Source organism: Balearica regulorum, chromosome 18 (assembly GCF_011004875.1).
Source record: "Balearica regulorum gibbericeps isolate bBalReg1 chromosome 18, bBalReg1.pri, whole genome shotgun sequence".
Classification (NCBI taxonomy): Eukaryota; Metazoa; Chordata; class Aves; order Gruiformes; family Gruidae; genus Balearica; species Balearica regulorum.
In genome coordinates, this window is record NC_046201.1 from 1,279,195 (window position 1) to 1,381,921 (window position 102,727).

Consider the following 102,727-nt stretch of genomic DNA (forward strand, 5'->3'; position numbering starts at 1 on the left):
TGTGCTGCCCTTCCTCCTTGGGGAGACCTGGGACCCCTGGCTCAGCCGGGACACCGTGCACAGCAGCCCCATGCCCGGGCACCCTCCTCGCCCAGGTGACAGCCCTGGTGCTCAGCCCCAGCAGCTTTGTTCAACACGTCCGGGAGCAGAGCGGAGCCATGTCGGCATCCCCCACACCCACCACCACCCCCGGAGCTGCCCACTGCCTCCGGGCCTGCCCGTGCCCCAGCTGCCCTCCTCTCTCCCCGGCTCCTCACAGAGGTTTCTGACATGGCTGCCGAAGAGAAGATCCCAAAGAAGAATTGAGGCCAAAAGCCCCAGCGCAGCTCCCCCCAGGCACCACGCTTGGGGTGCAGCCCTGAGCTCGGGGCTGTGGTGGGGACGGTCCCACCCCGGGCAGAGCCCCGCACCCGGCAAGAGGCACAACATGGCACCAGCCCGACCAGCGTCCCCTCCTTGGCTGGGCAGAGCTGCTGCCGCGTCTCGGGCAGGCGAGCAGCACGCTCGCCCCAATTAGCAGGGGAGATTACCCCGCACGGATCCTGCCAACTTGCTCCAGCTGATTTGTCTGGGGCCACGGCTAATCCCCTCCCGGGCAGACACCAGATTGAGCCGCGATCTCTGTGCAGCGGCTGCCAAAAGCACCCTGCGCTCCTGACCTCCTTCCCGGCCCGGTCGTCGGGCTCGCTGGCAGCTAAGGGGCTCCGCTCATCCCGCCTAATCCCGGCGGGGGGGAGAGGCTCCTTAACTGGGGATCTTTGGCAGAGCCTGCGACAGCCGCGCTGCCACCGACAGCCTCGCTAACCGCCCGCCGTGCCGCTGGTCGGCAGGGACGGGGACAGAGCTTGGGCCGCCCGGCTGACAGCCCCGGTGCCCGGTCCCAGGGGACCCCCGGGGTGTGGGGAGGTGGGTGTCCGGCGCCGGCGCAGCAGCAGGGCACAGGCAGCCATCCGACAAAAATCTGCATCCCCGGTTATGCAACGCCGCTGATTTATTCATGCCTGAACCGGGCACTGACCTAGAAATTAGCCTCAGCGATGGCAGGGAGGGCAGGGCTGGGAAGATGCTGGAGGACGGAGCCCCAGGGGAGGGCTGAGCCCGCAGGGGAGGCAGTGGGAGCAGGGCCAGGCACACGGGGCACCCAGGGGACCGTGCGTGGGTGCTCACCTCCCAGGCGGTGATGCCAGACAGGGCACAGGGTGCTGCCGTCCCGTGCAGAGCGGGCAGGGCTGTGCACAGGCACAAGCCTCCCAATCCAGGCAGCAAGGGGGGCGATCCCCTCTTATCCTCCCATGCCACATTTCACACGATTAAGTGATTTAACCACAGCAGCATCCAGCGCCCAGTTGGGACCACGCTGGGATGGAGCAGGAGATGCCGGCACAAGGCTCCGGGTGGCCCGAGCGGAGGCTGCGAAGGGGTGGAAGACGGAAGCGACAATCAGGAAACGGTCGCTAGAAAAACAACAACAGTAAAAACAAGCACGGTGCCCAGCCTTTCCCGGCAAAACGGGGCTGTGCGCTCCTCCCTGTCCTTGCTGCTTGTTCGGATGGCCGAGAGGGGCAGCTCATGGAGGGGGGAGCGGAGATCGGCCTGGCCAGCGGCTCAGCCAGCCCAGCCCAGGGGGGGCAGGAGCCCAGCAGCACCCATGCACCCTCAGCTTCACCACCCCAGCCAGCAGCACCCCAGGGCTGGAGGAACTGCTCGTGCCCCGAGATGTGCCAAAGCACAGGCGGGGGGACGGGGCGTTCGTGGGCTGCTGGCACCCCTGGCTGCCTTGGGACCACATCCCCCCCGGGGAAGCTGGAGCTGGGAGCCCGCGCCAGGACAACTGCCAGTGCCGGGAAGCATCCGAGCTCCTCTGCAGCTTCCTGGGGTGCCAGAGGGTCCCTCTGCCCTGCGGCTCCACATGGCAGCGGGGTCTCCCCGGGAGGAAGGGGGCTCTGGCAGCGCCGCAGCTGGGCGTACGGGCGGCAGGACGGATGGGAAACACCCTGGGACTCTGATGAGCAAACATCTGCTCGCCCCCCGCACCGAGCCCCGGCCTCCTCGGAGGGAAAAGGCTGCAGCAGCACGGTCGCACGCTCCCCGCCGAGAGGAAACAGATGCCGCCGGCCCAGCCCAGGCATTTCCCGTCACTGTCACGGGGCACTGAGAGATTTGCAGGTAGCAGAGGCTGCGGGATCACGTCCTGCCCCGGCCATGCCTCCCCGCAGCATCCTGGATATTTTGTTTTGGAAGAGGAAGCAAGGCGCAGAGCGGGGAGCTGGGGACCATCAGAGCCAGCACCCGCATGCTCGGGCTGTCCCTCACTACCTGCAGGAACAGGGGGCCCCAACGTCTCCAGGAGGGTCCTGTCCCCCAGCTCAGCTCCGACCCGCAGGTCCCACACATCCCCCCTGGGGAAGGTCTGGGGGTAGAGAGGGTCGGGGCTGCTGCCGGCTCCCACGGCGGGGAGGGGCAGCTCGTGCCCTGGCACCGATACGCACCGGGGAGGGACAAACGCACCAGCGAAGAAGAAGTGGTGGATGCCAGCGAGGCAGAGCCCCCCCATCCCCCTGGGGACACAGCTGGAACAGGAACGGCTGTAGCAACCAGCGCAGATTTATTGTTAAAACACAACCACCGAACACCTGAAGGCTGCCGAGCACGGCAGGGCTCACGGCCGCTGCACCGGGACCAGGCTGTAAAACACCAGGGCAGAGGGAGGGAAGGGGAAGCCCCAGCCCCACACCCCCCCCACCCCGAGCGAGGGTCCCGCAGGCGCCCCAGAGCTCCCCCCAGCCCTGCACGGCAGGGTGGTCACTTGGTGGCCAGCAGCTGCTTGCGCTGCTGCTCCAGGAGGGCTTCCAGCCGGTCGGCTCGCTGCACGGCCACCTGCAACAGAGCACACGGGAGGGAGAGCTCGCTGCGCCCCGCGGCAGAGCCGCAGCCCGGGGGGGGGGGGTGTGGGGGTCTGTCTGCCCCCCTCACTCACTTCGTACTGCTTCCGAAGGCTGCTCACGCTCTCCTCCTTCCTCAGGACGGCTGTCTTCACCCTGAGCAGATGGACAGAGAGAGACTGAGGGCCCCGTCCCAGTGCCCGGCCCCAAACACCAGCCGGCCCCGTGCCCCAGGAGGCCGATCCCAGGGCGGGGGGGAGCGTGGTCCCTCTCCTCCCGCCTGGCGCACTGCTGCAAGCCAGAGAGCAGCGGCTCTGGGCTCGAGGTGCCATTACACTTATTCCCTTGGTGAGCGTTACGTAGTTTGGATCAAGCCATCTACAGGAAGAAGGGGACATTTGCTTTGCGAGACTTAATTAATGAACAGGACCACAGGGAGGGGTTTTTAAGTTTTTTCCCCACTTCTCGAGCCCACGGTTGCTGCCTCACGGCTAGGGAGCTCAGAGCACCAGACTTTCTGTGTTTCAGCCTTTGCCAGGCCGTAACTAAGGGATGGAAGGGGAGCGGGGCTCCTCGCTCTCTCATGCTCCAGGTATGAACCTGGCTGGCAGAGCAAGCAGGAATCACTCGGCAGGATCTGGGAAAGCTGGTGAGCTCCATGTGCTCGTACTACAGCCTCTCGTTACAGCGGGTGGTGAGCAGCTCGGTACAGACACCGACAGGAGGGACGGCTCTGCACTGCGCTGGAGCCGTTACCGCAGCGCTCTGCCCCACACAGAAAGAGCTCTGGCAGGAGACGATGCGCTTCCCTTTCCGATTCTTTCACTTGCAAAATCCCTCCCCCGCAGGCAGACTCGGAGGGAAGAGGAAGCCTTACGCTGTCACTGCCCGATGCTGAGCCCAGCTCCCAGCACCGGCTCCCCACTGAGCGCAGGACGGAGCCGAGCCCCACGGCACAGCCCTGCTCACGAGTGCAGCCGCTGCTCCCTGCAAACGAGGTCTCAGGGTGCTGTGCAGCCAACAGCCAGGGTCCCCGGTGCGTTTTGGGGATGTCACAGCTGCCCTGGACCTCTGTGGCTGTGCAGCGGCCGGCTGAGCCCTGACCCAGCAGCTGGCTGCTCCCTCCCCTACGCTCGTGGCAGGGGCATCGGTTGCCTGGCCACCCCAGAGCGGCAAATCTGCAGAGCAAGATGCCGTGGCTGCAATCGCACATATAAGCGCTACCCAGAGCGGAGCCCTCCAGGAGCTGACGGCAAGCCAGGCTGGAACCTGCCAGGAACCGCAGACGGGGCCGGGCACCACTGGCCTCTCCTGGCAGGAGCCCTCGCGCTGCTCCAGCTGCCCGTCCCTGCGCTCGCACCCTCCAGGCGTGCAAAGGAGCGGCCCTGGGGCCAGGATGACACAGAGCAGGCAGAAGTCGCAAGGGCCAGAGGATTCAGGGTGGCTGAGCAGACAGCCAGCTCGGGTAACTCCGCTGCCCGTTTTGCCCAGACAGGACTGGAAGCCAGGCCTGAGGACGCAGCACTCTGGACACACTCCCGCAACACACCCCCGACCAGCTCTGCGCCCGTGGCAGCCCAGCACGAAGCCCAGGCAGCCTCACCTCCTGTGAACCTCCTCCAGCTCTCTGTCCTTCTCCCGCACTACCCTGTCCAGCTCCAGGCGCTGCCGGGCTCTCATCTCCGCCATCTCCGCCTTTAGCCGCTTGTTCTCCTCCTCTGTCCCCACCAGCCGGTCAGCAAACTCCTGCCGGATCACTTCTGCCAGGCTGCTCCGCTCCTGGGCCAGCTGGTCCCTCACCTGCAGCAGGGCAGGGAGGTGACATCAAGGCGCTGACAGGCACAGGGCGATGCCGGGGGACGGAGCAGGGAAAGGAGCCAAAGCGCCAGGCTCTGCTCCCCACCCACCTTCTGGATCTCCTCCACCTCCTGCTCCTTGTGCTTCAGCAGGCCCTGCAGACGAACGCTCTCCCCTTCCAGCTCTGCCAGCCGCCCCTTCAGCTCATTGCAGCGTTCCTGCAGCTTCCGCTCAGACCTCTCCAGCTCCTGGAGCTCTACCTCGTACTTGTCACGGATCCTCTTAATCCTAGCGGGAGGGGAGGACGGGCAGCTGCAGGGACCATCCCCAGCCGCCTTCGTGCTGCAGAAGGGACCACGACACAGCAACAAGGAGGGGATCTGCCCCATGGGAGCCCCAGGGCTGTTTCCTCGAGTGAGAGGTTAACTTCCCTCCCCGCCAGCCGCTCTTTCCCACACTAACGCTGCTCACACCCACAAGCTGCAACGTCCAGAGCTCACTGGAGAAACGCGCAGGGCTCAGGGGACAGGGGAAGGGGACCAGCCGTGAGGAGCTGGGACGCGCGGGCTCCCTCTCCCCCCACCTGCTCTCTGCTGCCCTCTCACACTCCTCCTTGGCCGAGGACATGTCAGCCTCCAGGCGCTGGATCACCAACTCGATCTCTTTGTCTCGTTCCTTCCTCACCTCTTCCCGCAGCTCCCGCTCCCGGGACAGCAGCCAGGCTTCCTGGGCACAGAGATGCCAAACGCTGCCTCAGTCCCCCTCGGAGCCCAAGGGTGGACCCTTTGGAGGGGGGCAGCCCTTGCTGTTACCTCCTTCTTCATGTAGTTCGCCTCCCAGGCCTGCTTCTCGATCTCCAGCCGGTCCTTCAGCACCTTCACTTCTGCCTGCAGAGAGACAAGATGACAACCGCTCAGCTCTGGCAGCTGCAGCCCCCCCGGCACTGTCCCGGTGGGGTTCGGGGCTCAGCGGTGCCAGTGCGTGTCACCGCAGCCACACGTGGGGGACCAGACTGGACTGCTCGCACCCAAGAACAGCAACCCGGGACCCAGAGGCGAGGGGCAAACCAGACCTGATGCCGCCTCTCCTGCTCCTCCTTCTCCTTCGCGTACTCCTCCTTCAGCGCCCTGGTGACGGCCGAGCTGCTCGCCTCGAGCTGCCGCCGCAGCTCCTCCGCCTCCGCTCTCTGCCTGCCCGCACACACCGCAGCTCCCAACGTCTGTGCCGGCCCAGCCTTGCCACCCCCTCCTCGGGCTGCTCCCCCCAGCCCCCCTCGACCACCAGCCCCCTCTTCCCACCGCAGCCCTGCCTGGGGACACTGGCCCCAGCGCTCCCGAGCTCGGGGCCGCCTCCAGCCCTTGGCCACCGCGCCGCCACTGCTGCCAGCCCTCTCACCTGGCTGCTTGCTGGCTGAGCCGCTCCTTCTCCTCGGCCACCTCTGCGTAGAGCCGGCGTCGTTGCTGCTGCAGCGCCTGCTCCTCCTGCTCCAGCTGCTGCTCACACCTGCGGGGCAGAGCACCCTCAGGGATGGACCTGGCTTCGGGCATTCATCCGCCTCTCCATCCCGTCCCATCCTGTCCCATCCCTTCCATGGCCGACCCGGGGTTGGTCCAACTCTGGAGGATGCCCCTGGTTTACCGGCAGCTCCCACACTGGGCTGGTGCAGAGAAAGGGGCTGCCCCCCACGGATATTAACCACTGCAAAGATTGGGAACCCGTCAGCATGTGGGTGGTGGACGCCACCCCTATGCCGTGAGCCCCAAACCACCCTCAAGCCTCCCCCCACGATGACGTACCGCTGCCGGGCCAGCTCCCTCTCCCGCTGGCTCTGCTCCTCCTTCTCGCGCTCCAGCAGGCCCCGCAGCTCCTCTGCCTGCCGGCCGTAGCGCTGGGCGGCCCGCTCGTCCGACTGCAGCAGCTCGGCCTCGTGCAGCATCTTCAGCTTCCTGATGTCCTGCCTGTGCTTGGCGATGAGCTTCTGGATCTCCGGCTCCAGCCCTGGGGCAGCAGGAAGGACAGTCACCACTCGGCCTTGGGGCTGCCCAGACCCCAGCGCCGGTGCCCTTGGCCCTGGCCAGCGGGCTGCAAACACAGCAGTTCAGCAAAGGGGGGCTGGTAAGGAAAGGGGGAGCGAGCAGCGCGGGCTTTCCTGCTCTCTGGCATCTGCCCCTGCCAAACGCAGGGAGCAGAGACCACCCCGTGCCGAGCGGCTCTTCCCCGAGCTCTGCAGACACGGCCCCTCTCCCGGACCAGCTCGGATGTGACCCCCACACCGCCCCGACTCCAGCCACCACCCAGGGAACGCGCCCGTACCTTTCACAGTGATTTCTTTGATCTTTTTGGTTTTCTCATCAATCCACTTCTCCCGCCTGATTTTCTCAGTTGCGCTCATCAGTTCCTTCAGTTTCTTAATCTCCTGTTTGGGAGCAAACGGGAAAGTTTCAGAGACAAACTAGGGGAGAAAAACCCGCTAGCCTGGGAGCCCGGCTCTGGAGAAGGAAGTTGCAGGCAAGAGCAGGCAGCCTGAGCTGCACGTACACAGCCCCGGCTGTGCGTGTTCTCCTGCTCCAGAGAAGCGGCCGCACGCTCCCCCTGTGCCTTCTCCTCGCTCTCACGGGATGGGGCCGCTGCTGCCCCACAGCGCTGGAGCACGGGGGTGAGAAGAGCAAAACCCTTGGAAAAGCACTTGCTGGCTGAGACACGAGAGCACCTACGGAGGGGAGAGGGGAACCGGGGCTGCCGACGGTCCTTGCGTGCAGGGCAGTCTGTCTGTCAGCAGACGCAGGGTTACATGTGAAGACGCTTCCTTCTCCAGCCTTCCCTCTGCCTGGCACGGAAGACCCTCCGGCAGGAGGACAGACAGACAGACAAGCACGCCTCCCAGCGCCGCGGTACCACTGCGGCCCAAGCTCCTGCAGCACCCCAAAACTCTCCCAACGCCTCGGAGGCTGCCCAGCCCAGGCACAGCCACTGCTCTCGCTTTCCCCTCTGCCTGCGTTTACCTCCTCGGCTCTCCTCTCCAGCAAAAAGGAGCGGGGAATAGCAGAGGGCCGCCCGCACAGCCCGGGACTCGCTTTTAGGGAAAAAAAGAGGGCAGGGAAATCGGCACAGGAAGACAGGGACGGCCCGAAGGCAGCAGCTGAGCAAGTGGCCTGGGGAGACGGGGCGAAGGGGCTCCTTTCTGGGGCTGACCCCGCCGCTGAGCGGGGAGTTCCCAGCCCAGCCCTGATACTGCAGGCGCCTGCGGAGCCGGAGCGGGTCAGGGCGTGAGAGCAGAAGGGCAAGGCACAAAAAAAAAAAAAGAGCAAAGACCACATTTACCTCGCAAAAGGGGCCCAAAGTGCGCCAGACCTGGGGAGAAAGAAAGGAGGGGATGGAGAGAAAAGGGGAATTGCAGAGTCACGGGGGAGAGGGGAGACGGGAGGGTAGAGAGGCAAAACCAAACAGCCAGGGGGGCAGGGCAGACAGGGGGGCAGGGGTCCCACAGGAGCGAGGGGAGGCACAGCCAAACCGGCAGGTACACAGACGCACCCAGGGCCCGGCAGCACCGCCGGTGACTGCAGCTCCGGGACAAGGGCAGAGCCAGCCCTGCCAGGGAGCGTGCCGCGCAGTCGGGAGGCTGCTCTGGTGACCAGGGGATGCCCGCAGGGACGGGCATTACTTGGTGGCCGCCCCCCAGCACGCAGAGGGGGCTGCACGGCAGAGCCAGGAGCCCAGCTCACCAGGAGCAGGGACAACAAAGGGGCCGCGGAGCGGACACAGAAGGGCTCCTGGGCAGTTCCCAGTGCTGCCGCCCTGCTGTGAGATAAGAGGCAGCTCCTCTGCCCCACGCAGGCTGTGGCAGCAAAACCCGCCCCGTCCCTCCATGGGAAGGTGACCCCTCCAGGCAACGTTGCGCTGGCTTCTTCCTCTCGGCTGGGCTCAAAACTCAGGCTTAAACAGAGCGGCAAAGGGAGCCAAGCGAGCCTTCGCTTGGTTTGCGCGAGGGCGTCTGTCTGAACAGGCTCAGACTGGCGCAAACGCCTGCCCCGCTCCAGCGCCCTGGGCACGAGCTCGGCTGCGAGGCCGCGGGTGAGCAGGGAGCGGGGCAGCAGAGCCAGGGCGAGCCCCGCGGCAGAGCTGCGAGCCAGCGGCACTGCCTTCTGCCAGGGCCAGCGCGGGTGAGCCGAGCCGTCTCCATTTGCAGGAGGGAGCTCTGCACGCTTCCGAGGGAAGCTGCCAGCCAGCTCCCACGAAAACCCTCTGTGTGTTTGGGTGCTGGTCAGGGCGAACAGCCCAGTGAAACCCACAGAGGTCTGTTATTACTTACACACCCTGTGTCCCTTTATAATCTTGTCCCTATTCAGCTCCAAGACCATCCCTGCTCCTGCAAAGGGGGCTGGAAGTCACCCAGCTCAGAAGGATACGGCCACAGGTACAAATTCATCCGTGAGCATCAGGTTTGTGCCAGCGCCTGCTTTTGCCTCTGCCAAAGCGAGGTCCCCTGGTCACCCTCCCGCCGGGGGAAGAGCTCTGTCCACAGCAGGATGTGTGGGAAGGGTCTGCCCACGCACAGCCCCTGGGAGCCCGCACTGCCTGTCCGTCAGTCCCACCACCCGGCTCTGGGCTGCAGAGGACAGTGGCCTCTCGGGCAGCCAGGGCAGAGCTCCGCGGAGGACACGGACCCTTCTGTGCACAGAGAAGGGCTCCCCAGAACGATCGAGCCCCACTGAGGTGAGAGAGACCCTACAGCTCTGGGCAGAGGTCCCCTTTCAGCAAAACCAACCAACTCTGGCCGTGGCACGTCTCCGTCTCCTTTCCCTGCCTCCCACCCTCCCTATCCCCTCACCAGCTCGTGCTGCTCCTGCATCTGGGTGATTTTCTTGCCATACTTCTGGTCCACTTGTTTCAGCTCAGCTACCACAGCCTCACACTTCTCGTTCAGCACCTTCTTATCATCAATCAGCTGAGCAGGGCAAAGAAAAGGCATCAGGCAGCCAGGCAGGGTACAGCAACCTCCGCTTCTGGCTTCAGAAGCACCAGTCAGAGCTGGGATGGGACATTACCTGGTCGATGAAGGCCAGATGCCTCTGGATAGCTGCCTCGTACTGTTCCCTCTGCAGCTTGAGCTGGTGGCTGAGCTCCTTCTCGGTCTGTTTGACATGCCGGACAGTCAGTTCCCTCTGCTGAGCCTTTTGGATGCAGGGGAGAAATGGCCACAAGACATTAAGAGGAAGAAGTTACACCAGCCCCAGCATGTGTACAGGAGATCTACCAAACCTGGAAGGCACTGTCGGGCCAGAACAAGGAGGAACAGAGCTAAAGCAAAGTCCCTGGTACTCACACCTCCTGCCCTGCTGCCAGCAAGAACACCCAAACCCCTGCGGGACAGAGGAAAAGAGAGTTCAGCCCAGGAACTCACCCAGGGCTTCTGGACTAGCCAGGCCCCTGCCAAGGAGGGGACTTTGAGGAAAGTTTTCAAATCGGGGGGGCAGCAAGGAGAAATCGGAGAGAAGCCCACACCAGACCAAGGAGGACCTTGCAGATCTTTCCCACGCTAACAGTGACTGGGACTGCGGCATGCCCGGCAGCCTCTGGCCCTCCGGCTCCTCAGCACTAGCTCCGGGAACGCGGCAGTACTTTGCTGGGAAGCCCTATTCACAGAGCCCCAATTTTGTGCTTCAAAGCCACTGCCCCAAGAAACATCTGCTGAGGGCTCTTGGTGTTCATTCCCCAGCAAGCAAGAGCATCTGGCTCACACACCAGGGCGGTCTGCAGCAGGCCGATGGCTCGCTTCTTCTCCTCCACTTCCAGCTTCAGCCTCATGATGGAGCTCGTCACCTCTGTGGCAACAGCAGATGCCTGCTCCAAGTGAGCCAGCTCCTCTTCCAAGAGGAGACCCTGCAACAGGGGAAAAAAACAATTAAGAGGTGGTGGGCACCTCCTGGAACCAGAAGAAGGAGACGAGAGACCCGTCCCACCAGGGTCTTGCACCACCTCTCAAACATGAACAGGCTCTGGCTTCAGCACTCACTTCCCGCTGCGTGGCCGAGGCGGACGACCTGGGCCTCTCCTGCTCGGACTTCTCCATCTCGTCCAGGAAACTGATGATGCTTTGGAGCTTGGCCTCCGAGAGCAGCGCCCCGTCCTCGGGCACCCCTGGGGAGTGGTTCAGCTTCCCAAACTTCTCCAGGTTATCAGCAGTCAGGGAGTTGGAGCTGGGCTCCTGCTGGGCGGACACAGGTGTGAATGAGCACCCAGGGAAGGCTTGGGAGAAGAGGTGGTGGCTCTTCTTCACCAGAACCCAGTCCTCCCACTGAACCCCAATAACCAGCCTTAGCCTCTGTATTCACCCTCCTCCCACCACAGCCCCCGCATGGTTTTGCTCCTCGTTGCCTCCTCCGCTGCCTTCAAACTCCTCCGCTGCCTTCTCCAGCAGCAAACCTTTCTCACCCTCCACCACCCAGCAAGCGCAAGGAGAAGGCAGCCCGCAGGGAACCTGCTCTCACCAGGCAGCTGTCGCTGTCCGAGGGCGGACAACCAGCCTCAGCCCCCTGCCTACCCCATCAACCCAGGCGTGTCTGTCCTTCCTGAAGAGCTTCGGCGGGGGCAGCAGCTCTGGCTCTTCCTCCAACAGCCTGAGCGTGTCCAGCAGCTCACTCAGCGTGACCTTGGACTGAGCCCTGCTGACGGCAGTCACCACTGTCTCCAGATCCTCGCCGCCCGTCTCTCTGGAGCTCACATCCTACGGAGGGGGGGAAGGAAGATGCACCTTGCAGTAAAAGAGTTTGCCAGATCTCCCCAGAAGTCAACGGAGGCTCCAGAGCCGCCCTGGTAGAACAGCTGGTGCCAGGAGCCCCGTGAGGCCAAGCCAGACCCACCTGCAGCTTGTCCTCTGCCCCAGGGTCCTGCGCGGGCGCGGAGCCGAGGTCTGCGAGGCCGCTCTCTTCCGGCTCCGCAGCTACCGAGTGGAAATTGGCCTCTGCAGGAACCAGACCGCTCTCAGGCACTTGCACCAACCAGCAGCTCCCCAGAGCGAGAACAGCCCCCTCCGTTCCTCCTTCCCCCTCACGTCACACGCTGCTCCAAAAGCATGGGAGACCTGCAGGAGGGACTCACCGGCGTTATTGGCTTTGGTGACACTGTTGGCTGGACTGACGTTCCTTGCAGAAGCAGGTTTGGCAGGCTTCTTCTTTGCTACCCTTCTGCTCTCCTTCACCAGCACAAGCTCTTCTTCTGCCAAGCGTTTTGCGTCCGGAGCCTTTTGGGCCCTTTTCTGGTGCAGCTCCTGTGGGGACAGAGAAGCCGTCAGCGTCCTGCTCAGCACAGGGCGTGTGCTGACACTGCTTCAAGTGCCAGCAAGGGCCTGGGAGACTGCCATGACCCACACGCTTGCTGCTGAAGGGTTAACAAGGACAATTCCAGAGAAAGGGAAAGCACAGGAAGAGCAGCTCTACTCTGCGCTGCTCTGAGCAGTGGGGAGGTCTCGCCAGCTCCACCTGTGACCGAGGGCTGTTCGCATGCCCCCGCCAGCGTCCTTTGCTGCTCCGTAAAGGGCTTCCGAATCCCGAGGGCCACGCGCTGCACGGCGCAGCGACGCGGCAGAGCCCAGGGACTTGCCTCAGCCGAGTTTCGGGAAGTCACAAGCACATGTTTGCAAAGCTGTTGCAGCATTTTGCTGTCCTCTGGCCGCTCACTCTGCATCTCTACCAACCACCACCCCACCGAAATACGATTACATTTAGGGCAAGGAGAAACCGGGGTTTTTTAAAAAAATCTTCAGCTATACTGCAAGCAAACACGCAACTCCCCATAACCTGCACCCTTCACCTGTGCCCAGGGGCACCAGCCCTCTCCTCCCTGCAAGAACAGGGCGAAGACGGTGAGGTGCTTCCCGCCAGCAGCACAGAGCGGGGCTCAGCCCACCCTGGAGCACCCCGCTCCTGAGGAGGGTCCCCTTCCCCGGGCACTCTCGTCCTCCCCAGCCACTCCGAGGAGCTGCGGTTACAGTCTCCCTGTTTCAACACGGTCACCCTTTCCCCGAGAACAGATCGAAACCAGCGCTGCGTTCACAAGCTTCGAATGAGCTGCCAAGGCTTGGCAGGAGCACAACGGGAAACCGCTCTACGGCACCTCCGGCTCCGTAGGGAGCACTCCATTACCAAGGCTGGCTCCAATTCTGCTTCGTGCAAAGCCCCTGGAGATGCAGAGGGGAAGCCCTCTCGCTGCCTCACAAGAAGATGCCAACGCTGGCCTCGCTCAGGCCACAGAACCTTTGCCTTGTCCCTACCTGGATGGCAGCGCGCCGGGCCAAGCGCGCCTTCTCCTCTCGGATCTTCCGGCGTTCCTCGTCCTTCCTCTCATGCAAATCCAGGATATTCCCTTCCTCCATCCGCTGCTGCCTTTCCTTCCAGAGAGGAGGGTCAAAAACGTTACCGAGAGCTCTCCAGCACCCACCACCCACAGCAGGGAAGTGGGACAGGGCGTGCTGTCCCTGAGGTCACCCCATATCCAGGCTTTCCATCCCCCCAGGCCCCCGCTCCGTGCAGGTACAGAGTCCTCAGAAAAGCTCCACTTTAGAGCAGCTTATTTTCTTTAGATACTAAATGCAATTATTAGTCATCTGGGTCTGAAACCACCAAGGAGACAAGGCTTAAAAATAGACTCTCACATGCAAGAGCTACAGTACTTTTCGTTATTGCGATAAATAATTAAACACAAAGAAACACAAATAGCTGCAGATGACTCGCCACTCTCTAATGAGCCAATTCGTTACTGATTCGCTACGATGAGCTGAGACAGGGTATCCCTCCTCTGGCCACGAGTGTCCAAGACAATAAAAGAGTTGAGCAGGATTTGTGCTGCTACTGCCAAGCGTCCGCCTGCTCGCGGCCGAAGGGAGCTGGTGGACAGGAGCCACACAGCGCTGAGCCCGGGGGCTCCCGGCCTGAGCTCCCCCTGGAACCAAACCCGGGCTTTCCCCCGCCACAGCCAGCGCATCTCCACGGGGCCGGGGCCCTCCCCAGCTCTCTGGACCACGAGGGGCTGGCTGGATGCAAAGCCAAGGCGCCCTCATCTCTGACACCTCAGGTCTGGGTTGAAGGGTCTGGTGACTTAAGGGACTCAAATTCCCCCGAATTTGCAGCGGACAGGACTGACCTCCCTTTTGGAAGCCAGCAAGCGCCCCAGAGCCGCCGCTGCCGCCCTGTGCCGTTGCGAGTGGCGTCGGTACCAGCGCTGGATGGTCACGGCGGCCAGGTTGACCTGCTGGATGAACCTGCGGGGAGAGGGGGGCTCAGGGTCCTCCTCAGCTGCACCACCCCGTCCTGCTGCAGCAGCACGCAGGCGGCTCGCCCACAGCACCGGGACCCGTTCTGTCCCCTCGCACCCCGACTGAGTGAGGCCTCGGCCCGGGCTGACGTTTGGGGTGGAACTCGTGCCTTGGACGAGGACAGCTCAAAGCACAGAGCCAAGTCCCAGGGAGGGTACATCAGCCACTGCGGATGCACTGAGAGGGGCCCTGCCCGAACCCAGCACCCCAGAGGAGAGGAACAAACCAGTACCAGCTCCCCTGGAGCTCATCCCTCCGCCTGGCACCGTCCTCCTGCCTCTTCCCACCAGCCATCACGCGCCAGCTCTGTCTCACCTCTCTGCCTCCTCCTCGGTCACCTCCTGCCTCCGGGGCAGGCTGCTGTTGTTGTTGCGGGTCATGATGTTGTTGCTGGAGAAATTCTTCTGGGACTTCACGAAGCTGCTGCTTTCGCCGTCCTCGTTTGAGGTCGCTTTGACAACGTTGCTAAGGCAGAAAGTGAAGTCACTTGGCACCATCCTGCCCCGTCCCGTGCCACACCAGCACGCGGAGACGCAGTCAGCACAGCCCCCAGGCCAGGACCTCTCCACACTCACTTGAGGGAGCTGGGTGCCTGGTTGGAGCTTTTGGGCGCAGGGCCCTTGTCCGTGGTGGAGTAGTTGTTGTGCACCATGGTGGTGACACAGTTGCCCATCGCGCCCTTGTTGCTCCTTTTGTGGAGAGAGGACGAGGCATTAGGAACTCGCCGGATCCGGAGGGGACAGCATGCGCCGCGGACGCTCCCCACGTGGCACCCTCCAACCCAGCCGTGACCATCTGAGAATCCCCCAAGGCGAGGAGCAAGCGAGGCCACACAAGCGACTCACCCTCTCCCTAGAGCTCACTCCTCGGAAGCTGTTACCTGCCGCACGGACAGACCGACCGACCCAGCCCGAGCAGACCCAGCACCCTGCGCTTCAGGCTGTTCTAGTCTCAGCTTAAAGCTCTCCTGGCCCCGAAGGGTTCAAGTTTTACTCGTTCCCTTTCCTAGAGCACGAGCAGCCTCTCCCACGCATCAATCGAGCTCCCGTGCAGCTTCCAAATGCGTCCTGGCCAGCCAGCCCGGCACACCCGGCCCCGTGCCCCGGCAGAGGCAGAGCCCCGGCACCCCCTCCTCTGCCCACGTCCTTTCTCGGTGTAGCTCCTCACCAGACCGGCTCCAGTTCAGCGCCGCCCCTCCTACCTGTTGTTGGCGGTGAAGTTGGCTGCCAGGAGCACGGAGGCTTCTTTCCTCCTCATACCCGCCGGTGGCTCAACGCCGCGGGAGCCGGGGGGACCCAGGAACGCTCGCGGCTGATCGTCCTGCCACGGAGCCGGCAGGCGTAAGTGCAGGCAAGCGCCAAACCCGCGTCCTCAAACACCACCCTGTTCCTTCACAAGGCAGGTTCTCCCCCCCCACGGAACGTCTGTTCGGCAGGACGGCAGCCTCTGCCTGCCTCCCCCCGGAGCACGGACACGACGGGCAAAAGCCCCGGGTCAGACACAAGCCCAGCACAGGCCAGAGGAGTGGACAATCACAGTGGCCACCTGAATCACGCCAGCTTTGCCGGCAGGCTGAGGAAGGACCAGTCTGGGTGTCACGGATGAGCTGCACCACCCCCCACCCCATCCTCGGGTCTAGGGAACCCTCCCAGCCCCCCCCCAAAGCCAGCCAACCCCGCAGGCAGGCAGAGCCGACAGCCCACCCGCCCCAGGACCCCGCCGTCCTCACCAAGATGTTCCAGGTGGTTTTCTTTTCCGGGGAGGTTTTGCTCAGACTCGCCAGTTTCTTTCTTCCCCCAGAACCGCTCTCAAAGAAGGTCAGGAAGTCTCCCGTCTGCTCCGAGCTTTAGCCCGAACCCAGGGAAGGCAGAGAGGAGGAGAGAACACGTGTTCTGGAGTTAATATTGCATGCAGACACACAGCAACAAGACAGCGATAGCGGGGTTCTCATCCTGCACGGGCTGCCTCAGCGAGAAGCACGCTCCGATCGCAGCGGGGCACTCTGAAAACACACGCAGCGCAGAGCTGAGGCACACCTACCGCCCGCCACCGCGACAGGGGGAGGAAAGGGCTGGAGAATCATTACGCAGCCCCAAAACCTACAAATTATTTGTTTTCATACGGACTGTTAGATTTCAACATGATGTGTGGCGATGATAGATTAAAGGGATGGGCACAGGGCAACAAGAGAACAGAAAATCATGATTCAGAGACAGCCCTGGGAAGTCACTGGAGACAGAAGGAGAACTTTCTCCTAACACAGCCCAGCTACAGTCCGGAGAGTCCACAAGGGGCTGTTCTAAGCGAACGGTCCTGTCCCTTGGAATTAACTTGAGAGTCTTTTGTGACAGAGGCTTCCCAGCCACAGAAATACACTCTATTTTCCTGAATCCTAATCGAGTGACCTCATCTCCAAAAAAAAAACCAAACCCCAAACAAAAAAACCAGACTGTGGCTTTCCAAGGCCAGGCTGTAACCTGCGATGTGTATGACAGAGCTTAATGTACATTTCTGAAAGGCTCCGGTTCCTCACAGACAAGAGAGGCCAGACAGCTCGGTGGGGTTCACACAGTCCCGTCCACGGGACGGACGGACGCCGGTTGGTGGCTGGGGCTGTACCTGCGCGCGCTGTTCACCCGCTGGTTAACCTGGGTGGTGCTGTTGGACCTCCGGAGGTTGTTCATCGCCCGGGATCCCGCATCTTCCTGCGGAGGAGAGCGCTCAATTCAGCACGATGTTAAGCAGCACGTGCAGGCTGAGCTGGGATGCCTGGCCTGGGCAGGCTCCCCCTGCGAGTCGGTGTCCTAAACCAGCACCGCTGCAGCGCTCCTCTTCCACCCCTTCGGCAGCCCCGACAGGACGTTTCCGACCGCTCCTTGAGGCAGAACGCAACGAACGACTCCTCGCTGCCTCTCCGGCTCCGTGCTGCTGCTGAGCCAGCAGGAACGCATTTGTTCGTGTGAGCTCCGCAGCCAAGAAGGGCCGTGCTCGTTACCTGCCCTGGGAACGAGCGTGAAGGGAGACTGCTGAGGTAGCAGGGATTACTCGGCAAAGAGCATGGAGACTCTGCTGCTGGAACTTAACAGAGCCCGGTAAATACGTGGGGGCTCATTCACTCTGCTGAAAATACACTCAGAAAAACCCCCACTCTGCGAGACACCGAGTGTCCCGAGCTCCTGCTCAGCCCAGCAGGAACGGAGGGTGCCCAGCAAGGCACAGGCTGGGCCTGAAAGCGCCACAGCATCCAGCAAAAGATACCAGGAACTGGGGAGTCTCTGGAAGGAAACAGGTGCAGGGAGGTGAAGGGCAAGGAAGGGTGAAGCCTGACGCTTCCCTGCTTGCCCTTCTGTGTACATTAGGGGGTCCGAAGAGACCTGACGAGCAGCCGATCATCGAGAACGATCAGATTTGAAGAGAGAGCACGGCACCGCAGCACCCAGAGCTGCAGCTCTAGCTGGTGCCTGCACCAGCCCCACTCTCCCCTCCTGAAGGGGGTGCGGCTGCTCCCCATAAACACGCAGCCGTGCCGCCCTGCCACACACTCCCAGGGAAGCCAGGACCCCCCCCAGTGCCACCTCCCGCCCCAGGCTGCGCTCCGAAGCCCAGCCTGCAGGACCAGCGCAGCCCAGCGTTAGAGAGCCGGGAGAGCGGGAGCGCATCGAGGCACCCCACAACCCGCGCACGCAGGCCTCCCGCCCCGGGCAGCAGGAGGGCTGCAGGACCTCTCCCGCCCAGGACTCACCAGCGCGTTCCTCTTCGGTTTGCCGTCGGCAGTGACCGAGATGGAGCGCGCCACGTGCTTGGCGGGAGAGGCGCTGCTCGGGCGACGCGAGACCGGCGCGGGGAGGCCCGTCAGGCTCAGATCCACGCTGCCAGAACCGGCGCCCTGGAAGGAGGAGCCGCTGCGGGTGCTCTTCATGCTGAGGCAGACAGAAGGGGCCCTGGAAGCACAGCGCGGGCAAAGAAGTGAAGGCACGGAGAGTACATCCAGCCTCGCGCAGCAAGTAAATTGCGCGCTCTGCTCCCGGCTTTCTCCTGCAAAAGCCGGCACACAGAGACGTAACTTTTCAAGCGGGACAGAACACCTCCCTCTGTATTTCCACACACCAAATGACCCCGAACACGAGGCCTGGAGAGGCTCCAGGTGAACTCCTCGCAGTGCCTGACACCAGCAGCTGGGCAGGGATGCTGAAAAGCAACCGGGCAGCTCCCAAGGGATCCGTGTCCCCCCGCAGCGCTCCCCATCCCGGCCCAGAAGCCGCTCGGAAGCGGCCGTGCCCTCTCCGCGGGCGCAGGGCGAGCTGAGTGACCTCCCCAGCTCGGCACGTTCCCGGCTTTACCCCTTCGCATCCCCTCCCGCCACAGAGCTCAGAGCCGGGACCCGCCGCCATCGCCAGGGACGCTCCACGCCACGGGCGCCACGTCGCCTTTCGGACACGGCTCCCCGCCAGCCCCCCGGGCCATCGGCCCCCAGCAGGGCTGGCTTCACCCCCCCCCCCTTGGGGCTCCACCTTGGCAACGCCTCGGGCTCCAATAACCCGGGTAAACAAACGGCTCTCGATGGAAACCGCTGGGCTCGCACCGGGAAACGGGGCTCAGGCCCGGGGCTCAGGCCCAGGACCCCCAGCCCGAGCACAGGCCCCCGGGCTCCCACGGCCCAGGACCCCCCGGACCCCACGCGGGAGCGGGAACACGGGTGAGGGGCTCCAGGCAGCGCCAAGGGCCCAGAGGAGGGTGAGGGGGACCCGCACCGCACCGCACCCCCCGGGGCCTCCGGAGGGGGCAGCACCGAGGGCGAGGCCGGACGAGACCCCCCACCCCGGGCCTCACCCGAGAGCCTGGCCCCCTCCTTGCCCGGCTCCAGCCCCCCCACAAAGAGCCCCGGCGGCCGTTACAAGGGACCGTTACAAGGCCCCGGCCCCCCCGGACCCCGTCCCGGTCCCCCCGGGCGGAGCAGGCCCCGGCCCCCCCCAGCCGCCCATCACGCCCGCTCGCACGCAGCCTACCGCCACCACCGCCCCAGCCATTGGGCGGGGCGAGGCGGCTGCCAATCGGATGAGAGGGGCGGGGCGAGGAGAAGAGCGAGGATAGGTTGAGACCTAGAAGGGGGTGGGAGAAAGGAGGGGCGAGAGGGAGGGGCCTGGGGAGGAGGGAGGGTGTGAGGGGCGGGGCTTGGGAGGAGGTGGAGGGGGGCGTGGCCTGAGGAGGTGGGATGGGTGAGGGGCGGGGCCTGGGGTGAGAGGGGCGGTGCCTGTGGGAGGTGGGGGCGGAGCCGGGGCGGGGCTATGAGGGGGCGGGGCCTATGGGAGGAGGGAGGGGCGAGGCCCAGACCCACAGGGGCGGGGGGGGAGATGGGGGGGGCGGGGGGGGAGATGGGGGGGGCGGGGGGGGGCTGTGGGGCAGGGGGGGAAGCTGTGGGGCAGGGGGGGGGGAGCTGTGGGGCAGGGGGGGGGGAGCTGTGGGGCAGGCTCCAGCAACGGCGCAGGAAGAAGTCACGACGTCCCGGACCCGAGCATGGGGTTTATTGGTGGGTCCCGGCCCCACTGGACGGCGCCTTCTCCCACCCCGACCCCACAAGCACCGAGGCCGGAGGCAGCGGGGCCACCCCGGAGCCCTCACGGCCACGCCGAGGTCCCCAAACCGCCCCCCAGCTCCACCCCGGCAGCTCCCTGCCCCGGCTCCCCCCGGCTGGAGCGAGGGGCACCAGCAGCCGTGCCGGGGGTTTTGGCAATACAACAGCGTGGGGGCACGATCACCGTATCAGAGCGCTGGTCCCACGGGCACTTCACACCCCTGCCCCCTTGGCAGCCCCCTCCCCTCTCCCCCACATGTAGGGCTGCTCCTTTGCTTTTCCCCGGGGGAAGCTGGGGGGAGCGGGGCCCCGTCCCCGGCCGGTGCAGGAGCAGCTGGCTGCCCGCGGAAGAGCCCTGGGGGGGCCACGGCACGACAGGCCCCGCAGAGAGGGAGGGCAAAGCCCCCACAGCCCCCCCGGGAGCCTGATGGCAGCTACACGTTGAGAAAAGCAAAGGCCGAGGGGGGCCGGCTGCCTTCTGCGTCCGTCCGCCTGTCCCGGGGCTGGGACAGCGTCCGCAGCTCTGCTGGGGGGGAGTCCGGGCAGAGCACCGTGCCGGGACGGGCCACCAGCTCCATGCCGGCGAAGAGGGACAGGCTGCGGGAGGGCGCAGCGGCACCTGCCGTGTCCCCTGCCAGCCTGCTCGCCGCCTCCTGCTCGCAGGGACAGGCTGGCACCGCGGCACCGGGCTGCCCGTGGGTCTCTGCTTCCACCCCCTGCTCCTCGCCGCAGGCCGGCACGGCCATGGGGAGCGGGGCTGCGCTCAGGGGGGTGAGGATGCTCTCGCCTGCCAGGGGCGGGATGTCCGTCAGCAGGTCCCCGGTGCACGGGGCTGAGCCCATGGCGAGGGCGGAGGGGTCCGCGCTCTTCGGGGAGGGCTGGCCTCTGCAGAGAGCCTCGAACTGCCGCAGGATCTGGGAGGACAAGAGTGGGATGGGCGGGAGTGAGCGGCGTCGGGAAGGGGGCCCGGCCCCGGCACCTTTTCCCAGGCGGAGAGACTGTCCTGGGGCTCAGTCCCAGCATCCCCTCCCAGGGCTCAGTCCTGTCTCCTGGGGACGGAGCGTCACACCCCCCAGGCTCCTCGCTCCTGGGAGAGGCGGACAATTCCCACACGCACAGAACCACTCCCGAGAGCTGGGTGTCCCAGTCCCTGGGGAGAGGACACGGGGACGTCCCTGGAGTCACCTTCGTTGCTCGGTTGGCGACGGGGCCGGGGCTGCCTCGGCTGAGCTGCTGCAGGTGCTGCCGAGTCACGGCAAAGATCTGGTCCAGGGAGAGCAGGTCGGAGCACATGAGGGAGGAGATGGCGCACATGGATCTCTGTGGGGAGGAGAGCCCGGCTGAGCCCAGCAGGCAGGACAGGCACCCAAACGCCCCGGCTTGGCGGCGCTTCTTCCCCCCCAGCCCTCCGCCCTGTGCCGGCGGCACACCGGGACTGCCCTGCGCTCACCATGCGGACGCTGTCGCTGGGGTCCTCCAGCGCCCGGCTGAGCAGCTCCAGCACCACCTCGCAGTTCAGCAGTCCGCACCTGGCCAAGAGGAAAGGGTTACGGCCATGCTGGCCGCAGGCAGCGCCCCGGGAGCGGGCAGCCCTCCTGCCCGGCAGCGTTTCAGCCCCAGAGGTCTGGGTCAAGGGAGCCAGTGAGGTGAGAAGGGTCGGGCCACCCCTCGAAGACCCTGCAGCGCTCCCCGCCCGACCCCACAGCACCCATGGCCCCGGGGAGCACCCGCTTCAGGCACTTACTCCTTGACGAAGTGCTGTGCTTCCTCCCTGGTGAGGAAGACTCTGGCGCCGCGGGTCAGCGCCGACACCAGGCTCACCTCCCGCACGCAGTCGCCGAGGCTGTCAGCATCCACCCTGCCCGGGGAGGTGGGTGAGTGGGCTCAGGGGCCAGCCCTGCTCCCTCCTGGGGGCCCCAGCACAGACCCCCCCACCCTCCTGCAGGCAGGGAGTCCCTCCCAAATCAGCTCCCCCACCCGTGGTTCTGCCCACCCATGGGCTGCCGGGGCTGGGAGACCGAACGTGGCAGGAATCCAGCCCAGCAGTGCCAGGGGACTCAAATTAATGGTGTGGAAAACAAGTTTCTGGAGACAAGAGAAGTATCTGAGAAGGCCCGGGGGCAGGGGAGCCCCCAACGGCCCCGTTCTCACCTCTCAGCCGTGTGGGTCAGCTCCCGGCTGGCCCCGGAGTGGCTGTCGCTGCCCGATTTGCTGCAGGAGTCCGAGGTGCGGCTCAACTCGCCGTTCCCCTGCGAGGACTCCTGGGAGCTGTGCCCGCTGTCTGCCTCCTCCCAGCCGCCCCCGGCCAGCCCCGGCTGGTGGCTCACTGCAGGGACAGCAGCAGTGGGGTGCTGACCCCCAAACCAGCCCCAGTCCCTCACGGGGACCCCCGCCAGCCCCCCAGCAGCCCGTACCCACCCCAGCCCAGCGGCAGGGTGGACCCACCTCGGGTGCTGTGCGCTGCGGCAACCGCTGGTGGCTTCACAGCCCCGGCCGGGCTCCTGGCAGGGGAGGGGGCTCTCACGGGCTGGTAGGCATCCTCATGGAGCTCCCTGCGGCGAGGCCGGGGCCCCTCCAGGGAGGGGAGCACAGCGTGGGCCACTGCTTCAGCCGCTCGCTGGATGGTGCTGAGCAGGGCTTCCCCCGTTGAAGCTGGGCAGAGGTCAGGGCGTCAGGCACTTCCTAGGGAGCCCAGCCCGGCCCCCGGGCACCCCCCCACCTTGCAGGGTGTCACGAGGGGACGGCGGGGACCTGCCGGCAGAGAGGAGCAGCCCCAGCAGCTGGGCTCCAGGCACAGCCGGGCTCTGCGGGACCTCTGGCTGGACAAGGGGGATGGGAAATAACCTGGGAGCTACGGGAACAGGCCCCGGGGCACAAGCCTGCCTCCCCCATCCCTGTCACACCTCCAGCAGGGAGGGTCCTGGTGGAGCCCCCCACTGCCAGCCCCACAGCCGTGACACCAGCCCCAGCACCCATCAGATGGCTTGGGAACAGGGAGAGCTGCACAAAGCAAAGGGTGCTTGGAGCCACCCAGAAACACCCGCAAGAGCGCCGGCAACCAGGTTAGGCGTCTCCAAACACGAGAAGCCTGGTCTAACCCCAAGCAGGACCCCTGGGGCTGCAGCATCACGGGGCGTGCCGGCACGGCGGCACCAAGCAGGGGACCCCCGCGGCACCAGGCGAGGGCACAGCCAAGGACTTACCGGAGCCGCTTTTCTCACTGCTGAAGCCAAATCCCTGCAAGGAGCCGCAGGGGCTGGGGCTGGAGCCCATGCCTGGGGGAGGCATAAGGCGGGTTCGGAGGCAGCACAGGCACTCAGGGTCACCCTCAACTGCTGTTCCTCCCCCTTGCCAGCACAGCGGAGCGCCTGGGGCAGCTGGGAGGAGCTGGGAGCAGGGCAGTGTCCCTCCGCTCCCCCAGGCAAATTCTTCCCTCTGGCCAGAGCTGCAGGACATCCCCAGTGAGCAGGGCTGGGGCTCACAGCAGGCCAGGGGAAGCACCAGGCACCAGTCATGGGGGCCCAGGGCAACCTGCCTTCACCCCCAGCAGCCCCCCTGGCCAGCAGACCCACAGCCGAAGGGAAAGGACCGGCCCGGTGCTGCCAGCACAGCCCATGGGAGGTGACGGGGCCACGAGCGGCCTGCACTTACCCGTGGGAGGCAGGGGACGGGCAGGCAGTGCGGCAGGCTGAGGGAGCGGCGCATCCGAAAAGAGAACGCTGGCCAAGTCCTGCCGGGAGAGATGGGAGGGTGGGCAGAGAACTGGGGAGCGTTGGGCACCCCAGCTGGGCCCCAAGGTGGGGGTCTGGGGGGCAGAGCTGCCCCGCCGCTGCAGGGAGGGCCTGAGCGGTCCTGGGCACAGCGGGAACGGAGCTGGTACTCACCTGCGCAGCCGTCCGGACCTTCTGGTTCAAGCTGTTGCCGTGGAGGGGGTCTGGGGGCCCAGTGAACACTGCAAGGCACGGGGTCAGGGGGGCTCAGGGATGGGTCGGCTCCCAGGCACGGGGCAGGACCCCGGCCCTGGCCAGCGCTCAGCCTCTGGAGCAGCCCCCACAGGCAGAAGCCGCTCTGGGCTCTCCCCCGCAGGCAGGCTGGGTTCTCCAGCACCACACAGGGCTGCTCCCCGCTCTCCTGCCCCAGCTCCCCCAGTCCTCACCCCGTTACCTGCTGCCTCCCGGATGAAGCAGGCGTTCCTCTTCAGCTGCAGGACGAACTGGGGGGAGCCCTGGGTGCACGTGTGCAGCAGGATCTTCAGCACCTGCGGACGCGGGTCTCGGGGTGAGAAGGCCAAATGGCGGCTGCCCCACCGGCCCTGCGGCAACGCCCACGCTCCGGCCCATCGCCCCGGGGCTCCTCTGCAGCCGGGGGTGGGGGGGGGACACCTCGCAGCAGCCGCCCCCGTTCACCAGCACCAACCCACCTTCAGCTTGACGTGGCAGGAGTTGCTCTGCAGCCGGTTGAGGAGATACTCCAGCAGGCACTGGCTGCTGCCGGGCGACTCGTGGGAGATCTCTGGGGCGGGGGTTAGGGATCCTGCTCCCCCCAGACCGGGACCGCAGCCCCCAGCCCCGTGTCCAGCACCTCTCCCCCTCCAGCCCCGGGCCACCCCCGGGGCCCGCGGCCTCCCCGGGACACCCACCCCGGGCCCACCCCCGCCCCCGAAGGATACTGGCGATCTCCTCGAACAGGTACCCGGGGCAGGGGACGTCGTCGTCGGCCGTGGCCCTCAGCAGCACCGGCAGCTGCAGGGAGAGGAGGAGGAGCGGCCTGAGAGGAGCCGGGCCCGGGCCCGGTGCAGGCCCGCCGGCGCTGTGTGAGGCCGGTACAGAAACCCCCTCCCTACCCCGGTGAGACCACACCGCTGCGCTGACATCACTGCCCTCGAAATAAGTGACATCACAGCAGTGACATCAGAGTGGAAGGGCAGGGGTGCCATGGCAAGGCCGTGGGGCCCCGGGCTCTGACAGCACGGGAGGTGGGAAGATGCAGCGATGAAGTCACGGTTGGAGAAGTGACGTCGCGCCCCCCCGCCCTCCCCGGCCCGTACCGTACCCGGCTCAGGAAACTCAACCGGTCTCTCAGCGGCGCCGCCATGACACTCCCGGTGCAGGCCCTGCCCGGCCCGACAGCGACCTCACGGCTCCGCCCCCCGGAAGGCGCCGCAGACCAATGAGAGTACGAAAGGCTGCCGCTCGGCCAGTCATCGGCGAGGGAGGGCGGAGCTCCGGGCGGAAGTGGCTCAAAAGATTGACGCCGGCGGCAAAAGGGCGGGAGACGGGAAGTAAACAACCGGCATCTCCACCAATCAGAGCTGCGAGCGACGAGCGACCAATCAGCAGGGGCTCGGGAGGTGGACACCGCGCGTAACCAACCCACGCTTTCAGCAGGCCAACCCGGCCAACGCGAGAAGGCCGAGGGAACGACCTTCCGCCAACACCCAATCAGAGAGCGAGTTCGTTTTGATAGGCACATCGTTTCACCTATCAACGAGCCCGAAAGGCGGGGCGTTCGCCGACACCCAATGCGAGAGCGCTTCGCTTTGATGAGCGGGGCAGAAGACCAATCGCGGCTGCTCCACCATGGCGGCGCCCAAGCCGTGAGGCGGCGGCGGTAGCGGCGATGTCGGGCCGGGGCGTCTGGCTGCGGGCGCGGACGCGGCTGCGGCGTTTCCCCGCGCTGCTGGCGGGCTGCGGGGAGCAGGTGGGGCCGCGGGCGGGGATCGGCGGGGCAGGGGGCGGCAGGGGGGGGGAAAGGCCCGGCGAGCCCGGCGCCCCGCTCCGGTTCGCTGTCGTTCCCCGCAGGCGGCTGCCTACGGCCGGTGCGTGGCTGCGGCGGCGGCCGGGACGGCGGAGCTGCGGCGGGACGCCTGCCTGGAGGAGTTCCGGGCGCTGCAGGACTGCTTCGCCCGGGCGGTAGGGCCGGGGGCCGGCGGGGGGGGGGGGGGAGCGGGGAGCGGCCCCGGGCGCGGCTGAGGCGGCTCCGCCCGGGCTGAACCGCGACTCGTTACAGGCGAAAGCGACGGCGAAGTGACCGGACCGACCCCGCGCACCGGCCTGGAGACGCTTCGGGAAACAAATAATTAAAAAAACCCCAAACAAAAAAAAACCCCTCTCAAAAAACGGGCCCGGTTTGTCCTTCAAATTAGAGAGTCAGTGGCGGGGCCCGGGCCCGCGGGGGTGACCCCGGCCCCTGGGGACCAGCCGGGCGCAGGAGGTGCGGGAAGGCGGCACACCGCCCGCCTCTGCGGGCTCCGGCCCCGGCAGCACCGCTGCCGCAGCTGCCTGAGCTCCGGAATGTCACATTAGGGGGTTTTCTCCCCAACCGAGGCCCCGCACGCGGCGGGTGGCAGCTTCCCCTCGTCCTCCCCGCAGCGGAGAGGAGCAAATCTCAAAGATAAGTGCAAACCCCTCTTTTCCTTCAGTACGTAACTCCCGGCGGGAACGGAGCGAGGCAGATGCTGCTGCCTGCCCGGGGAGCCACGGCCCCGGGGCCGGGTAAGGCTTACCCATCTCTTTTTTTTTTAATTAAATTAAAAAAAAAAAAAAAAAGAATTCAGATGAAAATGCTTCAGCTTATTTTATTGATCGGCTCAGCCTCCCCTCCGGTCTCTCCACCCCAGTACGAGCGGTCCCTGGCAGGCAGAGCCGACGCAGCTCCTGCCATCAGGAGCATCTTTGGTCCTTTGTGCTCACGCAGACAACTCAGCACCAACCAGACAACTCAGCGCCAACCGCAGGACAGAGCCCTGCCCTCACCCTGCCCTCACCCTGCCCGGCACAGCCCCTGGCAGGCAGCAAAGCGCAGGAGGGGGCAGGTCCAGCTCCTGCTTCGGCTCCCTCTCGCTTCTGAAAGGCTGGTCGGTGCCGCAGGGGACAAAGCCTGGACCCGTCTCCCTACTGCGGACCTACAGCCACACTCCGGAGCCCGCTGCCGTCCCTGCCCCCACGGCCGCGGGACGGCTGCGGAGCGGCTCCAGGGCTCCCGGCCGCGCGTTGCTTGTGCTTTAAGACAGCGTAATGGAGAAGCTCACTTGTACGGTGGGTCCTGAGGGTTAAGGCCGTGGCAGTCCGGGGAAGCAGCGCGGGTGTCTCCTGAAGACGTGCGCCCAAGTCCGCGGCTGTTGCCCTGCGGCTCTGTGTCATTTTAATGAGAGGTTAAGATGACATCCCTCGAGCAACAGGCATGCGTCCCAGGCAGCGGCAGCCTTGAGTTCCCCCGAGTGACCAGAGCCGGTGTGTCAATCCCGTGTGTCTGATAACGACCCATCCCTGGCTCTGCAAGGACACGAACTCGATGAGGCTGGTTTTACCAAAGACACTTGGAGAGACAGATATAAAAACCACCACAGTGATGAGGTCTGTAGACTCCAGGCTGGGAAATTTCAGCCGTTCTAGTGAGAGCTTTGGGATTTCATTTCTTACATTTGCAAGTCAGGATGTAAAAACAACAACAACAAAAAATCAACAAAAGGATGAATCACTGTCTGGGAGCCTGAAAGGAACCAGGGCTCTCAGAGCAGCTCTTCCCTTCCTCGCTCATAAAATACATTTCCAGGGGCAGAGTAGCGACATCTACGGACGTAAAACACAGCGTGGGGGGGCTGGGAAGAACACACAAAACCACGCTCCACCGAGTAACAGAGAGAAGAGGTAGGTAATGCCTGAGCCAAGCCCCCGAGTCTGCCCTTGTAAGCCATGTCTTTTGTTCCCAAATTAGTCACCTCTTGCAGAAAACTCAAGCTGGTTTGGGGGGGAGGGGGCAGTCTGCAGCCCCGGGTTGAGCTTCGTAATGCACTTTGGGCAGAAGTCAAGCCTGAAAACACAGAGGAGAGCGGAGCATCCGGGGAGGGTGGCGAGAGCAAAGCTCCATGTTATTGCTAGTGTGTGGCCAACCAATTAAATCCCTGGGAGTAGAGGCAGCACAACTGCAGCAGTTGTGCCCGTTTAAGGCAGCGTTTCTACTAAACTAGGTTCCTAAACCACAACTATCTCCTAAACGTGCAAGACTAACAGCTCCCATTTCAAGAGAAACACCAAAACAATTGGCTAAGCTGGTCCTGAACTCATGACTTGATGCTTCTCCAGAACAAAGCCTTTCCCGAGATGTGCAATCCCCGCAGTCCCAGACCTCCGTCCCGAAGCCCCGCACAGCCCGGGCCAAAGGAGCCCGGGGCAGGCACCAGGGAAGCTTTTCCAAGCAGGCAGGGGAACCTTGCGGACGACCACCTCAGTTCTGAAAGGGGAGTCGAGAGCCAGATGGAGAAGGCAATTCGATATGAAGGAGATGTTTAAAAAGGTCCTTGAAAGTCGGCCTGGCAGGGAACCAAGGTAAATGGCAACCTCTGAAAGCCAGAGGACAGCGGGAGCTTTTCTTTCACGGTTGCCATCTCCTCAGCCACCTGTGGGTACACGCAGGGAGGTGCTACCATCACAGAGACTGGAGAAGCCCGCGGTTCCCCGGACGGTTCACAGGTCCAAGGAGATCCCGTGGGTCCAAGCGCTGCGTCCAGCAAAGCGCTGCTGGCTTACACCAACCACTGCCTGAGCAACGGCGGCCAAAACCCAGCTGGTTAACTTGAACCTTCCCCACGGAGCTCCTCAGCCTCGTGCCTGTGGCCAACACCCGCAGCCACCCACCGAGCACGACCACCCCGCTCACACGCTCCCATCCGCCTGCGTCATCTGCTTGATCTGCCGGCTGTGGACCACCTGCTGAGCCCCCTCCGCAACTTGGTTCAATCGTGTCTCTAGAGCACTCCGGAGGTCGTTTACTTTCACATCTGGAAGGGGGTTCAGGCCAATGAAGACCCCCTCCCCCTGCGCAGCCTCCTCCTCCTCCTCCTCGGGAGGCAGCAGGTCCCGTCTCCTCCGGCGGAGGTCCAGGTCCGCCTGCAGTTTCAGGTCCCGGTTTGGTTTGATGTCGTGGTCCAGGCTCTGGTCCCCTTGGGCGGCCGCTCCTTTCTCGGGCTTTTGGGCAGGAGCGTTCTCAGGGCCTGGTTTCTTCTCAGCATCCTTTGAGAGACCTCCCTCCCCGTGCCTCTGCTTGCTGCGGAGACCTCCCTGCGGGTCCGGGGCCTCGTCCACCACGTGCTCCCGAGGAGCTTCTTCCTTCACCTCCCCTTTGCCAGCCAGGTCCCTCGGCCAGACCTGCTGCCGTCTGCCGGCACCCTCAGCCCCCTCGGTGTCTGCACCTCTCAATCGCTCCCGTAGGTGCTGCTCGCTGTCTGCCACGTTCCTTCTACTGGAGGAGTCCAGCACAACTGCCAGGTCTTTGGGCTCCACCTGACTCAGTGCTTTGGCTTTAAGGTCTATTCCTGAGTCTCTTTCCAGACTCTTTCCTGCTACTCCCTGAACTTTGGCAGCCCCCAGCTGTTCTCTTTGGATGGGAGCTGTAGCTACTTCCACAGCTTTCAGGGAATTCTTCTTCTCGTGGACATCTCTTCCAGCTTTGGCTTCATGATCTCCTCCTAAATCCTCCGCCAAGGGCTTCTTTTCTAGGTGGTTTCTGGCTGCTGGAATGTGTTGGGCATCCCCGTGAAGGGGATCCCGGTTCTCCGCGGGATTTTTAACAGCTTTCTCGTTCTCCTGTGGCAGCACCTTCCGCTCCTTGGAAGGAACCCCAGGAATCTCACGCCCGTGCCCAGCCTCTTCCAGCTTTCCTGCAGTCCCCCTGCGCTGCTCCGCGGAGTCAGCGTGCTGCCCGCCCGGGCCCTGCGCAGGGTGCTCCCGCAGCTCTTTGCTCAGCGCCTTTGCAGCAGCTTCTTCCTGAGCCCCGAGGCCCTCGTCCTCCTTGCTCTTGGAGAGGGGCACAGCGGGCTCCTGCTGCGCTTCCGCTGCAGAACAAAAATCGACATGTAAAAGCTTTTTCTTATGAGCAAGAGGTTCCCTTCTCCCACCACCCCATTCTGCACAACGGGGGACAGGAGAAAAGGGATCGTGCCATCAATGGCCACACGGGAAAAAGAGGTGAGCCGAGGGGGACAGCGTTACCCCTGCGCGCAGGGGCCGGGGATCCCCACCTCGGAGGTCGGGGTCAGACACAGGAACAGCTTTCGCAGAGTGGACTCTGCCATGTGCCGAAAGGACTCGGATCTCTCCCAGCCCGACTTTAAAGCTGCTTTGAGCAGTGATCAGCCCGCGGAGGGGTCATTACGCTTTTGGTGACGTCCTTACCTTGCTTTGGCTTCTCTTCTCCTCCCTCCTCCTGCCTCTGCTGGTGGATCTCCTTGTGCTGCTCTTCAATTACAGCCAGCAGCTTTGCCTGCTGGTCGAGTAGCTGCTTCTGCTGTACCTGCTGTTCTTTGATCACCTGCAGCAGCACAGCATGATCAAGCAGTTTCGCCTGCCCCGCTTCTAGAAAGGGGAAAAAGAAGAAAGGAAAAAATAAAAAACCCCTCATTAATAATCTCCCAGCGTTGGAGGGGCTGCAGGGGCTTTCCTCAGCGGGAAGGTCCTACTCTGCAAACGCTGCCCGTTTGCCGAGAGGGAGGCAAGGACACGGCACAGCTCTGCTGCCGGCAATCCCGGTGGGACCGCTCCGGCGTACCTCCACTGAGGATGGCAGCCAGAAGCCCAGACCGGCTGCTCGCCAGCGCACGTGCTAACACAGGACACTGCCCTCCCAAGGAAATTTGGGTGGGGGATCAAAACTCAGCTCTCGTCGTTAACTGCTCGGGGAGAAGAGCCGCAAAGAGGTACAGGGAAGCAGGTCAGCTGGGGTCCCAGCAGAGGGAAGGACGAGGAGGCTGCTTGGGCAGAGCGGGAAGAGGACAGGACCAGCAGAAGTCATTTGAGAGCGAGGGGCTCGGCTGCCCACGCAAGATGAGCTGCTTTCAAAGCTGCCCCAGCGCTGCTGCAGCTCAGCTCTGTAGACCAACCAGGCTTCTCAAAGACAGATCGTCTCTTTGGATGCACTGCAAAGACTTCATCCCAGCTAAAGCAAGCCTGGAAAGGCCACAAACAGCAAACGGGCAATCTTAGAGGGAACTGGCAGAACTCAGCTAAGGCACAGCACCAGGAGCTGCCCTCAGAGGGAAACTGCCCACAACGGTGGGATAAACCAACGTGGAAACGTCGGCCCAGCGTGCGAGGAACAAATGCTGAGCTGGGTCTTTCCAGGGGGCAAGTCCTGAGTTACAGCCAGAGGGACGAGAGGCTGCTGCTGCCTCCTCTCCCGGCTCAGCCCAGTGAAGGTCTGCCCTGGCCCACGGCAGGAAAACACCCACCGAACAATCCTTTTGGTGTTGAGCACAGTGAAAGGCCTGGGATCTCAAGCAGCAATCAAAGGTTTAGCAGCCGCACACTCTCGCATACAGCAGCGCAGGCGGTCAGGCAGGTTGAAACCACAGTGGTGCACAAAGTCAGCCGCGCCGAGCCACCACCAGAGTAGAACTGAGCTCCCCGCGCCACGTCACGGAAGGAAATCCCTGCCCTTCGCGGCTGTGAAGTCCCACAAAACAGACTATTTCGGGCCAAGCAGAAGTGACTCACGTCGATTCACTCGCTGCAACGACACGTCAGGCACAAACTGCGAGTCCCAGGTCTGCACGGACACGCCGCTGCCTTTTCTCTGCCTGGACAGACACCCGGATGCATCGTATCGTACCCAGAGAGTACGAACCTGCGTGTCTCTCACCTCCCGCATGAGCAAGCAGCTTTCCTCTGAAACTCAAGGTGTTTCTAGACCATTATGTCCCACGGAAAATAATGTCAAAATTAATAGCCTGGAAAATGCCATTTAAATTAAAAAGGGATGCTGCCCAGGTGAATCCTCCTCCAGCACGCACTGCCTCCCCCTGTCCTGCTAATCACCCACAAGGTGATTCCAGAGAAATATTTCCAGCTCACGTTATGGTGCTATTAGCTAAGGGCCCCTGAAATTCCCCTTCCGCTCCGCTCACAGAAAGCTGGGCGGCAAGGGGGAATTCGGTAGTTTCAAGAGGGCAATTGACTTCTCGAGATCCGTTTATTTTTCACACTTTGCTCAGAATAAACAATGAAAACAGAAGTAATTTCTACTATCTTGCTCTCTGAGCATGCCAAGGTCCCAGCTCGGCATGGGAACGTTTGGGTTGAACACGCAGCAGGCAAAGGTTTAACGTCAAATGAAAGCGTTTCTCACCGAGAGCTCTGCAAACACGTGTAACTCCTGTATTTGTGCAGCACACCTCTTCCCCACGAACAAAAGGCAACGCCAACTCCCAGCTCCTCCTTTGATCATGGGGAAAGCAGGCCTCAGCCGGTGCTTTAGCTGGATTTTAACAGGCACTCTTCATAAAAAAAACACCTTAAATGATTATAAAATGAAAGTATTTGAGTTCACGCGGCTCAGGGCAGCTACAGCCGGAGCAGCGCTCAGCAGGGTCCCAGCTGTTTGCAGAGAGCACCCATGGAGCTGCCTGCCCGCTGCCTCGCTCCTGCGACGCCTTTTCACCCCTTCCACCCTCTCCCAGCCTCCGGGTATGAAGCTCAGCCCGGAGCAGAGAAGCAGAACAAGCCCAGAGCACCGCTGGATGACATCCTCACGGGACAGCATCCTCAGCAAGTCCCACACAGACTGGGATGGAAAACCCCACGGAAACTCACGGCCCTTCACCCTCCTTGAAATGTGAAGAGTCCTCATTGACCATACCCGCCACTAGCTTTTTACGCTCAGTTTTTCAAGTCCCGTTGCAATCCAAAATGCAAAGAAATTAATTCGAAAACCAAGACGTAACCACGAAACAAAGAGGAGGGCGATATGCTCCCCAGGAGCAGAGCCTGCCCGCCGCCATTGCTCATTGGACCCAACGCCCGTCACCTTGGAGCAGAGCAGCAAGGGGAGCCCAAGCTTGGGCTGCAGCCCCTCCGGCGAGGCAGAGGCCAAAGGTGCGGAGCTCAGCCTGAGGAAGGGCTCACCGCACAGCGCCAGCCGAACGGCTTCACTCCGGTCTCGTTCTTGCCGGGGCAGCACCGCCGGCGCTCGAGCCGCCGCAGCCGTGGAGCAGCCGGACCCGTGTGCCAGCGTGACTCACGTCCTCGAGCGGCCCTGCCAGGGGCCGCGCCGTGGAACAGGCAGCCTGCGCCGCAGGAGCGAGCCCGCTGGAGACAGGCACTAATTGCCGCCGTCGCGGAGGTGACTACGGCCTAAAGCTATGTGCTGGCAAGAGCCAAGGACAGCGCTGGCTGGCACCGTCCTCCTGCAGAGAGAAATCCTGCACTCGCGGAGGGGGGGGAGCTCAGCGCCTTCGCCTCCCCGCACACCCCACGGACGCACGCTCACCCTCCAGCTTGCTCTCCGCGTTCTCCTGCTGCTTCTCCTCGGCGTTTCGGGTCTCTCTCGGCTCCAGCTGATCCGCCCTGTCCGGGAGGGGCAGCTCCTGCTTCTCACCTGCGGACCAACAGATCGACAGAGCTTTGCAGTCAATAAGGACGCTCCTGCAGCAGATGTTTTCTAAAATGACTCCACACCGTGTTGTCCCTCCCTGCCTAAGCCGGCACAGTTTATATTCAACCCGATGACTGCAAGGGAAGTAATAAAAAAAAAAATATTTAACAATCTTATAGACTCGTGGCAGCGAGCCAGCGCTAACTACCTCAGCCAATTAAAATGCAAGAATGGTTCTAACTAGCTTTTAGACGGGCACTTAGCAATGTGTTACCTGTCAAGATCTCCCGGCTCCGTGTCCCCAGTGAGTTCGGAGACGCACAGGAACAGCACGGCACCTGACATTTAGTAGGCTAGCAAACAACTGTTTGACAGATATTATAGTAGCTGTCAAAGCCACCAGACTCGTCCTTTTCCCCAACAGCTGCCGAAGGGGCTGTGCACGCTCACACGCTAATCTCGTGAATGAAAAGGACGTAGGTAGGAATAACCAAATTGCCCAGTCGCCGGGGCGGATTACAGGCCAAGAAGAGAGTTTGTTCAGATGAGCCACCGTGGAGGGAGCTTACCAGGCTCGCCTTCCTTCTCCACGGACTTCACAGCCTCCTCTGCTTTCCTGGGCAGCTGAAGCTTTGATTTCTCCCTGTCACCTGCAGCCTCAGCTTTCTTCTCACCGTCCGGCACAGCAGCTTGCGCCTTGGCTTCCAGCACTTGTTTGTCTGGCTCCAGCTCTTTGTATGGCGGCCTGCCATCCTGCTGCACCATCACCTCCAGGACGTTCTTCAGATTCTTAACGGGTTCGTCAGTCCCTCCCCGCAGTTGGTTCTCAGCGATCGCTTCCTTCCCTTGTTTTGGGCCAAGTGCCTCTTTTTGGGGATTCAGCACGGCTGGCTCCTCCAGCACCGGCTTGAGCAGACGATCGTTGGCTCCTCCGGGCGCAAGCTTGTTCTCGTCGGATTCCTCCCGCTCCCGGCCCATGTCCACGACCACTTCGTCGTGCGGGACGGGTGGCTCGTGGCGATGCGCTTCCCCCACAGGCAGGGCAATCCCTAGGGGGAACGACAGGCAGGTTAGGGGGCTGGAGACCAATGGGAGAAAGTAGCAGGCAGCAGGTTTGCAGCAGAGCCGGCTGCCTGCTGCCTTTCCTCAGCCCTGCCTTTCCTTCCTCGGCAGGAGGCTGCTTTCCTAGCGGTTGGGCTCGGTGATCTTAAAGGTCTTTTCCAACCTAAATGATTTTAACGAGCCTTGAGAGCATCAAATCCTAGATCACCTTCAGTCCACGAGGTGTCGAGCAGAGATCAGGATCTTTATCTGAAATAGTCCCGACACGTACACCTCCCAGCTCCAAAGCTGACACCCCTTCCCCAGGGTCCTCGTTACCTGGATCGGGACGGTCAAGCTGCACTTTCTCCTCCGGCTTTCCCCTCTCCTCCTCCCTCTTGGGTACCTCCATGGGAACCTTGATTTGTGGCTGCTCCATCTCCTCCTTCTCATCCAGCAGCTTTGGTTTATCGCGGTCATCCTCCGCCTCCTCTACGGCCGGGTTCTGGTCTGCAAACACAGGACAGTTAATTGCACGAGGTTACAGACGGCTGCACCGTCACTGCGCCGGCAGGACCAAGGCAATTGCTTTGTCTGCTGCAAGCCCCTGTACCAGCACAAGCCGAGCAGCTATTTTCCCTCCAGCCTTCGTACGGAGGAGTTGGGGCTTTTGTTCTGGGGTCGCCCGTTTGTTTTCCCTACAGGGGTTTTTTACGGAGCTGCTGGCACGGAAACCCAGGCCAGGCAGGGCCGGGATGGAGCCGGCTGCGGCTGCGAGCCCGTGCCGCCAGATGGTAGCATCCTCCCGGCTCCCCCGCACCGGACCCCTGAGCACCGGGAGAAACCGAGGTGGGGTCCGGCCGCAGCCCCCCCATCGCACGCCTGCGCTGGCTGCATGCTGCAAAGCAGCTCAAAACAGCTTTTTTATTTTTTTTTTCTCCTCCTTTTTGTGCACGAGTTTTTCCCCAGCCCTTTGAATGCTGGAAAGGAGTTGCGCAAGGAGTACGGGGGGAGGAAGGAGAGCTGCGTGACCCCGCAGCAGGCATGAAGGTTTGGGAGAGCAATTAAACGGCATTAGGGGAAACTCCCGGGGGAGATGGGGGACCCCCATCTCTCCCTCAAAGACACGGGATGTTTCTGGAAGACACATCCCAGTCAAAGCAGTGACTGGGCTCAGCGCTGGAGTAACCACGTGGAATTCGTGGCACGTCCCACGGGATGGGAACGGTCCCTTCCAACCCCAGGGTGGCAAAAGACAACCCACACAGCACAAACAGGGAGTGAACTCTTCCTTAGAAGAGCAGCAGAGGAGGAAACCTAATTGTTTCCCAGCACTGAAGTTGTTCTGCAGATTTTTTTCCATCCAACCAACTCAAAAAAAAAAAAAAAAAAATCTATCTTCTGTAACAAAAAAAATATTCCCAACTCTTCCCCCCATTTGCCCTCCCCCATGCGATTTCCTTTGGGGAATTAATTCTATAAACATCTTTCAATTTTCTCCTCCCCCTCCGCAGGGCTGGTGCGATTTATTACAAGATGAACTCATGGGAAAGAGGAGATTGCCACAACTTCAGCTGCGTGGGCCTTACCCAAGTTGGGGGGGGGGGGGGGGGGGGGCGGGGGGTGGGTAGTGAAAAACCCCACAAAATCAGTACAAAATCCTGGCGCAGAGGGATCCGTGCCAGAAGGACCCAGCGCCGGTCCAGAAACCTGGACTCTCTGGCCCAGAGCTCCGCACCCAGTCGAAGGGACGTGCGCAGGGGCTGGCCGGCTTTCAACGTTTCTTTGGTTTGGGAATGATGGTGGGAGGGGAAGAGGACTCGGATTTTCTGAGAAATTCAAGTCTGGTACCCAAGGGTCCCTCTCCCCATTGAGGGACTTCCCAGGGTTCAGTAAGTCAGGGCAGGACGCTCCTCCTTTCAGGAAAAATGGACTGCAGGAACCAGTGCCCAGCCCTGGACGGGGGCCCTGGGAAGCGGGAGGCTGAGGCCGGGGAGGGGAACGCTCGGCACGGCTGCGGATGTTCCCAGCTAAATTCTGGCCTCGCAGCAAAAAATTATTTACTCTATTGGAGGAAAGTTTTTCGTTAATTGGTTCATGAAGCCGGGAGATGGCTGCATTCGGAGAAGACTGCAACGCATCTGAAACCAGAGGATCCAGAGAACTGCGACGCGGGTAGAGCCGTTCCCACGGCAGAAGGGAATGACGACCCGAGGCAGCAAGATGATGTTCAAGAGGGATTAAACACAAAAAAAAAAAAAAAAAAAAAGGTGGTAGTGGTGGGGGGGAGAGCGGGGGAAAGCGGGAAACAGAGGAGTTAAAGCCAGAACTACCCCCGCAGGCACGGCAGGGTTTGGCCAGAGGACCCTGCAGCAGGTGAAACCCCCCCGGGCCAGGACAGGACCGAAGGGCTGGGGGTGGCCCCGCTGCCGGGAGAAGCATCAATTGTAAATCAAGAGGCGGCCGCACGTTCCGCGTTCTGCAAGCAATGCAAGACAAAGACTGAAACACAAACAAAACACAAACAAAAAATAAAAGTCTCCACGCCATAGTAAGACAAAGTTGCCTCTAAGCCGTCATTTGCTCAGCAGGAAACAAAATTAAGTTCATCATCAGGGCGTGAATTAACGACCTCTCACGCTGCATGGAAATCTATAAGGGGTTATATGTGGTTTGCAGAGAACAATTTTGCTCAGGATGTGTAATAATCGCTCTAACTGTCTAGTCGCCCTCCAGGTCCCTTTGGAGAGCGTTACAGTAATGCTGCGCCTCTTAATGTTTTATGAGCGGCGTTGGACTTTACAGGCAAGGGCTGAGAGGCTGTAAAAGCTTTTTGGCTTACACCAACAGGACCTGGGCGTCAGGCAGCACCAGGAGGGTTTGCTGAGCCCCTGCTGCCGGCGGGTCCTGCCGAGCCGCCCCAGCTCCTCTCTCACACTTACGGGGCGGCAAAGGGAAGCCGGGGCTTTCTGCAACCGATTTGTGCGTGCGCGCGCGCGTATGTGTTGTGGTTTGCCAACAGCCTCTCTAGGCTGCAATAAAATTTCATGATTAGCAACCTAAAAGCTTCCCTTCCCTCCCCGCTCCTGGTTCGGATAGTAGCAATGGTCCCAGAAAGGCATTAAATCCCTCCTCACATGGTTTTCCTATCGCTCTCGTCCACCGCAGCAACGACTGTAGCCAAAAGCTGCGTCCGCACGCCCCGCTCTCGGCAGAGGCAGCGAGATGGGCCCCGCCGTGCCCCCCCCCCCGAGCCAAGGGGGCTCCGGCAAAGGGACCAGGGGACCCCCAGGGACACACCACCCTCTCCGTGCCGCACCAGCCGAGGGCTGACGAGGGACGGGGGGGTTCGGGACCCGCTCGTCCCGGTGCAGCTCCAGACTTGCTTAAATCGCTTCGGCGCAGTGAAATGGAACGAGATCCACGAGCTCGTGCTAAGGCAAATGAAGAAGAACAAGCGGGGCAGAGGGATGGGGGCAAAGCGCTGCTCTCAAACGTACCGAGCAGCCCCACACCCCCGAGCGGGGCAGGGACAAGCCCTCCCCGGGGAGCCCCACGCAGCCCCCCCCCCGGCCCCAGCGGCACCTCCAGGACCCCCCCCCTCCCCCCGAAACGGTTACAGATTTCACAAGGTTATCGAATGGCATCACTGAAATTAGTTCACAGTTGTCTCCTGACGCACCAGCAGTAAAAACAAACCCAAATTACAAGAGGCTGATAGTTCTTTTTCTGTGTCACAGGCACTATTAAAAGCTCGCTCGCACAAAGCACCAGGGAGAGCTGCAGCAGAGTCAAGCTGTTCCTGCAGCTATTAGGAGCTGTGCATAATCCACGTCTCACACATGTTCGGGGCTGCTCTGGCTAATAACGCCGGCAGGGACGCAGCCCCCGGCCAGGCAGGTCTTTTTTCGGGGGCAAACGCACGGCCGCGGCGCAGGGACGGAGGAGCCCTCGGCATCGTGCCCTGCCACGCGCCGGCGGCCAGCGGAGAAGCCAAACGCAGACCCAAATTTCACCCGAGTCCCTGTAACGCAGACCACCCCACCCAGGAGGGGACGCGGGGTGGACGGAGAAGGGTGCCCAGCACGCGAGCTCCCCGGAGCGCCGGGGAAAGGGCGCTCTTGCATAAGGAACGTGAATCGTGTCTTTGTTACCCGATATTGCACAATGCCAGAGAAAGAAAATGAAGCAGCAACGATCAAGTAAGGAGCTGAAAAATATTACAAAATCTTAATCCGCCCCATGAGACCCTCTAGGGTGCTTTCAAATACAGAGAGAAATTGCCTAATTAGCTTTTTTTTTTTTTTTTTTAAATGGATAATTGCCTTCATGAGCTTTCACAGGCAGCTTAGCAACCTTTTAACATAGGCGCACACGCTGCATGGAGCGGCAGAACGTTTCTGAAAGGGGTTTTATACCTTTCGCGAAGAGCTGCTGACAGTAAACCTCAAGCAATACAGGCAGGGGCTGTAATGGGCACTTGGGTGTCGTTAGTAAAAACACTATTCAGAGTTCGCTGGTCAATATGTGTTCACATAAAAGGGCAATGTTCTAATATTCATAATCCCAGGGCCCACAGGGCAGGGTTTTAATGAAAGTCTGTACAGTTCTGGTCTCTGCAACATCAAAGAGGCCAATAAAACTCCTCTCACATGCTGACAGGCAAAAGTCAGATGGTGAAGGCAGGACTGGGAAAAGGCCCCGCGCAGCCCCCAGGTTTGCCGGGGGCGGGGGGAGACAGGGAAGGGGCACAGAGGCACCCGCCGCCCGGGGAAGGGGCCGAGCACCCATCGCTGGTGCCCGGGGAGAAGCCGCGTGTTTCTGCCGAAGCCCCGTGCGAGGAATACGAACCAGATGTGCGCCGACGAGGGCACCCAGGTGATGCGGGGCAGCCCGCATCCTGCGCACGCCTTGAATGACAGGATGCAGCTGCTGCAGTGTTTTCCAGGCTGCATGCTCCTGCCTCTGCAAAACAAACCGGGTGAGGACGGGGCGGGGGGGGGGGACACCGCGGCGGGGGGAAGAAGGGCACCATTTAATGCCTCTCATTGCTAGTCAAGCCGACATCCTGCAGAAGCGCAGGGAGGCACGGATCCAAGGCGCGGGGCGGTTCACGGCGGCACAGCGGGACCGTGGCTCTCCCGGGGCAGCCCTGCGTCCACCCGCCGCCGTTTCCCCGGTGCCGGCCACCCTGCGAGGTCCTCGTCCCCCTTCCCCTGCCCAGCTCCATCTCCCCCAGCCCCATCCCAGGGGATGGAGCACCCAGGCCAGGCTCCACTCCCGGGGCAGAGCCAGCAGCCCCCCCGGGACGAAAGGGACAGCGCTGGACCCGGAGGGCAGCTGAGCTTTCCCCGGGCAGACGCTGGTCGGCGCGTTAGAAGCCGCATGGCTCCTCCCCGGGAAGTTTACGAACCAAGAGCACTAAAACCGCCTTCCTCCCAGGTAGGATTATTTAATCCAGCAGCAAGTACCGCACAATAAGGGCTGATGCTGACGAGCTCCGGGCGCACGCGGTGGGTACGGCGGGGTGACCGACGAGTCGCTGCACTTGGCAGCGATTACACGCAGGCGTCCTGCTCTGCCGCCCCGCTTCACGCGGAGAAGAAGTGGAGAAGAGATTTAGCAAACTCCAGCGGACACCATCTTTTATGGGACTTTTTTTATTTTCCCAGTCACAAGAACACGTGTCATTAGCGACTCCTCCTGAAACGTGCAGCTGTTCTTTGGCCATTACTGCTCCAAAATTAACCAAGACGGAAGAATTCAATCGCATCCCTCCTCCCAGCCCTGCTGAGTGTGCACGATTAAGGGATTGAGAGCATCTTTTGCTCCGAGTTCACGGGTATCCTAGTGCCTGAGAAGGCATGCACGCCTTGGGTGAACCACGAGCATGAACGCATAAAACCCCACCGCTGCCAGGGACGGAGCAACCCAGGAGTGAATGTTATCGGCGGCAGCACCGGTGTCTCGGAGACACTCAAAGCTGCTCGGCAGGAACACAGCCAACAACCAGGAGGGAGGATAATCTCCAGAAGAGACAAGCCCCTTTCTCGCTTCCGTTCTCAATCTCTGTGAGGATATTTCAAGGCCTCCAAAGAACAAAAAAAAACACCCACACACACACCAACAAAAAAAAAAAAAAGCACGAGCAGAACCAAAGAAAAATAAAATAAAGAAACAGGACACAGCCACAGAAGAGGGGCAGCGCAGGGTCAGGCGACACCTGCTAGCGATGGCCTTGCAAGGCAAGCCTGCAGCTGGGGAAGGGAGGGATCGGCCGTAATTCTATCAACGGCCACAGTAAACAAATAATAAATAACGTGAACCAGTAAACAAAGCTGAGGCATAATCACAGGCTTTGTCAGAGCTAAAACCGAATCCAAATTTGTATCCTCCCAACCAAAAAAAAGTCAGCGCCCATAAATTTACATACCTCTGAGCGCAATGAATGGCTTGTTATTGGAAGCGCGGACAATGCGCTGGCAGAACTGGTGAAAGCAGCCCTGTTTGGCCACTCACACCCCTCGTACAGGTGGCCAGCGCGGAGCCATCGCTCGGCTGTGCTCACAGAGCTGCATTTATTACCCTGAACGGGGAGATCCATGCTCTGCCTGTATGGGGGACCCAAGCCCCCGCACTCTACCTTTCCTTTCCCTTCCCCAAAGAACAACTCCCACCAGGTACCACCGGAGCTGACTCCAGGCTTTTCCAGAAGGCAAAACTGCAGCCTTTCATGGGAAAAGTCCCCAGGATGCTGTGACAATGCACCGAGCTGCCTGGAAATGACCCTGCTTCCACCACACTTTAAAAAAAAAAAAAGTTTTATATATATATATATATATATATCTTTTTTTAAGAGGTGGAGCTGGGAGCAGGGCTGGGAAGCACAACTCAAGCAGACACGTACCTGGGATTTTGACCGAATCCTGGTCAATTCTGTTCTCCTCTCTGTCCAGGTGCTCCAAGCCCATCGCTTCTGTCTTCACCGGGGCGTCCTCCGTTGCAGACAAGGTGGTATACGTACTAATAACCAGTATTCCCAGGCCAATCCACAGTATAATCTGCACAATGTGCCAGAGCTTCAGTTAGCACAGCAAAACAAACGGGACTGCCCTGTACAGCACCCTCCATGCAAACAGTGTCTCCAAACAATTCAAAGCTCAGTGCAATTACACATGTCAATGAGAGAGAGAAGAGGGGAGAAATTTAAGAGGTGAAAAAAGAAAAAAAACAGAACAGGAGCTTTGGGCTGAGGTTTGTATTTGGACGTAGAGACGTACGAATGAGAGTTTCAGATGCTGGAAGCTGCTGAAAAGGCAACTCCTGTGTCAGAAAGGCTCAACAGCAGCGGACAGGATGTAAGGACAGAAAAATGCACGTGGCAGACAAGAGTCCAGCTGCAAAGACTCAATCCCCAGCATTTCCAGCAGCTACATTTGAACACCATGAAATCAGGTCCGGCTGAGAACAGAGGTGCCTGACCTGTTTACAGCCTAGAAAGGTTTCTAGGGAGCCGTTTAATAATTCTTATTTTTGAGAGCAAGAATAAGATGTCCACACACAAGTCCTGGTGGCCAGAGCTCGAGAGGCTGCTAAGAAGTAACTGATTTCCAGAAAGCTAGGACCAAACAGAATAGAAATAGTAAGACAGAATCTGGATCCTGTGGAGGGAAGGACTCTATGAATTTCTCACACTCAAAAAGGAGAAAGTGACCTGCACCAAAAAGAACATTTCTACAGCTTATTATCTAAGGATAAATTGATCTAAAAGGATCTGATTTCACACGAGCCTTAAGGAAGAACGAAAAAACTTTCTGCCTTTGCGCACACACACAAAAAAAAATCTCTGGGAGCGCTAGCAAACCACGGGGTAACTCGAGAAGGACAAGCAAGACGACGCAACAGCAGCAGGGGGAGAGGAACGTCTGCCGTGTTCGGTGCCGGGGCTGCCAAACGCCTGCCTGCTCCTCCAGGCGAGAGCGGTACGAGCTCAAGGAGCCGAGCGGATACATTGCTGGCCGACAACACTGACCAGGGAGATTTAATTAAACTCTAATCTATTATTTTTACCTAGTTAATCATTGCAATTGTAACAGTAAGGGCTTCTCATGGAGCCTTGGCTTGCACGTCAACGCGTCAACGGCACGGCAAATGAAAGCCTGCAAGAGTTTGTGCTGAAGGAAGCAGGCGAAGAAGCGGCACCCTCCGCTAGAAACACGGGTGTCCCCACAAGCTCCTTTTCACAACGGACCACGGAAGCAACAGGAACCATCATATGCAAAACAGAAAATGCCTCTGCAGTGCTGGGAAGCTGAAAGTTTGCGGCAAATTGGTATTTACGATGCAGCAATTCTTCCCCTCTTTTTTTTTTTCTGCTCTCTGAAATGCCAGAGATCTAGCTTATTTCTGCAGCTCTGCATACGGCTGCAAAGGATCCAGGGCAATTCTGCCAACCGTATCTTTTCTTTGCAGCTCGTGGCCACCCTGCGCAATACTCAGAGCTCGTCAGCAGCCCACCGCTGGTTCTCCTCTGCTTTTTGCCAGGTCCCATCCCCAGCCCTGCTGCCTGCGTGCTGACCGCAGGCTGCTGGGAGAGGACACCGCTTCTTCCCCCACACGTCTAACAAGAACAACTCGCTACGCATGCTTCACGAGGCAATCGTAAGAAAGTCTCAATCTGCAAAGGAAAAATGCTGCTTTGGTACACGATCTTGTTGCTGTGCAGTAGGAACCACGCAAGCTGCCTGGCCCCTTTGCAGAGGGGTGCAACACTCAGAGCAGGGGTGTGATACCAGCTCACGAGGGGACCACGTCTTGCGGAACTCCTCCTCTTCCCCCAGAATCCTCACCCTGCAGCACGCACATCCCAATTAACAAAAAGCACAACAAAAGGATGCTGCTCAGCGGGAGAAAAACCAGGAACAGCTACAGGGGAGCACTGCTACAACTGGGAGCTGCCGGAGGGAGAAAGCTGAAAATAAAGGGGAAAAGTGAAATTGAAAGGGTAAGTTAAAACGTTGGCACCCCCAGGGCAGGGAGGGCAGCCTAACATTTTCCTCTCCTTCCTCATGCTGAGGGAGATTGCCCAGAAACGTGGGCCAGGGTGGTCAGAGCATCGGGCCCAGAGGACCCCGTTCTCAGCACAGCCCTGCAGACAGACAGACAGACAGACGCCTTCAGAAGGACAAAGGTTGTCGGGGTGCGAAGCAGCACTGGGCAAGGGACGAGCAGCGTGGCCAGGGAGCAGAGACCAGACCTTAGAGACGCTGCAAAGGAAACAGAAGTAAAATCTGCTCCTTGCCTTGCCGTGTGGTGCACAAAGAGCAGATATCCTGCCATCCCGCTCGGGCCAAAAGTGGAGTCAGCAGGGCCCTGCCGCTGCTGCCCTCGGCTTGGAGCTCGTCCACTTCCTCCCTCACACAATCTACAGCCCCGGCAGAAATGCACTTTGCAACTGGAAGGTCGTTCTGGCGTCTTCCAGAAACAACAGTGGAGAGGAAGAGCGTTTCCACAAAGAGGATCTATTCTGGTGCCACAGGAACCAGGAGCAATGTGGGAGAAAAGGGAACTGTAGGAAACGGCTGAAAACGTTACATGTTTTAAAAGGATTTTTGTTGTTTCTTATCTTAGTGGGGAACTGCAAGCTTGAATGCCTTGGATTCAAACCCCTTTGTTTAACATTTGGAGTTCATCTGTGAGCTTCCCAGAGCAGCAGGTACGGGCACACGTGGCAGCCTGTGAAGAGTCTGCAGGCTGGGCTGTCCATGAACCAGCAGCAGCCCCTCGCCTTCAGCTCCCCCCGCCAGCACGTCTCCTCCTCACCTGCCCCGGCCGCAACCAAAGGCCAGAACAGAGAGGTCCACGATTTGACATTCTTCTGACACGGAAAACCAGGCAGTTTGTACTCAAGGGACACCAGGGCTGATCTGGCAACTGAAGGAAGAGGAATGCAAGGTGCAAGGACCCCGTGGCTTGAGGAACCAAACACAGGCAGAGTAGCCACCTACCCCCACTGCATCCAGCTGAAGGGCTGAGAACCTGGAGCAAGGGGAGGGACCAACACTGCAGAGTGGTTATAAGCCAGTGCCTGGTCCCACATGAAGGATCTCCCTACCTCTGAAAAGCAAACCTGCTGGAGCAGAGAGCCTTCCCCAGAAGCGCCTCTCAACGTGGACAGGGCAAGAGGACGTGCAAGCCCCTCTGCCTGCAGCCAACAGGCAGGTCAGCAAGGCAAGGGCCTGTCTCCCGAGAGGAGCGCTCTGAGCACAGGCGGCAATTCAGGAGAGGAAGTTTACGCGGCCGTTTCCTCTGCCAGTTGCTTTCCCCCGGCTGTCCTTCCTCCCAGAAGATAACTCGAACTTTGTACAGGAGCGTCATTAGCTCAGACCATCTCCTCTAACCACGCCTGAGCCATCAGCGGGAAGCAAAAGAGAAAAAAAACAAACCCTGCATTTGTGTAGAGTGACGACATCCTCCAAACTGTGCTGTTTTGGACACTGAGCACTTGGAGGGCCAGAGTCATGGCGAAGGAATGCAGAGCCCCGGTCAGCGCCGGGTTCCTCAGCTGCACTGCGACAGAGATGCCATGTTTGAAGGGCTGTACCAACCGAAAGCGCCTGCGGTGAAGGTGTGCTGGCCGCTGTGCTACCAGGGGAGGGCAGAGGGGAATCTCTTTTCCATCCGCACAGGAGCGAGACCGAGGGGTCATTTCCTGACCTCCAGCAGCCTCTCCGCAGCTCCTCTTCCCCAACTGGGACAGCAGCAACTCCAGCCTCCCTAGGAGGGGCCTCTCGGACGGGCTTGTGTCAACACTGGGAAGCCAACACCTTCCTGTTAGAAGTTAAACACTCTGTTTACAGACCTGAACGCGACCTTCAGCAGCACTCTGCCAAACCTCACTCTGTCCCCCAGCTCAAGGCTCCCGGCGGGCAGCAGGACGTGGACCCGCGCCTTTACAGGAACACGCCTGATGCTTAACCACAAGAAAGGGAACGCTCTCCCCAGTTCATTCACAGCTCTGCACGCCTGACTTCAAGCTTTTAACTGTTACCCAATCGTCGTTCCAACCCAGCAAGCCTTTCCACCAAGCCCCCCCAGCCCAGCCCAAGCTGCTGTCCCCAGCCCGGCCGGCTGCCAGCAGCTGTGATAATTAACAACTCACTGGCAGGAGCCGCCGGCGCTCTTTGCTGGCCAGCAAACATCTGGGACTGCCCATATTCCTCCCCTGGAACCCTCTTCAGCACTTTTAACACAACTCCCCCGTTTTGTAGTCTCAGCCCACGCCACCTTTACCGTGGTAAATCTGCACTTCCCATCGCGCCAGCCCCTGAGCTGCCCGCCACGGGACGGGGATTTGCTGGCTGCCAGAGGTGGCCCGATAAAAGCAGCCAGTTCTCGGCAGCAGCGCTGCAAGAGTCAAGATAATTCGAGTAAGCCTAAGAACTGGAGGTGAGAAGGTCTGACGCTTTGGAAGAAAGCTAAGGATGACAGAGGGAGGGCAGACAGACACGTACACTGTTTAGAAAGGGAAAAGCGGGGAGGGACAGCTACACCCAGGGCTGGCTCCTTCTCCCCCTCCACTACCACTTTTCACAGGTGCATATTTTGATGGAGTGGAGAGCCTGATCAAAGCAGGCAGGAATGAAGGAGGAGACCAAAGATGGAGCTTCAGGGAAAGAATAAATGAGTCTTTGCAGAAGACCTGCAGGAACGAGAGGAGGGTGGGCTCAGAATTCGTCTCCAGAGCGGAGGCGGGGAGGTGCTCTGCAGCCTAGCGCCTTTCTGAAGGCAGGTGTGCCCTCGCCGCAGCATCGGTCAAAGCAAGTATGCAAACTTGACAGGCAATGGATCATTCAAGAGAAGGCTGGACAGCTTGCTACCAGCCCCTTGAAATGCCAGGGTAACCTGGGGGCTGATGCTTCAGATAAGCCCTTATTCCTTTGTGGGGATTTCTGCAGGACAAACATCTTCACTGGCCTTGTGACCAGCGTTTCAGGTCAAGCATTGTGAGGGCCCCAGTGTTCAACCCCGGGCAGCTGACAGTTGCCTCTGGGCAGTCGGTCTAAGAGCTCAGCACATCCTAAGTGCAGTTTGAAGGCACTGCAGAGAAACGTTCTGGCTCGGCCGGAATAGAAAGCAATTCTTGAAAGTGCTCTTTGTTTCCCTGAAAAATCCAGGCTGGCATTCAGACTCCTGCTTGGGGTTTCAGTCAGAGAAGTTAGGACCAAAGTGTCAGAATTCAGAGTGAAAGCTGGAAAGTTGGACTATTTCCTTGTGTCAGAGAAAGCACGGGGAAAGAAAAAAATACACCCTGCTTAAAAACTTCACGTACATTTGCAAACCCACAAGTCATTAAACACAGAAAAAGCCATTAGTTCTGTAGGACCCACAAAAATGTCGTGCTCTCCCCCTGCTGACTCCGCAGTTTACCAAAAACCTTATTCCCAGCCCAGCGCTGTCGTGACTGGTAACACTGGGGCAGAGGCCTGCTCAAAGGCACTGGATTAAGTTATTGTTAGGAAAAAACAAAACACGTTAACTTCAGGCCCACAAAAGCCTGGGATTTGTAGAACCAGAGAGATCGAGCCCAGCAAAGAGCCACTTTGTTTCAGTCCCTGAGGAGGCCAATTCAAACTGGAGCAAAAGGAAAAGCTAAACTTCTAACAGCCTCTGAACGACCCCAATTTTTTAAAAATCAAATCCTGAAGCAACACCTCTATGTGTGTGTTCCATTTTATTATTATTTTGGTTGAAACCAGAAAGCTGAGGGTCAGCAGCAAGAACCGCATCGCTGAGAAACCGTGTTTATTTTACCCAGCCCAGGCAGGTTGGGATGTAAAGGCCCGTTAAGGTTTTATAGGCTGCCTGGATTTCCCATTCTGCGGATACAGAACCTGAAGCCCACCAGAAGGTGGACTGGAAGCAGCATTTTATGCACCGAATGAAATGCTTTCCTTGCTGCCGGAGGGACAAAAAGAGCCGGTGTTCCAGCGTGGGGCAGGCCACGCACTGGGCCAGCAGCTCCTCTGCTGCTGTCTGTGCGCCCGTAAGCGATGCTGCCCAGAGCAGCCGACCAGAACAGCTCCCACCTGTACTGGGCAGACTGGAGGGGGAGGCTGGAGGAGCAGTTTCTCTGCCTCAGCCAAATTAACTACGTTCCCAGGCTCTGCAGAGGGCTTAGAGGGATGTCAAGCAGCATCAGCACTGACCTGTGAACAAAGTGCATTCTTGTGGATCTTCTTGTAAATAAGAGCTGGGCAGATAAAACAAATGAGGCTTCCCATCGTCGCACCTGTCAGGCCCAGGACCGTTTCCACTGGCAAAGAAGAAGAAGAGCAATCAGCAACGGCCACTCTTCTAGCAGCAGCACACAGCGGCTGGCTGAGCCCCCGGGCAGGCTGGGGCGTGAGCCCAGCCATCCCACCCAGAAAAGCAAATAAAAGAGACCAGAGACAACAGCCAAGCAACCAGCCTTTGCCCCCGACGCCTCACTCACCGTTGGGGATCATGATGCCTCCTACCATGGTTCCAAACACAACAGCCAGGGTCAGGGCTTTGAACCGAAGCGGGGGCATGTAACCCCCAGCAGCGAAGGTGCCGTCTTTTTGCTGGAAGAGAAAGGGCGAGAGGGGGAGAACGAGTTTAGGTCCTGCGTCAGAACCCCACAGCTCGCAAGCAGTCACCCCAGCAGGCTCCAGCAGCTTCGTCACCTCCACGCTCTGGTCTCCACAGAGGTGAACGCTGGGGGGGGGGCGGGGGGGCATTTATATGTGGTTGAGCAGTTTTAATACACAATTGCATTTGAGCCTTCAAAACAAGAGTGACAGGGGGCAGGGAGCCAAAGCTGCTGTTTCCCTCCTGCCCCAGATGTGAACTGTACAGCTGTATCCGAATCGCCGTGCCAGTGCTGCAGCCGCCCAGGCTCAGCGAGCGGCCCCAAGGCCAAGGGCATGAGAAAGAGGCACAGCTGAGAAGGCAGGAGGAGAACGGTTACGGGGGGGAAGAGCTCTGGCTTTGCTACAGCAAGGTGCCCCCTAACACCTCCGGGAGCAGGGCTACAACACATGTACCGACTCCTCCGACCTGACGGAAGATATCCCATCAAGATGTCAGAGAGGATGATCGGTGCTGCTGGGGAGCTGCTGATACCGGAGGGTTTCCAGATGCCCTCCGCTTCCCATCCCATCCCCATACTCCCAGCAGGAGCTGCGGAAAGCAGAGGCTCCAGCGAACCCACATGCCCTGGAGAACCAGCGGGTCCCCGCTCTCCTGGCTACACAGACGGGAGAGGAAAGCAAAGTGACAGGTTCAGAGCCCAAAGAGCAACGAGCAGAGCCCAGGCAAGAACCAAAGTCTTCCCAAGTGTTTCCATTGCTTACTCCTCTGCGCCCGCTGGCTTTCACCGATCATCTTCCCCCATCCTCAGGCCCTCCCGACGTGAGAAAAGAGCCGGGGGCTTCTCACAGGCAGAAGTGGCAGGATTTAGAGCTATAAATTGCTCAAGTTTTATTTCCTGCCCTAAGAGGTTTCTATTTATGCAGATACACAAAGGCCTCAGAACATTCCCACAATCTCTTACTGTTATTTACTGAATACCATCGGCATGCTTAGTGCTGTACAATACACAGAGGAGAACACGCTACTGCCACAAGGGACTTACAGTCTAAATCAGACAGACCAACTATAGTCACAAAGGCTGTCTGAAGATCTGACCCTGGGAAAGGTGAACGTGTGGGAGAGGGCTGTGTTCCACCGTGTGCCTCTGCACCAGACCGGCACCAAACATCCCGGGGAGGCACTGGAGAAAGGGGACAGCTGAACCCGGAGGGGAGAAGGCTGCTCAGGGGGCTACTGAGAAAGGTGGAAGGATGAGAATAATAATAAAAGAGCAGAAATGAGCAGGCACACACAGAAACAAGAAGAAATGAGGCTGGGCTGGGCTCTGAGGCCAGGAACAGAAGCTTGAGCTAAATGCAAAGCAAGATCGAGTTGGCCAGCAAAAGGATGCCAGCTGGAGCAGCAGGAAATAAGGAGGCTCCTCTGTTTCCCAAAGCACATTTCTCCCTCTTTCTGAGGGGGAGAACCACTCGGCTCTGAACTGTGTAACACTTCTGCACAAGAGCCGAAATCCCCAGCGGAGCAGGAGAGCAGCAGCCACGGGACCTGGGGCGCAGCAGAGCAATAGCAGGCTTCGGGCACGCAACTCCAGTGCTTCCGCCCACAAAATTCCTCTGCAGAGAGGACAAGAACCTCAAAGTACCAGAGATTAACCATTCTGCAGAGCAGGATTTACACGGGCCTCCTGCTGCACCGTTACCACACGCCAGGCACTTACGATTTCACTGTCCGTTGAGGGTTTGTCCCTCTGGATAACGAGTACCTACCACGAGTCAGAAACGTGCTGTTGTCAACGGAGTCTCACAGAACCAAGGCACGTTTGTAGCCCAGGTCGGCAGGCAGCAGCAGAAGCCAAAGACTTGCAGTAGCCCTTCAGAAAGCAAGTTTCAAAGGTGCACACCAAGGCAGCCAGCTGCTCCTGGCCACACAAGAGGATCTTACCTGCTGCTCAAAGAGAAGGGTGTTCAGCGCCTGTCTGCACGGGAGAATCATCATCGGAAACCCCACAGCTACCGACATCATGAATCCCACTCGAATCATCTCCGTCACAAGGTTGGAAGGGAAGTTCATTAGGACGTTCCCAGCAATGGCTTCAGTGTAACTCACGTAGCCAAAGAAGCCCACCTGTCCGGCAGGAGGGGAGGTGAGCAGATGGCGTTTGACCCCAAAGCCCATCCCCATCTGCTCTTTACAAAAGGCTGGAGGTCAGCGACCTCCCGTGAGTCAGGACCGGCTAGCCGAGGAGGGAGCGTGTGGCCACCTCCACGGGCAACCCGCCAGCAGCCCTCGCTGCAGCACCCCCAAAAGTTCAGACAGGTGGTTAGCGAGGAGCGGGACCTTCCTAAAATCAGAGGCAAGTTTCTCACTAAATACCGGGGGCTTTCACGGAGGCCGTTGCAGCGAGGGAAAGCTGCCGCTGCCCGTGACGCAGAGCAGTGACACCCTGCTTGCTGCCAGGCCCACGGACCGGCCCCTTCCAACGAAGGAGGGACCGTAATGATTCCCCACAGCAGCCTAGCTCACAGGGCAAGGCTGTTCTCAGGAATTATTAACTCAGTTTTATTAACTGGTGCTTTATGAGGCATAACTTCCTTCACATCTTCCCAACTGCAGCAGGCTGAAAGCAGCTGTCCTAAACTCTGGGCAGCACCTCCAGCTCCAGGCTGGGCCCTGGAAGGCAGAGAGCAGGCTGATGCGCGTGGAAGAGCCGGGTCTCTGCTCTGCCTCCACCCAAGGAAACGTACCACGCTGAAAATTTGGACTCTCCAAATGCCTCCTGAGCTCTTCGGTTCATCATCTCCCATCTAATTTTCCTTTCAGCAAAAGGACTTATCTTTCAGAATAAATACAGATAAGCAGAAACCAGCCCCAACTGAAGACAAATCATCCTCCCTGTTGCCCCTCCAGAGCGTGACTTCTGGCAAGGAAAGAGAAGGGGAAGTTTCTTACCGTAATGTAAAAGGTGGTGACCACGTTTAGGGAAGAAGCAAATATGGAGCTCATGATTTTAACAGACGGCTCATCCAAGCTATCATAGGTAGGCAAGACCTGACTGTAGAAAAGGGTAAATTATTTAAGGAAACCTTCTGCAGAGAGAGAAAAACCCAACTCAAACACGTTCCCTGCCTCAGCCCAGCAGCAAAGAATCCCTGACACCTTCCCCCTATGGAGCATAAACACTCGCTGCTATTCCACAATTTATATTGCTAATGCCAAGAGATTTCGGAACACTCATAACTTTAAGTGTTGCAAAAATATTCCTGCTCTCCCCACCCCACCACGTGGAGCTAAACGTGTGATGTAAACATTTTGGTTCAAAAGTGTTGCAAAATGAATGACCGTTTGTTCCAGTGAAACACCAGTGGCACCAGGCCAGGCAGCGCATCGGAGATTATTGTTCTTGGAGCTCTCTGTGCTGATAATTAAAGCAACGCAGTGTTTACAGAGTAAAAGCAGGAAGAAGGTTAGAGCATCACACTGTCTAAAAGAAAAGTTAAACAAACAAAACTAAATGCAGCGTCTGTCATATTTCAGCGCTGCTGCTAGAGCTCAGTTCATAGAAAGCCGGGAGCACCAATTACACGGGATTTGGGGTATTTACAGACTTGGAAAGCATGTGGAATGTACTTTTTGACATCAGGTGCATATTTTAGCAACTCATTAACCTCTTGTTACTTTAATTCAAGTGGCTACATCCTGGCTTCATGTTACTGAAGGAACTCTCACGAGAAGGGGGGGGAGCATCCAGTTAGATGGGAAGGGGGTATCCCCAGCTCCAGCGGGCACAAAGCCATTAACAGAAAGTGTGTCAAGCTGAGGCCAAGCAGAAAAATCCTTAACCCTTAATCCCTTAATGTCAAACGGTTCTGCACAAAGGAAGCTGAGCACATCGGCTCACAAGAACTCGCGAGACCTGCGCAGGGTCTGCGAATGCAGCACCGCGACAGCCGTTTAGAGCGGGGAGACCAGTTTCCCCAGGAGTCCCTCCATCTCGGATTCCTCCCGCAGCCGCCTCCTCGCGATTAATCGGCTGCATCCCTGACTTCAGCCCCAGGAGGGGAAGGAGGCCAGCCAAACATCCAGGCCCAGGAAGGAGAAGAAAGGAGGGAAGCAGAGAGGCTTTGCAGTGCCTGGGATGGCACAGCCGGGCCAGGTTCGTGTTCGAGCGGGAGCAGCAGGAGCGACATGGGGAAAAGTGTCACGCGAAGCCCAGCTGCACCCAAGCCTCCTGCCATCGCTTAATGGCACCTGTTTGGGCAACTTGGGTTTGGAGGACCAGCAAAGTGTCCCTCCAGCCCCGCCGACACGGCGCTGAGCCCTCCTGACCATCACCACCTCTCAAGGCAGAGCAAAAGGACAAAAAGCACGCAGCACGTCCTGACGCGCCCGGGGATTATTTTTAAGCGAAATGACTGCAAGCGAAGGATCAGGGACCCCTCCCCGCGTTGTCTGTTATGCTGCACCTCAAAGAGGGCGCGAGCAGATGGTTCCTCCTGAGCAGAGAGCAGGCAAGTCAGCACAAGCATTAAGAGCAGCCTCGGAGAAAGCAGCCCTGCTTCGGAGATGGCCAGAGCTACCGCAGAGTATCTGTTCTTCACCCCCACTGCAGGGACCACCTCGGGCGGGCGCTCTGAGCACAGCATTAACTCAGCCTGCCAGGAACTGATGCTCACAGAGGCAACGAACACCACCCTGACTTCTCTTATCCCTGTGAATTTGGCATTTTTGCATTCATCTGCACCAGAATAGCCCATCTCCAGAAATTAGAAGTTTTCTCCTGGAAAGCTCTACTGAATCCTCTTTAATGAGAGGGTTCAGTGACTTGACCAAGGTCACGCAAGGAGGATGCAGCGGAGGTAACCCCGGAGTGCTCGCGCTCCCCGCTCTCAGCTCCACAGCAAATTTCCACACTACATAACTGTAGAGGAGTGACCTACTTTGCAACTTCAGCAACAACAGGATAGCTTTTAAAGAGAGAACGGTATTGAACTCACAAGTAAAGCAGGGTCAAGTTTTTCAGGCTAGAATAATAGTGCATTTATTTGTCCTTACTGTATGCTGCATTAAGGAAAAGGATTTCTGCTTTATGTTCGAATTATTTATTTTTTAAAAAGGTGATTCAGAGGTTAGCAAAATTAAACCTACCTAGCTGAGAATAACACGCTTATAAGACTGCCTGGGCTGGGGACAGCGTATTGCCCTGATGCTTGGAAAAAACACATAGCTTTACGTTTGGCTTGCCACGTAAGCGCTGTAATGGAGCCTATATTTAGGTACACGCACACTGGTCCAGACCAAACGATTTCCCTTCATTTCCAACTCCCAGCAAAATTGTGCTGGGTACTGTGTGGCTACCATAAGGGGGGAAAAAAAAAAAAAAAGGAATTTAAAAACTCTAAAATGTTAACAAGGTAAAGCTGTAAAAGAATACAATTCCCTTCGCCAGTTGTAATGGAGACATTAAACAGCAAGACTGGAGCGTGTTCGGGTAGGAACCAAGCTGCCAAGAGAGCCGATAAGTGGAAAATGATGATTTGGATCTTGCGTGTGGGTGTAAACACAGCAGTCTGAACAAATTTTATCTGTCACATTCATTTGCTGTTGGCATGCTACCCGTTTGCTAGAACTACAGGGGGGAAAGCCCAACTCTGCCAGCCTTCCAAACGAGGATGGTCTTTTCCATGTCCACATTTGGATTTACGCTTCTATTTAAAGTCTGTTACTATTCTGGCCAGGCACGTATTGCTCACTTGCCATTCTGGTGCAGAAGGTAATGCTGCTAGAAATGTGCGAATAGCCTGGTCTGCCATCACGTCCTTCCACGTGCCAATGGAAACCCTCATTAAAAGCAGGTAACTGGAAACGTGCGAACAACTCTCCAAAGTCAACGACTGTGCGATCTTCCGAGGGTTCTCAAAGAAATTCGGGGAAGCGGAGAAGCTGCCAGTGTACACTACCCTGCGGGGGCCCTGCGGCCATTCGGCGACTCAGCCCCGCCGCCTTCCCTGGTACTAAATCATTCCCTCCAAGAAACGGGGGAAATTCATCACTTAATGCAGCTGTACCAGAAGCAACGTGCATTATTACGCTGAGGATCTGTTTGGCCCAAATGATCTTGTGTTGCTCAAGCACAATAACTCCCCAGTGAAATATAACTCCCTCCCCCATCTAGGTAACAAAAGGGTCACAACCGACTGAGATGCTGTACTTCAGCGGGCTGTAAAATACTTTGATTAAAATAAAATAGGAAACCAGATGGTATCTATCCCTTGCAGATCCTCATGACCCTCTGCCCTCAGAAAAATACTCATTGCACACCACAACTGCCAGAAGCGGGAATGGCAGGTACTTACGACTGACAGGCAAAAGACATGCCAAAGATGGGGATGCAGCGAAAAATGCCCTCCCAACGAGTGTAACTAACTCGCTGCAGCCACTGCCCGCTGAAGAGGCCATGCTTGAAGGACGACAGCACAATCTGTAGCCAAGAGAAAGAGAAGGGGTTAAGATCTAACCCGAAACAACTTCATGGCGGCAGTAATGCTGGTGCTGGGATAAAAGGCAGCGTGCAGCAGCTCTGCGAGGAACAGCTTACGCTGCCTACCGCAGCCAGATCTCTGTTAGTCAGGTTCCCCAGCTCCCCTCCCCACCCGCACACGTTATTAAAGCTCCCAGCAACCTCCAAGGGTCCCTTGCCACCAAGGATCCCGGGGTGTATTTTAAAAGATCTATGACATTCCCCCCCTTGTTTGATGCCATCAGACATCACAGCACGCACCAGGGTGGAACAATTTCCACTGACACACATTTAACTGGGAGAATTATCGTTCCCGGCAATTTCTTTTGCACTTTTTTTTAAACATGTTTTTAAATCCAAAGGGGAAGCGACATTTGCCTTGGAGAATCCCGTTCAATGGAGAGAGACAAAGGTCCCTAACACAGGACCCCACCTGCACACTGCTACTCCAGAGCCGTTTAACAACGCCAGTTCCCCGAAGAGAAGGATAAACTTCATGAAAACCGGGGAAGCGAGGCACCCAGACGGGGCCAGGGGAGCTCTTTTGCCATTGACAGGGAAACTGGCAGGCATTGGGTTGCACAGGAAACAGAAGGTAAATATGTCTGAATGCCTGTTTATAATATCGCCTGAATGGGGGTTTTCTAATCCCCAGAGATTACGTTTTAGTGCAGCCAGCTCTCATGAAATGTTGTGGTTTTCTTAAAGGCACAGCTCCTGGAACACGGCACTTTTGTAAAACACTCATTTACCGTTTCCAGCCTCCTTACAGAGGCAAGCTCAGAAGCGTGACCCAGCACAACCTACTAAAAAAAAAAAAAAAAAAAAAAAGGAAAAAGTTAAGTGGAAAGAATTTCCACACCTCCATTTGTTTTCCTTTGTTTCAGCTCTTCCAGTCCTGAAGTTTGGGGGAGACAGGGCTGGGGCTCCAGAATCAAACCACACGAACATCCGTGAGGTGAAACTTGCAGTCATTAAAAAGCAAGTGCGAGTCTCCGCCTCTCAGTAAATGGTGCTCGGCCAAGCCAAACAGGGCCAGCGCTGGGTAAGTCTCAGCTCACCCTGCTTAATCAAAATGGCCAAGAATCCACTCACCTCCGTAAAAAAAAATTTTTTCTAGACATCTCTAAGGACAAGTACATGCCACGTACCAGACTTAAGACTTTACAAAGCTTTCAGTGCTCAGAAATAGGAGTGCTGGTGTCTAACAACGAAAACTACTTGTTGCCAGAAAGACATTGACCATCAGCTGCAAAAAAGCATGCAAAGTACACGTCTGAGCTCTCAACAAGAGCTGCCTTCCCCTACAGATTAGAAGCATTGAGGTTTTCAAGGCAAAACACCAACGCACGATGAAAGTCCTTCTGCTTCCAGGCGCTATTCCCCACGTCTTCCATCCTTTGATTTAAAGTTCAGAGCCCTAAATTATAAGACGCCAACAAGCAGAATAAACCACGACTCGATTTGTGGTTTATTATTTGTGCCACTGCAGTCCCTAGCATGCGTAAGAGCCTACAGACCCGCTGGCTGGTTTCTACAGCCTGTACCTCCCCGTCTCAAGAGCACGAGCACCCAGATCGCTTGTTATACCCGGCACTAGCAGCACTAATTATCAGGAAGGACATTTTAAACTTGAGGCCTGCACCTGCAGGCTGTCCCAGCGGGAATATCTGTGTTAAAACAATAGGAAAACAGCATTCCCGGCGTCAATACTCACCACGAACATGAACACGGTGTAAAAGATCAGAGCCATGGCGCTGAAAGACTGTATGGAGGCCATCATGTTCCTCTGGAGGCTCAATGGAAGTACGATGCACAGGGAGACGGCAAACAGCAGGACTATCCGGAAACTGCCCGACACCTGGAAAAAGGACCTGCATAAAGAACTGGAGCACAGAGGATACTCAAAACATCCCATCAAATTAGCAAAATAACTCCCCAGCGTGGTTAATTTTTCCAGAGTGAGAAACAATGCAAACCCAGGACGGATTCCAAAGGTGAAATTCTGCTTCTGTTCGTATTTAAAGATTTGATGCTGAAAGCTTGCCATTTCTTTGGCTAGGTCTGTGATTAGCTTATACAGTCACTGGGTGCCACTGTTGCTCTACACAGCGTGTGACAGGTCCATTTTGAAGTGGAAGTATTGGGGGGGGGGGGGTTAAATGCTAATCCAGCACAAGCTATTTAGGTATTTTCATGCAATTAAATAAAAACTAAACTTACTTGGGAGACAAGAGATTGAAGTCTTGAAAATTCTGATCCAGAAAATTAATCAAAACCTCGCACTGGTATTTATTATAGCAGAACACTCTGAAATGCTTGGAAATATTTAATACCTAATTTGGCTGCAGCCACAACGCATCTTTCTAACTTCACAGTCCCTTAATCGGAGCTTAGCAACATCAGGCGGAACAGATAACAGCCCCGCCAAAAATCCTTCCACGTGTCCATTTTGCTTCCCTGCACGGCCCTCGCACCGGCTCCGAGCGCTGCTACTCGCCCCCCTGGCTCCCAGCTCACCAGGAAGAGCAGCAAGAGCCTCCTGCCCACGAGGCGCAGCTCTTGCCTCCCACACGTCTGCAGCCAACACTGGGCTCATCACGCACTTTATTTTATCTTAAAGGGGAGGCAGGTGCACAGTAACTTTGGCCACCAAAACAGCGAGGGACGGGACAAAAATCCCTCTTGAACAAGAGGGCTGCAAGGGGGTGAGAGCTCGGACAGAGGAACTGTCTGTCGCTACCCATTAGGGGCAGGCAAGAAGACAGGAAGCATCATCTCCTCCGGGAATCTGCTCCAGAATTAAGAGAGATCAAGTTAAAAAGAATTCCTTTGTTGGAATTGCCTTATTGGAGGTTTTACACATCTGATTGTTCGCCACATGTCTGGGCTTCCAGCTAAACGCTCTGTGCACAAGGCGCGCTGTTAAAGCTCACCGTGAGATGACCCCATGACGCCTCGTGGGCTGCTGTCCGGGTTTCACCCGGCCGGCAGCTAAAACAACCACACAGCCCTTCGCTCGCTCCCTGCCAGTGGGACAGGGGAGAGAATTGGGGCGGGGGGAAAGTAAAGCTTGTGGGTTGAGATAAAGACAGTTTAATATGACAGAAAAGGAAGAGAATAACAGTAATAATAACATACAAAATGAGTGATGCACAGCACAATTGCTCACCACCCACAGAACACTGATGCTCAGCTAGCTCCTGAGCCGCGGTCTAAACCCTCGGCCAGCTTCCCCCCAGTTCTATACTGAGCATGACATCAATAGTATGGAACATCCTTTGCCAGTCCGGCGCAGCTGTCCTGGCCGTGTCCCCTCCCAGCTCCTTGCGCACCCCCAGGCTGCTCCCTGGCAGGGCAGGATGAGAAGCTAAAAAGTCCTTGACTCGGTGTAAACATCACCCAGCAACACCCAAATATCAGTGTGTTATCAACGGTATTCTCATCCTAAATCCAAAATAGCACTATACTCACTACTAGGAAGAAAATCAACTCCATCCGAGCCAAAACCAGGACAGCTGCTGAGCACACTACTCAGGTTTTAATCTTTGCTGTATCTCAGGCCCACACAGCTCGATGCCAGCAGAATTGGGACCACTGTCTGTGTTGTAGGTGTGATCCAGTGAAGATTTATTTACCTGAAATCCAAGCAGCCGGGCAAAGAAGTTGGACCCCAAATCACCGATGACAACGTAGAAAGCAATGCAAGTTCCCAGCATCAGCCCAATCATGCTGCAGAAACAACACCGCACACAGGTTAGGAGGTTGGAGCGGGAACCCTGGAACACAGCTCCTGCTCCTGGGCAGCTGCGTGTCAGCAGCCACGTTTCCAGCAGATCTGTACTTTGCACAGCCCTCAGGAAAGGACGAGGCTTTGTTAATGCTAAGGCTACCTTCGAGACACCACCTGGGACTGTCGTAACTGAGCCTGCGACGATGGGACACCCCCCCCCCAACACCACGTGAGCAGCGAGAACGCTGCTACAGTTCACACGCTGGGAGCAAGAGACACCCTACACACGCTGCAGCCGCTGGTTTAGCGCCAACGAGGTCTCAAGGGCTACACCCCGCACACAACCGCAGCAGCTGAAGATCGCTTAGGATCCCACCGCATCCGCCGTTTACCAAGGAACATCCAGAAGAGTTAAACAGAACCAGCCAGAAGGGCATACACATAAAGTGACTTCAGATCTTGCGCAGTCACTTGCTCACGTTCAGAGGTAGAGCAGCCTCGGCGTGCGCTGCTTCAGCACACATCCACCCTCCAACACAACCTTCTGGCCTGTGACGGCAGAGACAAGCCCCACGTTTTGCTGAACCACCACTGAAAACCACGTTTGGCAACCAGTAATAAAGTGGGTTTTCTCCCAGTCCACAGGGACAGCGGGCTGTGAGCTCGCTCAGCCGCACGAGCACCATGCCGGTGCTGAAGGGGAGGACCGTGCTTTTATCCTCGGGGTTGTGAGGGGCAGGCCACCAGTTCTGCCTTCAACCCTAGTAAAATAAAACCAGGAGAACCTCCGTCCATACCTAACATCTCGGCTAGAGACGTAGCTCTGGTAACAACACGTGCATGGGTCTAACTGCTGTTCGGAGCCACGGAATAAAAAGACCTTGGAGATGGCAAGAACTCCTTTATTTCTCGGAAAAAACGTTTAAAAGAATCAGCAAGAGATTCTCTCAGCCCCACACCCCACAGCAGGGGCCTACCATGAAAGTCTCGATACCAAATGGGCTCTCAAAGCTTCTTTCCACAAAATGGACCACACTTTAATGAGAAGATTGTCTTATGAACTGCTTCTCCTCCCATTCATGATTGCATGGACCACTTTCCCTCCCAGCTCCAATTATATAACAACCCCGTGGCAATTACAGCAATTGCTTGCGCGGACAAGTAACATCTGAGAAATATTCTGTGTATTTTTAGTGTTCTGCAGCAGTTTGCAGCTGGGAAGAGGGAAGGAGCCAGCACCACTGACTGGCCCGGGCTCAAGATGCCTCCACCAAAGAATCTCTGCTGGAAAAAGCAGCGCTGTAACGACGTCCCATCGCGACTGCTGACCGAGACCTGCGGAGGAGCTTCTACTTGCACTGGGGTCATCTGAGGAACCCAAGCCTGTCCTGGAACAGAGACAGGATTTCCCCCAGAAGGCACCTCCTAACGCCTGGGGTCTCGCAGAGGAAAGCGGCGCGAGGAGCGGGCAGGACCACAGCAGCTAAAGGGTGGATCCGAGGTGCTGAACGCTCTCCCTCCCACTAACTCACGGCAATCTTGGCAGGGATTTCACCCTGACGTGCCCAGGATTTCACAGCACACGCAGCAGAGCGGGAGATGAGTTCATTCCCTGACTTCTGTGCTCTCACTATCTGGAAAGCGCTCCTGTCTCCACTCAGGAAGGGTGGGACATGCTGAAGGCGACACCGTGAGCTGCGCTTAGGGGATCTCACTTAGGCTCTTGTTCAATTTCTAGGTGGCAAGGAAGACTTCTGGGACCGGAGAGGGCAGGAGGGTAAGAAACAAGAGCGCAGCAAGGCCACAACAGGCTACAGAGCAGCATTTTTCATTAAAAGCTATTCAAGTTTTAAGTGGCAGATTACCTTGTTTCCACCAACATTTTTCCTGCTTTTCCATAGGCGTGAAATGCTGGCATAAGAGAAGAGAAAAAAAAAGTTATAGTTAGTCAAAGAAAGGTCCAGAACGTGGCAACACACGAGTTCGACATTAAACAATACCAGTGACAAAGGGCAGTGTGCAGCTGGAACCCACCGGTGGTGTGTTTTGGGGCTGGTTCCCTTGCCCGCCCACTTTCTTTTTCAGACATGCCCTCCGCAAACTGTTCCTGTCTTTTGTGGTTTTCAAAGACGAGGAAAAGATAGAAAGCAGGTTCAGGGTTGGGGGTTTTTTTCTATTTTAAAAAAAAAAAAAAAAAAAATGGTGTGAAGTAGCAGTCACACATGGCAACCATTAAAAGAAAGTCAGCGCGGAAGAGAAAATATGCATGTATAAGATGCTGTGTGGCAAAAAGTTACTGCGGTGCAAAATTTCAATCAAACTCTCATTTTTATTTTTATCTTCCCACTATAACTGAACCGCCTGACGTTGCTGGATGGGAGATCTGAGATGGTGCCCAGAACGTTCAATCCCATACCCAGAATACCCAGTACTCACAACCCACACCAACGGGCTGCTGCCAAGAGACTTTTTTTTTTTTTCCCCCCTCCCATACTTGAGTTGTAGCTTGAAGCACAAAATGATCAGTAGTCTTTAAATCATTGTGTTTTTTTCTTAAAAAGAAAAGGCCAAGAAAACTCTGCTTGTATTTTTAGACCTTACTGGGTAGAATGGGAATTGAGACCTCCGGTTCCAAGCACAGACCACATTGCCCAATTCTGTCAGTCTTTAAATGAAGAGGTCCAACATGAAAACCACCGCCCTGGACTCCCCTTTGTCTTCCCCCAAGGTACATCCCTGGAGGCTGCCCGAAAACAAACTTTATTCACTTCTGGAAGCATCTTCTGCTATTTTAAATATTAACTTACGAACTCTGATTTCTTTGGACTCTGCTTGAGCTAAAAATTAAGGAAACAAGATGTTCTCCCACAGAATGAGAAAAAAGCATGGCAGGAGAGCCACAGCAGAAAAATAAACCGGAGCTGTTATGTGGGGTAGCACCGAAAATAGCCGATGGCTTGGTGACAGACCGGGTGGAACAGGCATACTGCGCGAAGAGCGACCGCACCGCTTCGGCCTCCAGCTCTCTCCTCGTCTGGGAACTCGCGACGATACGGGGAAAAGGCAACAGCCCTTGGGGGGTGTGTGTGTGTGTGTGTGTGTGTCAGTCACACAGCCAAAGGGCCAGGGATGAGCTAGAAGGGAACCCGCAAGAGGAAAACATCCCTCCTGGAGCCGGGGTCACTAACGAGCCAAGCTCCGGGACTGCCACACTGCTCCTGCGAGCTCCTTTTTACATCGCACCCAAAGGCAGGTGCCTCCGGACAACAGCTACAGCTGCTGGCGATAGCCTAGGCCAGAGACATGGAGAAACAATCAGTCTCCTCGGCTGTTCTGATGAGAACAAGCCTTACACGTTAGGCCAGAGGCCCCCATCTGGGGACACCGGAAAAAACTGGATCCTTTATCTTCTCAAGGAGGAAGATGATGATGACTGTAAAATAAACTGTACAGGAATGGGATCTCTAGATGCCTAATAAGCTGGGCAGAGCTGAATCTGCTCAGTAATTAGAGAAGCCCGTTTAAACCAAGTGCGGTTACTTGAAGGGCCAACCTGTGTTTCAGCACTTGTGCCTGCACAGCGGAGCCCAGCTGCCTCCCGGGGCACAGCGCGCTGCTGACGGGGTCGGTACCCAGCACGGGCAGTCTGCACAGACCCAGGCCGCTGTCAGCAGCTCTAAGGGGACATTAATTCATCTCCTGGTTAAAGTCCGCCTTGGAATTGCATCCCACATCTCTTCTTGTCCACACCTCTGCCTATGGCCCTTCCCTTCCACGCAGTGCAGAACAGCGGTGAAGAGCAAAACATTTTTAACACCCAAGCCGTTCAGGTACGGGGCGCTGCCAAGCGAAGACGCCTGGGCTAGGTGTCAGCCTGTTACGACCTCGGTGCTTTTGTAGCTGTAACGATCACTCTCAATGCTCCTCCGGAAGGGACCAGCTGACTGAAGTTAATTTGCAAAACTTTCTTACATCTTTCAGCACTGCCAAAGCCTCCCACAGAATCAGCTGCAGGGGCTGCCAGGATCTCTCGCAGATGTACCAGGGCACAAGCCCGCGGTGACAAAGGCCGTCTGTGTGGAGCTGCTCAACCTTGATGCATTAGGATGCATTATAGGAACGCCGCCTTTCCTCTCAGGGCTGTCCCTGCCGGTGGCACCTCTCCCAGGGCAGAGGGAGGGAGCAGAGGCATTGCTTTCAGTGCCAGCATTTGCGTGCCAGGAGGTGCCAGGAAGTTTAGAAGCATTACTGGTCCTCTGTGTATTCGAGCCCCTTGGCTTCAGAAAGTGCAGAGGATCCCTCCTTCCCGGGAGACGCTCCAAGGTGACGGGGACTCTCTGTACTTCAGGGAAGCGGCACACAAAGACGTGTTGTAAGGGGGCAGGGGAGAGGCAGCGCGGGCAGCTGGGCTGGGAGCAGCGGGGCCAAGTCAGACGCTACCTGGGGGCTCCCCCCTCCCTCCAGCGTCACAGGCGCAACCTCTGAGACCAACGGGACTTCTTGATCTTTTCAGTTTCTAGCAGATAGAACTTGGCAGAAGCCACGATGGGCAGCCCGGTAGCAGCACCTCAGGCACTCTGAGGATGGAGGAAACCCATCTGTCAACAACGCGGGCAGCGAGCGAGCCACGCGTTTCTTTAGCGCTTTTACCAAGGGCGATGCCAGCCAACTCTCTCCTCCCCCAGAGAAATAACAGAAACTGAGTAAAAGAAGACTTTTCCTGTCGTTTCACATGCCAACGGAGAGGACCGGAACCCAATCACCTCCCTCTGCCCCCCAAGTGGGGCAGAACCAGAAGAGAGGTCACACGCAGAAGCCAACCCTGGCGCCAGCGCAGAGGCGACGAGCTCCGAGGAAGAGGGCTGGCAGGCTCTGCCAAAAACCCACACATGAATCTTGCAGATGTTTTTATTTTCTTGGCCGCTTGGAACCTTGCGCACTGTTTCCTCCCTGCTCTGCCATGAACGCGGACGCAGCTCGGATCCAGGCAGCCCGAGCTCCATGCCAGGCTCTCCGCTGGCAGAACCCGATGTCCCCGGCAGCACACTGGGTGGGGAAGCTCGCGGCTTTCATGCTGAGACCAATAATTTACACCAGACACCCGCTACGCCAGCTCCCGAAAACTTGGGTTTTGATCAGTCAACGCTGCAACTCCTCCCCTGCCCTGCAGAGTCAAAACAATTCTGCGCCTATTAACTTCACTGTCGAGAGCAGAATTAAACCCTCGCGTTCCCCTGAGGACACGGGGCAGGGGGGAGAGACTGACAGAGGAAAACAACGCAAATAGAAAACTACATCAAGAAACCATTTGCTATTCCAACAATATCAGTATGAAAGTTGTAAATTAAGGGGTCAAAGTAAAACCGCAGTTTAAAAAAAAAAAAAAAAAAAAAAGACAAAGCCCTAGAGCTGAAAATTCTCACCGAGGCCGGGGTAGGTCCTGCGCTTGCTGAGATTGGCCGATTTCACCAGGAACATGCAGGATTGATGAGTCATCCAAGAACAGAAAATCAGCAGCAGAGCTCCCAAGACAATGCCACACTGAAACGAGAAGAGGGGGAAGAGACAAGCGCAAGATGGAAAGTCAGTCACTCCGCAGAGCCTTACTGCCCTCCCTTATCGCCTCGCGGCTCCCACACGTATTTCCAGCCGCACTTTTGGCTGTTAAGGGAGTTCCCTCGGCTTCAGAGCAGCCAGGAGAAACATGATGTACGAGCTCAATTTTGCTCTCTCCGCAGCCCAAGGCCGACACAGAGCAGCCACCTGTTTCCCACAGCTTCCAGCTGCACCAATTTAAGCACCAAAGAACGAACTGGGAGCTGTTTGTGGAGCAGAACTTCCATAGCCCCCCTGTTCATCCCCCAGTGCTCTCCACAGGTTCACATAGAGAGGCCGCTCCTAATCCTGAGGTGCAAACTCCGTCATAAACGTATTCAATAAGAACTATTTGACAGTGTAAACTAATCACCGAGCTCGCTACTAGCGCTGTCTTGCCTTGCTGGATCACGTGTTTACAGCGGGGGATGTAAATCACTGGATGCTTTTTAAGCAGGTGACTTTAAGCGGGCACAAGCGACGCCAGATCTTAATCGCAGCCGCCCTTTTTCTGCTGCGTTTGAGCCCGGTGTGGCCGCAGGGGCGACGGCAGCTCCTGGAGGGGGGGGGAGCGGGGGCACAGCTCAGCGTAAGGGCTCAACGCCTCCGAGCTGACCCGTGTTTGTCATATGGCTAAATTGGTTTTTTGGGGTTTTTTTTTTCCCCCTTCTACTCACAAGAAAGGCAGAAATGATTACTCGGAGAGCTCACCACAAGGAAAACCACTTAGTTTAGCACAAGAGACGCCCGATCTCCGTCTGCAGCGCTGCCCTGGCTGACCGCGCTGTGCCAACCGCCGCTCAGAGCACCGGGCCGCCCTCCCAGGCAAGACAGGGGCCAAAGGCGCGGGCCGTGCCCCGCCGCCCCGGGCACCTCCTGGGGCACACACCGCGCCGAGGAGCCCGTGGGGACCCCGAACAGACGAGAAGGCGGACGGAGGCTCCCAGCTCCGGCTCCGCACCGGGCCTCTCTCCGCGGGGGGGGGGGGGGGGAACCAGCGACCGGCCCCGGCGCCTCCCCCGACCCTCCCGCTGCCTCTCACCGGACCCAGCGCCGTGGGGACACCGGCAGGACACCCCCCCCCCCCACGCCTCCCCCCCCCCGCCCCGGTTCGGTGAGACCCGCGGGTACCCAGCCCCGCCAGCCTCAGCCGGAGACGAGGGTCCGCCCGTCCGGCCCAGCGCCCCGGGACACACGCAGGGCCCGGCGGGGCGCTCACCTCTCGGAAGCAGAAGGGCACGGTGAGCACGCTCACCCCCACGATGCTGTTCACCACGTTCATGATCAGGCCCCAATTGGAGCCCGCCGCCATGGCGCGGGGCCCGGTTCGTAGCCCCCGCCACCCGCACCCTCAGCCGCCTCCTCAGCCGCCCGTGCCCGCCATGACGGCACCGCACCGCACCGCACCGGACCCGACCCGCCCCCGGCACCGGCCACAGCGGCACTTCCGGGTTCCGCTGCTCCGCTGGCGCTTCCGGGAAGTCGATGGGCCGGACAGCGAGAGGTTATAGGGTAGAGCGGCAAAGAGAGGGTTACTCCTGCCGTCTTGGAGGACCGTACCCGCTGCTCCTGGGAGAGCTGGGGCGGGAGTGAAGGGGGGGAGGGGTGGGTGGGGGTGGGGGTGGGGGTGTCCCCCTACATGGGGGCACCCCCGAGAGCAGGGCACGCACACGGGCACGCAGGCGTGCGCACGCTCGTATACGTGCAGATGCACGCACGTAAAGGCACGCACACGTACCTGCGCACAGGCGCGTGTGTGCAAACGGATGCACGTGCTCGCGCGTGCACTTGCGCGCGCGTGCAAACGAACGCGCGCGTGCACGCAAACGAACGCGCGCGCGCAACAGCGGTGGCACCCGGGTTGGGGGCACCCTGGGAGACGGGCTGCCCTCGGGGGGCCATTCGGCCCCCCGAGGGCAGCCCGTCACCCAGGGTGCCCAAAGCCCTGGGCGCACATCTGGGCGTGCATCCAGCTGTGCACGTGCAAGGCACCAGGTCCCGGTTTCCATCCTGGCCAGAGCAGTCCCCGACTCCGGTGCGTCCGTGGGTCTGTCTGTCCGCAGCAGGGTCCCCCCAGCAGTCTGTTCTTGGGGTTGGTGGGGTGTTGTTCGAGCACCCAAAGGTTCCTCTCCCCTCGCAGAGTGCAGATAACCAGCTACGGGTGCTGCACCCTGAGCCCTGCGCCGTGGCCGCACACCAACCTCCATCGGGCAACCCGCGTGGTCACTCACCCAGCACCCACGGGGGGTTCCCTGCCCGTCGCAGGCATCTTCCCCCGGCCCTGCCCGCCCGCTCGTTCTCCATCCCCTGAGCAGGAGAAAGAGGGGGGGAAAAAAAAAAAAAAAGAGGAAATAAAATGAAGAACGTGGGGGGCTCCGGACGGCTCCCCCAGGGCCACGCACCGCGGCAGGTCGGAGCGGCGCGCGCCGACTGCACGCTGCCGTTGGAACAAAACACACGGCGCTTGTATAATTTGCAGCAATCGCAATGGGTAACCGCAGGAATTTGCTCTACAAAAGGTTTGCAGGGAGGTGAACGCGTCTGTCTAATTCCCTCCAGGTGCCGCACGGGCTCCGGCGCCGGCGGCGGTAGCACCGGCTGCGTTTCTCTGCCTCCTGCGCCGGGACCGTGCCCGCGTCCCTGCGTGTCCCCGGGTGGGATGAGGGGGGGTCCTCTGGGGGCTGTGGCTGCCCTGGTGTGGGGGAGCCCCAGTTGTGGGGTGCAGGACCCAGGTGTGGGATGTGGTACCCCGACACGGGACGTGGTACCCCGACACGGGATGTGGTACCCCGACACGGGATGCGGTGCTCAGCCGCGGCCGGTGGCACCCAGGCACAGGGCAGGGGGCTGCAGGGGAGAGAACCCCTGGGTGCTGTGGGGGTTCCCCTGTGCCCCCCAGGAACGTGCAGCAAAACCCACGTGTGCCCCCCCCAACAGCTGCCACGGCCCCAGCCCCCGGCACGGGCACCCCAGCGGGGTGCAAACACGCACTCACCTTGCACACCCGTGCAAATGCACGTACGCACCTGCACGTCTGCGCCAACGCCCGCACGCCCGCACGCGCAGGCAGCCCCAAACACGCGTACAAACCCACGGATAAGTGCGCACACGCACGTGTGTGCACGCTACGGGGCCGGGAGCACCCCCCAGCCCGGCCCTGGCACCCGCCTGTTGCCACGGGCCGGGGGTGCCGGTGTGGGGCTGGGCCGGGCACCTCCCACCCATGGGTGCCTGAGCGCCCGCCGGGGAGGGCAGAGCTGCCGCCGGGTGCCCGTGGCAGGCGCTGGCCAGGCCGGGAAGGGAAGGGAGAGCACCTAGCTCCTGCACGGAGGAGACATCTGCAGCCACTTAGAGGGGAAATCATGTTTATCCAATTAGCGTTACATGGCCCCTAACTCAGCACTGGCAGAAAAAAGGGCTCAGGTGGCTTCTCCACGTGCTGAGCGGCCGCCAGCAGCCAGGAACGCGGCAAGCGCCGAAAGCCGGCCGGCCGCGAGCCCCCGCGCTGTGGGACGGGGATGCCGGGGGAGCGGACCCCGCTCTGCCGCCCCTGCGGACCCTGACCCGGCCACCAGCGCCGGCGGGGGAGCCCCGGCTCGGGGGCGCGGTGGCCCCAGCTCTTCTGCACCAGCGCTCGCCGGCACGGCTGGCACGGCGTCACTGGCACGAGCGGAGCGGCGTGGGTCAGGGGACAGGCTGGGGACAGTATGTGTTTCCACTCGCTGTGTCCCCGGACCCGCAGCCGCTCGCCTGCAACCCGTCAGATCCCGGCTACCGAATAAACGGATCGCACGCGGCCCCGCGCCGTGGGACGGCCACCGCTAACCCTGCACCGCGGGCAGGGACAGGCAGCTCACCCCTTCGCACGGGCGCAGGACGGGGTGCGCAGGGGCCGCGACACCCACCGGCGCGGGCCGACCCGACTCGGCACGCAGAGCCCCAGTGCTCCCAGTACAGCCCCGGACTGGGGGGCTGGCACGCTGCCACCGGCTTCCCTGCCCGTGCAGGGTGGTCTCCTTCCCACCCCCATCCCGGGAACACCATTGGCACGTGCACCCCCTCCAAAAATAGCCCATCTCGCCGGCGGGCGCCTGCCGTGGCCCAGCTGCCAGCATCCCCCCGGGACAGCCGCGCTCTCCGGACCAGCGCCGTCTGCGCCGTGCACGGGGGACACGACCGGGATGCTCAGGCTGGCACCGGGGCTGCACCCCAAGTTGGGTGCTGGGTGTTGCTCAGGGTCCTGGGGAGCCCCGACCCCCATCACGAGGTGCGGCGGGAGCGAGTCCCCGTCGCTCCCCTCCGCCAGCATCCTCGTGCACCCTGTTGGGGGGAGGACGAGGGCCCCCACCCCGGCCAGCCCACCTCTTTCCCCCCCAAATCAACAGGGGCTCAACCTGCTGCTGCTCAGCAAACGGGAAAGGGGGAGGCTGTGAAAGGGATGAAATAGTGAGATAAATAAGGACTAAAATGAAGGAAGGCAGAGCCAGCGTGGCACGGGGGGGCTGGGGGCACCCCGCAGCCAGAGGCGGGAGCTGCTGCAAAGGGCAATTACCGCCAGCCCAAAGGGCTCCCTGCGAGCCAGCAAATATATTTATTGCTCGCAATAACCGCCCGATATTGCAGCAGCGGCCGCGTGCTCGCTGCCGCTTCCTCCTCAGGTTATTTTATTCATCCCCCCAGCAGCAGCAGCTCCCACCCGGCACCGTCCCCCCATCCTGCGCCATTGCTCACGGGGCTCGTCCGTGCCCATCCCGAGGGACCGCGGTTCCCTCCAGCTACTCATCAGTTACTAGCAGCCCAGGGCCGAATCCTGCCTCCAGCACGAGCCACGGCCAGACCCTCCCCAGCAGCACTGGGGGCCCTTGCACCACCCCAAAACTCCCCGGGAAGCACCGAAGCCCCCGCACGCCCGGGAGCGTGGCCGGCCACTGCCTGAGGAGATGCCAACCGGGACGGGGACGGCACGGGGGACCCCAGCCCCGCTCAGCCGGCACAAAACGGGGCGTCGCAGCTCCGGCTGGCCCCTGGGGACCAGCGAAGGGCGAAGCGAGGCCCGTTTGTTTTGTTAGCACGAGAGGGGAGCGGAGCCGGTGGCAGCGTCCCCGTCCCCACCGCGGGAGCTGCCGGGAAGCCCCAGCGGCTCAGAGCCCTTCCCCGTCCTGCCCAGTGGCCCAGATTCCTCCTGCCCGGATTTGGAGCCGCAGAGAATAATCAGCCCCGGAGGGCTGCCGGAGCCGCAATTACCGTAATTAGAAAAGGTGGCTTAGGGCCGGCGCAGCGTCCCACGCTGTTTCACGAAAACGCGGAACCCCTCCGGGAGGTCCAGGGGTGGGGGCTGCTGCTTTGCCTGACGCTGCTCCGCAGGGGCGATGCACGTGCCCGTATCTGCTCGTGTGTGCGTGCGTGTGCACATGTACGCTTGCACACGCACACCGTGCTGGGCAGAGGCAGATTTGCGGCTCTCACGGGTGATGCCGTCCCAGGAAAACATCCCGGTTCATCTCCGCGCACCCCGGGAGCTCCCACCCCCGTCCCACCGTCCCTTCCTTGCTCACGGGGATTTTTCTGCGAGAATCGGCCTCGGCGGCAGCTCCGGGTCGGGGACCGTGTGCCAGGGGCTGCCCCGGGGCGCAGGGCAGCTCTTCCCCGGGACGGGGCCATCGCTGCCCCCCCTTCCCCGGGGTGAGGGGGGCACGGCAGGATGGGGGGGGGGGGCCCAGCGGGCTGAAGGAATAGGACCCCCCTTCCCAGGCTGCTGGGGCAGAGCCCACCCACACCACGGCCCAGGGGTGGCTGCAGCCGGGGGTCCGTGCCCACCCACCACCCAGAGCGCCCCGTGTCCCCCATCCCCGCGGGACCAGCGCCCGCCGTCGAGCAGCCCAGGGCCGCTCCGCTCCCCGAAGACAGACGCCTGGCAGAGCCCAGGAACAACCCGGCGAGTATTTAAAAACATAAATTAAAACAAATTGCGTTTTTATATTGCAAATAAGGGCAGTTTTATCGGTTTTATTGCATAACAACCATTAATGAAGTGCAGTTTCAGGCACCTTAATTGCTCGGAGACTAAAGTTCAACCCGTATCCGCGGCGCAGGCCGGGGGCCGCCGCGCGTCGTGGCAGGTTGGCGGCGTAAATAAAGCGATGGGCACCGCTGGGCCCACGAGTGATCCGGCCGTTGGTCCCGGAGGGAAGCGCCGTGGGTTAAACGGCACAAACCGTCCCGGGGGGAGGCGAGAGGCTGTGGTGCCCCCCCCCCCCCGGTGTCACCCCAATATCCCGGCGGAGGAGGCGCGGGGCGGATCGCGGGGCCGGTGTCCCCAGGCCGTGGGGAAGCTGGTGCTGCCCGGGCCGGCCCATCCCCCGTGGGCACCCCGGTACCTCCCCAGCACCGCACAGCACACGCGTGGACGTGCACGGGAGGGGGGGGTGGTGGTGGGGGGCAGAGCCGCACACGCGTGTTTGTGCAAAGCCGGTAGGGGCGCGCGGGTGCACGCGGGTCCGCGGCACCGGGGATACCCCCGCGGGGGCTGCACGGCGGATCGACGCGTGAACACGCAGCCACGCACACGCAGGACACGCATCACACGAACCCCCGCGCCCGTCCGACCCCACGACAGCCCTGGCACCGTCACGTCCACACGGTCCCCACCCGCACGTACCCACGCGGACCACACGGCCCGGCCGGGCCGAGCCGAACCGAACCGAGCCGAACCGAGCCGAGCCCCGCCCCCCGGACCGCGCGCCACGAGCGTGGGCGGAGCCACGCGGTAAGGCCGCCTCTACCCCGCGCGCATGAATGGGCGCGCCCCGCCCTCCTCCTTATAAGGCATCTCGGCGCGGCTCGGAGGGCGGAGTTTGCGCGGGTCCCTCCCACCCTCTCGTCCCGCCCACTCGCGGCGGTGCCGCCAATCAGAACGGCGCGCCGGGCCCCCCGCGGGCGCCGGCCTTTGTTTGTGGAGGGCGCCGGGGCCAATGGGTGCGCGGGAGGGGGAAGGGCGGGCCAATGGGCGCGCGGGGGGAGGGGCGGGGCGGCTGGCGATGGCCCGGCCCGGCCACGTGCGCGCGGAGCCGCCACCGCCGCCGCGCCCGGGGACACCGAGCGGCCCCGGGACGGACCCCGGCCCCGCCGCCTTTCAGCGTCCCCCTCTCCCGGGAAGGCCGAGTCCCCGCGGGTGGGATGTGGCCGTGGTGCCCCCGCAGCCCCGGGCCGCTCCCGTCCCGGTGGGTTCCGCTGCGCGGCCCTGCCCACCCCCCGCGGCACCCGGCCGCGTCCCCAGCAGCCCTGAGGAGCCGTGCCCGGCCTCGGACCAGCCCTGCCAGGCCGCCTGCCCCACGCCCGGCCCCCCCCGCGGTGCCCCGGGGCCGTGGTGAGGAGCCGCCCCGGCCCTGGTCCCGGTAACGGTCCCTCAGGCTCCGGCCCGGGCGCGCTGGGGGTCAGGGCCGGCCCTGAGCGGAGGTGGCAGCGGGACCGCGCCGTGCTCGGACACCTCTGGCCCCGCTCGCTCGCTGCGGCCGGGTGCCCGGGGACCGTCGTGTCGGGGGGCTCTGGGCAGCAAAGCCCGACTGCCTGCAGCGCCGCGTCCAGCCGGAGCTGCACCGCGCGCGGACCCCCAGGGCCGGGACACAGGGCCGCCTGCCGAACCGCGCGCTGGGAGCCGGCTGTGCCGAGCACCCACCGCACGGAGGGGTGCAGGGACCTGCCGCGGCGGCTGCACCGGGCGGGAGCCCCCGAGGGGCCCAGAAGGGGCCACCGGGACCCCCGGCCCGTGCCTGGGATGTGGCCGGGACCTGCCGGCTCCTCTTCAGCCGGGAGAATTTTCCCGCTTCCCAACCGGCTGCAGTGCCAGACCGGCCACGTGCCCGTGCCGTAGGGCCACCCGCTGCCGGGCCACGCTCGCGGTAAAGCCGGTGCGTTGTCACGGCCAGGCTGGCGGCAGCGAGCACGGCTGCTTGAGACGAGCCCTTTGCGGGAAAGGTGAAGGTCACGGTTGTTTCCACCATGACAGGCAGCTCCCGGCTCCTGTGTCGGACGGTTCCGATCACCTCCGGTGCTCCACGACGCTGTTGGTCGCAGCGGGGGCTCAGCCTCGCGCCGGCCACGGCACTGCCGTTCCCGTCCAGGAGCTGCGGCGGTGGCTGGTGACGGCCGGACCGGGGGGTGCTGCCCCCGCTGCCGGGTTTGCCGGGCTCCGGCTGCGCTTCTCGTCCCCCTCCCCGTGTCCCCCTGCCACCAGCGCCCGCGGCTCCGGGACCGGCTGCCCACGCACCTCCGGCACAGCCCGAGGAGGAGCCGTCCGTCTGCCCATCCGTCCAGGCCTGCCCGGGACGCTGCCCAAACCGCGGGCAGCATCACCGCCGCAGCCAGACACGGGGGCGGCCCCGGTGTCACCGGAGGAGGCAGGGATGCCGATGAGCCCTGGGCCGGCACCGCCGCGCTCTCCAGCAGGCGGGGAAGCACCGATGCATCTCCCCTGGCTCGGGGAGAGAACAAAGGAGGGCATCTGCGGCAGAGGGAGTGCCGCTGCCGGATGCGCTGCAGCGCGGCTAATCCGCCCCGCGCCCTCCTCGGGGCCCCGGCACACCCCGCTGCCGCCGTGCCCCCGCTGCCAGCGTGCCCCTGGCACGGTCCTCCCACGTGGCTCCGGTGCACCGGCCATCCCCCTGCACCGGCAGCGCCGTGCGCCAGGGCAAGAGGCTGCTCAGCCCGAGGTGCGAGGGACCGTGCGGAGCCAGGGGAGGGGGCCCGGCCCGGCTGCCCCCGCAGCACCGCGGCCCCGGCCTGCCGTCCTCGTGGCACGCACCGTTCGATCCCGCCGGGCGCACCGGTGTCGCGGTGGTATTCACCCCGGCTAATGCCGTGCCATAAAGGAAAAGTCTTACGTTAACGACTTTTGTCACCAAAGTCATTAACGTGATAGGACTTCCACATCAAAATTGAATATTAATGCTCCACCCGGCTGCGGAGTGAGATGGATAATTGCTCTAATACATTTTCCAGTAGGATTTTCGCATCGCAGCAGCGATTGCATTAGCAAACCCGATTATTACCACGGCCGATACAATGGGCCGGTTAATGGGAGTTAAGTTCCTTCCTTTTTCCTTGGGACCCCAGAGCAGCTGTGGCTCCGCACTCCCCCCCCCTCCCGCAGAGACCTCCCTGGGCCACGCACGGGGCAGAGGGACGGCGTCCCCGGGGCTGGGAGCGGGGAGGCGACGGCAGCGCCGAGCCGCCTCTTCCCTCCGCGCTTGCAAACACGACCCTTGCTCGCCGGCAACCTTGCAACGCGCCGGAAACCTGCCGACCCCGAGCGGCCGGGTCACCTGTGCCGTGCCGTAGGCACCCCCCTCCACACACACACACCCCCCCACCCCGTGCAGGGCTAACCCTTGCACCCCTTCCTCGGGTTCCTCTCTTGCCCACCCAAAGGTGCCTCCGAGCGTGCAAATCCGCCGGCGCGGTTCTTCCCGCGCTCCCCGCGCCGGCCGGCCCACGTATCCCCGGTGGGAACAGCACCGTGCACGCACACGCAGCAGCTTCACGTCTCCGGGGAAGCTCAGATGAACCCCAAAAATGGGCGGCAAGGAGGGGCACGGTCCGCGGAGCCCCGGAACGGGGCTCCGCGGACCGTGCCCCTCCTTGCCGCCCTTTGTCTTCGCTCCCGCCGGGGCCGCCCCGGGCGCGGACAAAGGCGGCTGCGTGGCCGGGAGGGGTTATTGCATTGATAACCCACGCACAGGAGGGCGGCGGGGGGGGGGGATATGTCTACCCACGGGGGGGCTGCAGGGACGCAGGCTCGGCGCTCGCAGCTCCGCAAACCCCCTTCCCACCCGGCACCGGGGGTTTTCCCGGCTCTTTCCCACTCCACACCCCCCCCGCAGTGCTCACTAAGGGAAGGAAGAGCCTCACAGCTGCTTTTTTTTTTTTTTTGTGTTTGTGTTTTGGGGCTTTTTCTTTTTCTTTTTTTTTTTTTTTTTGCAGAAACCATTTCCGAGCGCTCCCCGACCACCGGCGGCCGAACAATGCGCCGGCCCCCAACCCACCGCGCTGCTGGCACCCGGCACACCGTTACCCCAAAGCCGGGATTTGCCTCGCGCTCCCGTTCGGCAACGATTCCGTGCGCTGGGTTAATCCATAATGTTATTTATCGGGCCGGAGCCCTTTCCCGGCCTTTCCCAGATGGAGAGGGATCCAACGGGGATGTTTTAGCGCACTTCCCAGAGCACGGGGCGGGGGGGGGGGAAAACGCGAGTTGCGGCTCGGCGCTGCCGTGCACATCCACGGGAGGATGCTCCCCAGGTGGTCAGGATGCGGCCAGCCCCGCTCCCCGTGGCGGGTTCCTGCGGGTGCCTCCGGGAGAACCCCGGATCTGACCGTGAAGCTCACCCCGTGCTCCGGCAGCTGCTTTGAAACACCGTAGGGAAAATAACCGAGGAGGAAAAAGAGCTTTTTGGGGAGCAGCATGCAGGGAAGGGGCATCCCGGGGCGGCCGGACAGCGAGGGTCCGTCCCCGGAGGGTCCCAGCGCGTCCCCCCTCCCACAGCCCGGCCCCCGCCCCGCTCCTCACCCGGCTGGAGGGGAAATCCCCGCTGCGCCGACGGGCCCACTGCACCGCGGCGCTCGTCCCGGGCAGCGCTGCCGGCACCGCGGCCTTCGCACCGCGGCTGTGGAGGAGGCTGGGTGCGCGCTGCCTGCGTGCGCGTGAGGTCCGCGCTCACGGCGTGATCCTGCGTCCCTCCGTCCACGTGTCCGTGTGTCCCTGGGCATCGCTCCCCGCTGCGGCCGCGCTGCCGCGTGTGCCAGGGCCGTGCCCCCGCGGTGAAGCCGTCTGTCCCCGCGGTCTGTCCTCGTGCCCTGTCCCTGGGGGTGCGCGAGCGTGCTGCGGCCGTGCGACCCGGCGCGCGCAGGTCTGTCGGTGCGGTGCCGGGGCGCGGAGCGGCCGCGGTGCTGGAGGGTCCCCACGAGCAGTGCCGCGGCCGCCGGCCGCTCGCCCTCCTAACTCGATTGTCATCCTGGCATAATGAATAGCTCCGCTGTAATCTAATATCTTTTACAAGTTATTTGGATTTATTTGAGCATTTTCAATCAATTATGACCTTTTATTTCGGAAAAAAAAACCAACCCAACCCGCAGTGCCACAGTGGGGACTCGGGGTGGCAGGCGCTGCCGGTACCGGCCCCGGCCGTCCCTCGCCCCGCACCCCCTGCTCGCTGCCCTTCCAGCTGCACGGCCCCCCCCGGGCCCCCCCACGCCCTGCAGCCCCCCTGCATCACTGCCACCCCCCCACCTTGCACTGCAAGGCCCCTCCGACATTGCACGGCCCCCCAACCTTGCACTGCATGGCCCCCCAGCATTGCACCCCCCCCACTGCCGGGCCCGCTAACGCTGCCCCCCCCCCCACTGCACAGACCCCCCACCATCGCATCCATCCCCACACCTTGCCCCACACGGCCCCCCCCACCATCGCACCCCCCTCCCCTTGCACCGCACGATCCCCCCACCATTGCACACCCCCCCACACACACTGCACGGCCCCTAGCACTGCACCCCCCCCCCCCCCTTTGCACAGCCCCCCCCCTTTGCACAGCCCCCCACCATTGCACAGCCCCCCCTTTGCACAGCCCCACAGAGCCTTGCACACACCCCCCATTGCACACCCCCCCCATTGCACACCCCCACAGAGCCTTGCACACCCCCCAACCATTGCACACCCCCCAACCATTGCACACCCCCCCATTGCACACCCCCACCATTGCACAGCCCCACCCCCCACCCCGCGCCTTTAAACCCCCCCGGCCCCCCAGCTCTCCACCACCACCCCCCCCCCCCGCAGACCTGCCGGCAGCCCGGTGGAGCCGGTGGGTGACTCCGGCCCGTTCCCCTCTCGTCGCCGCCTTTGATCTCCCCCGCGCCGTTCCCGGCCCTCGGGGTCCGCCCGGGGGTGGGTGAGTGTACGGGGGGGGGGGGGGGGGGGTATGTGGGGGAAGCCTTGAAACCGCTCTCCCGGTTCCCCCCCCCCCCCTTTACGGGGGCCGCCTTGAAACCGTGCGCGCGGGGCCCGTCATCGCTTTTCGCAGGGGCAGACCAATCAGCGGCTTGTTTACACTGCGTGATTGACAGCGGGCTGGCGGGAGGCCAGCCAATCAGCACCCGGAGGCGGGGGGGGGATTGCGTTGCAGCGGGGATTGCATTGCACCGAAGGTGCAATGCAATCCCCGCTGCAACGCAATCCCCCTTACGATGCACGACGCATGCGCGTTCCTCCCTCCTCCCCTCCCATTCATCCACCGGGCTTGAATTAGGCGCCGCCGTTTAGCGTCTTAACCCCACCCCCTTTCCCCTTTCTGATTGGTCGGAGGCTGGCGGGGCCTCAGCCTATTGGAAGAAAAAGAAGGAGGGCTGAGGCTGAAAGGCGCGCGAGGAGAGGCGTGGCTTATTAAAAAAAAAAAAAAATAAAAAAAAAAAAAGAGAGAGAAAGGGAAGGGGAGGGGATTTGAGCCGGCGGGGCGCGAGCGCCGCGCGGCGGCCAATCAGGGCGCGCGCGCGCGGGGCACGCGCTTATTAGCATGCGGGGCGCGTCGCCCCTCCGGAGTGCGCGGCGTGAGCGGGGAGGCGCGGCGGGGTCCCCCCCCCCCCCCCCCCCTTACCCACACACACACCCCCCCCCCCCAAACTCCCCCCTCCCTTCCCACACCCCCCCTCCTTCCCACACACACACACACACACACACACACACCACCCCCCCCCCACCTCCCCCCCCCCCCGCACCACCGCCGGTTCCCTTTGCTGCAGGAGCAGCCGGTGCATGGGCAGTGCACGGGCACCGGCAGGAGCACGCTGCGCACCCCGGCAGGGCCGCCCCGCGCCGGCGGGACCGCACTCACGGAACGCCCCTCCGGTAAGTAACTGCGATCGTGCGGGTGGGTTTGTGGTGGTGTTCGGGGGGTTGTTATTTATTATTATTATTATTTTTATTTTTTTTTTTTTTTTTGCCCTTTGGTGTTTTTATTTTTTTCGCTTTTTTTTTTTTTTGCGTTACAATTTTTTTTTTTTGCCTTAATTTTTTTGGCGTTAAATTTTTTTTTTTCTGCTTTAATTTTTTTTTTTTTTGGGGGGGGCGTTAAAATATTTATTTTTTTTTTTCCGACCTGAAAATCTTTGCGTTAAAAATCCCTCCCGTAAAATTTCGTGCATCAAAACAATTTTTTGCATTGAATCTTTTTGCCATTAAAATTTTTTTTCCTATAAATTATTTCCCCTTAAAATTTTTTCGCGTCAATTTTTTTCTCAATTAAAAAAATGCCTTGTTTTTTTTACATTGCTTTTCTTCAATTTTATTTTATTAAAAAATACACATTTTTTAAAATGTTTTTAATATTTTTTTTTTTTTTTTGGCTGTCCGTGTATTTCTCTCTCCCGGGGATGCCCTCCGCCGCCCCCCCCCTCTCCCCGCACAATACGGCCCCGCTCGCTCCGCCGCCCGCAGCGTTTCCCCGGGACGCGCCGGCCCGGCCCGGGGTGGGGGGGGGCCCGGGGGGGGCTCCCGGCCGCGCTCGCTGCTCCGCGCCCCTTTGTTCGCCGCGGCCCGGCCCGGCCCCGGCAGCCGCGGTCTCCCCCGCCGGATCGGGCCCGCCGGCCCCGGCGCTGCCGAGAACAATGCCCCGGCGGGCCCGGAGCACCGGGCGGCCTGCGGGCCGCTTCGGGCGGGCTCCGGCGGGGGGGGGGGGGGGGGGAGCTCGGTACCGGAGCCGTGCACCGGGTGGGGTGGGGGGGGACGGGACCGAGCACCGGTCAAATACGGCGGAGCGGCGGCCGCGCAATCCCGGGCGGAGGAAAGCGGGGAGGGGAAGGCGCCGTGCACCGGGGAGAGGGGGGTCGGTGCACCGGGGGGGGGGGGGGGAACGGGGCCGTGCGAGCCCGGGGAGAAGGGAAACCGGGGGGGGAGGAGGAGGGCACCGGGCAGACAACGGGAAACGGGGCCCGTGCACCGGGGAGGCCGGGGCCGAGGAGGGCGCCGTGCACCGGGAAACGGGGGCCCGTGCACCGGGGGGAGCGGGGCGAAACGGGGGCCCGTGCGGCGGAGAAGCCGAGGGCGACCGGGGTCCGGGCACCGGGGAAATACGGTCGGTGCAGCGGGGGTTGGGGGGGGGGGGGAAGAAGGCGAGAAAACGGGGCCCGAGCAGCGGGGAAAATAAAAGAGCCGAACACCGGGGAACCGGGGCCCGGGCGGCGGGGGAAGGACGGGGCCGTGCACCGGGGGAAGAAGGGGCCCGAGCAGCGGGGAACCGGGCCCCGGGCGAGCGGGGAGAACAACGAGCGGGGGGCGGCCGGCGGAGCGGGGCCGTGCCCGGGGGGAGCCGCGTACCGGGAGCGGCGGGGCGGGGCGGGCGGGAGGCCGGGGCCGTGCTCCGGGAGCGGCGGGGACACGGCGGGTCCGGGCACTGGGGAAACTGGGGCTCGTGCACGGGGGTACTGGGGAAATGGGGGGGGTGCGGGGGGGGGGGGGGTGTGCGTTCCGGGGATGGCGGGGAAATCGGGGACCCTGCGCGAACGGTACCGGGGAAAGCGGGTGCCTCGTGCACGGGGGATACTGGGGAAAAAGGGGCTGTGTACTGGGGAAACTGGGGATCTGGGCGCGGGGGGCCTGGGGACGCGGGGGGGCGGGCTGCGACCCCCCGGCCTGGCCACGCTCTCACGCTTTCCTTTCTCTCCCTTGTGCCAGGAGCGGAGGATGAGCCGGGAGCCCCGGCGCGGAGCGCGGCACGCCGCCACCGAGCCCGGCCCGCCGCGGCGCTGAGGATCGCCAGCCGCGCCGAGGAGCCGCGTCGGCGTCCCGCCGTGCCCCCCGTGGGCAACGCGCGGGTGGGTGGGTGCCCCCGGCATGGACGGCCGTGACTTCGCACCCCCGCCGCGGCTGCTGTCGGAGCGGGGCAGCCTGGGCCACCGGCACGGCGCGGGGCGTGTGGCGGGTTCGGCGCACGGTGCCGTGCAGCCCCCCGGACACTTCCAGCCCACCAAGTACTTCCCCGCGCCCATCTCCATGGCCACGCACACAGGTCAGAGGGGCCGGGGCGGCCGCGGCGCGGGGGTCCGGGAGGGGCGCGGGGGGCCCGGCGCGGCACCGGTGGCTCGGCCTCCCCTTTGTGCTGATTCCGCTGTCACCGCGGCCGGTGCTTTTGGGGGGTGGGCGTGCGGGGGCTCCCGCACGCGGGGGGGCATTTCCCCGCCTGCCCGCTCTGCCGGCGCGGGAGGAACGCGACCCCCGGGCCGGCCCGGCGAGATCCCGGTGCATGAACAAGGAAGCGCTTTCTGGGCGAACAAGGAGGCCGTTATGCGCGGGGCCGGCGCAGCGGTGCCGTGGTGCGGTGGTGGCGGGGAAAGGCCAGCGAACCCCGGCTCTATATAAAGCGCCGAAGTGTCAGGGTGAGAAGGGGTTTGCAGCGCGTGCGTTCCCCTCTGCAGCTGGTGTCCTGCCGGAGACGGACAAAGCCCAGCGCGCGGCTGAGCGCGGCACGGCCAACCGCGCTGGCACCGGCACGGGGCTCGCCGGATCCGGCCACCGCGCCGGCATCCACGATGCGCGCAGCCCGCTCGGCTTTGTCTGCGGCGGCGGCGCGCGGAGGGCGCTCGGCTGTGGCTGTGCAGGGCTGAAGCGGGGTGCGGGGGTAGAAAACGGGGTGCACGGCCCAGGGGAGCTTCAGGGTGCGGGGGCAGCCAGCGAGGCGCAGGCGGTGGGGAGCCGGTCCGCTGCCGCTGAGCTCCGGGACGGAGCCGAAGCGGTAGCAGGGCCGGCTCCGGCGTGCAGCGTGCCGGCTCGGCACGGCGCTGCCCAGGGCCCCCCGCTTCTTGCCAGCGCAGGCGGTTTTCTCGCCGCGGCACGGCGGCAGCGCCGGTTATTGTCGCCGCCTTGATGAGCTGTGAATACTAATAAAATTATATCTGCTTTAATGGGATTACAATTAGTGCGTGGATTAGGGCGGGGGGCAAGGCCGGGCCGGCGCGGGGGGGTGGTGGCGGGGGCCCAAGGCTCCTGGAAGGAGGCGGAAAGCGGGGGGCACCGGGGGGTGCCGGGGAGGCGGCGCTGGATCAGGCCCGCGACCGGGGCGGTTTCGCTTTGTGCCGGCGGCCCCTGCTCTGCCGCCGAGCCCCTCAGGACCACCGCCGGGCTGCGGGGGGCCACCCTGGCGTCCCCCCGGCTTGGGGGTTCTGGGGGCCCGAATGGGGGCTCGGTGCCCGTCCCCAGGGTGGGGGACCAGGGTGGGGGCTCGGCCCCTCTCTGGCTTGTGGTGGCCGGACGGGGGGGAGATCCCCGGGGGACGCCGGTGCTGGGGTGCTGCTGGCTTCCCTTTGGCTTCTCGGCGTGGCGGTGTCCCTGCGGCGGCGGCCGGACCCTTGTGCCCGCCGGGGCCTGGGCGACACATGGGAGCCCGAATGCAACGGAGGTTGTTAAAATAACATGGATCAGGCTAAAAATACCCCGGCAGAAACTTGCCTTAAAAAAAAAAAAAAAAAAAAAAAAAAAAAAAAAAAAAGGAGAAGCCAAACCCAACAACAGAAAGAGCTAAAAATATTCCTGGCTTTGGCAGGGCCGGCGCAGCCGGAGCTGTTCCCGGCGAGCCGCGCTCGGAGGCTGCCGCGCGTACGGGAACGTTGCTCGAGCGAATAAAAATGATAATTTAGTGCCCAGCGTGGTGCCGGGGCCGGCGGGAGGGGGGTCCCCGGGCCTGGCACCCTGGCGTCCCCCCGGCACGGCGGTACCATGGGGCCGGGAGCCGTGGCAGCGCGCGGAGCGGTAATTAACGCCGATGATTGATAATTACACCACCCAGCAAATAAAGCCAGCCCGCGGTTTGCCGGGCAGCCGTAGCGGCGGCGGTGCCGGCACGGCACGCGGCAGCCCCGGGGCACCGCGCCGGCCGGGGGGGCTCTGGCCACGCTCCCCCAAATGGCTCCCGGCGGCGGGCCGGACTACACCTCCCAGGAGCCTTTGCCGGGGGCCGGAGGCCGCCCTGGGAAGGGGAGATAAAAACTGTTTAGCTTGATTTTATTAAAGCCATAATTCAGGGCTGCGCAGTTATTGCAAACAAATGCTTCGGTTTGCGTCTGGTTTTGGCACCGGGACCATGCAAATGATGGTGCAAGACAGCACTGGGGGCCGGAGCACGGAGAGCCGTGGCCGTGCCCGGTGCTGGGCGGCTGGAGGGGCCGGGGACCCCCGGAGCTGCCGGCAGCCCAGCCTGGACCGGGGTGCAGCTCCGGCTCCCCGATTGCGGCTCTGCCGGGGGCACAGCCCGGCTGGGGGCCGCGGTCCCACTGCCCCCGCATGCCCGTGCCGACCCCTGTGCCGAGCGGGGCCGAGGGTCCCAACGCCGCCTCCGCGGGCAGGGGGGTGGGAAACTCAGCCGAGCCCGTGCTTTACGCCAGGGCCTCCATTTTTGCCCTTCTGACGTTTTTATGGACTAATATATAGTTGAGATCGCGTCGGGCTGTTTGTCACCGCGGCAGAGCCCTCGGTGCGTTGCAGTGTATAACAGTGCCGGGGGGGGGGCTCGCACAAGCGCCGGGCTTTGCCGGGAGCGCCGCTGCCGTGGCGGTGCCGGCGTGCAGCCTGGCCGCGGCGGTGCAGGTTTGCAGTCCGGGGCCAGTGTGCAGCTTGACCCCCGTGGTGCCGGTTTACAGCCCGGTGCCGGTTTGCAGCCCGGTCACGGCACTTTGCAGCCCGGTGTGGGTTTGCAGCCCGGTGCGGTCGTGCAGCCTCGCCGCGGCAGTGCCGGTTTGCAGCCGGGTGTGGGTGTGCAGCCCGGTGCGGGTGTGCAGCCCGGCGGTGAGCCGGCGGCGTGGCGCTGGCGGCCGGCGGGGCTCCTGCAGCTGTCCCCCTCCCTGGATTAAGTTGCAGGCCGGGCTCAGGCCGGGCGCTGCGCGGTTCCCCGGCGCAGCTGGGGGCGACGGTGGGGGGCAGGTGGGGACGGCGGCCCCCGGCTGGGGTGGGGGCACGGGGCTGGGTGCCAGCGCTGCAGCCGCTCCACATTGCAGCTTCCCCATTAATGACCAAATACGGGGTCTGACGAGGGGCTGGGAGGCCACGGCACAGCACCGGCACGGCTCCGGCACAGCCATGGTGCGGGGGCTCCCCGCTCCCCTCCTCGGCACCGCGAGGCCCTGCCGCTGCACGGGCTGCGTTTTAAAAAGTAGGTGTCAAAGTTAAAACAGATTTTGAGATGAACTCCTCTGCTTCTCGTCAGCCGCCCTGGGGCCGGGGGACACCCGTGTCCGGCGGGAAGAGCGGGATGCGGGATGCGGAGAACCCCAGATCCCGTGGAGTCACCCTGGAGTGGGTTCATCTGCTCATTAGCGAGGAGCTGGATCGGCGTGGAGCCGCTGCTGCGTGCCGGGGACGGGGGGACGGGCAGCCCGAGCAGCCGCGCGGCACGGTCCGGACAGCTGCTGCACGCCCCGGTCACTGCCGGTAAACGCGGTGATTTGCCCCGAACTGGGGGAATGTGGGGGGGGTCTCAGCACCCCGGGCTGCGGGCACCCGGCCTTTGCTTCCCGTTCTTGCGCATCTGGGGCTGCCTGACCTGGGGGGGTCCCGTGCCGGGGGGGGCTGGGGGCAGCGCTGCTGCCACCGGGTTCCGTGGGCCAAGCACCGCGTGCACGGCGGGCTTGGGGCTGACCCCCTGAGGGGGGACTGGGGGTGCAGACGGGCTCCACGGAGCATTTGGGCACCCCCAGCTCCTCGGGACCCCCCCAGCCCAGGGTGTCACCGTGTCATCCTGTGTGTCGTGTCCCGCCCCCCCCCCAGCCGGTTCCTCTCCCGGCGCTGATGGCAGCGATACGCGACAGCCAAGCTGGGAATTACAGCAGAAAATAAAAATAGCAGGATTTGGCGATTCGGTGACTCTGCAGAGATTTACATGGGCTGCACCCCCCTGCCCCCCCCCGCCCCCCCCGCCCCGGCGGTAAATAAACACTCACCCAATAATCTCATTCTTGGAGTTCTTCTTTATCCGCTCCATAAAACGAAACAGATGGGCACAGCGTGGCCCTGCCTGCCCCCCTGCCTGCCCCCCTGCCTGTCCCACAGCATCGCCCCGGGGCAGGATCCGACCCCGCTGGGTGCTGGGGTCCCCCAGCCCCAGGGGGAGGACGAGTCCTCGGGGTTGCTCCCTCCTGCTCCGTGCACGGGCAGCCCGGGACCCCGCGGGTGTGATGCTTTGCAGGGCTTTGCACGTGATACGGGGTCACCGTGGGCCCCAAGTTTCGGGGGGTCCTCTGGGGGGGGGGGGGCACGTGCTTGGCCTCCGTGCACCGCCGGACCCCCGTGGGGCTGCGCAGGGTGGGATGCCGGGACCCCCTGGGCCCTCCCGGGCTGCGCTGCGGCCCCGGCCTGTGCCGGGCCTGCGGCTGCTCCCAAAATGGCCTCTGGGCTTTGCGAGCCGCATGCGTCTGGTGTGCAAGTCGTGCGTTTGGTGTGCAAGTCGTGTGTGCCGGCCGTGCAGGTAGCGTGCACCGAGCGGCATGCACCAGCCGTGCAAGGAGCGTGCACCGAGCCGCATGCACTGGGCCGTGCGGGCAGCGTGCGCCGTCCTCGTGAGCAGCGTGCAAGCTGCGTGCGTCGGCCGTGCGAGCAGCACGCCAGTAGTGTGCACCGAGCGACGCGTGGCCCCGGCCGGCGTGCAAGCGTGCGGCAGCGCGCAGCCTCTCGGCATCTCCAGCCTCCCCTTCCCTCCGTCGAAAGGCGACAGCTTGCGAGTGGCACTTAGCACGGAGCGACTGCCGTGTGATTACCCATCGGATAACGTTTTAATTGTACTTCTGGCACTCTGTCAAGCTAATTTGAACTGCATTTCAATATTACAGCATTTATTTAGTGCCATAACAATATGGATTAATCTTAAATTATAACACCGAGGAAATTATATTACACTTATTTCCTATTTGCCAAATATTTAAAGGGGCCGCGTGGGTTGCAAAGCGTGTGGTGGGATGCAGGGGGGACCTGGGGGCCGCATCCTGCCCGGGTCCGGGGACTGGGGGTGGCATCTCCCCCGGGATGCCCGGCTGTGGGGACACGGTGCGGGAGGGTCCCTGCCAGCTCCCGGCGTCTCCGTGTGCGGCCCGGGCCCTGCTAGGAATGTTCCAGCCCCGAAATAGCCGAGGGAGTAACCCAACCCCGCGCCCCGCGCACGTCCCCGCCGACGCGGGGACCCGGGGGCCGTCACCTCGCCCAGGCCGCGCACGGGGCTCCGGGGGGCTGCAACCCCCCCCGCCTCCCTCCTCGAAATGGAGCCCCTAAATCTCAGGGTGCGGGGTGCAGCCATGCACCTGCGCTGGGGGGGGCTGGCGAGGTACAGCTGGTGGGGCGTCCCGGACGGGGGGCTGGGGACCCCCACCCTTTCCTGACGGCGCCGCCTTGGGGACCCCGCTGCCGGCCCCCTGCCCAGAAACCTGCCGGGCCGCAGCAGCCGTGGCCGGAGTGACCCCCCCCTCCGGGGCTGCGGCCCCCACACACACCCACCCCGGCCCCACAAAGCCCCCGCCGGCCCCCGGCCCCCCAGCTCCCGCCACTGCCCCAGCCTGCCCCACCGTCCCCAGCGCAGTGGGTACAGTCCTGCTGAGACCCGGCGTGCTCGTCACATCTGTGTCCCGCTGTGGATTTGGGGCCCAGGCGAAAAGCCCCCCCGCCCCGGCTGCGGTTTCCTGGTGATGAGGGAGAAGCGGCTTCGCTTCCCTCAACCCTTTCCTCCGGCTGCCTCCTCCCCCCAACCCCGTTCGGGGGGTCCCGGACGCCGCCAGCCCCAAAACCCACCGGCACACCCCCGTCCCCTGCCCTGCCTCGGTTTCCCTGCCCGGCCACACCGCGGGGGCAAGTGTGGCGTGACCAGGGCCGTGCCGGGGCGGTTGTGGGGTGGCCGTGGCCAGCGCGGTGCCTGCGTGGCTGTGCCGGAGCTCCGCGGTTCCTGGCGTGGGTACGAGGCACAAAGCCTCACGCAGCCCCCAAAAAGCCGCCGCGGTGGGGGACTGTGGCTGGGACCACCCTTCCGTCCCTGCTGGCTCCTGGCACAGGGGATTTTCTCACCGGCCGTGCCGGTGCCGGAGCCGGGAGCAGTGCCCACAGGGCTGACTCACGGCGCTGGCCCCGGGGAGCCCGGCCAGGGAGTTCCCGGCTGACGATGCTGGGGGGTGGCGGGGGGGGCCGGGGTGGGACCCCGCTGCCCATCTGCCCCGTGCTGGCAGCTGGCCCCACGGCACCGCGCCCGCCCTGGCACGGGGCTCCTCGGCACTGCCCGCTCACGAGTGAGATGAGTTATGCACAGTCTCAGGAACCCATCCCGGCACCGTGGATGCTCTCCGGCTGTGCCCCGTGCCGTGCCATGCCATGCTGAGCTGTGCCGTGCCATGCCGAGCCGTGGCAGCACGGGACTGGGCACGAGTGTGCGAGGGGCTGAGGTGAACGTGCGTGCAGGCGTGCGAGGCGGGTGGGAACAGCGCGGCCGGCCGCGGGGCCAACGCGCGCCGAGGGATCCGGCCGTGCCAGTGGGCGTGAGTCAGCGGGTGGGAGGTGTGGGGAGCGGCGGCCGCGGCCCCGCCAGCTCCGCCGGGACACTCTGCGCCAGCCCGGCCCCGCCGCCATCAGAGGGGGGGTGTTTATTTTTTTACAGCCTGTTTCACAGCTTCCAGAAAAGGCTCGTTCTGGAAACCTCGGCTTCCTGCCCGGCACAGCCGCCCAGCACGCTGCCGGCTCCACGCCCCGCGGCGGGGTCCCCCGGCACGGCCGGGGCTGGGGGCGCGCCGGGGCGGTTGGCCGCGGGCAGCACCGGGCACGGCTCCTCCGGGATGCGGTGGTGTGGCGGCGGGACGTGCCCACCCATCCCGGTGCGTGCCAGCGCGGGGGACAGCGTCCGGCCCCGGGGGGGTGTGCGGTGCCGGTTCCCAGGGCCACGGGCAGGGTGCGGCCGTGCCCCCGGCCCACGCGGCCCCTGCCCGGGCTCGGCCCCCGGCCGGCCGGCACAGGAAGGAGCGAGCTGCCTGAAACCACATCCCGACACTCATCCCAGAGGCATCCCGGAGGGATTAGCCGGGGAGCGTGGGCCGGCTTAGAGAGCAAAGCATCGCTTCCTGCCCCGGCCGGGCGGCCGGCCAGCCTGGGCTCCTCCGCGCCGAGCCATGCCGAGCCATGCCGGGGAGGGGGCAGGCGGCCGCGGCCCCGCCAGCCCACGTCGGCGCACACATGGACGCGGGGAGCGGAGCCACGCGGCGAGGGGCGGCTGGCTCCCCCCGCTCCGGCTCCCTCCCGGCCCGCCCGGCCGCTGGCCACTGGCTCCGATGTTTCCACCATGATCTCACGGCTCGGCCGGGATGGGGAGCGGCGGCCTGGGCCTCCCCGGGGGGTGCTGGGGGCCCCCGGGCTGCGGGGGAGGCCACCGGGGACAGGGTGGGGGCTGCCCCCCTGCAACGCGCTTCCCGTGTCGGCAGTGTCTTGCCCGCACGCCTGCCCTCGCCTGGCACACGTGTACACACGTGCACGTGCACACATATGCACAGACATGCGGCTCTGTGCCCCCCGCGATGTCCCGCTGCCCCGGTCACAGGTGACTGTCCCCGTGTCCCCAGCCGGGCTCTGGCAGCGGCTGCCCGTGTTGGGAGCGGCGTGGCCGCGCTCGCCGTGGCACGGTACGGCACAGCCCAGGTCCCGGGGGCGGCCGATGTCCTGCAGCGGCTCAGGGCTGGCAAGGGAGCTGCAGCGTGGGGAGCCTCGTGTGTGTGCGAAGCCTCCCGTGTGCTGGCACACGTGTGTGCACAGGGCGTGCCCATGGGGGCAGGGCGGGGCAGCGGTGCCCCTCGCACGCCCCGGTGCGTGTGCAAGCCCTGCGGGGCTGAGGGGATGCGAGGTGCCTGCATGCACGAGGGGTGTGATCGCAGGAGGGACGCGCGTGCTCACGGAGGGTGTGCGCACGAGGGACGCGCGTGCACAAGCAGCGTGCACGGATGAGGGATGCACAAATGCAGCGTGTGCTGTGCACAGCCACGTGTGCATGAGCGTGCACGGGTGAGCGTGGAGAGCGCGGGGCAGGCGTGCGAGCGGGGGCGCGGGCAGCCCTCCCTGACTCTCTCCTCTCCCACCGCAGCCGGCAGCGGCCTGATGGGGAACGCGCCCGCCTCCTCCTTCATGGGGGGCTTCCTGAGCAGCAGCCTGGGCTCGGGGGCGCCCAGCCACCCCACCGGCCCCACCGCCTCGCCCCCGGAGCCGGCTTTCCGCGGGCCCCACTCCGGCACCTCCCAGATCTGGTTCTCGCACTCCCACGAAGGTGAGCGGCCGCCGGGGCACAGATGGGTGGCAGCACCCCGGGGCGGGGAGGCGGGGTGTCCCCGTGGGGTGTCCCCGCCGAGTGCCAGGATGCGGCTGGGGCTCTGCCCGGTGCCGGTGGGTGACGTCCAGCCGGCGCCTACGCGGATGGGGTTCAGACCTCCCAGGCGCTGGCACACACGGGGTGGTCGTGGCAGGCGGCCGGCACGGGCACGCGGTTGGCACGCTGCGAGCTTCAGGGTGGCAGCGGCGGGGGCACAGCCAGCAGCGTGCCCCACAGGCCCCCCTGGGCACACACGGGGCCTGGGCTCAGCCCCCCGCAGTCGGGGCTCGGGGCAGGGCGGAGAGGCTCGTGCTGGGCTGCAGACCCCCGCCCCGCGCCTGGAGCCGGGCTGAGGCCAGGCCAGCTCGTGTCGCTGGTGACGAACCAGGGGGTGCGCTCCCCTCCTGCGGCAGGGACCCCCGTGCCGGGGCAGGCTGCACCACAGGGACCCCCAGGGCAGCGTGCGCAGCCCCGATTAAACAGACGCCCCAGCGCGGTGGCGGAGGGGGCTCCCCGCAGCCCGGTGCTGCCCCCGGTGCCCCGTGGCACGCCGGCGTTGCCATCCCCACCTGAGCAGCCGGCGCGAGGGCTGACAGAGTTAAGGAGCGGGGAGGTGGTATTGGCGCAGGGCCCTGGCAGCCGGCCCAGCTGGTAGTTTGACCGGCTGCCAGTTGGCTCCCGGCGTGCCGGGGCCTGCGCGGCGCGCCGGGGGGGGGCACGGGGGGGGCCGGGCAACACACGCGGCTCTGGGAGCGCAGCACCCGCCGCTGACAGACAACCCGCCCGAGCGCGCCGGCTAACGAGCCTGCAAGGGCCGGGCCGAGCTGCCGTGATACGGCCGCTGCCGCCACGAGTCTGTGGGGTCTCAGCGCAGTGGCAGCTCCTGGGGGGGCGGGGGGGGGTCCCCGGCCCAGAGGAGGTGACAGGCTCCGGCAAAGCACTTCTAACCCGGAGGGGTGCGTGGCCGTGCTGCTGCAGCATGGTGTGTGCCGTGGCACGGCACGGAGATGCCGCGGGGGACGGTGCGCCCGCGGGCGTGCCCCCGCCCCTCTGACCGCCTTGCCCCCAGCCCCAGGGTACCCCCGCTTCTCCGGGAGCCTGGCCTCCACCTTCCTGCCCATGAGCCACCTGGACCACCACGGCAACAGCAACGTCCTCTATGGCCAGCACCGCTTCTACGAGAGCCAGAAAGGCAGGTACCGGGGTCCTGGCACGGCGCCGCGGTGCCACCGCAACCTCCAGGGTTGGCCAGGGTCCCCCATGGGGGCGCGTGTCCCCAGCCTGGCCGGGGACGGTGGAGAGGCTGCCGGGCAGGGGTGGGGGGCTCAGCGCCCATTCCCTGTGCCGATGCCCGGCGCCGGGGTGGGGGGCCGGTGGCGGAGCAAGCGCCAGGTCCCCAGGGAAGAAGGAGGCCGGCGGGCGCGGGGTGGTGGGCTCCCGTCCCAGCCGCCGCCGCCGCTCTCGCTTTTCACAATATTGTGGCGGATGCTTAATAGGGAACATTGTTTGGGTGGGAAATGGAGCTAATTAGGCCGTGCCTTCCCCCACGCTCCTCCCCTCGTTAGCGGGGAGCCGGCGCTGGCACGGCTGCGGTCCTGGGCGCCGGGATCACGCCGTTGTTTGCCGGGGGGGCTGCGGGGGGGCTCACCCATCGCCCTCCCCTCCAGATAACTTCTACCTGCGCAACCTGCCTGCCCAACCCGCCCTGCTCCCCACCGGCCACGGCTTCCCCGGCATCGCCCGTGCCGCCCCCGGGCCCCCCGCTGGTTCCTGCAGCCGGGAGCGGGAGGCCGGACCCCTGCCCAAGACCCCCAAGGACTACGACCGCTTCCTGGTGGGCAAGGAGAAGGCGGGCAAGGGGGACCCCAAGGAGCGGCCGCCCGAAGAGGACCCCAAGGAGCGGCACAAAGCGGTGCTGCCGGTGCCGCCGGAGGGGCATTGCAAGGAGGGGCTGCCGCCCCGGGGAACCGGCGACGGCCGCCCCAAGCACCTCGCCTCCTGCCTGCTGGGTGCGAAGGGGCTGGAGGGCGACGCCGGCCGCGCCGTGCTGCCCAGCTGTGCCGGCAGCGCCCTGCCCCGCGCCGGCCGTTGCAGCGCCAAGGAGCCGTGCCGGGGCGAGCGGGAGCCAGGCATCCCCGAGGCGCCCCAGCCCTACGGCGAGTGCGTGGAGCGACGGCAGATGCTGCACCACGCCGTTTCCTATGCGGTGCCCACCGGGCCGGCCCCGCTCGGCCCCGCCGCCGGCTCCTTCCCCTGCCTGCAGCTGCACGCCGGCCCCGAGGTGCTGTGCCCGCTGCCGGAGCCGGCCGGCCGGGAGCTGAAGCTGAGCGGGGCCACGCTGGTGCCCTCGGTGGGACACCTGACGGACAAGAGCCGCTCCTTCCAGGTGGCGGCGGAGGCCGGTGGGCTGGAGCGTGCCGAGGGCAAGGAGCGGCACGCCGAGGCGGGGGCCGAGCCCCCGCCCGCTTATGGTGGCCCCTTCCACCACCCTCTGAAGGCGGAGGGCCCGGCGGAGCGGCGGCTGGAGTGGGGGGGTCCCGGCACCCGGCTGAAGGGGCTGGAGTACCTGGGCGGGGGGGCGGCCGAGGGGCCCCCCTTTGCCAGCCGGGGCCCGGCACCCAAGGGTGCTCTGGAGAAGGGTTACTTCGAGGTGCCGCCGGCACCCGACTGCTCCCGTGCCGCCCGCCCCGACCCGCTGGGCGTCCGGGTCGGCCCCTCCTGCTGCACTTTAGAGAAGGGCCCCCCCAAGGACCCCCACCCCGGGCCAGCTCCCCAGAAGGTGGCACGCATCCGGCACCAGCAGCACCCCGAGGCGGAGGTGGCCGGCGCCGGCCCTGAGGGCAAGCGTAAGCCCCTGGAGCTGAGCGCCCTGGGCTACGGCGGGCCCCCCCTGCCCCCCTGGGGTGTGCAGGGCCAGGGGCCCCCCCTGGCCGTGGCGGAGGAGCGGAAGGGGCCCTACCTGGACCCCTTCGGCACGAGTCTGCAGCAGGCTGCGTTGATGACTCAGGGCCCGGTGCTGGGCCAGGAGGTGCCGGCCGCCCCGGACGAGGTCTCGGCCATGAAGAACCTGCTGAAATACAGCAACCAGGCGCTGCTGGGGGGGCAGAAGGGCCCCCCCTTCGTCGGGCTCGGGGGTGTCAAGGGCAGCTGCGCCCACCAGGACGCCAAGTTCCCCCCGGGGAAGGGGCAGCCGGAGCTGGAGCGGCCGGACTGTGCCCGCGGCCGGGATCACGACGGGCTGGCCCCCGGCGAGGGTGAGGTGCGGCAGCCGCCCGTTGGCATCGCCGTGGCCGTGGCGCGGCAGAAGGACACGCTCGGGCGCCCCGAGCCCGCTTATGGTGGCGGCGGTGGCTCCGGGAGGCAGGGCCGGGCTGTCACCGGCATTAAAGGTAGGGGCCGGGGGGGGGACCCGGGTGGTGGCGGGGGGCTGGCGGTGCCGCGCTGACACTGCCATCCTGTCCCCGGCACAGCAGGCACCGCGCGGCCCATGCACCTCATCGACCTGGAGGCAGAGGAGGAGCGGGGCCGGCTCTGTGAGGAGCGCCTGGGGCTGCCGGGGCGAGAGCTCCTTCTCCAGTAAGTGCCGTGTCGGGGGGTCCGGGGGGGGGTCCCTGCCCGCCTGGGGTCGTCCCCGTGGGGCACGGTGCCGGCACGCTGCCCCACGCCTTGTCTCCCTGTTCTCTCTGCAGGGACAACAAGGACCTGGTGGAGTTTGCTCGGATGCACCCGTCGGGGGGGTGTCCCGGGGAGCTGACCCCCCATCTGATGATCGCTGGGGGCTCCTCGTTGCCGGCGGGGCAGCTCGGGGGGGACCCCGCTGCCCATGCCCACCCGGCACACACGCACTGGCTGCCCCGCACCCGCAGCCCCTCCATCTGGATGGGGGGACACTCCTACGGTCAGTGCCGCCGATGGATGGGGGGGGGGCTGCCGGAGCACCCCGGTAGTGGGGTGCTGCCCCCCCAACCCTGGTGCTGACAGCCCCCCCCCCCCGGCCCTGCAGGCATCGGCCACCCCGCGCTGCACCAGAACCTGCCGCCCGCCTTCCCCGCCTCCATGCCCAGCACCATGCAGCCCGTCTTCCCCCTCTCCCAGGACCCCCCCGCCCAGCTCGTCATCCTGCCCACCGAGCCCCCCGCCCACGGCACCCCCCACACGCTGGGTGAGGATGGGGTGGGGGGATGGCCATGGGCACCCCTGCCTTGGGCTGGGGTGTCCTGGGGGGTTTGGGGCTGGGGGTGCTGCTGGGGGGTGAGGTGGGGTCCCTGTGGGTGCTTTTGGGGTGCAGGGATGGGAGGTGGGGGTCTCTGCTGGGGCTGCAAGGGTGGGAGATGGGGGGGGGCCCTGTGGGTGCTATTAGGGGCCTGGGGTGGGAGATGGGTCCCTTTGGATGCTCCTGTAGAACTTGGGGTGCAGGGGTGGGAGACGGGGACACTGTGGGTGCTGGCAGAGGTGAGAGATGGGTCCCTGGGGGTGCTGCCAGGGTTGCAGGGTTAGGGGGGGGCACCACTGGGGTCTGGCAGGGTGACCCCGAGGCGGGTCCCCGGTTGACCCCCTACCGCCGGCAGCCGACGTGATGGACCAGGCGTCGCTGTGGCCCCCGATGTACCCGGGCCGGGGCCCCGGCACCCACCTGCAGCACACGGGGCAGCTGCCCGTGTACTCGCGCTCCCAGTTCCTGCGGCAGCAGGAGCTCTATGCCCTGCAGCAGCAGCAGCGGGCGGCCCAGGCCCTCGAGATCCAGCGCCAGGCTCACGTCCAGGTGCCTGTGGGGCTGGGGGCGGGGGGGGGGGTGAGGGGTTGGGGGCGGATCTGGGGCTGGTTGGAGGGATCTGGGTTTGGTTTGAGGTTGGGGTGCAGGGTCAGGGGCTGGGGGGTGGGACGTTACGGGGTGAGATGGAGGGCTGGGGGGCTGGGACCAGGCTGGGGGGCAGCGGCTGGGCCGTGGGGCTGGGCTGGGGGCTGCGGGGTTGTAGGGTGCTGGGCAGGGCTGGGGGGCAGGGGCCGGGCAGTGGGGCTGGTGTGTGCCAACCTCGGTGTCCCCCACAGCGGAAGCCGGAGGAGCAGCCCCTGGAGCTGGAGGACGGGGGTCCCGAGAAGCCCCTCAAACCCTCCCACAAAGCAGTTGCCTTAAACCCCCCGGCCAAGGGCCTGTCCTCAGCGGCCCCCGGGCCCCCCAAGCTGTCCCCTTGCTGCCACTCTCCGGCCCTGCGGCACCCGGCCAAATGCCCCGTGACCCTCCCCGCGGCCCCCTGCACTTTACCCGTCTGCCCCGCCGCCAGCTCCGCCGTGGCCCCCCGCTCCCCGGCCGACAGCCCCCTGCCCGTCCAGAGCAAGGGCAGCGACGGCGAGGACAAGCGCGGAGAGGGGCAGCCGCCCCGCGACTACCCCAAGTCCCTGGAGCCAGGTAGGACCGGGGGGGGCGAGGAGGAGGAGGGTGGCCGTGGTGCCGGGGGGTCCCCACTGAGCATCACCTGCTTCCCCACAGACCTGCCCCCCGGCTACAGCTACCCTGCCGCCGGCATGGGCTTCTCCGAGGCGCACTCCGCCGAGCCGGCCGACCCCGACACTATGCACGCCGGCTCCCCGCCGGATGAGCCCGAGCAGTCCCGGACCTTCAGCCCCGCCGGGGAGGTGCTGCGGGAGCCGGGCCCCCCACGGGAGCCGCCGGCCGGGGGGGCGATGGCCGAGGGTCCCGGGGTACTGTTGCACCGCCACCACCTCCTCCTCGCCCCGGGGCCCCTCTGTGGGGAGCGGGGGCCGGCCCCGACCGCGGGGGCCACCGAGGAGCGCGTGCCGGTGGCCTTTGGGGTGTGCCGGGAGGCGGCTCAGGGAGTGCCGGAGCAGAGCCCGCCGGAGCAGCAGCACCCGGTGCCCGTGGTGGGGGCCTCCCCGCTGCCCCCCACCGTGGACGAGGAGGAGGAGGAGGGTGACAGCGATGGCTCGGAGCCAGAGGACAGCTGCGACGAGGAGGATGGTGACAGCCCTGACAGGCGACAGGGCTGCCTGGGCGGGCTGGAGGCGCTCATCGCTGCCGGCATCGACCTGGGGGAGCTGCCGGCGCTGGGTTCACCCGGGGAGCCCCCTCCGGCCCCCCCCTCGCCCACCCCCCGCGCCTCAGGGATCCCTGGCATCGCCCTGCTCAGCGAGCTCGCCGACCTGGAGCTGCGCCGACGCCGCTGCGACCTGGCCCTGGAAGGTGAGCAGCCCCCGGTGCCCCCCGGCACCCTCTGCCCCCCGGTGCCCCCTCCCTGCCCGGTGTCCCCCGGTGCCCCCTGCCCCCCCGGTGTCCCGTGGTGCCCCCTGCCCCCCCGGCGTCCCCCGGTGCCCCCTGCCCACGGTGCTGCCTGCCCGCGGGGGTGTGCAGCGGGTGCTCTGGGCAGAGTGTGCAACAGACGGGTCGTGCAGTGCGTGTGCAACGGAGGAGCTGTGCAGCGGGTGTGCAGTAGCGGGGCTGTGCAGAGTGTGCAGGAGCGGGACTGCTCTTGCACAAGCTCTTGCACGAGCAGGGCTGGGCGGTGCACGTGTTGTGCAGTGGGGAAGGGGGCTGTGCGCGTGCCGGGAGCTGCACACACGTGTGGGCAGCGAAGGGCTGCGTGCCCGTTTACGGCGTGGGGCGGCATGCACGCTGGCGGCAGAGGAGCAAGCGCGTTGCGTGCGTGCCGGTGGTGCGGTGCCCGGCGGCCAGGCCCTGCTCGCAGCCCGGGGCCATCTCCGGGGCTCTGCTCCAGCGCTGGCTCCAGGCAGGCGCCGGGATTCCCTCCCGGCTCGGCTTCCCCAGGGAATCCCGGGGGCCCCCGGCGGGGAAGGCCGTCCTGGCGCGTCCCCAGCGCTGCCGCGGGCGGGTGGCGCAGGGCGGGCGTGTGGCGGCGGGGCCCCGCGCGTTCGGTGCTGCCCGTGGCCCTGCGTGGCGTGGGGCCGTGACGCTGTGGGGTGGGGGGTGGCCGTGGGGCCCGCTACAGGTGGGGCGGCAGGATGGGGCGCGTCACCACGTCCCTCCCGGCCCTGGCCTTGGCTCCGCTCGCCAATGAGTTCATCGCTGGCTGCCGCTGCGTGCCCGGCCCCGGCCCCCCCCAGCCCCACGGCCACCCGGGGACGCCGGCTGTGCCACGCACACAGCGCCCTGCGCACCGTCCCCCTGCCCTCCGCCACCCCCTGCGTGACCCCGCAGCCCCCCGAGGCACCCCGCTCATACGTGGCACCCATGGCACGGCCCCACGGCACCCCCTGCCCCACAGACACCCCTCCTCACCCCGCATGGCCCTGGCAGCGGTCCCGGCGCTACCGTGGCGTGCCACGCATGCACGTGCCGTTGCACAAGAGCGCGCGTGGGGCAGCGCAGGGGTTCGGGTCACGTCCTGCACCAGCCCCGCTGACCTCCCGTCCCGGCAGGGGAGGACGAGGACCTGCTGGCCTTCAACCTGCAGAACCTGGCCACGGTGGCGGCCGCCTGGTCGCTGGTGGAGGCGGCCAGCCGAGAGGGCAGCCCCCCCGCGCTCAGCCCCCTGCCCACCTCCCCGCCGCCCCGCGCCCGCATCCCCCGCCGCAAGTACACCTGGACGCCCAAAACCAAGGCCGTGAGTGTCTCCTTGGGTGCGGCGGGGGCGGGAGGTGGGATGAGTTGTGCCCGGTCTCAGCCCCGGGGCTGAGGCTGCTGGCGCTACCAGCTGCCCACCCCCCTGCCCCCAGGTTTGCCCGCTGAAGGCGGCCATCGAGCAGCTCAACACGCAGGAGGTGGAGGTGCGGATGCGGCTGGCCGAGCTCCAGCGCCGCTACAAGGAGAAGCAGCGGGAGCTGGTGAAGCTGCAGAGGCGGCATGACCACGAGTAGGTCCCCGTCCCGGTCGGGTCCCAAGGCTGGGGGGGGGTTACAGGGGGGAGACAGCCTGGGGGAAGCGGGGAGGCCGGGGAAGGAGCACCCTCCGACAAGTGGGACTGCAGTGGTAGTCACCGGTGCGATGAGTTTGGGGCCGTCCTCAGCCCGGCTCGGCGGAGGGGCACCGTCTGTAGTGGCCGCATGGCTCAGGGTGCCCCCGGTCTTGCCACGGCTGCAGGCGTGATGAGAGCTCCCGGAGCCCGGCGCGGCGCGGCCCGGGGCGGCCGAGGAAGCGCAAGCACTCCAGCACGCTGGGCAGGGCCGAGAGCCGCAAGGTCAAGTGAGTGACCGGCACCGCGTGCCCTCCTTGTCCCCGGGGACCGGCCACCAGCCCTGCTGCCGGAGGGGGGGGGGGTCTGCCCGTCCTGCCACGGGGGTGGCGGTGCTCCGGGGCCACCCCATCGCATTCCCCCCGGCTCCAGCAGCCGCCACGTTTCGGGGAGGGCCCGGCCGCTCGCTCCGGCGCGCTCCCGCTTGCTGCGGGGGTGCTCGGCTGGGCGGCAGCACCGTGTGTCCCCCCCCCGCCGGCGGCGGGAGCAGCGTTGCATAAAAGCCTCTTTATCTGCGCCGTATAAAGCCATTGGTCACGCTGCAGCGGTGTTCATCGCTGCCGGCGCTTTATTATTACCCATTAGCCGCCCGGCGCAGCCGTTTCCCCACTCCCGGGCCCTGTATAATTGTCCTTCTCTGCTACAAATTGCCTCTCCCGACAGGCCCATTTGCATAAATCCTCCGAGCGAGTCCAAACACGCTTGGAGCGCGTGTGCGCGCGCGGCCCCCGGCCCCCCCCCGCTCGGTAATAACAGTTAAATCTGCGCTAAATGGTTCCTTCAATTAAGACGGAGGGGAAGAAAAAAAAAAAAAATTAATCTCTAGGTTTTATGTCACAAAACATTAGTGAGCGAGTGAAGGTTACGGGGAGGGGGGGAACGGGGAAGAAGGGAGGGAGCCGATGGCTGGCGGCGGCCGGGGGTGCAGGATCCCACCGGGAGTGCAGGATCGGGCTGGGGGTGCAGGATGCAGCTGGGGGGGGGTGCAGGATCCCACCGGGGGTGCAGGATCCATCCCGGGGGGTTGCAGGATCCATCTGGGGGGTCTGGCGGGCGCCGTGCCCACGCCGCGCTCCCCGCCAGGGCGGTGAAGACCAGCCTGTCGCTGCTGTGTGCCGAGCTGCGGGGGGACCCCGAGCCCAAGAAGAAGAGGAGCAAGCTGGCCGAGGCGGCGTTCGGCAGCCTCAAGGGCTCCCCGGTGAGTCCGGACCCACCACCGGCGAAGGCCGCCCCGGGGCCAGGAGGGTCCCGGCCCCCTCCTGAGCCTCCCTGTATCCCCCAGGAGAAGGTGCGGTGCAAGAAGAGCGGCTCGCAGGGCAAGCTGGCTTGCAAGGTGGCTCACAAGGTGTCGCAGCTGAAGCAGAAGGTGAAGAGCAAAGGGCTGCCCGCCGGCATCAGCCCCTTCCGCCGGAAAGACCCCAACCCCGGCAGCCGCATCCAGAAGAAGCTGTCCCGGCCCAAGAGCTCCAAGGCCACCAAGTACCAGCCGCAGGACCCCGACCCCCGGCAGCCAGCGGGCTTCAAAGGCAAGGCTGGCACGGCGCTGGGGGTGGGGGTCCGGCACGGCGCTGGGGGTGCGGCATGGGGCTGGGGTGCAGAGTGGGGGCCGGGGGGCCGGGAGAGGAGGGTGCACCCAGCTGCAGGTGTCAGGGGGTGGCTTGTTCCAGAGGGTCCCCCAGGACTGGGAGCAGCCCCAGCCCACCCCGTCCTGCATGGGGAAGCAGCTTCTCCCTGGGCATGGAGGGGTGCAGGGGCCACCCCTGGGTGCAGGGACCCTTATTGCTGCCCCCTCCTCTCGCAGACGAACACGACGGGGACACGGACAGTGAGGACGGTGACGATGATCCGGGCTTGTCCCTGCTGCCCTCAGTTCCCGTGGCCGTGCTCGGACCCTCCCCGTCCTCCGTGGTCAAGATGGAGGCCAACGAAAAGGCGAAGAAGAAGAAGGAAAGGCAGGGACTGCTAGGTAACAGGATCACCCCACAGAGATGCTGGGGGCACACAGGCGATGAGGACCCCCTCAGTGTGCGCACAGGGGCTGGGTGGTCACCCACGGGGTGCCCTGAGCCCCGACCCCCCCTCCCCCGCAGGGCCCTGCCGCCTCGGCAGCCCCGAGGGCGAGGTGAAGATCAAGCGGCGGCCGGTGAAGCCGGGGACTGGCAAACTGGAGAAGGTGCCGGCGCGGCGGAAGGCGGGCGGCTGCGAGGAGGGCGGCAAGAAGAAGCTGAAGGCCAAGCCCAAGGAGAGCCTCCGGCTGCCGGCCCCCAGCGGCCCCAGCACCCCGGCCCCCGCCGGCAGCCTCTTTGCCGGCACCGACCCCCGGCACTTTGGGCCGAGGGACGAGGGGGCTCGCCTGGCCAGCGAGAGGCTGAAGAAGGCCACGCGCAAGAGCAAGGTGCTGCAGTCAGCCCTGAGGGTGAGCGCGGGGGGCAGAGGGTGGGGGGCACCCGTGGACCGTGGGGTGCAGGGGCTGGGGTGGTTGGGAGCACTGGTGGGCCCCAGAGGGCTGGGATCGCGGCGGGGGGGGGGAGGCCGTCGGCCGGCTCTGAGCCCCCCTCTCGCAGCGGAAGAACGGGACGCTCTCGCTGGCCCTCTCCCCCCGGAGCGCCAAGACCATCCTGAGCAAGGGCAAGAAGCTGGCCAAGGTGAAGAGCAAAGTGGCCACCAAGCAGGTGAGAGGCAGGGACCGGACCCCCGCCCCGGCACGGACACCCCCCCATGCACACACACATCCCCCTGAGCTCCCTCTCCCGCAGTGCAAGGGCCGAGCGGTCAGCAAGCTGCTGGAGAGCTTCACCGTGGAGGACGATTTCGACTTCGACGACAACAGCAGCTTCTCGGAGGAGGAGGAGGAGGGCGGCTGCCTGGCGGGGGCGGCGCGGGGGGGACGCCGCTCCCCCCTGCCCCACGCCTGCGCCATTCAGAAGGAGGATCTGCAGGACGGGCTGCACATCCTCATCCCCAAGGAGGACAGCCTGCTCTACGCCGGCAGCGTCCGCACCATCCAGCCCCCCGACATGTGAGTGGGGGCCGGGACGGGGGTCCCTGCCGTGGGTGGGAATGCCGGAGCGGCCAGGCGGGTGCTGAGCCCCCCACTCTGTGCCCTGTCCCCAGCTACAGCATCATCATTGAGGGCGAGCGGGGGAACCGGCAGCGCATCTACTCGCAGGAGCAGCTGCTGCAGGAGGCGGTGAGCGGGGCGGGGGGTCGGGGCGGGGGTCCCGGTGGGCAGCGCACCCCGCGGAGCCCAGCACGCCGCTTCCTCGCAGGTCCTCGACATCCGGCCCCAGTCGCGACGCAGCCTCCCGCCGGGCACCCGCGTCTGCGCCTACTGGAGCCAGAAATCCCGGTGCCTCTACCCGGGGAACGTGGTGCAAGGTGAGGAGCGGCCGCAGACATCCGGTGGGGCGGGGAGGGTGTCGGGGCCCCCTGCGCCAGCCTGACGGCACTCCCTGTGCCGCAGGTTCCTCCAGCGACGAGGAGGAGGACGACCCCGAGGCGGTGATGGTGGAGTTCGACGACGGGGACACAGGGCACATCGCCGTCTCCAACATCCGCCTGCTGCCCCCTGACTTCAAGATCCAGTGTGAGTGGGTCGGGGCTGCGGGCAGGGGCCAGGCGGGGGGGGTGCAGCGGGGCTGGCCCTGACCCCGCGCTCTGCCCGCAGGCACCGAGCCATCCCCCGCGCTGCTGGTCTCCAGCTCCTGCCGGCGGACAAAGCGGTCGTGCAGTGACGTGCCCCCCCCCAGCGAGCTGCCCCCCAGCCTCTGCCCGGACCGCCATGACGGCCTCGAGCCCCCCAAGAACTCGGGCAAGAAAGCGGCTGGCAAGGAGAAAAGCGGTACGGGGGGGCTGCCACCCACAGACCACCTTCCCCCAGGGTGCCCAAGGGAGGTGGCACCGGCAGCGCCCGTGTGAGGGATGGCGGGATGCGGGGAAGGGTGCTGGGATGCGGGGAAGGGTGCTGGGATGCAGCCAGGGGAGGGGATGCAGGGAAGGATGCTGGGATGCAGGCGTGGATAGGAGGCAGGGAGACAGGCAGGGATGCAGGCAGGGGAGGGGATGCGGGGAAAGATGGGGTGCAGGGGGCTGGGAGCAGGGTATGGCAGGATGCAGGGAAGGGTGCAGGGCCGGGGATGGAGGAAGGGGATTCCCCTGCAGCGACCGGGGAAATGGAGATCAGGCCGCAGGGAAGGACGTGCAGGGATGGGGACAGTCCTGGAGCATCCCCCGCCTCCCCCTGCCTGTCTGTCCGTCCTCCCTCGCGGCCGCCGGCCCCTCCTGACCCCCTGTCTCCCACCAGGCAAAGCTGCGGAGGTGCTGTCGGGCGGCAAGGCGCCGGTGCTGAGCGACCCCTTCCTGGGGCGGCGCGGCGGGCCGCTGCTGAGCTGGTCGGCGGTGGCGCAGACGAAGCGGAAGGCGGCGAGCAAGGGCACGGCCGTGCTGCAGAACCTCTTCCAGGTCAACGGCAGCGCCAAGAAGCTGCGGGCCAAAGAGGCCATCTTCCCCGTGCACCACCACCACCACCTCGCCGCCCCCGTCTTCGGCAACGGCTTCGGGGCCGACTCCTTCAGCCGCATCGCCAGCTCCTACGCCTCCTTCGGGGCTGGGGCTGGGCTGGTGCTGCCGGCTGCCCAGAAACTCCTGCGCTCCAAGAAGGCCGAGCGGCTGGAGGCAGAAATGGGCAAAAGCAGCCGGAGAAAGGCAGGCAGTGAGTACCTGGTCAAGCTGGACCACGAAGGGGTGACGTCCCCCAAGAACAAGAACTGCAAGGCCCTGCTGCTGGCTGAGAAGGACTTTGGGGCCAAGCTGGAGCGGCCCCTGGCCAGCCACGGCTATGCCCACGCGGCCCTGGCAGGCAAGGATAGGAAGGGGCGGGCGCCCGTGCACCAGCTGCCCGTGGGGCTGGCGCTGCGGAAATACTCGGGCCAGGCCGAGTTCACCCTGAACTGCGACAGCGACTGCCACAGCTCCTACTCGGACATGGACGAGGACGAGGAGGCGGGCGGGCTGGGCGCCGACGTGCCCTCGCGCTTTATGACGCGCCTCTCGGTTTCCTCCTCTTCCTCGGGCTCTTCCACCTCCTCCAGCTCCGGCTCCGTCTCCACCTCCAGCCTCTGCTCCTCCGACAACGAGGATTCCTCCTACAGCTCCGAGGACGAGGACTCCACGCTGTTGCTCCAGACCTGCCTCTCCCACCCGGTGCCGGCGTTGCTGGCGCAGCCGGAGGCCCTGCGCTCCAAGAGCGGCGCGCCGCAGCGCTGCTTCCTCACCAAGGCCGCCGCCGCCGGCCCCAAGGCCAAGCTCAAGCGCAAGGAGGCCCTCAGCTTCTCCAAAGCCAAAGAGTTCTCCCGGAGGCAGCGCCTGCCCTCGGTGGAAAACCGGCCAAAGATCTCTGCCTTCCTGCCCGCGCGCCAGCTCTGGAGGTGGTCGGGGAACCCCACGCAGGTACGGCCGGCGCCCGCCGCAGGCACCCACCGCTCGGCACGGCGACGGGAGGAGGAGCGGCCGCAGGGCCTGTGGCACGTGGGGGGGTGCGGGTGGGGGGTACGTGGGCGCAGGGCAGGGCGTGTGGGCGCAGAGCGTGCGGGGCAGGACACGTGGGTGCCTGGCAGGGTGTCTCTGTGCACAGGACGGGGTGTATAGGTGCATGGGTGGGGTGCAGCGTGCACGGGCCAGAGTGCATGGGTGCATGGCAGGGTGCATGGGGCATGGGCTGGGGTTCACGGCGTGGGGCGCATGGCAGGGTGCCCGTGTGCGCACAGCAGGGTGCATGGGGCATGGGCGCGGGCGCAAGGTGCATGGGTACAGAGCAGGGTGCTTGGGGAGCGTGCATGGGTGCACGGCAGGGTGCCGGGGGTTGCAGGGCAGGGTGTCTGGGCACACCAGCCGTGGCACCCAGGTGCGCAGGGCCAGGTACCGGCACGCACGGGACGTCAACATGGGTTCCCCGGGCGGGGTGCTGGTTGCAGCAGCTGTGGAACCTGGGTGCACGGGGCAGGGTGCCTGCGGGGTGCACAGGGCTGGGTGGGCGCGGGAGCACCCCGCCTCGGTTCAGCGCTGCTTTCCCCGGGTGCCCGGGGTCTGGCGGGGCGGGTGCATGCGGAGTCGGGGGGGTGTGTGTCCGTGTGCCATCCCTGACCCCCCGCTCCCCCCCCCCCTGCAGCGGCGGGGCATGAAGGGCAAGGCACGGAAGCTGTTCTACAAGGCCATCGTGCGGGGCAAGGAGACGCTGCGCATCGGGGACTGCGCCGTCTTCCTCTCGGCCGGGCGGCCCAACCTGCCCTACATCGGGCGCATCGAGAGCATGTGGGAGTCCTGGGGCAGCAACATGGTGGTCAAGGTCAAGTGGTTCTACCACCCCGAGGAGACCAAGCTGGGCAAGCGGCAGAGTGACGGCAAGGTGAGGGGGTGGGCGGGGGGGGGGGTGTGTTGACACGCTGGCACGGGGAGGGGGACGGCCGGTGACGCCGTGTCGTCCCCTGCAGAACGCCCTGTACCAGTCGTGCCACGAGGACGAGAACGACGTGCAGACCATCTCCCACAAGTGCCAGGTGGTGGGACGGGAGCACTACGAGCAGATGACCCGCAGCAAGAAGTACCAGGACCGGCAGGACCTCTACTACCTGGCGGGCACCTACGACCCCACCACGGGCCGGCTGGTGACCGCCGACGGGGTGCCCATCCTCTGCTGACCCCCCCGGGCGCGGGGAGGGGGACGGGGACGGGCAGCCCCCCCCCCCGCCCCGGGCACCCCCTCTGCCGCGGGGCTCCTTCCCGGCCGTTATGCAAAGCCCGGGGGGTGCGGGGTGGGGGGGGGGAAGCCGGGGGGGGGCATCGTCGTTGTCGCGGGGGGCGCGGGGGGGTCCCCTACAAGCCATACTTTCCCTAGTACCTCTGACTGTTTGCCAGCAGGTAAAGCAGAAATCAGGTGTGTTGTTCTATTTATTTTGCGTGTAAATATTGTATTTCTTCCGGGAAGTTTTATGGAAAACAGACAAACCAACTAAAAAAAAAAAAAAAAAAAAAACCCAACAAAACCCAAGGAAAAAAAAAAGGAAAAAAAAAAAAATTAAGAATAATAATAATATGGGACGGGGGGTGGGGGGCGTGTTTCCGTTTCAGTGCACTGTTTCCCCCAGCCTGGCTGGGACGAGGACAGCGGGGGAGCTCTGTATATAGGGGGGACGCGGCGGCAGGGCGGGGGGCTCGGCCCCCGGCACGGCTCGGGCACGGAGGCGGGCGGGGGGCTGGCGGGGCGGCTCTCCCGGCCCCCCCCCTGGGGTCCCGCTGCCACCACCGCCCGGCCCCAGTGCAATAGCGGGGTGGCCGCGGTGCCGGCGGACGCTGGCCCGTCCCGCCGAGCCCTGCCCGCCGCTGCCCGCCGCTGCCCGCCGCTGTAAATGTGTACAGGCCGCGCGGCGGCGGGGGCTTTTCCAGTGTAAACACTAAAAAACACAAGACAAAAAAAAAAAAAAAAATTCAATAAAAAAAAAAGGAAAAAAAGGAAAAAAGGATTAAAAACACAAAGGTTTTATGAACAGCAAACTCTATGTAAAGGCCTTTTAGTATGGAACTTTTTTATTGATAACTTGGCTTATGAATAAATATATGAACCGTTGCTGGCGCCGGCTCTGCTCTCTGCTCTGCCTCAGTTTCCCTCCTGGTGTGGCCACCCCTGGCCGGACCCTGCACCCCCCGTTATGGCCCCCCCCCCCCCCCCAGCACCCACAGAGGCCTCCCCAGCTGGGGGTGTGCAGGAGACGGGCAGGGTGCTGGGGGCCCAGGGCAGCGGGGCGAGGGTGGGCCCCCTCCCGTCGTGCTGTCCCCCCCCCATCCTGGTGGCACCTGTCCTGGTGCTGTGTGCAGGGTGGGGCAGGCGCTGTGCCGCGCAGCGGGGGCAGGAATGCGGGGCTGGGGGGGTGCAGGCAGGGCTGGGGGGGTGCAGGCAGGGATGAGGGGGATGAGGGGGATGCAGGCAGGGCTGGGGGGGTGCAGGCAGGGATGAGGGGGATGAGGGGGATG

At 63.0% G+C, this 102,727-nt stretch overlaps 5 protein-coding genes and 1 long non-coding RNA gene across 9 annotated transcripts; 2 read left to right on the top strand and 4 right to left on the bottom strand.

The window, feature by feature from the left end:
- Positions 1-2,584: 2,584 nt before the first annotated feature.
- Positions 2,585-18,307, bottom strand: CEP131 (centrosomal protein 131). 4 transcript variants are annotated; one of them, XM_075771027.1, is made up of 26 exons: positions 17,732-18,307; positions 16,609-16,694; positions 15,719-15,833; positions 15,191-15,309; positions 14,565-14,678; positions 14,305-14,454; positions 13,818-13,935; positions 12,949-13,065; positions 11,778-11,946; positions 11,540-11,640; positions 11,221-11,403; positions 10,693-10,887; positions 10,422-10,559; positions 9,725-9,850; positions 9,508-9,624; positions 8,001-8,030; positions 6,993-7,095; positions 6,476-6,677; positions 6,075-6,182; positions 5,752-5,869; positions 5,492-5,566; positions 5,263-5,405; positions 4,790-4,967; positions 4,486-4,682; positions 2,978-3,038; positions 2,585-2,877 (listed from the first exon to the last, which is right to left on the bottom strand). In XM_075771027.1, the coding sequence occupies exons 1-26, from the start codon at positions 17,906-17,908 to the stop codon at positions 2,803-2,805; spliced, it is 3,315 nt and encodes a 1,104-aa protein (XP_075627142.1). In that variant the 5' UTR covers positions 17,909-18,307; the 3' UTR covers positions 2,585-2,802. The 4 variants fall into 4 exon arrangements, with proteins under 4 accessions (XP_075627142.1, XP_075627139.1, XP_075627141.1 ...); XM_075771024.1 differs by having other exon boundaries at positions 10,693-10,884; positions 17,732-18,047; XM_075771026.1 differs by lacking the exon at positions 8,001-8,030 and having other exon boundaries at positions 10,693-10,884; positions 17,732-18,047.
- Positions 18,308-19,494: 1,187 nt separating this feature from the next.
- TEPSIN (TEPSIN adaptor related protein complex 4 accessory protein) lies at positions 19,495-24,804 on the bottom strand. The gene is made up of 13 exons (XM_075770837.1): positions 24,614-24,804; positions 24,231-24,303; positions 23,982-24,073; positions 23,726-23,819; positions 23,446-23,513; positions 23,213-23,291; positions 22,765-22,836; positions 22,007-22,213; positions 21,713-21,887; positions 21,306-21,419; positions 21,012-21,090; positions 20,747-20,881; positions 19,495-20,475 (listed from the first exon to the last, which is right to left on the bottom strand). Exons 1-13 carry the CDS (start codon positions 24,653-24,655, stop codon positions 19,996-19,998), a joined length of 1,710 nt encoding a protein of 569 aa, XP_075626952.1. The 5' UTR covers positions 24,656-24,804; the 3' UTR covers positions 19,495-19,995.
- Positions 24,805-25,124: 320 nt separating this feature from the next.
- Positions 25,125-25,733, top strand: NDUFAF8 (NADH:ubiquinone oxidoreductase complex assembly factor 8). The gene is made up of 3 exons (XM_075770838.1): positions 25,125-25,261; positions 25,363-25,473; positions 25,571-25,733. Exons 1-3 carry the CDS (start codon positions 25,181-25,183, stop codon positions 25,589-25,591), a joined length of 213 nt encoding a protein of 70 aa, XP_075626953.1. The 5' UTR covers positions 25,125-25,180; the 3' UTR covers positions 25,592-25,733.
- A 379-nt stretch (positions 25,734-26,112) lies between these two features.
- Positions 26,113-64,880, bottom strand: SLC38A10 (solute carrier family 38 member 10). The gene is made up of 16 exons (XM_075770836.1): positions 64,649-64,880; positions 63,258-63,375; positions 59,700-59,745; positions 57,740-57,833; positions 55,819-55,962; positions 53,938-54,062; positions 50,534-50,636; positions 49,526-49,708; positions 47,463-47,574; positions 47,176-47,282; positions 40,875-41,028; positions 34,307-34,477; positions 33,496-33,975; positions 32,822-32,929; positions 29,734-29,913; positions 26,113-29,393 (listed from the first exon to the last, which is right to left on the bottom strand). The coding sequence occupies exons 1-16, from the start codon at positions 64,739-64,741 to the stop codon at positions 28,216-28,218; spliced, it is 3,396 nt and encodes a 1,131-aa protein (XP_075626951.1). The 5' UTR covers positions 64,742-64,880; the 3' UTR covers positions 26,113-28,215.
- An 8,567-nt stretch (positions 64,881-73,447) lies between these two features.
- On the bottom strand, positions 73,448-75,586 carry LOC142604409 (uncharacterized). The gene is made up of 3 exons (XR_012838269.1): positions 75,262-75,586; positions 73,994-74,438; positions 73,448-73,827 (listed from the first exon to the last, which is right to left on the bottom strand). It is a non-coding gene; the product is annotated as an uncharacterized LOC142604409 (long non-coding RNA).
- Positions 75,587-76,197: 611 nt separating this feature from the next.
- On the top strand, positions 76,198-102,323 carry BAHCC1 (BAH domain and coiled-coil containing 1). Its single transcript, XM_075770906.1, has 27 exons — positions 76,198-76,324; positions 78,149-78,482; positions 86,556-86,735; positions 87,847-87,969; positions 88,445-90,166; positions 90,248-90,353; positions 90,467-90,675; positions 90,781-90,939; positions 91,346-91,539; positions 91,827-92,184; positions 92,266-92,976; positions 94,170-94,354; positions 94,467-94,603; positions 94,831-94,932; positions 95,786-95,900; positions 95,985-96,228; positions 96,504-96,668; positions 96,793-97,118; positions 97,267-97,374; positions 97,459-97,721; positions 97,817-97,892; positions 97,972-98,080; positions 98,166-98,288; positions 98,370-98,543; positions 99,006-100,150; positions 100,869-101,105; positions 101,191-102,323. The coding sequence occupies exons 2-27, from the start codon at positions 78,308-78,310 to the stop codon at positions 101,395-101,397; spliced, it is 7,653 nt and encodes a 2,550-aa protein (XP_075627021.1). The 5' UTR covers positions 76,198-76,324; positions 78,149-78,307; the 3' UTR covers positions 101,398-102,323.
- The last annotated feature ends 404 nt before the right edge of the window (positions 102,324-102,727 follow it).

Excerpts from the sequence above, each read along its gene's own strand:
- CEP131 (XM_075771027.1), bottom strand. The coding sequence starts at position 17,908 with ATGAAGAGCACCCGCAGCGGCTCCTCCTTCCAGGGCGCCGGTTCTGGC. Across the intron at positions 14,679-15,190 it reads AACTTCACCGCCAACAACAG|GAGCAACAAGGGCGCGATGG; the intron begins GTAGGAGGGGCG and ends TCTCCACAAAAG. Across the intron at positions 5,406-5,491 it reads CGAACTACATGAAGAAGGAG|GAAGCCTGGCTGCTGTCCCG; the intron begins GTAACAGCAAGG and ends CTCTGTGCCCAG.
- TEPSIN (XM_075770837.1), bottom strand. The coding sequence starts at position 24,655 with ATGGCGGCGCCGCTGAGAGACCGGTTGAGTTTCCTGAGCCGG. Across the intron at positions 24,304-24,613 it reads GGTTGAGTTTCCTGAGCCGG|CTGCCGGTGCTGCTGAGGGC; the intron begins GTACGGTACGGG and ends CTCTCCCTGCAG. Across the intron at positions 23,820-23,981 it reads CCTGCCACGTCAAGCTGAAG|GTGCTGAAGATCCTGCTGCA; the intron begins GTGGGTTGGTGC and ends CCGCGTCCGCAG.
- NDUFAF8 (XM_075770838.1), top strand. The coding sequence starts at position 25,181 with ATGTCGGGCCGGGGCGTCTGGCTGCGGGCGCGGACGCGGCTGCGGCGT. Across the intron at positions 25,262-25,362 it reads TGGCGGGCTGCGGGGAGCAG|GCGGCTGCCTACGGCCGGTG; the intron begins GTGGGGCCGCGG and ends CGTTCCCCGCAG. Across the intron at positions 25,474-25,570 it reads AGGACTGCTTCGCCCGGGCG|GCGAAAGCGACGGCGAAGTG; the intron begins GTAGGGCCGGGG and ends GACTCGTTACAG.
- SLC38A10 (XM_075770836.1), bottom strand. The coding sequence starts at position 64,741 with ATGGCGGCGGGCTCCAATTGGGGCCTGATCATGAACGTGGTGAACAGC. Across the intron at positions 47,575-49,525 it reads CCCTTCTCTTTGAGCAGCAG|CAAAAAGACGGCACCTTCGC; the intron begins GTAAGATCCTCT and ends TTTCTCTTCCAG. Across the intron at positions 32,930-33,495 it reads GGAGAAGGAAGGCGAGCCTG|GTGAGAAGCAGGAGCTGCCC; the intron begins GTAAGCTCCCTC and ends GTTGGTCCGCAG.
- BAHCC1 (XM_075770906.1), top strand. The coding sequence starts at position 78,308 with ATGGACGGCCGTGACTTCGCACCCCCGCCGCGGCTGCTGTCGGAGCGG. Across the intron at positions 97,119-97,266 it reads TGCTGCAGTCAGCCCTGAGG|CGGAAGAACGGGACGCTCTC; the intron begins GTGAGCGCGGGG and ends CCCCTCTCGCAG. Across the intron at positions 98,544-99,005 it reads GGCTGGCAAGGAGAAAAGCG|GCAAAGCTGCGGAGGTGCTG; the intron begins GTACGGGGGGGC and ends GTCTCCCACCAG.